The sequence below is a fragment of the Lepisosteus platostomus genome, chromosome 5, assembly GCF_059453375.1.
Source record: "Lepisosteus platostomus isolate fLepPlt1 chromosome 5, fLepPlt1.hap1, whole genome shotgun sequence".
Lineage (NCBI taxonomy): Eukaryota > Metazoa > Chordata > Actinopteri > Semionotiformes > Lepisosteidae > Lepisosteus > Lepisosteus platostomus.
In genome coordinates this window covers 35218581-35349213 of record NC_142615.1, presented here as the reverse complement: position 1 = coordinate 35349213, position 130633 = coordinate 35218581, and the positions used below count along the sequence as shown (strand labels likewise).

At 42.3% G+C, this 130633-nt stretch overlaps 1 protein-coding gene, 7 non-coding genes and 1 pseudogene across 8 annotated transcripts; 4 read left to right on the top strand and 5 right to left on the bottom strand.

The window, feature by feature from the left end:
- Positions 1-6370: 6370 nt before the first annotated feature.
- Positions 6371-8886, bottom strand: LOC148665858 (zona pellucida sperm-binding protein 3-like). The gene is made up of 9 exons (XM_088631667.1): positions 8192-8886; positions 7975-8090; positions 7796-7902; positions 7540-7714; positions 7345-7462; positions 7046-7146; positions 6895-6968; positions 6541-6723; positions 6371-6462 (listed from the first exon to the last, which is right to left on the bottom strand). The coding sequence occupies exons 1-9, from the start codon at positions 8825-8827 to the stop codon at positions 6455-6457; spliced, it is 1518 nt and encodes a 505-aa protein (XP_088487793.1). The 5' UTR covers positions 8828-8886; the 3' UTR covers positions 6371-6454.
- Positions 8887-28554: 19668 nt separating this feature from the next.
- Positions 28555-28626, top strand: trnaa-cgc (transfer RNA alanine (anticodon CGC)). The gene has a single exon. It is a non-coding gene; the product is annotated as a tRNA-Ala (tRNA).
- Positions 28627-29715: 1089 nt separating this feature from the next.
- On the top strand, positions 29716-29788 carry trnak-uuu (transfer RNA lysine (anticodon UUU)). The gene has a single exon. It is a non-coding gene; the product is annotated as a tRNA-Lys (tRNA).
- A 28202-nt stretch (positions 29789-57990) lies between these two features.
- Positions 57991-58109, top strand: LOC148665855 (5S ribosomal RNA; annotated as a pseudogene).
- A 5808-nt stretch (positions 58110-63917) lies between these two features.
- On the bottom strand, positions 63918-63989 carry trnap-agg (transfer RNA proline (anticodon AGG)). The gene has a single exon. It is a non-coding gene; the product is annotated as a tRNA-Pro (tRNA).
- Positions 63990-75401: 11412 nt separating this feature from the next.
- trnap-agg (transfer RNA proline (anticodon AGG)) lies at positions 75402-75473 on the bottom strand. The gene has a single exon. It is a non-coding gene; the product is annotated as a tRNA-Pro (tRNA).
- Positions 75474-82188: 6715 nt separating this feature from the next.
- Positions 82189-82262, bottom strand: trnan-auu (transfer RNA asparagine (anticodon AUU)). Its single transcript has one exon. It is a non-coding gene; the product is annotated as a tRNA-Asn (tRNA).
- A 29286-nt stretch (positions 82263-111548) lies between these two features.
- On the top strand, positions 111549-111620 carry trnam-cau (transfer RNA methionine (anticodon CAU)). Its single transcript has one exon. It is a non-coding gene; the product is annotated as a tRNA-Met (tRNA).
- Positions 111621-115534: 3914 nt separating this feature from the next.
- On the bottom strand, positions 115535-115627 carry trnar-ucu (transfer RNA arginine (anticodon UCU)). The gene is made up of 2 exons: positions 115591-115627; positions 115535-115570 (listed from the first exon to the last, which is right to left on the bottom strand). It is a non-coding gene; the product is annotated as a tRNA-Arg (tRNA).
- Positions 115628-130633: the final 15006 nt, after the last annotated feature.

The window sequence follows — 130633 nt, the reverse complement described above, 5'->3', positions numbered from 1 at the left end:
AATGAAATGTTTAATATGATCCCTCGAGAAAGAAAAGGAGTCAATTTCCGCCTGGAAAGATTGATGCTCCATCAAACATTTTGTAATATCTCCGGAAGTTTATACAGTAGAATCCTGGTATGTGGCTTAAATTCAAGGTAAACAAGACTAAGGAAACGAGTTGGAAACGATGTCGATCTGGGATTTAAATCATCCGGAACATTTCACTACATCGGACAGTATGTGCCAGAGAGCATCTCCTGACATCAGTTGGTAGAGCGGAGGACTGTAGTGGAAACAAGAGGGAATCCTTAGGTTGCTGGTTTGACACTGGTTCGAAGGAAGGTGCCCTTTGTGTATTTCATTCAAACAGTTAAAATAGCCGATCTTTTTCCACTCAGACTTTGATCACAAGCTCAATAAACGACGAAGCAGAGGCTCTTGTTCTGAATTCAGCTCACGTCTGATTGTCTTGTTTTGGCCAAGATCTGATCTTTGAATTCAGGGAATACTCTGTCTGCTTTGTACAGTAATTCAAAAGTAGATACAAATGTCACTTTTTTATTGTAGATATAAAGGTGTTCTCTGTTTTCAAAGGATAGGTACTTAATTGGCTTTATGATTTGGTTTTGATTTTGTATCGTTGTATTATTAAGTTTGTGCTTTTTGTGTTTTTAACATATTGTGAACTTATTTTTGAAACAAATGCTTACAAAAGCAGACATGGCACACATCTGTTTATACCAGCGGTGAATTGTATATTTTTATTAAGTAGAAGCTACTGCGCACTTCTGGGAGTATAACAGGTTCGATATAAAGTGGCAAAAATATAAAAGGGGAAAATACCCCAGACTGGGTGTAAAGGCCTCGTTGTGACTGTTGTTTTATTGTTGAATACGGCATACTGTGCACGAAATGTTGCAGAAACACAATCTGATAGTTAAATAATTAGTATGAGGCCACGGATCCAAATATTAATTGCTGATTTTTTTAAGTGATATCTTCCTATCCTCTGGTAGAAGTAACACGATGTGAGCAATTGTTTTTTGTTCTTTTTTTTCACGTTGCGATCCAAAAAGCCTCAGATGCACAGTCTGACAGCAACCAAACCAGAATGGATTCTGCTGGGAGCCGGACTGAGCTCATTCTTGCTCCCTGTGCTGAAAACAGAATTAGCTCTTCCTCGAACATCGTCTACAGCTGCTGGATGGTGCTCTACGTCCTGCTGCTCCAGCAATTATTTGGACGAAAGACAGATCACTTGTGCGCTTTTAACCTTCTCGCAGCTACAGGCGAGACTGAAGCTGGCGATATAAAGGCACGCGCTGGTACACCTTCTCGAACTTTCACAATCGCGATAAACATTTTTTTAAGACCTTTGAAAAACTAGATATAGATATAGATAAAACTAAATAAAAAACATGAGCTTTATCGGTTTTTACATTAATCGATTTTGAATCAAATTTGATCTTTTTACATTGCATTTTACGTTGAAATGTAGCATGCATACCTAATCCACCAACGGACAGAGCAATATTATACGTTGCCTTCCAGAGCTTCCAACGTTTGATGGATTTGTATGGGTGTCTGTATAATACCACTACAGCACTGGCGTAGGTGCAAAATCCACTTTCACACGACTTTTTCAGTGTCTTCTCTCTCAAATGGACCGAAGCACAGGAGCCAATATTAGAGAAAACGACAGGTGTTTAAACAGAGGATGTCCCAATGTCTGGGACAACGCATTGTGATTTTGTATAAACGCAAATGGTTTCTCATTTAAAAGCCAACAATATTCTTTTTCTCCCTGGCTCTAATAAGCTACCAGACATGGGAGCTGTTGTGTGAAAGAAAGTTCCAATGTCCATAGGAAGGCAGAATAAAATCCAGAACTGTGTTGGTAATATCGATAAACAGGGCTCATGTTCACAACAAAACTTTACTGTATAAAAAGTTAAAATTCGTAAATATATATTTTTTTTATTATGCAAAGTGTCTGTTAAACCATTCATGAAGGATTTTTAGACAAAAAAACACACCATTATATGAGAAAATATATTTACTATATCTGCATTTAACTCACTTTTTAACAATTTCAATTTCAAGGCCGATATAAATTGTTGCCCTGCTTTTTTGTCATAAATACACAAGCTTGTTATGTCTTGTGTCAGAAATAAACTGCATGAAATTTGCTAAAGCAACAAAAACTAAGCGCCACAAAGAAGACAGACATTTGCGTTTATAGTGCAATGTTATCTCGAGCCTTTAAAATTACTTTAAATGCAATTTGTTTTTCTCTGTGGCTCTAAGGCTTTGTCATTTACTGTAGTTATTCAGGAGAACATTATGTTAATCATATAGATGAAACATTTAATATATTCAGGTGGGTAGCTACGTCAGCATGCGTATCTGCAAAGGAACAAGTAATATTGTAGGTTTATTCCATGCTGAAAAGAGAAGAGAGAAAACAAACCTGAAGAAGGTTTCACAGCTGAAACGTTGTGTTTTCTCTCTTCTCTTTTCAGCATGGAATAAACCTATTACTTGTTCCTTTAATATATTGTTCGGTTTGACTCAAAATGCTTTACTACTACAAGAGAGAATTATAGTATGAAGGATGAGACAAATTTATGATTTCTTGGAAGAAAATGTTTTTTCTTTGCATTGAAATGATTCGAAACTTTAGCGCGACACACAAACCCTTTGTCATTTTTAAAGATATAATATTTTTAAACAGACAGTATAGAAAATTTTTTTTTTTACTAAGCAATTTTGGCCGGGGGCGATGCATTACTAGTAGTGGCGCTGAGGTCACTATGGTGCAGTTGAGCACCGTAAGATTAGGGCCAGTGACGTAATGTATAACGCATCTGACTGTCTGAAGATCAGCTCCTGCTCTGAGCTCAGCTCAGTAGTCAGTACGGTGCTGAGGGTTCAGTTCTGGCGTTGTTCTAATTAGCACGAACTGCAATGGCTCTGAATCTGACCATTTCTATGGAAGCCCGTTTCCGCCAGGGAGTAAAAATAAAAACGCGCTATGGTATCTCAGAATTCCGACTTAGTAACTGAGAATTGCGACTTAAAAACTCAGAATTCCGACTTTATATCTCGTAATTACGACTACCTCACATTTGGGACTTCGAAATAACCCATATTTCATTGTCTGTCCTTTTGTTATTGTAACGGATTCGGGTTCCAGGGCTTGTGCCCTTGCCGCTCCCACCCTAGTTCGTGCCTCACTGCATTGGCTCGAACCCAGGCCTTGCCAGCTGAGCTAAAGAAGAGTTTCTTTTTTAAGTAAAAAATGACATACAATGGAAATATTTAAAAAGTATAAGTTTCAGCTTTTATAATTGTGAATTCTTCTGGATGTGAAGTGTCTATTTCTGTATCTTATTTCATATTCTTTCTTCGTTTTTGTATTTCTGGTGTTTAAATAAAAAAAGAATTTAAAAGCCCACCATCCACTATTCCATCCGTGTACTATGGAAGCCTCACTACCGGAAATGGGATTCCATAAAAATTAGTGTAATTAATTTGATTTTTATCAGGGCACTGTACAAGACAAGTCTTCAGGCTTATAGATCCTATGATCTTGTACGATTCATCAATATAGTGTAACGGAACGGCCAACATACAATTTGTAGTTCAGGTGGGTAGCTGCGTCAGCATGCGTAGGCTGCAAAGGAACAAGTAATAGGTTTATTCCATGCTGAAAAAAAGAAGAAAGAAAATATGTTTTGGCCGAAACGTACCAGTAAACTTTACATTAACAATACCAGCCAACGATACATTATCATTTCACACCGGTTCTACAGGAATCTACAGCAGAGCCCTGAGTTGACGCCCAGAGTCCCACTGAGCCCATAGAATTCCACATCACCCATCACTCCTACACACAGTCCGCTGAGAGCGCCTGTCCATAAACTACTGGATTGAGAATGGGATCAAATAATTCCCCATTTTCTTAATTCTACATCAAAGGACTGTTAAAGGTCTATTTGAAGGCATCGATTTGTATTCTTAAACCAGATGAACGCCTGGAATAAGTTAATATTACTTTAAAAAATAAACAGTCGTGCTACAGTACTCCAGTTGAAGGCACGCTTCTAGCTTTGCGGTACTCTGGTGCGTCACAAATTTATGTTTGAATTTCTGTGGATGAACTACTATAGGTGTACCCTCGCTCACTTTCTTTAGCAACAGTCGTTGCTCCTCATCTGAGTGATGTATTTGCCTTGTTTACAGTTCACTTCCCTGCAAGGAATATTCACCTCAGAGCTCTCTTTCACAGACTGCAGGCGCTGTTTGTTAACAGGTATTATAGTGATGACATCTTTCTGTATGATCAGGACAGGAGCTGCAAGTCCACTGTGTTGTGGCTGCAGTACAATTTTAGCTTATTATTATAATACTTTTTAACAGCGACAGATTCTTAAGATCACGAGGTGTTACGATATTATTTCAGTATTAAGCTGTTACTACATTCGGAACTGTCCCATAGGATTCAGAGTTCCATTAGTTTGGCACTAAACTGCTTAGTCTATTGCAGGAATTGTACTTAGTCCTGTCCTGTAGTGTCCTCTAGAGAGCAGCAGCTGTTTCCTTGGGCTCATTGCAATTGGGAACATTGTGATTACTGAGCAGGGGACTAAAGTCAGCAGACGAGCGAGTTGCAAATCGGTATTAATCTGGCGTACAGAGCTGCATGCTAATCTCTGGATCATCTCCAGTTAATGCGATGCTGTTCTTACCTTGCAATTGACCCAATCTGACTACTGGCACCAACAACCCTGTTATTACAAATAAACTTCTTGTGTACCTACCGTGATACATAAGTTTGCTGGAGAGGTTTGGCAGCCTATATTCAGTCAAAGGTGTGTGTGCAGATCACTGTGATATACAGGCATCAACAAACTGACATACAATATTAAATGTTTAACTGATAAAACCCAAATGAACCAAACCTGAATAAATTAGTGGTGGAAAGGAGTCTTTTTATATAGCAAAAGGTCTCTGAGCCTTTGGTAATAACGATGGGTATATAACCCATTGTCCTCAATATTAGAAATGAATCCTTGAGCACTGCTGTTGTACCAACAGTCCTCAAAAGTGCTGCCATTACCCCCGTCCCATAAAAGCCTAACATTACCCTTTCTTGCATAAACTGTAGAACGTGCCTTCACATTTCAGTTGCAGTTTAATCTATTATCACCCTACTCTCCACTTCATAACCTTCACTCTAATTCTGGTCTCCTAACTGTCCCCCAAGCCCGTCTACACTGTATGGGTGACAGGGCCTTCTCCTGTTATGCCCCCAGGCTCTGGAACTCTCTGCCCAAGGATAGCAGAGTCAGCTTCCCTAAACTCCTTCAAATTCAGACTCAACACCTTGTTCTGTAGAAGAGCCTTTACTGAACTGGTTCCATTCTTTAGCCTTCTGCTTCTACTTTCCTTAGTACCACCATCCATGGTCTCCTCTGTCTATTGGAATTGTTTTATCCTGTGTATTCTTATTGTAATTCTGTCAAGTGCTTTGAGAAGCCACCTTCAGAACCATTATATAAAATAGTTTATCCTAAATCCTTGAAGCTTTAATAGGGCACTGCAGTAGGGCTAAAAATTGACAGTGTTAGTGGGCCAGCAGGATTTGTGCAAATTATAGGTAGGCACAAATGAAGACTAGGATTCACTTGAAATTCGTGACATGGGACACTGAAACAGGGGAGAGGCTTTGTGTAGTAAGCGTTCAGTCTCAATCTACACAGTCTGTGCTGCTGGTAGAGGTGGTTGTGAACACCCGCCTTCCCAGTCAAGTACTGGGATCTCCAGTCTCAATCCTAATACTTCCCCATGACTGTCCAATACCACTACTGTGAAACCAACACCCATAAGACAAGACCTCCAAGATTCTAACTGCACAATTATTCACTGATGTTTGTGCACCAGTATTGTTCCTCTGCTAAGGTCGGGAAGGCCTACTTTACACCAAGCCCATGTTGACAATTCCTTCCTTGTGTTTCTTTTAGTCAGTTTGTGCAGCCTAGAATAGGACACCAGATCTCACTCTTACTGGGCACTACAGTAGCAACTCACACTCCATAAGCACTACCCATCTCAGAAACAGGAGGATTTCCAGTATATTGAACACCGTCTCTCTCACAGTAAAAAAAGTCACACTGCCCTGCCCAAGGAATAGTGCGGCCATCTTCCCCCACTACAACGCTTTATTACTCCAGCCATTTTCAGTCCTCATTGGCAGCAATACGGGAAGCATTCTTGAAAGGGGAACCCCCACAAATACTTCCATTGATTAATGGGTCTCACTTCCCTTGAATTCCTCCACCCCATTCAAACCTATAAACCATAAAGAAACAAGGGCAGGCAGAAGGGTCTTTCACAGTTTTATTGAAATGTTGCCATTACAAGGCAAGTGGAGGCAGGAGAGTCACAAGGGCCAGGCTGGAGCCTTCATTCAGGCACCTGGGGAGAAAGAAGGAGAACAATCCAGCTGAACTGCAGGACACCACCCCTACAGGAGCTCCTCCTGCCAGACCCTACCTGTCCACTGGCCAACATCTCCAAAGTCCTCTGTTCCCTCCACATCCTCACTGGTGCTCTCTGCATCTTCACTGGAGCTCTGAGGGTCTCCCTCCTCATCCTCAGTCCAGTCAGCTCCCACATCCAGAGGAGCTTCTACTGGTGCCACAGCCACCCGACTGCTGGTCACCAGGCTCCTGGTACCTGTGGACAAGCAGCACCCAGGAGTGAGGGATCTGCTATACCCAGAGTCCCACAGTGATGCTACTCATCTAAACAGTCTCTTTGTCCAGCATGGGATCATTCCTCAGTTGTCCAAGCATGGTTGTCTCTTGAGCAGAGATGCATCCACAAGGGATAGAGAACCAGACCCACCTTCATTCCAACTGCCAGCACACCTGGACTCACAGCAGGCACAGACCTCATGGTCACCATACAGCTCCTCCCACCTGGAGGAGAGGAGGACAGGTGAGGCCTCCACCTGGCATGTCCCAGAGCACCCTCAGCAGGCTCCTCGCAGAAGTACCTCTTCGCCTCCCTGTTGTAGGTGCAGGACTTGGTCCCTGGTGTTGCTTTAGCAGGAGCCACAGCCATGACACAGTGCATGTACAGCTCAGTCACTTCATGCTGCAAGAGGGAAGGTCACAGCATTAAGGGATCAAGGCCAATAGAGGGACAGAGAAGGACCTTCTGCCATCAGTGAAGGCAAGCTGGCAGCTCTAGGCACTACAGCTGCCACAGTCTGGTTCACATCTAGATCATGGATGTGAAAGCAGACCATGGATCAGTAGAGCAAGAAGGCTGAGCAGCCTTTGAGAGCAGTACCTTCCTGGACAGCTTCTTCTGGAAGAGGAAGGCATCAATTGTGAAGCGGAGCACATCCTTCTGCTTGGAGGGGACAAACCTGGACAGGCAGCCATCTGCCTTGCTGTCCACCATGCACCTGGGGACAAGGACAAGGATGAACCCCTGCAGGCTCTCGGGGCTCCTGCCCACCTCTCCTCCCAGAAGGGGCCGTACCCCAAGTTGTCGATCACAGGGAAACGGGGCTGGGAGTGCTGGTCTGGTTTCTCCGTTACGTTACACGAGTGGATGTACAGCCTCTGCTCTGCTGTGGCAAAGTAGGCAGTGGCCTGGAAGTACATGGGCTGACCCAGGAAGTACTCATCCTTAGGAGAGAGCCGGACCCAGCGGGCTGGAGAGAGAGAGAGGCAGCATTACACCTGCACACAGCACCCCCTGCAGGCAGGAGGAGCCACTCACTCAAGGAGCTTACAGTTGGTGGTGAGCAGCACAAAGCTGTGTTTGTTCTTCAGGTCCTTGAAGAAGGTCCTTCTCCTGGCCCACGTGGGGACATAGCCAACCTTGTAGGAGTAGTGGAACCTGCAGGACAGAGGGGATGAGGGGCATCTGGACACTTTCCTAGCGGCTTCTCAGCAGCAGAGCCCTGCCTACCTGTTGTAGGAGCACTTGACAGGCACAGAGAAGGGAATGAAGCGATGCACAGGTGCACTGGAGGAGGGCGGGGCATAGCGGAGAGTGTTGGAGTACACCAGGCGGCCCTGGACAACCTGCAGGGTCACAGAGGAAGGGATATTCCCAGGAAAGGCAACCCCGACACTGGCCCTACAGCTCACATCGATACACTGCATGTAGATGAAGACCCGCTTACCGATCGCTCGGTACCGCACTCATGAAGCCCGTAGATGAAGTAGAAGTAACTGCGTGTGGTTCGGCTGACGCTGCAGTTGCCCAAGGTCACCTCCGATGGCCGACAGCTGAAGCCGAACAGGAGCCGACTGACCCTCACATACATCCTGCTGGAGTCACACCACACAGCCACTCCTCGGGTGCCCCCGATGGCCGGGCGAGCCGGCTGCCGCCCTCGCTGGGGAGGAAACAGGACGCTCTTGATGTAGGCGGGTAAGGGGCGGCTGCCGGCTTCGGGCTTCATCTTCTCCTTGTCGAAGTAGGGCGAGTACGCGTCTCTGGACACGGGAAGGCGGCGAAAGTCGGGAGCCAAGGACTGCGAGTCGTTCTCGCTTGCAGACAGGTCTTCGGAGGGCGCATCTGCCAGGTTCAAATCCTCCAACTGGGCTGCGTCTTCAGGAGCCGGGAGGTCGGCCTGGAGCGCCAATTCCCGAGAGTCCCAGACAGCCGGCCCGGCGGAAACCAGTGCGGGGAGCCCGGCCCCTGTGCACTGGCACAGCATAAAGAGAAACGAGCGCATCGCCAAATTAACGTCCCGCTCAATTGCTACAGGAGTAAAATAAGTAAACCACAAAACTGTGTTGAAGCAAGAAAGCATAAAGTGTGAACGCGGTGACTAGGTTTTTATACTGGCAGGACCTGTTACCGCACACCTGGTCACACAATCAACACAATCAATTACATACAGAGATCCGGATTGTTCTCAGCGTCTAATTAGAACCTGATTTCAGTCTGAGGCGGGACTCCGTGAAGCCGCCTGAACATTTTCCCGTGTGTATCTGACCTCAGCGGAGGAGTTCCACGCAATTTCGACAGAATTAAATCACCCACACGTGTAAAATTTGCTCAGATTAATATATTGTTCAATTAGTTTCTAATTTCCGAGGAAAGTGTGTTAAACTCGCTGTCAGACAGAGTACGGAACATGCGACACGTCCGTCCCCACTTTCTTTTATCGAGGGGGCTGTTCTATCAACACGTACCGCAATGAAAATAATTTTACTATTTTTCATGTGTAATTGCATGTCATATTAAAATGTGTAATACAAGCATTTCTTTGCTTCCCAGTAAAGAAATACTGATCAGCTTTTGACATGATCTGATAATAATTTGTCTGATTTTCCAGAGATTGCTTTTGCTTCGCAGCACCGAGAACCTATGGAAGCCTGTTTCCGCCAGGGAGTAAAAAAAACGCACTATGGTATCTCAGAATTGTGACTTAGAATCATAGAATTGCGACCTAAAAACTCAGAATTTTGACTTTATCTCTCACATTTGCGACTTCGAAAAGCCCATATTTCATTGTCTGACCTTTTGTTATTGTAACGAATTCGGGTTCTAGGGCTTGTGCCCTCGCCGCTCCCACCCTACTTCGTGCCTCACTCTATTGGCTCAAACCCAGGTCTCGCTAGCTAGAACCCGAATCCGTTACAATAACAAAAGGACAGACAATGAAATATGGGCTATTTCGAAGTTGCAAATGTGAGATATAAAGTCGGAGTTGTGAGTTACTAAGTCGCAATTCTGAGTTACTTAGTCGGAATTCTGCGATACCATAGCGCGTTGTTTTGTAACTCCCTGGCGGAAACGGGCTTTCATACATTTCAATTAGTCTGATCAGTGCAGGACAAGTTAATGTAGAATCATTACTATGTCTGTCTCTTGTTTGTATATAAATGAATGTCTTTGACAACTTAATGTTAGTTTTTAATTTAGTTTTACGATGTAGGTCATGTGTTAACATATGCACGAGCATACGAAATGTCTCACTCCTGATTCAGCTCATGCTCCATAGGAGAGAAGAGATTCCTCCTGCTTCTCGTACAATCATATCAGAACAGAAGCCCGTGTCGCCCAGCTCTGATTCAAGAGCGACTCGCATCTTCAGCCCTTTTTTTAGTTGTGATCCTAATTTTCTTTAGTTATGATCAATATTGAACTTTTTCTAAATAAAACGACAATAATCAAACATGCAGGCAGACTTTTAAAAAGTATTAGGAGCTGACAGGGTGCCCCTTTGGAATAGTTGTCAGAAAATGTGAGAAAAGGAAAGGTACGTAAGCTCTCACACACAGCATTAGAGATTGGCATCTCATGGAAAAAAAAAAAAACTACCTGTCTCCCCAGCATTTAACGGTGCTGTTGTTTTGATTTTACATATTGTTAGCATTTTAATGAATTGTTAAAAGATTGATACACAAATCGCTAAATAAGAAAACGTAAAAACCCTAGCTGTAAGCAATTGGCCATTCATATTCCTGAATTTTAAATCTCTGTGTATCCGAATGCCTGGTGCAGCTAATTTGAAAGCAGAGCCTACCATTTACAGAAGCGTATTGTTGCCACCAAGGAAAAAAAAATCCTGAGTTTACAGGAGTAAAGAGGAAACAAATGCAAACACCGTTTAGAAAAAACACACACGTCTCAGGCCTTAACCATGACAAGGATATGATTTGAACCTAGACGAGCAGAGCACAATGAATTAGCAATCCAAAAAGTGACTCCTGTTTAACTTTCTTTTCGCTTGCTCGATTTGTAGTACGCTCCTAAATCCTTACAACCGATAAACAAAACGGCTTCATGTGCCACAGCATTCTGCTGCAGGTACGGTTTGCACCGTGTATTAGGCGAACCCGAATTAAATATTTCAAATATGTGAAGAATTTCATGAAACCTGAAAAAAGATCACAGCCAATGTCAGCAATTCAGAGCCTGTAGGCAGCTTCAACAGAACAAAACGATCTGAAGCCGCAATAATTTCATAGAGTGTATTATGACACTCTAACCACGTTGTTGCTATTACTGCTACTTCTGCTGCCGTTGCTTTAAACTCTACTCAGCGGGCAAGTAAAGTTGTACAAAGAATAGACTACTTTGAGCCGTCCAAATTCCATTATGTGAATTTAAGCTTTTTTTTTTTATTAATAACAGCATTAGTAATACAATGCGTGCTCAGAAACCTTACTTATTAGCTTATGAAGCAATAGTGTTTCGACAATTTGCGGTCTTCAAAAAGTAAACGCTGAAGTTTTTATACTTCCTTGTGAGCAGATCACCTTTGATTTAGAAAAGGAAAACTTACTCCTGTGTTGCTTTCATTGCAATATCTGAATCGAGACCCAAGCGCTAAGAAAGCTGAAAAACGCAGAAGTCATAAACCCGATTTTAATTTAGACACACATTTTCTAATGCAGCCTTCATTACAAGACAGTCTATTTCTCGAAAGCGTGTTATGTAAAAAAGAGAAAAACGAAAATATATGGATGACAATATTTAAAAGCTTAAGATTTTACTTTTGAGAAACTGTCATTTTATGTATCTAGACGCTTTTCAACCACTGCTTTTAGAACTTTGCTGTGCTTCCTGAATCATTTTCAGCGTTATAAACTGGGTGTGGAAGTAGCGATCACTTTGTAGAGCAGTTGATAGACTGGAGCTGTTCAGACTACTCTTGTTATTTCTCAAATGCTTCCATCATTTTTCTTTCAGGCTAGGACGCGAGTGTGTACATGTGTTTGGTTTTCGTTTCACTGATTCCCATTGAAGATTTGTGAATTAACAAGGAAAGAATCAGTTGCCTCGGAAAGCAGAAGGTTTGGTTCTCAACGATCTTGAAGACACGCCCATGTAGAGCAGCGTGTGATGATTCGTACTATAAAAGACCAAGTGCTCAAAGTGACGTCTGTGTTTGCCGTTGAAACTTTTCATCTCGGGCGCACTTTTAGAAAGCAAAGATAGAGCAGTTGTGTTGAATCACACTACGACAGCTGTCAGCAGAGTGGCGCAGCAGAAGCGTGCTGGGCCCAGAACCCAGAGGTCGATGTATCGGAACCATCCATTGCTATACACACCGTCAGTCTAATGAAGTGAATTTAAACTGATCTTTTTCTCTCGTGTATGTGCAAACTTCACACTTACTGTATTCGTTAATCTTTACCAATAGCAGATGCCCAAATGTATCTTTGGTTGTTCTGCGATCCTTCATAGTTTCCTCAATTCCTTCAAATGAACATCCATATCAAAGCAATTATATATATATATTACAATTAAGGTAAATATTAAAAATATCAACGCACATTTCTATAATGCTCATTTAATAATGATTGTCAAGGATTGTCAAGTTCTCCAACAAATCTGTGTTCTAATTTTAAAATATTTTTGCTAAGGATACAACGGGTGTATAAATGAATTCTCCCAACAGCCAGTTAAAGAAAAATTCCACACGTGAGGATGGTTTTCTTGGACATTGACTTAGGTACTGAATTGTTTACTTGTTTTAGTTGCACACGAGTAAAACACGAAGATTTCCTGCAACATTCAAGAGGGTTTGCGAAGAAATCCCTTCAATTTTTAGCGGAGATTATGTTTACATCATCACAATCTGAAGCACGTCCCTGAGTGCGTTTGACCCACCAGCCCTTTGTTTAACAGCTGCACAGGGACACATTCCCGTTGCTTTTCACAAATCACTGGCATTTTTTTGCAGCATTTCTTCTGTCCTGAGAAGCAAGATTTGTATTTTATCTTTCAGAAGTTGTATGAATTTCTTGAAGTTCAAAAACAACTTGTTCCTGAAAAGAAATGAACACTTGCTTCAAAGTAAATCAAGACGTATGTGTCTCTTGCTGTGTGTGCTCTTATCTGTCCATCTCTCTCTCCTCTTCTCTCTGGCAGTCTGTGTAGAGTATCTGAAGGGGATGTAACCACTTGGAAAAGAAGAAAAATTCTCAGGAAAATTCTCAGGAAAATTCTCAGGCAGAATAAAAAATCATTATTCTTTTCTCAGTCAGATTCATTGCTCAGACTCACACTCAGACAGGATCTCAACTCCGTACTGCTCTCTATCCTCACAATCCAGAACCAGAAGATATTCAGACAATCAGTGCTGCTACATGAACAATATCAGACAGAACAGCCTGGACTCATGTCACATTTCCCCCTTTTATCCTTCCTCCCAGCCCTCTTAGAGACATAGAAAAGCCCCTGGTTCTCCTCTCTGTGAACTGGGCTCAGGGGTCACTGATCTGGCAGTTGTGGGCTCTGTTCCAGGTCGAAAGCAAGAAGGTTCTATTAACGCTTTCCAGGACTTCCAGCCCTTCAGTATTACTTTCTTTAGTGTATGTCAGCCTCCCAAAATGTTTATAAATGTTTTATAACACATATGAGTGTGGAATTATCTTATTATTTATATATAGTATTTATGTAATAAACACCAGTAGTGACACTATGATCAGTATATTGATTATTTGTAGCCGATGGTCCGATGGTCGTGTCTACAATAGTGACCATTTGACCAGTCTGTAGCTCTGGGCAGTGGGACTCAGATCACACAGAAGACCCGTCTGTGTGTGATTCCATACGAGCCCTGGGATTCAGCTACTCTCACAAATGTCTCATAGACCGTCTTATAAATTTACAATTAGATGAAGTCATGTAACAGTTTTACAGATAATTTAAATAATCAGACAGCAGTTTTGGCAGTGGATACATCTCCACATGGGGGAAAGAAACTGAAATATATGTGCTCACTGTGAAGTAGGAAGAGGTGGTCAGACAAGCAAAACAACTTTGCAGATAATGTGAAGTGACATTGTTTTGTGTCAATCAGCTCACAGATTTCGCTTCATGTGCCTTAAGCTGTGCAATTTGTATGGTTGTTGAATGAGATTGGTTTCTTCACAAGCCCAGTCAATTGCCCAGCTTGCCGATGCACACCTTCATGAAGACTCTCTTTAAGATTTCATTGTCAAGTCGCCTCCTTTGCATACAATAGTAGCACCGACACTAAGAGAAAGGATGAGAAATGGCGTTTATCAAGCGATTGCAGTGTTTGTTTGACTGAGGATCCTTGTGTGCTGAACTGGCCTCTGGAGAAGTGTAGTGCAGTAAAACAGAAGGTTTGTGTCACTCAAGATTGTTACAGAACAGAACAATACAATTACAATACTTTTGTGAGAGTAAATATTACTGGTGCATCACAGTTCTTATAATGGTGAAAACAGGAGCACCTTCTCTACATTTTTGACTGAAGTATTTAAACGGAAAGAAATAATATCACTATGCAATTCATAAATGCAATTGAGCTCCTCTAAATGTTCTAGTCTGATGAAACAATGTATAGAATTAGGTGACAATATCGGAATTAATTCAAATGCACAAGATTAATTTTCAGCAACAAAAAAAGTGCTCGGAAATATTTTACAAGAATGAAACCTAACATTCACCTAAATAAACATTCACCCTCTACATAAGTAGAGAACAGTAGGACAGAAGGTTAGTGTCACTGGACACTGCGTCAGAGAGGCCGATCTCTTCTCCTTCATTATGCAGGCTTACCCACTCATGATGAACTGTCCTCCAGTGATACTCAGCTGCCATCATCGACTCAGACATGACGTTCATGTACATATTATACCTTAATATGGCACTGCGTTACAATAATTTGATCAAAACAACTGGTGAAAAAATAATAATCAAATATTTCTTTCCTTCTTTTAGTAAAGATAAAGACTTTGTCCAAAAAAGAAGCATTTATACCTTTCCTCTCCTACCAGCCCTTACAAGTCACCCAATTTTTAATTTAGAGCTGGATTAAAGCTCTAGTCTCTTTGGGGGTGTGAGTTGGAATCCCACTGCTGCCAAATATCTCCAACTATCTCAGTGTTAAGAAGCAAAAAACACACATTTGCTGCAGAAGTAACAGGAGAATTTGTGCCATTCAGCCTTATAGCGTGATGTCATTTTCTCATGCTCATTTTTAGATGCTTGTGATCGAATCTATGATTCTTATGAGTGTGCCCTCCATAAAGGTAGCAGATATAACGTGCCAAGTTTTCAGAGAATCACATTAAATACAGGTCAGAAGAAGGCGACAAAGTGTCGGCTAGGCAGTTCAGCGATTTCAACAGTGTTCTCTGTTGTTTAGGTCCAGAATGACACCAGTTACAACACACAGTGTCAGGCATCAAAAAGACTTCCCAAAACCCTGATCCTCTCCTTGATCCGGTGATGGCATCCAGACATTTCCTGCAACAAAGCCAGGATACGATCTTCAACAACACGAGTGAAAGGCTAATTCCCAACCTTTGCAATCCTTTGCAAAGAAGGACCGCATGTGCTCAGTGTTAAATGCACTGTTCATTATTATTAATCATAATAATAATAATAATCTTTACATTATATAGTGCCTTTAAAGGTGGCTTTCCAAAGCGCTTTACAGAATGAAACCAATAAAGTAAAAAAAATACACAAGATAAGCAGGATGAGAATACACAGTTAGAGGAGACAATAGATGGTGGTATTAAATACAGTAGGAACAGAGGGGTAAAGAATAGTTCATTAAAGGCTCTTCTTTGTCAATTCAATGAAATGTTTCAGAAATGCTGAACGATTGATGTGTTTCACGCACAGCGCGGGCTCTCCTTTGCTTACAAATATTTTTTTCCACCAGTTTACTCAACTACAATTTTTGCTGAGCATTTTGTTTGATTGCTTCATATTGTATACTGCACTGATTTCTGTATTGTTCAATTTCCCTGTTGATTTTAATTTCTTGTTTTCTAAGACAATCAGACCAGCTGTTCTGACCATACCTTGCACTGGAGCCACTCTTTTCTTTCCAAAGGCGTGGAGAGAGATGCTACTGCAGGTAACACCCCATGAGAAACATCATGAGCATCTGTAAAAGCTCTCTACCTGCCCGCTCCCCACACCGACGTGTGTGAGCAGGGATTTAAAGGGACATTTTGAAGTGTAGAAACATTTTATTGTTACATACTTTTTCTGTGCAGTTAGTTCTCCTTCAACTCCGCCCAACAACAGAGGTCAGTTTTAATACAGGAGTAAAGGCACATTGCACACCTGCAAAACATCACGTACAGGTTTAGGGAGAGCTACATCAGTGATTGGAAGGTAGGAAGTTCCGGGTCACTTTTTTATTATAGATTCAAGCAGCCCTGAATACCTTTTCAAGAAACATTTCAGAATCCCAGTCACGTCCAGTATGATTGCTACACAGGTCTACAGTATACAATCAGAATACTGTTTGTGCGTTATATAAAACACACCGCCCAAAGTATTTCTAAAACAGGAATTACACGTTTCTGAATGCGCCCTCCTTTATAAATAAAATAAAAGGTCTGAAGCCTGCTCCAAAGAAGCACTATATTCAGAGCTGACAAAGAAGTGATAGGAAACATCTCGGAAAACGAAGGTGCAGTCATTTCCAAGCATCGCACAACAAGAGCTGAACCCACCCGACGTTCTCCAAAAGAGTAAGGTGTTGGGAGTGTGGCTGGGTGGTCTAAGTGCTGGGTTTGTGCTCCATTTTCTTCGCTGGGTTAGGTTTGAATCTTGCCGCTGCTAAGTGTTGGTGGGTTAAGACCTTCCTTCTATTGCGAGTTCAATGGGTAAAAGCTTTGCTTGACAGTCTGTCGAGAGACTGAACTAGGTGTTTCAAGATAGTCTTTGTCAGCTTAACATCAAGGCATAAAAAAGCCTCATTTTGTGTTCCCAACAGCAATGCTCTTTGGTCCCTTCAGCATTATGCAGGGAACAACATCTGCCGTGATCACTTTTGAGTCAGTGTGAATCGTAGTGTGCCGCAATTGTTTTTAAAATTGGTTTTGTAGGCATGGTGCATTTTTCTGTGAAACTTGAATGCTGTGCTTTTTCACGCAGAATCATCGGCAGGAGCAAAGCTAATTCAATCTTTGCGCACAGCGCTCCATCAGAAATACTTTGTCCAAGTTTTGAAGAGATTGTGGGATTCTCTGCACACGTTCACATCGCGTACCTCAGACAACAACACCATTCGATGGGAAGTTGATTCTGCTTCTTGCAGTTGTCCCTGTGGTTGCAGTAGTTACAAAGTTGCACTTTCCTCCACCTTCTGCTATAGTATTCACTGGGTGAGCTTCATCATTTGGCTCAGAAAGGTTAACTGTGCTTCGGAAAAAATCAGCTGCAGTGTCGTTATTTTGTCGGTGAGTATGGCTGTCTTTTAAAGCACATGAAAAACACAAGTTTGTGGATTTCTCCAAATAGCAACGAATTCAGTTGTGCAGTGCTTTACTGCTTTCAGAGGGTCTTTTATCAACGCTGCTATAGTAGAGAAGTGACATAATCACAAACACAACCATTTGTGCTGGCTGTTTCACTAAGTATTAAGCTTTTTCAACTATCACATGATTTTAACTAATTTAACATCATCTCCAGGAGAGCACCTCGCACTGCTCACTGAGCTGATGTACAGTATGTGCCCATTTCTCAAAAATTAAATATCATCTGAACTGATTTTTTCTATTTTAAATGCTTTCCTACTCTTTTAATATTTCAGTTAAATCTTGAAGTACTTTCCATTGATATTAATCCTAGTCCCGATGAACGATTCTGGGACATGGTGTACCTTGAATAATGTTCTTATAGGTTTCAGTTTGGAAATGTGCGCTCTCCAGAAGCTACCGAAACCTCCAATGGTCGCACAAAGCTTAATGCAATAGCAACGTTTGGGGTTGAAAAAGAATATTACTTGCTATGAATACGAACACTGTTACAGGAGGCGCGTAAGGACTATTTTAGCTCAGATCATCAATTTATCTTACATTTCTACTCCATTAATATCGCTATTGAGTGCTAAAGGTAGGTCCTGGCAATACTTCATGAGATCTTCTTAAGAAAACTTAAAAAAATAGATTTCCAGATTTACAAAAAGTAAAAAATATCGATTATGTGCAACTGATAAAATCTCTCTTCCAGGGATGTTGTAGCCACATGCAAATTACTTTATCAGCTTTAAAAGTTTCTTTTGCATTTATAAGACGATCAGCATGACACTCAAAACATACCTGTATTCAGTAAGCGCTGAGTCTGCTAGCTGAGCAAGTTGCCTCCTCTACACACAATAGCAGCCCTGAAGCTAAGATAAATGAAGAGAAATTTCTTTTATTGGGCACTTTTCATATCCGATGAGCTTGACATCTCCCAAGGGCGATGGAGTTTTTTTGCGACACTGCTTTTCCCTTTTTTCTTCTTTCTGTACTCTGATGGAAAAAAAAAACCGAGAAATCATGTAAGGGAAAAATGTATTTTGTTTCATGGAGAAAACGTGCACCAGGAAATGTTTTGTTTTGAAGAAGTGATTTAACATGATACATGACCTAATTTACTGGAGTAAATGCTCACACTGCAAGGTCTGCTTTACTACAAGAGAGAAGTAGAGTGAAAGATGTCATAATTTCACTGCGTTGTTCAAGAAAACATATTTTTCTTTGAATTCTAAATCAATCAGAATTTCAAAGTGACACACAAACCCTTTGTCTGTATTAAAGAGATGATATTTTAAAACTGATAAAAATGTAGAAAACACGTTTCTCACTTAGAAATTTTAGATGGGATGGTGTATTACTAGTTGCAGCGCTGAACTTACCATGGTGCAATTCAGTTACATGATTGGCCAGTGGTTTAATGGATAACGCGTCTGATTTTGCATCATGAGATTGTAGGTTCGACTTCTACCGGGTTCGTGTGTTTTTAAATCAGGCTACTCAGAAATAGATGTCCATTATGTGAATGAACCGCACCTGAAAGCAAACGTTGGTCGGGTTTCCTTCTTTCCAGCATGAAATAGCAAATCGTTACAAAAAGCACCAGCTAATGTGCAATAGCGTTAGTCATTTTAATTCACATGAATATACTGTAAGGTCTTGGTACATGGGATTGGATTTCATCCACAATTTAAAAAAGGGCAAATTATATTTACAGGCTTCAGACACTTTTTAATACAAAAGTGACCTAAAACTCTGTAACTTTCAGGTTAGTTTGAACCTGTAATGAAAAAGGGGCCTGAAACTTCCATTCTGTGATGTAACTGTCTCTAAAGTCGGACGTGATGTTTCACAGATGTGTAGTGTGCCCTTTCTCTTGTCGTGTTCAAATCCGGGTGTGATTCCCACCTGACCCATCGACAAACCTTTTCCAACGAATCTTTGATCGATTTAAAAAAGTCTTGAAGCTGGTAGGCCAGGGAAGAAGCACTGTTCGAGTGCACTGAGGAAAATGTGCTACTGTGCTGTGCTGCTCCAGTAGCGCAATTGGTCAGGTTGTGGTGCTTTTGTAGTGGAGTCATACCAAGGTTGTGAGCTCAATCATCACGTGGAGTAGGTTCCGTTTTCAGCTGCAGAAACGTGCTGTTGAATTTAAGTTGGTTCTTGTGTTACCTTTTCCTCTCAATGGAGCTGTATTAATGCAGGCACACCTGCATCCATGTCAAGTTATTTTATCATTGCTCACAAACCAACACACTGCAGACACCTCTGATATTGTCACTGTTTGTGGGCCACATGTTCCTGCTGTCAGCCTACCATGATCATACACCTATAGAAATATTACTGCTGTAGTACAGGAGCGAAGAAACGAAACGAAAGCACACCAAGTTTAAAAAGGTCAAAATGTGTCAAAGCCCTTCTTCGAGGAGGAAGGGGTTCAAACCTACTTGTGCAGAGTATCATGTACTAAGAGGAGAGCGCTTTAACCACTAGGCCACCTCCATACACACTTTATCCCCCTCCGGACATGAGTTGGCCTCTTTCCCCATACTCAAGGGTAATTTTCCTCTTCCACCTACAATTTCAACATTTACCTTGTGAGATGTCAAACCACAGAGCCTGTGCTGCGCTTCAGTGTTAGCTGTAGTGGACAGCCCATTGAACATAAAAAGCATATTGAACTCCTTTGACATAAGCCATTTCTCGTCACTTGCTCAGCGAGCAGGCTCAGCGCACACTGAATGCAGGTGTCTCAGAGCAATTGAGATGTGTCCAAGTGGCTGTAAAAGGGATATCTGATGCCAATGCCATGGCTTAGTTCTCTGGTTGGAGTATTCTCGGTCGCATTTAATGGCAACGTCATGGCAACGTCAGCTCAAACCACCAAATGGAGACGGGCGTGCTGACAAGCTGACCCTGCTGATGCAGGATTAACACTAGGATGCGAGAATGCTGTGGCTTAGTTGGTTAAAGCGCCTGCCTAGTAAACAGGAGATCCTGGGGTTGAGTCCCAGTGGTGCCTGTCTTGCCACACAGTTTATCATTATGGACAGCAACATGCTTCTACAGTAAATTTAATGGAAGTGTTCATTTAATTTTTGGAGCAACTTGTTTTTAAAAAAATCCATACAAATTGCAAAAGATAAAATACTCATCTGTTTTGTCAGTGCAGAGGAATTACTGCCAGCTGGCAAGGAAACGAAAAAGATTTTTTTGTCTTTAGCCAAAAACCTGTGAATGTAGAAAAAGGTGATGTGCGTTAGTTTCTATGGCACAGTCAGTCAGCGTATCCTTCAGTTAAACATAACGTTGGTAAATCAAAAGTCCCCAGAGACGCATTTCAAATTAATCCGACCTCAACACCGTCTCCCCTAAATGTGATGGGGTTTCTTTGGATGTCCTTAAGCATCCTGATAGTTGCAGAGATTTCAAACTTTTGGCACAAGTCAAACTACAAGAAGTTAATAGTTGAGCGCCCAAGTCAATAGCACGGGAATGTGACTATGTAAACTTAAATAGTATTCAAAATATTGCAATTTTGTTGTAGTTTAAAAAGATATTTTAGCTGGGGATCCTCAAATGATGAAGGTAGAAAAGAGAACTATTCGACACCATCAGGAGTGCTTAACGTGATAAAAGTGTTTTTTAATCACAAAGTGAAAATAGTGAATTTGTCTTTCACTTAGGCGTTCATTAAAAGCTCATTAAACAATGAAGGAGAGGCTCGTGTTCCGAATTATCTTCGTGTCTCATTGTCTTGCTTTGATTTTTAAAATGTACACTGTTGGCTATTCACTCTTCCTAACACAATTAAAGAGCCGAGTTTAGTTCAGAGGTAAAGCATCTCATGCATCGTTTTCTATCACCAGCATCTCCACTCCACTTTTTAAGCGCGATATCTTTTCTGTGATTTCTTTCGTTTGAATTCCCTCATGTGTGAATTTCAGCGCGACACATAAACTCGTTTGTCTGTTTTAAAGAGATGCAATTTTTAAAACAGACAAAATGAAAGACTGTTTAACTAAATACACATAGAAAACGTACACCTAATTGAGAAAATTTGGACTGGGGCGATTTATTATTGTAGCGGCGCAAGCTCATAGTGGTGCACTTGAGGAGTGCGGTACAAGGGCCAGTGGTGCATTGGATAACGCATCTGATTACGGCTCAGGAGACTGTAGGATCGTAATGCTCTTAAACCCAGTACCATAACCGTAGTGTGTTCAGTCCTACACAACCTTTCTATCGACTGAATAAGCCTCCTGTTCCATCTCCATCTTCTTCCCACACATTCCGGCTATTTCAGCACCGTTATTGTTGGACCACAGTCACAGATACGTAAGGGACACTATTCTGAAGAACCGTCTTAAATAAATAATGTTGCAAAAGGTAACAATAAGGGTTTCTTAATGTAACCTTACATTTGGCCGTACAATACAATTTTCTGTACCCTCAAAAAACTAAAAAAAAAATATTACTGCTTTCTCCTGAGAAACACAAGTTTAGTGTCAAATCACAATAAATAATACAACAAATATACTAAATTAACACCCAGATATGACAACACACAGCTATGACAGAACACATTGAAGACTTAAAAGCCCTTTAAATTTTTATTTCCTTAATTTCCATTCTCTTCCCTCCCCAGGATAACTGAAAACTAACTATAATAAAGACTGTATATGCATTACTTGTAATACAGCTACTAATAAAGATATACATGGAAGTTAATTATTAATAAATAACACTTTTATTAATAAATACGTGTAATGATAACATTCATTGTGAATATTTGTGGTGTCTGGAAAGCAATTTTAGTTAAATATAATAATAATTTTCAAGCAAGTGGTGCATAACCTTGTTACTTAATGAGTACATTATTTCCATTACATTCAAGACAGTTCTAATGTGATCAATTGTTCTGCTTAGTCCGCTACTGAGTTGCTTAAAACCTATGAAGAGGTGGTTTAAGCTAGACTCCTAATGCAGTAACATCTAACGGGCAGCAGCTGTTATTTTAGGTTTGTTGCAATTGAGAACAGGTTTAGTACAGAGTTGCTGACAAATTTCAGCGGAGTTTATTGAATATATGTTTATTGCAATTGACCCATTGTAGCTACCAATCAGCAGCAAGGAAAAACAAACTTCACTTGTGCCTGTCAAAAAAAAGGAAACAGAGTAGTAGTTTATGTGGTAATTTCAGGTACTGTACAATGTAAGAACTAATGTTAACTACTCCCATAGTAATGCGTGGGGTCCTATCAATAGAAAAAAACAATTGTTGTAACCCGAAAATACAACAAACACAAAACAAGAAGTCTTCCAGGAACCTAGGTAAATCCCGGTCGTTGTCTAACAACTACGAAAAAAAAACCAAACGCAACAATTTCAAAAGAAAAAGAACATTAAAAACAAATCTGGGGAACAACAAAAACACAGAGTCTAATGCGAGAGCTTTTTCAAGTCTTCAGTGCTCCTCTCGTCTCAGTAGACCTCTCTCATATATTTGCGTACAGGTCAGCTGGAGATACACAGCTGATGGTAATTTAAGTAGGGAGCTGCGTCAGCATGCATGGGCTTCAAAGGAAAAAGTCAAGGTTTATTCCATGCTGAAAAGAGAAGGAAACACAATGTTTCAGCTGCGGAGCCTTATTTGAGTGTGACTCGAAGTAAACCTTTACTTCTTCGTTTGATGTTAATTTATCTTCATCAGATACCTGATAGTATCTAAACTTAACAGTTGCTTTCAGTAGCTAAAGACACTAGGTGAGGCTTGAACTCACAACCTCGGTATGACTCCGCTGTGCACTACTGTATAAGTACCGCACGCTGACCGATTCCGCCACTGGAACTGTGCAAGGTGTGTAGAAACACAGGGTGAAAACGGTTTCGGTTGTGGATCCATCTATACATGGGGAACACTAAAATAGCAAGGAAAATACAAGAAAAGAAACTGAAAGAATTGTGCTAACAGCAAAGGGGGACGGAGGGAGGTGGTCGGACAAGTAAATCAGCCTGGCAGATTATTTGTATCGACATTTTTTGAGTCAATCAGCAAACAGATTTCTCTTCATGTGCCTTAAACTGTGCAGTTTGTATCTTCGTTGTAGATAGGTTTCTTCAGAAGTCCAGTAAACTGACAATAATGGAGAACTAGCTGACGCACCCCGTCGTGAAGACCCTCTGTAAGGTGATTACACGTTTCATTTTCAAGTCGCCTCCTTTACACGCAATTGCAGCCCGGACACTGAGAGAAAGCAGGAGAAATGGCTTCAATTTCAATGTGAAAGCGCAGTACAGGCTCGATGGCTTCACATCTCCCATCAATCAAATAAAATTGCAGTAAAGCGATCTAAATATGACTCTGAAGTACTGGGAAAGATGATTATTTTGAGCGTGCCTCCCAGGGTCTGCTACGAGGCTGAAGTTACAGTAGCTTCTTATTCGCCAGCTTCTTATGCGTGTTTTTCGTTCCACCTTAAATGGTGCTGCTGTGATGTTATGTCACCTTTCGCCTGTAGATGGCTCTCTTCAATCAGTACTAATCCGGCTGGAATACTGTAGACATCTTCACTGAAAGGGAATATCCAAATAGCGACTGTCCAAATTATATTTTTGTATGGAATATGTTTCAGAAAATCGCAAACCAATTTTAAAAACTCACCACAACACGGACTTACACTGGGAAAAGGTGATTGCACTTTCTGCTTATTGCTACAGCCTTCCCCCCGATTATGAAAATGTCTCACAGTTCTGACACCGCCGTGTGAAAGACAATGTAACAGACTATCAAAATCCTGAAGTACAAGAAATTTTAATGCACCAGTTTCTTTAAATATGACCCTCTGATCCTGGCATGTCAGAATACATTTCGAAAAAGTATGGCACGAATTGCACGAATTGCAATGGCACAAATTGTTGAGAATATCACTGACCTTGCCGATATTTGCAGGGGATACGAGTGTTTTGCACATGTTGAACTACGACACGTCAAAATTGAGCTCCTTAGTCAATATCACCGGGAATGTCCAATAATGACGAACATCAGTAGCTTCAAGGAAACTTAGACTCGCACATGGAGTTTTATCTTCGAATGGAGGTTGGGAGAATTCATTTATACTCTCGTTTCTCATTAGCTAAACTATTTAAAAAATATATGACACAGATTTGTTCGAGAAAATTGTAATTGCCTTAAAGAGAGTCTTCTTGAAGATGTGCACCAGCTAGCTCTCCACTGTCAATTGACAGGACTTGAGAAGAAACTGTTCTCATACAACCAACATACAAATTACACATCTTAAGGAACATGAAGAGAAATCCGTGTACTAAATAACATAAAACTGTCGCTGCAAATTATCACCAAGCTGTTTTATGTGTCTGACCACCTCTTTCCTACTTTGCAGCGAGCACAAATCTTTCTGTTTCTTCATCGCTATTTTACTGTCTCTTTCCCCCATGTGGAGATGGATCCACAGCCGAAACTTTAGGTCAGTTCCTGTTATTCTGTCTGATTGAAAGAGCTTTATTAAAGGCACTCCCATCTCTGCAGGAAAGTTATTGCTGCTCTCAACACAATATACTGCAACCAAATATAGCGATACTGTCACTGCCTGTGGGCCACGTGTTCCTGCTGTCAGTCTATTATGTCATGTTCATCCACACCCAGAAACATTACTGCTGGAGCACAAGAGTTATATAGGCGCAGTCCATAGAGCAAGAATCTCTTAATCTCAGAACTGTGGGTTCAGCCCCCACATTGGGTCCCTCTGTGTCAATTTCATCCCCCCAATCCTCCTAGCATGACCTGATGGCGTAACAGTGATACCCAGTACCCAGCGTAATTCACCTTTCTTTCCACTTGATTCAGATTTTGATCTGAAATCATCGGCCGAACAAGAGATTGTCTAAATCGAGGGAGATCTGCTCACAAGCAAGTATTAAACACTTCAGCATTTACTGTTCGAATACCACAGTTTGTCAAAACACTGCCGCTTCTTAAGCTAATAAGTAACGGTTTTTGAGCACGCATTGTATTGTTAATGCTTATATTAAAAAAGCATAAATTCACATAGTGGAATTTGGACTGAACAAAGTAGTCCAGCCCCTTTACAACATTACATACCCACTGATTAAAGCTTAAAACTACAGCAGCAAGAGTAACAATAATGACAACAACATGTTTGGAGTTCGGCATTTCATTTATTCTGCGGAAACATCGTATCGGAATGAACTGCCCGAGATAAAAGAGTAATTGCGGCTTCAGATCGTTTTTACAGAGCATTGCGTTGTTCTGTTCATGCTGACTACACGCTTTAGATTTGTCATTTACTGCAGGCGTTGCTTTTCCAGGTTTTTCTGAAATTCCTCGCATTTGAGCCAGCACTAAAACATTTCATTCCCGTCGCTGAATACATCGTGGAAACGGTATTTGCAACGGAATGCTGTCACACATGAAACCTTTTTGTTATTCGGTTCTGAAGTTTGAAAATGAAAATAAAACGGGGGTCACTTCATAGGCTTGAAAGAAGTCCAAGCAGCATAAAAACCCGCGAATTCTCACAAAGGCTGCACCTTTCTTCTGCTGCTTTTATAAATCTGCCTTAAACATTTGAATGCATACCTTACTGCTGCTAATCACATTCACGTGTTTACGAAGCTTTTTTCTGTCCGTTATGTTTTTCCTAAGCAGTTTCTCCGTTTTCCTCGTACTGTGATTGTCAGCGAGCACAACAAGACTGAAACAGTGTAAAGGCAGGTAAAAAAGACAGGGTAAAACGCCTGATTGTCGGGAGTGGGATTTGAACCCGTGCGTCTATTTGGAGAGTGAAACACAAAGCTTAAAAGACACGAAGCTGTGAATTTGCTGTTTTAAACTGCTCGACTATCCTGAAAAAAATGTGTGCTGATTGCTTCTTTCTTACCAAAAACCCAAACACACATTGAAAATCTACCTCTCCCATACATGTCAAAAGCTCACTCCCCATCATTTCTATCCCTTTATTTCATTCTTTTGATGCAAGTTTTTGCACATAACCTGTTACCTTTTTGTTGTTTTGCACATCGGCTGTTGTCTCTGTCTTTCTTTTGTTATACAATTGTATTGTTGTTGTGTTTTTTTTCTTTGTACTACTTATGTCCGAGAGCTAGCTAAATAGCATTTCGTTATACCTTTTACCTGTGTATGAGTATAATGACAATAAACTTGAACTTGAACTTGACATAGTCTTGCAGGCAGTATATTATTTTATCGTTTACTCGTTTAAAAAAACACGGTCTTCTCGTTCCTAAGTCAGATTTTTAGTGCTTTCGAACGTTACTTCCAACCTGGACTGACAGCTCACCAGATCTGTTTGTGATCAGACCATGGAGTCAGGGGCTGTACCAAGCGCACGTTCCTTCCCAATGCTGAGGCGATCATTCAGAAGATGGGTGTGAAGAGAGACAAGCTTTGTCGACTAAAAAACAAGGCAGGATATGCACGGATACTAATCACTGGCGATAGTTATGTTCTCTTACTATTGAGACTCCTACATTGCAAGTTTTTTTGAAGACTTCGAAACAGGCACGGGTGGGGTTTGATAAAACGATGGTCGATTTACGAGACTGACGCCTTACCACTTGGCCACCGCACCTTCGAAAAAACGTGGGAATAATGTTGTTCAAATTATTTTTTTTCTGAATCTGGTTTACATCGCCTGGAGGTAGCAACAACAATAAAAGGGATACTTAACAAGGCGATACACTGTAGCAGTGTGACTCCAACAGATGCTCCTGAAGAGGCTGGAGGTTTAAGCCAGCTCCTTAGAGCACTCGGCCGTGTTACTCTCAACAGCGGCTCTTCAGCTCTTGTTGTTTGACCTAGTGGTTTTATGAGGCGTGGAAATGACCGCAACTTCGTTTTCTGAGATGCTTTCTCTCACGTGGTGAAATCTCGACCTCTTTGGCATCTCTGGCTATAGTTCTTCTGTAGAGCACCTCTGCTTATAGTGCCCTTGAAGTCATTTTATTTTTACAGGAAGACGCATTCCCTAACAATCTCTCCTGTTTTAGAAATGCTTCATAAGGCGTGTTTGATTCAACGGACAAACAGTATACTAATTGTACAATGCAGATCTATGCAGCATTCGTACTGGATTTGACTGGGATTCTGAAATACTTCTTGAAAAGGTATTCAGATTTGAGAACCTATAATAAAAACACAGACCTGAAACTCCCTAGCTTCCAATCCTTTACTCTTCCTTTACTCTCGTAGTTTTCAAAACGACCTCCGTTGTCGGGCGCAGTTAAAGTGGAACTGGCCTGACTGCACAGGAAAGTACGGAATGCTAAAATGTTTCTACGGCTCAAAATGTCCCTTTAGACCCTCGTCATGTCTCTGTGAGGAACGGGTAGGTAGAGAGGTTTAATAGATGCTCATGATGTTTCACACGGGGTGTTACCTGTTGTAGTGTTTCAAAAGATGTGTTAGCGGACCACAGATTATCTTGAAAAGATTTGGGTTTGCACTGGCTGGGATTAAAAAACTGACTCAATTATTTGGAAGGCGCCTGTACCACCAACGCACTCCCGAGAAGCACCTGCAAATTATCACAATCCTCTCTCTCACCTACAAAGTTATGGAGACACAGACATCCAATGAAAGCTCAAGGCTCCACTCAAGGCTTTATTCACTCAAGGCTCCACTCTTTTGTTGTGATGTCATTTTAATAAATATTAGCTTTGACAAGGTGTCATTTTTTGCCTCTTAAAGTTAAAGTCTGCTCCTTTCTTCCTGGTATAGAAAGAACTAAAAGTAAATTATTCAGCTCTACCGCCTGTGTGCATTGACAAGACATCTCAAAAGGACATATTAAATAAGAACACGATCCTTCCTGTTACCATTCCTGTGGTTGGGGCGTTGTTTCACCCTTTTACGTTAAATCATCAGTACTGCTGTTTTTCTATGCATAGTTTAATCAAGAGCACTTAAAAGATGCAAACAGCTTTCAAATAAAATAGAATTGAAGGACAGTCGAGTAAGGAGGTAGAAAAAAAAACCACTCCCCCGTCTGGGAATCAACCACCGTCGCCCATGTAACTGGATGCAAAAATAACAGATTAATTTGTGCCCAGCCTCTTGAAGCTTCGATGCGATTATTTTTCCTTCCTTATTTTTTCATTCCTATGAATTTACTCTGTAGTAGAAGAAACGCGAAAGTGGGAAACTGCAGGCATTCTTCGTGAGTGGTGTGATCAGTGAGCATTTGCACATCTCTAAGTCTGTTCCACAAACTTTTTCATCGGGGATGTAGCTCAGTGGTAGAGCGCATGCTTCGCATGTATGAGGTCCCGGGTTCAATCCCTGGCATCTCCAGGTGCTCTGTATTACAGTACTCACATCGCAATCTTCTGTTGAGTGAGAACTCTTTGCTCGTGTTCAGAGAGAGCCAGGTTTACACAATTAAATGCAGGCACACTCGACGTGCTGCAGAGTTGCGCTGCTGTTTTAAATGTACCTCATTTAGTTCTGTTAAATCCTAAATTATTTGAACTAATTTAGTTAAGGAAAATGCAAAAGAGCATGACAAGTATTGATCGTATAAAATATCCATGGCACAACTCGAGAAAGTACTGAAGGACTACACATCGACTTTTGATGATTACAAGAGATTCAAGAAACACAACCGTCCGCACCTGGGTTTGGATCCTGAACGCTAGAGTTAAAAGAACATAAGCGACGTTTATGACCTATAAACTTTCTAAATTGTCTTATAGTTTATGAAATAAAACAATTTCTTAATAATTACTTACTGATGATAGACGATTTATTAAATTTTAACAAAATCACAATTACAAACTTTTTCGGTTAAACTGTTATTCACATACTCTAACGTAAATAAACGTTAGTGTCTTCCGGTGTGTGAGCCAATTTCTCCCAAAAATATTCGTTAGTCTGTCGGGAGGCTGTGCAGGGTGTGAAGAAATAGAATTTCTAAAAGACAGGCTCCCTAAGCTTAACATCAAGGCAGGAAAAATGCTGTTTTCTCTACAGAAATGCTCTTTACATTTCAGCACTGTTGCAACTCCCTTTATAAAGGGTGTGCACACGTATACAACCAAGGCATTGAAAGATTTTTTTTAATTATTGTTCCAAAAAATGTTCCATTTGTTTTCTTTTTAATGTTGTTGATTAAAAGATTTTATTGAATGAGAAAAAAATCTGAATGTGAAAAAAGGTCCAAATGCTATTGAAAAAAATCAGTAATGTGAGGAAAGATGGATTGTGGGAGCCCCTTAACTACCCATGTCATGCTATATTTCTCACTCATTCTACTGGGAGTGGTGCCGTCGCTTCATGATAAAGTCTGTCAGTGGTCATTCCAGACGGGTCAGGTATGACTGCTCTTCGGCACAAGAGACACGTGACTTGCGAGGATCCCGACAGTGTAAGCTGTCTTTCAGAGCCCGGATAGCTCAGTCGGTAGAGCATCAGACTTTTAATCTGAGGGCCCAGGGTTCAAGTCCCTGTTCGGGCGGATGTGCTGTTCTTAAATCTATTGTGAATGTCATTCTAAATAGTCTTTTATCTTTCACTGTTCTAGCTGTACTGTGGTTATTTTAAATGTCCATTACTTGTATTTACAGTAGTGTATTTAGTGTTTCATTTCACAAACCGAAAATGTTCAAGTAGATCTTGTCACTCTACTCCACGTAATCATCTAAATTAAATCACAGTAGAGTACAGAACACGCAGTGAGGAGCTCACACAGTGAGTACTCTTGAATACGACAAGAGGAAAGGCACACTGCAACTCTGCAGAGTTTACAGTGACAGCAGAGGTTGGAAGCGACGTAGTTTTTTAATACTCGCTCGCTGAAGATCTCTCAAGAAACCTCGGTGGAGATTTAACGGGTGTCTAATAATCACGTTCAAAAAGATGACGATAAGTTTTTTTTTTAACTAGGTAGCCTTAATGGCAACACGGTGTGAGTAGATCTTAAAGCAGCTGCAGAGTACCCGTAATGGCAACACAGTGCTTTGAGTTCGGCTTTTCTTATTTCTTCTGCAGAACCAGTGGAATCGGAATATACTGATCCGCATAAGAAGCGCTTTCGGTTTCTGATCATTTTTATTGAGCGCTGCTCTTAGTACCACAGGCAAGATGGCTGGTGGTCTAAGGCGTTGCGTTCAGGTCGCAGTTAACCCTGGAGACGTTTGTTAAAATCTCACTTCTAATAAAGAGGTCTTTCTCGTTAGAGTAGAAACAATAGAAGCCTTAAGCGGGGAAAAAATCACAACATCTTGCATTTCACGTGTTTAATGTTAACTGTCTCAGTGGTTGCCTCGGTGATTGATGGCTCTTCTCCCTCGCAGGGTGACGGCAAACTTCTTCAGAGAGGGAGTCTCCCACGCACGGCTTTTCTTTATCAAGAGCTGAGACAACAGAAACAGACTTCCAACTGACATTAATTACTTCTTGAGCGTTTATGACCGTCTTTAAAAGCTGAGAGTAGGTGAAAAAGTCTTTGGAAATGAGGAAATGACTGCTGACAGTAAACAGAGCTGACGCTCAGCTGCAGACAAACGCTCCTCTTTAGTATAGTGCTGAGTACCCCCGCTTGTTGCGCGGGAGACCGGGGTACGTTTCTGTGACAGGTCGCTGGTTTAATTTTTTAACAACCTGACTTCACTTAAAAAGTGTGTACTGTGTACTACGTTTCGGACTACTTACGGCGGTAGAATATGGAGATCATCTCCAGCTTTTAGCTCAATTGCAACAAGAAGTCATGCTGCATCATCCAGGTGGATGCTGCACATTGGTGGTGGTGGAAGGGAGTCCCCATTACCTGTAAAGCGCTTTGAGTGGAGTGTCCAGAAAAGCGCTATATAAGTGTAAGCAATTATTATTATTATTATTATTAAATGTACAGTAGTATAGTGAGTAGACATCGCGAGACAACAGAATGAGAGAGTAGGCGGGAATATATGGTGTAAGGGCGTGATCTGTGTAGTTAACAAAATAGTTAAAATAATATAAAAACTTCTCTAAATTTAGATACACAACATTTATGGCGACCAGAGATGAGTGCTTGACGGAGTCAAAGCGAGCAGAACACTGCAGATTTTAGTTCTCTTGCTGGTAGAAACGAACTTCTGAATTTTCGGACTTTTCGTTTAGCTTGCGCCATGGAAGATATGGCCGCCGCGCCGAGAAGCTTTGCTTATGCCCGGCTTTTTCCACCGCTTCTACTGAAGCTCAGGATGCCGTGAGACGTGCTACATTACTGGACTGTATCGGGGCTTCCGTGCAGCGGATTTTCGCCAACCTCCCTGGAGAAAAAGACTGTAGCTGCCTTAGACGCTTCCTTTACACCGCGGAGAAATGTGGTTTTGGAACGGCATAAATTTAGGCAGAGAACTTAGTCTCAGGACGAATCTGTTGATGCTTTTGTGACTGCACTAAGAGAACTGGCTAAATCTTGTGACTTTGGAGTATTGGAAAGGGCAGGAGGAAGGGCTGACTTTAGAAAGAGCTCTTACAGTCGCTAGAATTCATGAAGCAGCTCAAGCAGAATCAAGAATGCTTTCTGACCACAGTGACAAAGTGACACCGAACGGGGCGCTTGCTCAAACTTTACAAACAAAAGTCCAACAGCAGGACGCAGTCATGCAAGAGAAATAGAAGAACAGGGGACGGCTGACATTACATGTTACAGGTGCGGACTAACAATGCACAAAGCAGATGAATTTGGAGCGTGAACAGCAAGATGTCTACACTGTAAGAAAACAGGACATTATGCACACGTCTGCAGAACATCACGTCCGAGTTTAAGGACAGCAACATCAGAGATTGGAAGCTAGGGAGTTTCAGGTCTGTGTTTTTATTATAGGTTCAAGAAAGTCTGAATACCTTTGCAAGAAGTATTTCAGAATCCCACTCAAATCCAGTACGAATGCCGCCTAAATCTGCATTGTACAATTAGTATACTGTTTGTCCTGAATCAAACACGCCTTATGAAGCATTTCTAAAACAGGAGAGATTGTTAGGGAATGCGTCTTCCTGTAAAAATAAAATGACTTCAAGGGCACTATAAGCAGAGGTGTGAAAGGCTGCTCTACAGAAGAACTATAGCCAGAGATGCCAAAGAGGTCGAGATTTCACCACGTGAGAGAAAGCATCTCAGAAAACGAAGTTGCGGTCGTTTCCACGCGTTATAAAACCACTAGGTCAAACAACAAGAGCTGAAGAGCCGCTGTTGAGAGTAACGTGGCCGAGTGCTCTAAGGAGCTTAAACCTCCAGCCTCTTCAGGAGCATCTGTTGGAGTCGCGCTGCTACAGCGTATCTCCTTGTTAATTATCCCTTTTATTGTTGTTGCTGCCTCCAGGCGATGTAAACCAGATTCAGAAAAAAATAATTTGAACAACGTTATTCCCATGTTTACTTTAAGGAGCAGTGGCCAAGTGGCTGTTTCATTTGTCTACGCTTTCCTTTAGTTTCAAAGTCTTAAAAAAACTCGCAATGTAGGAGTCTCAATAGTAAGAGAACATAACTGTCGCCAGTGACTAGTATTCTTGCATATCCTGCCTTGTTTCTTAGTCGACAAAGCTTGTCTCTCTTCACACCCATCTTCCGAATGATCGCCTCAGCATTGGGAAGGAACGTGCTCTTAGTAAAGCCCCCCACTCCATGGTCTGATCACAAACAGATCGGGTGAGCTGTCAGTCCAGGTTGGAAGTAACGTTCGAAAGCACTAAAAATCTGACTTAGGAACAAGAAGACCATGTTTTTCTAAACGAGTAAACGATAAAATAATATACTGCCTGCAAGACTATGTCAAGTTCAAGTTCAAGTTCAAGTCCAAGTTTATTGTCATTATACTCATACACAGATATATGGTATAACGAAATGCTATTTAGCTAGCTCTTGGACATAAGAAGTACAAAGAAAAAAACACAACAACAATACAATTGTATAACAAAAGAAAGACAGAGACAACAGCCGATGTGCAAAAAACAACAACAGGCAGTGTGCAAAACAACAAAAAGGTAACAGGTTATGTGCAAAAACATGCATCAAAAGAATGAAATAAAGGGATAGAAATGATGGGGAGTGAGCTTTTGACATGTATGGTAGAGGTAGATTTTCAATGTGTGTTTGGGTTTTTGGTAAGAAAGAAGGCACTGTGAGGTTCAGGTCATAGCTGAGAGGTGAGGAGAGAGTGAGAGAGGCTGGGAGTTTAATAGTTTGATAGTGCGGGGGTAAAAACTGTTTCTGAGTCTGGTAGTCTGGACACGAATGCTCCGGTACCGTTTTCCATGTCATGCTAAACGCCACAAATTGTGTTCGTCCAGTCGTATCAATCGTCCTAAAGTTACGGAAAACCGGATGCAACTGGTGCAATCAGCACATAATCTGTCAGGATAGCCGAGCGGTTTAAAACAGCAAATTCAAAGCTTCGTGTCTTTTAAGCTTTGTTTTTCACTCTCCAAATAGAGGCACGGGTTCAAATCCCACTCCCGACAGTCAGGCGTTTTACCCTGTCTTTTTTACCTGCCTTTACACTGTTTCAGTCTTGTTGTGCTCGCTGACAATCACAGTACGAGGAAAACGGAGAAACTGCTTAGCAAAAACATAACGGACAGAAAAAAGCTTCGTAAACACGTGAATGTGATTAGCAGCAGTAAGGTATGCATTCAAATGTTTAAGGCTGATTTATAACAGCAGCAGAAGAAAGGTGCAGCACAATGCAATTTGTGAGAATTGGCGGGTTTCTATGCTGCTTGGACTTCTTTCAAGCCTATGAAGTGACCCCCGTTTTATTTTCATTTTCAAACTTCAGAACCGAATAACAAAGAGGTTTCATGTGTGACAGCATTCCGTTGCAAATACCGTTTCCACGATGTATTCAGCGACGGGAATGAAATATTTTAGTGCTGGCTCAAATGCGAGGAATTTCAGAAAAACCTGGAAAAGCAACGCTTGCAGTAAATGACAAATCTAAAGCGTGTAGTCAGCATGAACAGAACAACGCAATGCTCTGTAAAAACGATCTGAAGCCGCAATTACTTTTTTATCTCGGGCAGTTCATTCCGATACGATGTTTCCGCAGAATAAATTAAATGCCGAACTTGCCAAGCAAGTTTTATACTTGCTTGTGAGCCCTAGATAAATTGGCTGCTGCAATTTCAGCAAGCGGAGTTCTGCTCAGCTGCCTGTAGTACACATTGCTGATTCCTTTTGTGAGGGCACGGGCAATCTTTCAACGATAAGGCTGAAGTGCCTGTCGAAATTGTGTTTCCCTTTCACTGTGTTGTATTTGCCCTACTCGTACAACATCAATTGTGATGTCATCATTGCCCATTGGTTTGTGTCTTGTTGTCATTGTGTATTTTACATTACAGGAATTGAAAGTACTGAACTGAAGGTACTGAAGGTAGGAACTGAAAGTACAGACTGCTTTAATTATAAGGATTTTTTTTTCTGCTGTTCTCTTTCCTGATGTATTGGTATTTGAAGGCTATTGGGCAGCAAGGATTTATCTTCCTGAACTCTCTATATAAGATATGGGTCCATGATCATCTTAGTTTAGATGTACCTTTTAAAGGTGGTATTATTCTCCATTGTTCAGCCTTCAGACATACTTGGAAAGTTTTAGGCACAGACATAATCTTTCTTAATCCCTTTTTATCCTGAGGTGACGTCCCAGATGAGCTTGCCCCCTGGGAATATTCACTGTGCTCTTCAGGCTTTTTTTCTGATTCTACACAGATTTTTTCTCCTTCAAACATGTCACCACTGTCTGTGCTGCCGTGTGCAGCCCATGCATCTTCTGTATCTCCTGATGAACTTCTGAGCTCTGTGTTGCCTTCCAAACTATGTCTCTCACTTTGACTTGAAATATGGACTATAGATTGTATACTGTCATCTGGTTTTGAATCCTTACCAATACTCACCCCCTTCTGCGCCCTAAGCACTTGGATTCTTACTTTTTTTCTATCTTCATGCCAAATCACTAATAACCATTTCCTGTTGCTGGAGTAATCCTCTCCAAGGACTCTGTTTGACAGTGTTGACCACATATTGTCATGCCACCTAATTTTTTTTTCTACCTTAGAAACCTTCAGAAATTCTTTGATATCATTCCCTACTCCACCAGCCCTTGACCACAGGTCTGGCCTCCTACTCCTCTGTCTTCCTTTAACATGTGGCATTGCCAACAATCTGAAAAATAGGGAACACATCTGAATGAAGTGGAAACATAATTGAAATTCAACTCCCAATGGATGTTAATAGTGTAGGAGTACAACAGATGTACAAGCCATTAAATGTTCTTATTTCTGTGTTTAATTTTTGAGGGACCCTATATTTTGATATAGCATCAATCACAAAACAGCATTCTGTCACTGTCACGACCACCAGCCAACTGGTGGAGATCAACTCACAAAAGAACTAACCAGTACCAGCAGCGGGTTAATAATAACATGTGTTAATCCACCAGCACATGCTCTACTGTGCGGCAAGCAGCATTGTTTTAACCATTCAAACCCGCTTCCCGCTACTCGGTATTGAGTGTTCTCTTTGAGAGCTCTACCTCGCGTTTACTCTGAATCTCGCTTACTGGTTACTGAACTCCCTTTTGCCTCTGGACCTTGGACCTCACCTTCCGATTTGGATTGTTTGCTTCTCTCTGTACTTCAAGTATTTCGATCTACCTTTCACCTAACAATCTCACCTGACGTTCTGGATTGTTCACCTGTCTCAATAACTACTTGCTCCTGCATCTGCATAGGATCTGCATACCTTTTCACTGAGGATTTCTGGCAGTCAAAGCCACATAAAAAAAAACTAGAAAAGAAGTATGTGTTTCTTTAAAAAAAATACCCCCAAATTGTTTTTGTTTTTTAAAAGTCAACATATCTGGGTTGTGTTTGCAAGATTTTTAAAAATTGCAAAGTTTGTGTGGGTATGATTGTAAAAAATCAAATCATAACTGAAGAAGTCTCCATGGTCAAAACATAGTGTTTTCTTCTTCTCTTTTCAGCATGGAATAAACCTATTACTTGTTCCTTGGAGATTACCATGTGCCAATAAGATATGATCACTGTATTGACCATATACAATTTCTTGCATTAGGAATTCCTATTTTGCATACCCCAGCTTGCTCTCCTTGAGATACACATACAGGGAGAGTAGCTGGGGGTCAGAGCGCAGGGTCAGCCATTTATACGGCACCCCTGGAGCAGTTGGGGTTAAGGGCCTTGTTCAGGCGCCCAATGGAGTAGGATTCCTCTGCCGACCGTGGGATGTAAACCAGCAACCTTCCAGCCACAGGTGCAGATCCTTAGCCACAGAGCCGCCGCTCTGCCAAATGTGCCAATTCTTTAAAAGAAGTCCCAAAAAATGCAAATTTATTTTTAAAAATAGCTGTTGTACATAACATCAGTGGCTATTGAAGAGTACATACAAGCACAGAGACAAGTTAATAAACTTGGAATGACTACTTACAGCTCTGGAAAGACCGAAGATATTGTTTCCGGTTGTTAAGGAACAAGTAATAGGTTTATTCCATGCTGAAAAAAAAGAAGAGAGAAAACAATGTTTCGGCCATGGAGCCTTCTTCAGGTGTGAGAGAGAGAAGGCAGTAGGCAAAGGTAATGTAGTGGGAGAACAAAGGCTGGGAGGGAGGAGGGGTGAGAGGCGGGAGCAGGGGACAGAAAGAGAGGCCAATCAAGAGGTGTGAAGTCAGAATAGGTGTTGAGAGGTGTGAAATGAAACTTCCAATGAATGGAGAAAATTTAGTAAAATAGTAGTCTGTCGTTTAGAGAAGGGGGAAGGTGTGATCCTAGCTGCAGGATACGTTTGGTTTCGGTAGTCTTTCTAATGTATGAGTTCAGAAAACCATCTTTGAGAACACAGATGGAGAGATTAGAGTGGTCATGGCCATCAGAGGTGAAATGAGAAACAGTGGTTTTTGGAGAGATCTTTAATCTTCATAGCCCTGACATGTTCTCTGAAGCGGTCTCCAAGTCTCCTTCCTGTTTCTCCAATATAGAGAGAAACTGGGCATTTACTGCAAGAGATACAGTAAATAAGGTTGCTGGAGGTACAAGATGCCATCTGGGTGATCCAGAATTGTCCTGAGGGGCCTCGAATGAGTGTGGTGTTGGATGTGTACTTGCAGGCGATACAGTGACTCTGTTGCAAGGGAAAGTACCTGGTGTGGATGGTTGCTGAGGGCGGTCAAGGGAGCTGTGAACAAGAATTGATTGGCGATATGAGATGATGGGGCGGTCAGAAAAGAGGGCCCCAACAGAGGGATCATCCTGTGGGATGGAAAAGTTGTCGTTAACAGTCCTGCGGATAGGAAGTGTGTTAGGGAAGCAAAGGAATGCTGTTGTTATGGTGGGAGTTCCTGATTGGGTTGATGGTCCGAGGGGTGTTTTTGGCTCGGGCAAGGGTCCTGTCAATAACACTGCTGGGGTATCCTCTGTTGATGAAAAAGGAGTAGATTTTGAGGGTTTGGTTCTGGAATTCGATGTCGTCGCTGCATATTTGTTGTAGCCGAAGGAACTGTGAAAAAGGGAGAGATTTTTAGTATGTTTGGGGTGAAATTAGCTATACAAGAGATAGCTGTGTGAATCCGTAGGTTTGCAATAAACAGAAGTGGAGAGTCTGTGGTAGTTGATGTCCAGAAACTCAAGAGTAGTGGAAGATATATTAACCATATATTTGAGGGACAGGTGGAAGTTGGTGAAATGGTGCAAGAAGCACTTAAGCTGATCCTTGGAGTATGTGGCGGCACTGACACAGTCATCAATATATCGCTTGTAGAGGTCAGGGACATAGCCAGTGTAGGAAGCGAAGAAGCGTTCTTCTACCCAGCCAACAAAGATATTGGCATAGCTGGGTCCCATTCTGGTGCCCATGGTGTGAGAACCAGTGTTTCTGGTTGTTGTCCTTTAATTGATCTAATTTAATTGCACTAATTTCCCCCCCCTCCCACTCATCAGCTTTTGGATGAGAGATTCTGACCACTATATAAGATCAGAAGCAGTAGAAGAAACGGGCTTCTTTTCTGCTTATTTAACACACTCCTAATGCAAACAACACATTAAGAGTACAACGGAAAGGTTGCACCAAATGGGATCAAGCAATTTAAAACATATGTTCAGGGTACAGGAAAATTGTTATAGAGATGAATGGTATTCATGAAACAAATAATGTTGCAAAAAACTTTGCCAAAAGTCACAACCCATTTAACATTCATTAGACAGGTTGAATCAGTTGGATATCTCTTAGGTTCTAAATGCACTCAACGGCTGTATAATGCAAGCTCAAGAGTCAAAAGAACAGTAGTGAACTACAGTTCTTACAATAATAAATAGCCATTTGATCTTGTGAATGATCTATCATACACCCTTGAAATGATGTTACAGATTTGGAAGTTTGCACAGCTTGTAGTCTAACTCCATGAGACACAGACAGGGAGAGAAGCTAGGGGTCAGAGCGGGTCAGCCACTGTGCTCTTGTGCCAAACAGGTCATACAAAGACTGCCATTCCTTATATCTTTCCCTGAACCTGTGTGTCACTTCCTCACCTTCCAGAAGCAAAATATCGAGCTTCCACACACCCTTCCCCACAGTAACAGCCGTTGGAATAAAAATTGTACATGACAGCAGACAATGGTCAGAGAAAAAAAAACAGGGGTTAGGCCTGTGGTCTTGCAAGTAAAATCACGTATCAAAACAAAATGCGTGAGGCTTGGGTCCCATTAGACTAGTCCCATGTGAAACCTGCCCCCCCCCCCGACTATGAAGTTTGAAGCAATCTTTCAGTTTAAAATCTTTACATAATGTTTGCAATAATATTGATGATTTATCAAATTGGACCCGCCTCTCGCCCCTCATTCTGCCTTCTCTTTCTAAAAGAGAATTAAAATCCCCAGCTAAAACCACTGGTTCCCATCCCAATCAATATACTCAGTCCCTGAATTAGGACATATCTGTCATGTGAGCAACTCAGACAATATATATTTAAGAGTTTAAATTAGACATTCATGAAACCCAGATACACCACCAGTGCTCTCCCTGGTTTCATTACAAGGTGCTGACGTACCTCTACCATCTTATTTTTAATTAGAACAGCTATACCGTCAGATTTATTTTCTTTGGACCCACTCCAGATTGATGGGCCCAATGTCCACAGTTCTTCCATATCCTTATAGCAGTTTTTAAAGGGTAACCCACACTCCTGTAACAACACAATATCAGCATTTACCTTCCTCACAAATGATAGTATAGTCCTTGCCCTTAACTTGGAGCGAATGCTTCTCACATTTATTGACACAATATTAAGAGCCATACTTAAAGTAGGACCAGGGGAGACTAAAAGCTCTGGCTACAATCATTCAGTAGATGACACCTACCCAACAGGCCTCCCCCCCCCCTTTTGCTTTAATTGTGTCCTCCTCCACCACCCCCACAATCCATAGGATATTTCACCACCTGCCCTCCTTGAGTCTTTGGTTCTAAAGCTTGGTAAGTAAGATCACATATATTAGAGACATCTAAACCCATGGGAGAACCTACTTGAGGACTCGGAAAATGATCTTCCCTCACTCTTCTACTCGGAGTTCAATCATTTTCTAAATCCAATGTCTCTTTTAGACTGCACCCTCTGTTCTGTACATTTCATTTGAGCACTTTCAGTCTCCACAGGTGGCAGGCTATTGGAAGAGCAATGGTCTTCCCAGTTTTGTTCTATTTGCAAAGGAATTTGGACAGTCTTTAAACACATGACCTTCACACTCACAGAGATTACATTTCCTCACGCTTGTACATTCAGTATATGCATGTCCAATTTCCTTGCACTTAACACACACCACCTTTGTACAGGCATCCACAAAGTGACCCAGCTCCCCACATCTCCTGCACGGTTTTGGCTGCCCTTGGTAGAACACAAGGCCTCTATTTTCACCTAATCCAATCAAAGAAGGAATGTGTTTAAATCCACCATAACCATTTTTTGTCTTCATGCAATGAAACAGGTACTCTCCATGCACAGTTCCAGATGCCATCATCATCCAAGACTTTCTGAAGCTCACCTTTCACTAAACAATACTTAGACAACCATGTCAAAACATCTTCCTTCATCACCATCTCATTAAACATGCGAACAATCACAGTCCTATTAATTAATAATAATTGCTTACACTTATACAGTGCTTTTCTGGACACTCCACTCAAAGCGCTTTACAGGTAATGGGGACTCCCATCCACCACCACCAATGTGCAGCATCCACCTGGATGATGCGACGGCAGCCATAGTGCGCCAGAACGCTCACCACACATCAGCTATCAGTGGGGAGGAAAGCAGAGTAATGTAGCCAATTCATAGGGGGGGATTATTAGGAGGCCATGATTGGTGAGGGCCAATTGGAAATTTGGCCAGGACACCGGGGTTACACCCCTACTCTTTTCGAGAAACGCCCTGGGATTTTTAATGACCACAGAGAGTCAGGACCTCGGTTTTACATCTCATCCGAAGGACGGCGCCTGTTTACAGTCCAGTGTCCCCGTCACTATACTGGGGCATTAGGACCCACACAGACCACAGGGTGAGCACCCCCTGCTGGCCCCACTAACACCTCTTCCAGCAGCAACCTTGGTTTTTCCCAGGAGGTCTCCCATCCAGGTACTGACCAGGCTCACACCACATTAGAAAGATCCATCAGCTTCTGCCATTCAGAAATTGTTCCAGTAACTTCGCCGATTGAAACTAATATCAAAACCAATTCCCTTCAGCAAAGTGATTAAGCATTTGACATCTAATGCCTTAATCCTTTCTCTAACACCTTCCTTGAAAAGTCCAACCGTGAAATATCACCCGAGTGAGCCGAACCCTCACCACCCTTATACACCAAAAGTGAGCAAAAGTAACGGTGCATGCCGACCCTACAGGCCGCCATGGCCGTTACAAATGTGTCAAAAGCAAACTAAACCTAAACCGAAACCTCTGCTGTGCACCAAAATCACCAAAACCCTATTCCCTTAATCTTACACTTATACAAAAACTCCACTCTCGACTTCTGGGTTTAACCCTTTACATCTCGAACACTGGTTAGAGACTCAGTGTGTCCCAGGCTCAGCGGTTATATAGGACAGGACTCGGCGAGCTGCAGGTGAAACTCGTTGTTCTGTGCTCTCCGTGCGGAATGCGCGTCTCCTCCCTCCAGACTCATCAAACCGCCTTCATACTCTACAGCGGGAAAAAAAAACTCCCTTTACTGTCTTCATACAGTACATCCCTCTTAAATCCCAGAAACACAGAAACTCCAGGGCGTTTCTGTGAGTCAGTACTAGGTTTCTCTGTTCGAGGTTACAAGCAGAAACAATAAAAGCGCTGAAAGCAGGAAGTTATTTCTCCTCATAGGCATAAATGTCGAAAAATAAATGTTCTGATTCCTAAAACCTAATAAAATCCATGTAAGTCTCCTTTTCATCCCTAATGCATATAACTGAATAGAAACCAGTCAAGTTCAGCTACTTTTCTGATGTATATGAATACACTAGTTCTGGTGCAGCTCTTACAACAAAGATACTTAAGAACTTTTTTTTCATACGAGCTCTGAAATTGAATATTTTTTCATTTCAGTAAATCACACGAAACACCAGTAACACTCATTGTAAGCATCTGACCAATCACATTCCTGAATTTTAAACCCATTTAGTATTTATTTTTAACTTGTTTTATTTATTTTTTTAAATTTTAAAACCTGTTTTAAGTATTCTTGCCATTTTTAGCATATTGTAAGTGGATTTTTTCAAATATTTTATTTTTTAAATCATATCAACCCATTGTAAGTTCCCATTGATAATTCCTGAGCTTTATAACTGTGTATTATTTCTTTTTACCTTTTTTAATTTTTTTATTATTTTACAGAGCTTTTTAATATATTGTGAGCATTTTAGTGTCATTTTAAAATAGGACGATCAATGCTCCTGACTTTTAAACCTGTATTTATTCTGACATTATTCTCTCCACCTGCAGATGAGGGAGGTATTTGATTTTAAATTTGTTGATTTGGGGGGAAAATGTACATTCATTTCCTTGTATGTATCACCAGTGGGAAACTTTTTTTGGATGAATTGCATTTTTGGATTAATTGCAATCTTTACTTCAAGGCCTTCAGGCTGATATAGAAATGACGGGAGATTTAAATGACACATTTGATAAATCAGACAGGAACAGCATAACATCTAAAATGGCAGAACCCTCTAAAGTATTGAAAAAATTCCGGCACATTCATAATAAATACAATTTATTTAATTTAAAGCATAAAATTTGCTTTAAAAAGAAAACCACAATTTGTACGATATCATATTTCAATATCGACATTCAGATGAAGAATTTGAGGATTTGAATATCATTGAAGAGTACATCGATTTTGGGACAATGTTTGCATCTGAATAATCCTTCCTCCTGGAAAGAAGGAAAAAAAAGTTTTGAGTCTCAGTCTTCAGGATCCCCCCCAAAAAACGTGCAAATTTGTTTCCGATGTATTTTGGATAAAGATATAACTCTCATAGAAGATACATTTTATCAGTTGAATGCAGTCGATACTTTCGACTTTTTATATGATGATAGGACCTACATTTAGGGCTCAGTACTGATAACACTGTTGCTATTGATGGAGTAGAAATAAGTGATGTACTGGCAGTTTTTTTTCTGAGGCAAGAGGTCCTAGAACACCTCCTATAAAAATGTTAAGATTCAGAGCAAGAAATATTTTTCCACCTCACCTAATGCTATTGCATTAACGAGGCTGAAGTTGGCTTCTTATTCGCCAGCTGCTGCTTTGTGTTTTTCGTTCCATCTTAAATGCTACTGGTGTGATGTTATGTCGTCTTTCGCCTGTAGATGGCTCTCTACAGTCATTTTTAAAAATACTTATCCGGATGTATTATTGTACATTTCCTCAGTAAAGGGGAATATGTAAGTAGAGACTATCCAAATTGCATTTTTGTATGAAACACATTTCAGAAACACAACTCACAATAAAACAAACTGGCATGTTATACCACGAGTAAATAAGACAAAGGCAAAACGTAAATTCACTGGCACTTCCTGCATATTTTCCACGACCTTGCCTTCTGATCATAAAAAGTCTCAAACTCTTGCATTTTACAAGAAACTTTAATATAGCCGTTTTAAATGGGACATTTAGAACATGGCATATGAGACTAAATGGTTAACTGGGGATGAGCAGAGGGTGATCGAACCTACCTCCTGGTTATAAAAATGTCTAAAAATTCTGACACAGATGTGTGATAGACAATGGAAAAGACTATCAAAATCCTGAACTTCAGGACATTGTACTGTACCGTTTTTTTTAAATACGACCCTCTGAACATGGCACGAGAGAATACATTGACAAATGGTAAATGCAATGTTTGCTATATTTCTAGGGCCCTCCCTCCTGATTTTAAAATCATCTCATATTTCTGACTTCAAGGTGTGAGACACAATATAACAGACTGTCAAAATCCTGAACTTCAGGACATTTTACGGTACCATTTTAAAAATATGACCCTCTGAGCATGGCATGTGAGAAAATGGCATGTGAGAATGCATTGGGAAAAGGTGAATGCAATTTCTGCTGAATTGCTATTGCCCTCCCTCCTGATTAAAAACTCGTCTCACAATTCTGAGACTGAGGTGTGAGACACAATGTAACAGACACTATTAAATTGTGAAGTACAAGAGATTATACTGTTACGTTTTTTTTTAATATTGACCCTCTGGCATGTGAGGACTTGTAGTCAACAAAATAGCACACATTCTGCCAATTTGCTTTGTCCGTCCTTCCTCGTTACCAAAACATCTTAGTATACCGACACTAAGGTAAATGTCTCTAAATCCAGAAGTTAAGTTGTCAAAGTATATCGGAGTCAACCGATACTGATCAGGTTCTGCTGCTGCTGAGCCCGCAGCCTTCACCATAAGGTCCAATTCCCCAAGCCTGTACCCTTCAGAAATTGCAGTATAGAATGAAAAAAACTCCAATAGATATCGGCCACTGTTGGCGATTTTCCTTTAAGAGAGATAGATAATACTTTATTAATCCCGTAGGGAAATTGACAAATGATTCTCCAGAAATTTTCACTTTCACTGAGACTGAGGAGTGTTAAGCTGTACATGAGTCTTTGTGGCTCGGTTGTTAACAAAAAGGGTGGTGGTTTGAGCCTTCCCAGGGACGCTATGAGCCTTTTAATGTACACACCCGTCTCTCTTTACCTCCACGGCCGGTCTTGTACCGCAATCAAATACAGAGCCCGCAGGGGGCAGTAGGCTCTCAAATATAGCTCACTGTGTATATAATGAAGAAGCGGAGGTTAGTTTCTCATCTGCATGTTGCAGAGCCTTATGCAACTCGCAACAACAGTTGGGGTTTGATCCCTGCACGGGCTATTAGTTGAAAGACCATTGTAAATGACGTGTAACAGATTTATCCAGCTGGCTTTTATGTTTCATACTAAATTGCTATCTTGAAACCAAAATAATTAGAAATATGGAACACAACTGTTGTTCCCCATGAAGGAAAGCTGTTTTACACTGACGTCACTCCTTTTTATTTAATCCAGATTTTAAAAACAACTCCGCCCTATCAAAGGAAAATGTTACACAAAAGTTGGAAAGCACACTCTGAATCCATCTGTATATTTGATTTCCGCAATCCGTTCAAGGCTGCCTATGTTAATCGTAAGTGTATAGATGAAACATTTAATATATTGTTCAGTTTAAATCAAAATGCTTTACTACTACAAGAGAGATGTATAGTATGGAGGATGCGACAAATGTGTGATTTCTTGGAAGAAAACTACTTTTCTTTGTGTTCGAAATTAATTCGAAACAATTGACACACAAACCCTTTGTCTTTTTTAAAGAGATTATATCTTTAAACAGACAAATGTATAAAATGTGTTTTTTTTACCTAGAGATTTTGGACAGGGGCGATGTATTACTAGTAGAGGCTGCTGACTAACACTGTACTGTCTGGAGGTCAGCTCCATTTGCAATAAAAAAACATGCGTAACAAAGCTGGAGAGCAGCTGAACTTGTGCTCAGTAGTCAGTATGGTGCTGAGGGTTCAATACTGGCGTTGTTGTATTAGCACAAGCTGCACAGGCTCTGAATCAGACCATTTCAATTAGTCTGATCATTGCAGGACAAGTTAATGTAGAATTATTGCTTTGTCTGTCTCTTGTTTGTATATAAATGGATGTCTCTGATAACTTAATGTTAGTTTTTATTTTAGTTTTAGTTTTACGATGTAGGTCATGCGTTGATATATGACATGTCTCATTCCTGATTCAGCTCATGCTCCATAGGAGAGAAGAGATTCCTCCTGTTTCTCATACAACCATATCAGAACAGAGGCCCATGTCACCCAGCTCTGATTCAAGATCGAGTTGCATCTTCAACATTTTGTTTTTGTTTCTGATCATAATTTTCTTTAGTTATGATCGATATTGAACTTTTTCTAAGTAAAACAAAACTAATCAAACATGCAGGCAGATTTTTGAAAAGTATTAGGAGTTGACAGGGCGCTCCTTCGGAATAGTCCTCAGAAAATGTGAGAAAAGGAAAGTTACGTAAACTCTCACACACAGCATTAAAGACTGGAATCTGATCATAAAAAAACTAGCTGTCTCCCCGTCGGTAATCAAACCCCGGTTTCCCGCGTGACAGGCAGGGACACAAACAACTTTACTAACTAGGAGCGCTTGCTAGCTATTAGGAGGCATTTACTCTTAAATATGTTACTGTTTTGGGTTTCGACTTTAATTTTCCCGATACCAGTTTTTTACAAAAGTAAAGGCACACGGCACATGTGTGGCACATCACGTCCGAGTTTAGTAACAACTACCTCAGAGATTGTAAGCTGGGTAGTTTCAGATCACTTTTTTTTAAAGGCCCAAGCAAACCCGAATACCTTTGTGTAATCGTTTTTCATAAAGTGTAATTGTATTATAGCATGTGCCCTTGATGGTTTTCTTGATACGTTATATGTGCTCTTGTTTGTATTGTATGTAGTTTTGTTGTTCAAATAAAACGTAAAAGACACAACTTTCCGGATGCGGCTGCTGTAAAAATAAAATGACATCACGGGTGCTGTACGCAGAGGTCTGAAACCTGCTCCACAGAAGATCTTTATCCAGAGGTGTTAAAGAAGTCGAGATCTCGCCATGAGAGGGGAAGCATCTCAGAAAAAGCAGGTGCAGTCGGTTCCACGGTCATAACGCCACTAAGTCGGGCGACAAGAGCAAAACCCACCCGGCTTCCTCCGGGCAAGTAATGAGACAAAGAGACAGCAAGCACCGGGTAGTGTGGCCGAGGGGTCTAAGGCACTGGATTAAGGCTCCAGTCTCTTTGGGGGCGTGGGTTGCCAGGTGCTTCTGTTGAGACCCCCTTTCAGCTGGCTTCAGACAAAAGGGAGTGAACTGCTTTTTGGCAGTCTCTCGAGAAACTAAGCAAAGTGTTTAAAGATACTTTCTCAGCTTGACATCAAGGCACAAAACAAAAACCTTCTTGCGTCCTCTCAACCCAAAAGCGCTTTGCCACTTTTTGCGTTATGCAGGGAACGACGTCTGCCCAGATCACTTTTGTGTCAATGCAAATCGTAGTGTGCCCTCCGTTTTAATGTTGGCTGTGCTGGCGTGCTGCTTCTGTCTGTGAAACTTGAATGTTCTGCTTCTTCACACCAAATCGTCGGCGGGGGTTGAGCTTGTTAAATCTTTGCCCATAGCGCTCCTTTGGAAGTACTTTGTCCAAGTTCAAAAGCGATCGTGGGATTTACTTCATGCGTGCAAAAAGCATGCCTCGCATGACACCTCTACATACCCGACCACCACTGCATCACACAGCTGCCAGCGCACCTCACCGTGCCAGGCCACCACTGCGTCACATAGCTGCAAGCGCACCTCACCGTGCCAGGCCACCACTGCGTCACACATATTTCAGCGCCATATATTTCATGGATATTATGGAATATAATGGATGGATATCTTAGTTATCTTTCTAGTTCACAGGTTTGCATGCATAATTTAATTTTGAAAGCCACTGAGACATCAGGTACTACTGTTGTATTTATGAAAAAGAAACAAAACAAAAAAACATACTAACAACTGTGCCATCCTACTCCTTAGTTAATACATTTTATTATTCATAAACAGTTAACATTGTTAGCAAAATATTTTGAATTATATTTAACAGTATTTTTTCTTTAGTTTTGTATTTAACTTATTATATGATAGTCAGACTTAATGTATATTTGAACAATGAAAATATATTTTTACAAGATTTTACATTAAGCACTTAAAATTAATATGGTTAATAATAGTAAACTGTAACATGCTGTAACAAGATCGGTTAAACTGCGAAGAAAATGCTTTCAGAGAAAATGTTTCAGGTGTGAAGAACATAGATCTCCAATGCAATTTCAACCAAACCTGTTCCCACACACCCCGCCCCCACTACCATTAGAAACATTTTAGCGTTTCATTCTGAGCAGAAGACCCTCACACCTGAAGAGTGCTGGCTGTGACGAATTAAACCGGTTTTACAGGTTTCAATCACAGACCATGTGACATGGGACTCAGTAAACTACAGTAACACCGTATTTGATAACGCTATAAAAACGCTATAAAATAATGTGACTTGGCACAGAACAAGTTTACAGCACAGTACAAAAATAAATGCTGACCATGACTTTAGAAGCATAAATTGCCTTACACTCAATTTAAACACAAGCTGTCTTTAGCCCTCTAAGCTGGTTCATACAGAAATGTAGAGATCCAGGCTCAGAACACACAGCTTCATTAGCGAATACATATGCAGGACAACTAGAGAAGACGTTTTACAGAGGATGGATTTTTAGATACATCCCATCAGTGACATCACTGAAGTCAACTCCTAGATACTGTAACTGTCGTGTGGATAGTTTCACAAGAATCAGACAAAGGTTTAAGCATCGCTTGTTCTAGATAAAACTGCAAAAAAAACAACAACCAATAATGTACTTCTTTGCGGCTCTGTTTGCCCAAATCATATATTCACAACGTGAAATCTAGAAAATAATATTACGTAACCAAAATCCGCAATATGGAAACAGAACCTGTGTAATTGTTGATAGATGATGTACTCGTAACATTTTTTCAAGACGAACTACAACATTTAAAAAATGACTTGTATGTACTTGATATCTCTAATCAATCCACGGGTCCCAGCACAAAACGAAACTAAAACACATACCGTTTCGCGCTTCTTATTAGTTGCTCAAAAGTAATTTGACCGTATGAAATGCATAATATAAACCTAGAAACATATACGTGAGCAGTACTTAAGCACTGTAGTATCGGTGTTAAGACATACCTTTCAAATACTGTAAATCAAGTTAAAAATATCTCAAGACCGATTCTGGTCATAATGAAACCATGTTTCGTGTATGTTTTCTTTTTCATCTTGAAATAACTCATTTCTAAATACCTTTTTCACTGTTAACATCTTGCAGCAACTCTGCGACAAAATATACACTCTGACAGTTCATCCTGCTACCAACATTAAATAAAACAAATCTTAAGATTTCTATATTTATGTCTTTATTTAGTGGTTTCATTAGTGACAAAGGCTAAACTTTCTTGGAAAAATGTATTTTATGTGTTGCGGAAAAAACTGACTTGCTTTAACAAAATATGTTTACAAATCCTTTCACCTGGCATTTTCGTAGTTAGAAATTATGGAACGCTCTGTTAAAAGCAAGGGAGTTTTTATGTCCGTTGCAGTTCTTTTGCAACATGAATATAATTATATCGTTATTAATTTCTTGAGATACGCGATTCCATATTATATTCCCTTTTACTCAAATTCTAAAAGTATGCTTGTTGACTCCGGTATCGCGTTAGTTAAAGACTTCGAAGCTTACAATGTTTAGGGAGAAATGGAATACTGGTGTGTATTTTTTTCTTTAAAGTACCGAGACCAGCCATATACTGTATGTTTATGTTCCAAAATTAATATCGTTTATGGCCTTCACACGTGTTACAGTATGCTCCTATTCTTTTTATGCTCAGCTACTTTCCCTTCAGTGGTAAAATTAGATATGAATATTCAATACTTAAATGGGCACAGTTAAGACATTAAATATACATATTCATACTGTATACAGTACAGTTTGCATACGGTAATATGTTTATGTTACATGATTAAAAAATAAATAAATAAAAATGAAAAGTCCAGCATCAGCTGGATTCAAACACACAACCTGCCAGTTGGTAGTCACGTACCTAGACCAGTGGGCTACAAGACAGCTCACATGAACATGTAGGCGAAACAGCCCTACAGAGCCCTGTCGCAGTACATGGATATAATCATACCGTTATTAAATTCTTGAGATACGCGATTCCATATTATATTCCCTTTTAATCAAATTCTAAAAGTATGCTTGTTGACTCCGGTATCACGTTAGTTAAAGACTTCGAAGCTTACAATGTTTAGGGAGAAATGGAATACTGGTGTGTATTTTTTTCTTTAAAGTACCAAGACCAGCTATATACTGTATGTTTATGTTCCAAAATTAATATCGTTTATGGCCTTCACACGCGTTACAGTATGCTCCTATTCTTTTTATGCTCAGCTACTAAGATTTCCCTTCAGTGGTAAAATTCAATATCTACAACGGGCACAGTAAAGACGTTTACAGTAAGTCTTTCTACGACAGACCAACGGACCACGAGTGCCCCTGTCGGTCAACCAATCACATACCGCGGTATTTTGCGTCATCGCGCGTCACGATGCACAACGCCGTAGCCAATTACCTCCGGTACGTGTCTGTACCGCGCACTTTGAATGGCTGCATCTGTGAGGAGATTGGAAAATATAAGAGCGTCTGAAACGTATAAGTACAGTACAGGTGGACGTAAAAGTAGTTAGATAAACAGTTTTTGTATTTTTATACAATTAGTTGCAATAGTGGAAACAATTTGGATTTTTTCGAATGTCTCCAAACCAGACATGCTGAAACGCTGTAGGTTTAGAATCGAGACTGGGGAGAATAACGTCTTGTGAGAAGATCTGTTTACCTAACGATTAGATCCTGTAAATCCCTTGTAGCCTCCCTAAGTCTGTCCCAGTCCAGTGGATAAAAATGTACTGTTAATGGAGTGTTGGTTTCTCTGTTAGTGGATACTGGAGCACTACTGTCATGCTTGCTTCACTCCTCTGTTCAACAGTGTGCTATAGAGTAATCTATATGGGGAGACAACAGGAAGCCACAGGAGTTTTGGGGCAGCAAGTTTTACTTGCCGAGTACCAGATTTTAATGGGTGGTTTTATCCCAGATCTATTGGGTTGGAATATTATGCAATTCAAAGAATGACTATCCAGAACAGGGTATCACGTGGCTTCAACTGACTGTGATCACTCAGTATGTTGATGGTATTCTGAGTTCTTCCCCTGACGAGGAAACCCACAAGTCTGAGTTGCTTCAGCTTTAGAGTGTCTAATATTTAGCAGTTATAATAAGGCCCTTTTGTGTCGAGCATTGTGGAATTTTAACAGGGCCAGGGTGCAATGTTTTTACGGGGTGAGCACAACTTTTAACAGATCTGCTTAAGGGGGGAGTGCAGTACAAGGACAAGATTGCCTTGGTTCCAGCAGCAAAAGCCGCCTGTAATAATTTGAAACAAGCTCTCTTACAGGTGCTGAGACTGGGGTTTCCTCAGAGGGATCAACCATTCTTTGTATGTAAGTGTGGAAAAAGGGTTCTGGGCAGCTGTGCTGACGCAGGAGCATGGAGGTAGGCACTATTATACCATTAGATGCTATAGCCAAAAAGTGGGGGACTGTGAAAATTTAAGGAAATGTAATACTGTTTACTGATGGGTCCTCTCTGATGCATGAGGGAGAACAGAGAACAGGCTGAGCTGTTACAACAGAATTCAAGGTGCTAACAATTGGAAAAATGCCCCTTCACTGCCTCAGCGCAGCAAGCCAGTTAAGAGCACTGATGGGAGATTGTAAAAAGAAAGATGTTAAAGGGTTACTGTATATGTATATATTGTATGTATTTGTTGCATGTAGGCCACAATTCTGGATGGCTATGGAGAAATAGGATTCTCTCACAACGGCAGGGACTCCAGTTGAGAATACTGGGCTTGTCTCTGAACTGATTTGTAGTTTTACAGCTGCCGACAGAAGCAGCTTGAGTAAGGTGTAAATAACACAATAAATAAAGAATTCCAGTAACTCAAGGTAACAACCATGCAGATGCAGATGCCAGACGAGCAGCACTGGGAAAGCGGGAGTCTAAGACCCCTGTGAAACCTCTATTGGGGAAAAGGGAGAATTCAGGTTGAGGCCTTTAATAGATGTTTAATAGTGGTTAGAACAAATGTGTAAAGAATGTGGGGTTGTATGATGATGGGATGTGGGCTGGCACATACCCAAGTGTATGACAAAGATGATCCCGTGGTACGGACTGTCCTGCCCCTTGGATACTGATCTAGGGGCATACTACACTGGGAAGGTGTGCCAGCCTTACTAGGGGTAAGTTGGAAGTCACATTGCCCCCATCACCTACAGTCTGAAAGACCAACTAAGGAAATATCAACTGAAGGAACACCGTGGGTAGATGCTCTACCTGCAGTCCTGTGCAGTTTGTGGGCTGGAGCAAACGGAACTGTGAGACTGAGCACATTTGAGATCATCACGGGCAGCCAAAGAAACTCCTTGGAGGCCAAGTTTGGCTAACGCACTGATGAATTTACTAACTCTCCATTAAAGTGTTGTAGGTTTGTTAACTGAAGCGGTGCACAGGGCTCGTGAACAGATGCCGGACGCTTGGGGACCTCCAGTAGAGGGGAGACACGACCGGATACCTGGCGAGTGGGTGTAGGTGAAGAAGAGATACCCTGCCAGACGTTGCAATCCTGCTGGGAGGGACCATATCAAGTGCCACCAACTACTGACTGTGCCATCTGAGTGAACAGAAAGAAGGATGTTGTTACCGTTTCTGTGTCTGATGCTTTCTAAGACCAACAGTGTACTTGTTAGGCCTGAGGAGCATTACTGGGAATATGGTATCAATACATTCCGGGTGTTGGCATATCTATTCAGCCAAAAAATTATAATCGGAGTTGGGTCAATATTGCTGTTCCAAGATCCTGACGATAGATCTCCACATGGCTGAGGTCTGCGTTTGGGTCCTGTGGTAGGACTTTATGTATTTGTAGGATTAGAATTGTTTTATGTGTATAATTGTAACTATCACTTGTACAAAACATGTATCACATCTTGCTATAACTGTGGAACGTACAATGTCATGGCAATACATACCTGTTCGCCAAGAAAGGAAAGATCTGCCCTGATATTGTATGTATAAAAATAGGCTACACTGACGTATGCCTTATTTTATAAGGGGGGAATGAAGAAAGATGTGAAGACGGGGGTCTGAATTTAATCCTTTCTGTAGGGGGTTTAGACTTCCAAGTCACAAGCTGGGGTTTATGGCAGGAAAGGGGGTTAACTGATAAGGATTGCAGATGCAAGCTAGGAACCCCCCTGGGTGTAATCTTAAACTGACCATTTGTCCAGAACATCGTAAACTGGCCAAATACCATGAACCCCCCTCTTTACCATCAGACCGAGTGACGTCAGAAACGGAGAAGAAAACACTATATAACCCAAAAGTTTGTAACAGTACGGCGAACAATACTTCGGTTTTGTTGTTTCTTGCGGGAAACAAGACTTCGGCTTTATTGTTCCTTGCATGCAATAAACTCATCTGTTTTACTTCATCTCGGGATCAGGAACCTTATTTCTTCTGTTACAACACTGGTGCAGTGGTTCGGTGTCGGCGCAATGCGTAGATCCAGTGATCTCATCCTGTCACTCAGATGGCAGAGTCGGTAGTCAGTTGCACTTGATATGGTCCTTCCCAGCAGGGTTGCAACATCTGGCAGGATATATCTTCCTCACCCACACCCCACTCGCCAGGTATCAGGTTGTGTCTTCCCTCTACTGGAGGTCTCCAGGAGCGTCCAGCACCTGTTCACCAGCCCCATGCACCACTTCAATTAACAACCTACAATACTACAATAGAGAATTAGCAAATTCAACAATCCATTAGCCAAATTCATCCCTCCAGGAAGTTTCGTTGATTGGCCTGTGATGATATCAAACAGGCTCTATTACACAGTTCTGTTTGATCCAGCCCGCATCCCATGGCGTTCCTTCAGTCTGATGTCTAATCGATCTTTTAGAGTTCTGTTCCTTCATTCCACTGTTCCAGCAGACTAAGGGTGATCTCAGTCCATCTCACCCCGAATAATGCAGCCACAGCCTGTCCCTTGATCATAATATAAGCGGTAGGGCAGTGCCCACCGAGGGCTTATCTCCATCATCAAGTGTTTGGTAGACACAGAGGCAGTGACAGCAACCCACTGGGAAAACAGATTATAAGAGCCAAGGTTTCCCTTTACAATTGTAAATTGTAAGCATTTGCTACTCCATGAAAGGTTTCTCAGGAGCAGGCCTTTTGAGCTGTAGCAACTGCACCTGAACTGTAGTTGAGTTCCTTTGATAAGCATCACATTGAGATACCACATAAGTGGCTACTGCTTCAAACACGGTCCCCACCCAGGTTTGGGTAACCGGCACACCATTTGACTCACACCCAGGTGTCCGACAGAGTGCATTTGTCGAGCTACAAAGGGCATTAGGCTGTGAGGGCATGCAGGGCGTCCAGTGTGCTGGCAGCACCACACTCTTTTCTTACCATGTCCTTTTCTCTGCTTTAGAGGCCTCAGTCTGAATATCCTGTAGCTGTCCCCTTTTCACCAACAGAGGTTTCACAGGGGTCTCAGACTCCTGTTCTACCAGGACTGCGCACCTGACAGCTACATCTGCAAAGTTGTTCCCTCGAGTTACTGGAAACATTTCTTTATTATGTGATTTACACTTTACCACAGCTACTTCAGTCAGTAGCTGCAAAGCTTCTAACAGTTCAGAGAGAAACCCAGCATTCTTAACTGGAGTCCCTGCCATGTTGGGGAAATCCCTATTCCTTCACTGCCATCCAAAATTGTGGCATACACCAAATGTATATATACAGTCTATATAAATTGCTACAATTTTCCATTTAGCATATTTACAAGTTTCAATTAAATCTTTTCATAGTCTGCTAGTTCTACACCAGATTATTCACAGTTTATACAGCCAGGCAGGTAGCCTGCACAACACATAAACACGGCCCCTTGGCCACCGCATCAAGGGGTCCTGAATAATAATAAACCCACCAGACGATGCCTATCTCCATGCTCCTGCACCAGCACAACGGCTCACAACCCATTTCTTTCACTTACAGACAGATTACATACAGATGATCCGTCTGAGGGAATCCAGTCCAGGGCCAGTGTCTGCAAGAAAGCTTGTCTCAAAACATCAAAAACGGTTTCTGCTGCAGGGGTCAAGGCAATTTTGTCTTTAGACTGCACTACCCCCCTTAAACCAATACGTCACTAGACAAGCTCGTTCTGAGAAGGCATTCACCCTGGCTTTATCATGTAGTTGGTTTTATACTCCTTTTTTTTTCAAGATCCAGTACTTGGAGTAGCCCGGCCTTATGGATTCCCTCATTAGGTAAAACAATCACAATATCACATAACTCTATTGAGTTAGGTTTACATAAATGCTATTTCATGCAGTAGTTCCTTATAAAATGCTACAGTCTGGGCCTAAAATAGGTCTGGGGTGTCCCCCACCCACATCAGTAGTTGAAACTGTACATCTTTACCCAAGCAGACTGTGACAGCTTATATTTGCTTTAAACACAACCCTTGCACTCCTTCTCCTGTAGCCTCCTGTTACCTGTTAGAAAACTTTATATCACATTTTTATGCTGTTTTAGTCTAAAAACAGAACAGCTGTGCTCCTGTGTCCCCCAGTTACTGCACACTGTAAGATTATTTCACTTTTATTTCAATCCTGAGATAAATTTAGGAAGGCTACAGAGGGGTTTACTAGATTAAAACTGTTAGTTCACGCACGGCTCTCGTTTCAGCTTCTGACATGTTCTTTAATTGTGAAATCAAGCCTCTTTCTTACAATTTCTCCAAAAAACACCTTTTTTTTAGTAACTGCACACCAGCTTATTAGTAGTTTTGTCTTTGGGGTTTTATATCTTGGTATAACATTAAAGTCGCACAATAATTTCGACAAACTGGCGGCTCCCTTTTCTCCTCCTTGGGAGTCTTTTTACCTCCCATTTGCAGCGCTCGCACTTCTGCATGCATGCTTCGGGAGTTATTAAATCAAATCTGTCTCCGCTGTCCGTAATATCAGGAAAGCATAGTTGTACATTCTTGGCAACATCAGGTTTTAACCCACTCAAGTAAATTTGTTTTATTACTGTGGAAGTATCTTCATTCACTTCCTTCTCATCGGCTAACCCCGAGTATACTATCCATATAGCTATAAACCTTTCTGTAAAACTTCCTTCTGCTGACATGCTGTTACTTTTCTCTAATCAGTTTTCGGTGGGTAATGCTCTTTCAAAAATCTCCACACTAATTCCCACCCTTCTCCTAGATTCTCTCTTAAGGCGTTCTATTTCTTCTTTTGCTGTTTCTTTTTCTGCATATATAACTTCGTTTCGTTCAGCCATTGCTTTTAGCTTTTCCATCAGAGATTTTTGCGTCTCATCTATAATATTCTGTTGAATTCTCAAATATTCCTCTAAATATTGTTTATTTTTATCCAAATGTTCATACACTTTTCTACATTCCTGTTCAGCCTAAATTCCGTCTGACATATTTCTTTTAAGTTTCACTTTGGATTAATCAAACTTTTTTTCTTCACACCAAACCATTTTCACGTCTCCCACGCGCCCCGCGGAACCCCCCAGTCAAGACAAACTGACGAACTATCACAATTCGGGAACACGGACCAGGTTCCAAATCCTGGCTTTAAACACACAGTTGAATCGAGTTACCATTTTCAGCTCTTCTGCGAGTACAGTTCTAGTTACTACCTTCAGCCGTACTGCAGTCGTGTACCAGGATGCAACACCTGGATTGTTTCGCACGGGCAGGGCGAGACGCTATTCCTTCAGCAATCCCTTTTTTTCTACCCCACCTTCACAAAACAGGCATCTAAAAACACATACACCATTAACTCATTTTTCTGTTGTACTCGCTTCAGCACCACAGCAACATGGAGAGGACAAGGGACTTTTTAGAAAAGAGGAGTCCTTACCTCTTTTTAGAAGCGGCCGGCTAACTTTTCCTCTCCATGTCCGTGTGGTTTAATTTATATGGATACTTCTTCATCATTTGGGTCACGTATCCGCCAATCTGCCTCCTTCTTTTTAGAGGACGTTGTAAACCTTTAGGAACAATATAATCTAGCAACAAGGTTATGTCACTGTAATTAGGCTTAAGACAATCAAGAACAAGGCTTGCCTTTCTTCGAAATTCTTTACGGTCATCAGGCAATTTAGGAAAAGACTTAACTAATGCAAATAATTCACTAGGAGACCAATGTCAATGTACATATGCTGGAGTTCCTTCTGGACCTGTAAAAGTGCACATTGGCATTTCACGAACAAGTGAAAAGGCTTTGGCTCCGGACCGCTTTCTAGTTTCGGTGGAGACTTTTTCTAGTCCCAGACTCATCAAACCCGCGTGAGAACACCCCTGTGGCTCGCTTCTCAAACTATTAATTTTTAAGGATCACTGCCAATTCTCCAGACGCGTCTCTGGAAGGATAAACAATTTATCCTCCGAGGTTCGTCCAATTTTGCTAAAATTGTCCGGGTCCGGATGGAGTTTCAGCAGCCGTTCGCGTTCAGATTTCTGATCCCGGACGAGCCCCCAAATTGTCATGGAAATATAACTATCAAGAAAGCCACAAGAGAGAGTTCTCACCTGAGTAAGGTCTTTATTTCAATATTGCAAGCCCTGCTGCCACTTCGCAAAGTGCAACCAGAGACTCAATTTATTACAAGCAGTACAGGGTTTTTAAAAGACGTTGCGCTGTAAAAAAGCTCAGCGCTTTGTCCCTTCTAAAAGTTCCCCTTTCCCTAAGAGAAAACAGATTACATCAAAAAGCGAGAGAAGAAGCACTAGATTTGTTATTCAAAGCTAATCAGTTACTTTCAGCTAATTCTAACGACCCAGACAGCATATCTTGTTTTGGTACATTGACTTCTAAAGTAACCTAAACAGTGTACTTTGTTGATGCACTGTTTTCTAAAATTCTGCATGTACTGTAGCACAGCATTTACATCCTTGAAATATATTATCTTAAAGCACCAATATATTTTTTGCAAAGCTCTCTACATTTTAAGAATCAATTTACTTATTAGATTTCCACTTCAAGACTTCTTCGGCTGGCGTTCTGGGAGTCGCGTTTTTCAGAATTGTATTGAGATTGTTTTCCACCGAGCTCAGATGTCAAAGCACAGCAGCAGCTCTCCACAGCGCCCTTTCTCCCGCAGCTCCGTCCTCATTGGAAGGAAGCAAGAGTGAAAGGCTGAAGTGAAATAGAGCGGGGACGAAGGCAGTGAAGAGAGAGAACGTGGGAAGAAGAGAAAAACGCAAGGGAAAAAAAGCAGCGTCGTAAAAGAGGTGACGGAGCTGTCCTCTCTATAAGAAGGGTGCCAGTGATCCTTACTCTCGCTTACGGCCACACCCCCTTGAGCACGCCTGATCTTGTCTGATCTCGGACGTTAAACAGGGATGGGCCAGGTTAGTACTTGGATGGGAGACCGCCTGGGAATACCAGGTGCTGTAAGCTTTTAAGCGCAGGAGGCGCCCTATCCCCGCTCGCTCGCTCATTCCCCTGTTCACACGTGCAGTGCGGCTTTTCCGTCTGTTTATTTGTCAGCTTTGGCGACACACGGGTGCTTGTGTATTAGCGTGAGCGTTTTTTATTCTGATCCTGAACAGTTTTACAAGTCCGCAAAGGATCGAGGAAAGGTTTATCGCCAGCTGAAAAGAGAAACAGCGCTTCGGCTGTGGAGACTTGTTCGGCTGGCGTCCGGGGAGTCGCGTTTTTCAGAATTGTATTGAGATCGTTTTCCACAGAGCTCAGATGTCAAAGCACAGCAGCAGCTCTCCACAGCGATCCTCTATAGCGCCCTTTCTCATTGGAAGGAAGCAAGAGTGAAAGGCTGAATTGAAATAGAGCGGGGACGAAGGCAGTGAAGAGAGAGAACGTGGGAAAAAGAGAAAAACGCAAGGGAAAAAAAGCAGCGTCGTAAAAGAGGTGACGGAGCTGTCCTCTCTATAAGAAGGAGAAGAAGAAGAGGAACAGAGAATTTGTTTGTCTTAAGTAAGAGTTTGTTTTTTGTGAATTGTTGTGGTTTTTTGGTGGTTTTGGTTGATTTTTGAAGCCCTTCCCTTCAGCCTAGCTCTGTTTGGGGAGGGGAGAGACTTTTGGGTTTTTTTTGTTGCTTTTTTGTTGCTTTCTGAGTTTGTGTTTTAATGGAAGGAAAAAACATGGAGGCAGAGAATGTTATTGTAGTGGAGGAGGAGAGTGGTGTAGGAAAGAGAAGGATGAGGAATTCGGACCGACCCCCCCACCTTTTTGCAAGGGCGCATACTGTTGTGGTGGATGTGAGCGGCGTGGAGAAACCGTCTGCGGGTGCTATTATCGCAGCGGTGCACGGCGTCTGTGGGGAGGGCTCTCTTTTTGCCTGCCGCCCCCAGACGCCAAAAGAGTTTGAACTGACTCTGGACTCAAAATAACATGCGGACGCGGTGGCTGTGGGGGTGGATGTGCAGGGCACACCCTGCTACTGCCGCTGGCTTGAGCGGAAGGAGGTAGTGGTGTCCTTCCTCCATTTCCCGGCATATATCTCAGACGAGACTATCAAGGAGAAGCTGAGTAGCTGGGGGGTGAGAGTGGTTGTGGGAGGAGAGGTAGGGGAAGTGGTGGAAGAAGGAATGGAGGATGGGTGTCTGGAGATGGATGGGGCAGGGACAGAGGAGGGGGAATTACAGAGCATGGAGATGGAGGGGGAAGGGGAGGTGGTGGAGATGGATGGGGTTGAGAGGGAGGACAGGGAGGAGGGAGAGAGGAGTGGGCGAGCCGGGGTACAACCGCCTGGGCCCTCGAAGGCCGGGATCCAGTGGCACCACGTCAGGCCTCAGCCCAACCTCAATCCCAGTTCAAGAGTTGTCCGCAGACCCATCCCTGATGTCTCTGCGGTGGCGGAGACAGGAGGTGGGGAGGAAGCAGCAAGTGTTGGCAATGAGAATGTGGCAGAAAGGGCGGGGAAACTGTTGTGCGAGCTGGAGAATTAACTTCACTCTTTCCCGGCCATATACGTGATGGCATCTTTCGCCTCTTTAAATGCCAACGGGCTGAGGGACAGAGCGAAGCTCGGGGCAGTGTTAGCTCTGCTGGGGCGGACGGATGTTGTCTGCCTCCAGGAGACCTTCTGGGACGAGGAGTGTGTCCGGAAGGTGCGAGCACAGTGGGACGGGGAGCTGTTTTACAGCAACACCTCCAGCCTGTGCAGGAGGGGGGTGGCTGTGCTGGTGAGGAGGGGAGTGTACGAGAGCGTAAGGCTCCTGCACCGCGACACGTAGGGCCAGCTCCTGCAGGTCTGTCTTGGGTTTCCTGGACAGTCCGTGCTGCTGAGCAACATCTACGCCCCCAATGGGGAAGCTGAGCGGCTCGCCTTCTTCAAGCAGCTGGAGGCGAGCTGCTTTCAGCAGCCAGGGCTGGTCGTCGGAGATTTTAACTGTGCACTGAGTGCGCTCGATGTCGCGGTTGGGATGACCTTTAAGAGCAGTGCTGCTCGCAGCTTCCTGGAGCGCAGTGCGGAAGCTCACTGGTTCGTGGATGCGTGGCGTCAGGCTTAGTGTGCGCGGAGGGACTTTTCTCGGCGGCAGGTCGTCGAAGGTGTCTTGAGACAGAGCCGGATCGACCTGTTGCAGGGGCACATGAGTCTCTTCCCGTGCCTGAGCCAGATGCGCTATGTGTTCATGACCCTGAGCGACCATGCTGTGCTTCACTTTTCTCTAGCAGGGGCACAGGAGGACCGGTGCCCCGGCCTCTGGTGCTTTAATAAGGCGCTCCTGGGGAGGCTTCATTCTGTCAGGGCATAGAAGACCTTATCCGGCAGCAGCTGCAGTGTCCCCTGTATAGGTCAGAAAAGCTGGTCTGGTGGGATAATCTCAAGTACGCCATCAAAGAGTTCAGTATCTAGTATGGCCTGTCCCGGGGGCGGGAGAAGGCCAGGCGGGAGAGACAGCTTCGGGCTCGGATCACCTCAGAGCTCGGGCTCCTGGCAGATCACGGCGGGGGCTGCGAGCTCTTGCTGGAGCTGAGGGGTGAGCTGCAAGCCCTGGAGGAGGAGAAGTGGAGAGGAGCCAGGGTGCGCAGCAGAGCCCAGTATCTTGCCAAGGGCGAGAAGAGCACGAGGTTCTTTTTCGGCCTGGAGCAGGAGAGGCAGCGCAGCTCCTTCATCGAGGAGCTGGTGGGAGAGGACGGTGTGCGGCTCTCTGCCCCCGAGGCCGTTAGGAATGAGGTGTTTTCTTTTTATAGCGCCTTGTTCTGGCCGAAGTGGTGGATGAGCAGCAGACCCGGGCCATGCTGGCTTGGGTGAGTACCCGCCTGTCACAGAGCGATCGTGAGCTCTGTGACAGTGCGCTGAGCTTGGAGGAAGTGCTTGAAGCACTTCGGGGCTCGTCTCCTAACAAGAGCCCTGGGTGGGACGGGCTCTCCTCCAAGCTCTACAGACACTTTCAGCAGTCCCTGGGGCCCCTCCTTCTGGAGGTGTTCCAGGAGATTGCCAGGACCGGCGCTCTGACCCCATCTATGAGAAGGGGGGTGATCTCTCTTGTCTACAAAAAGCAGGGGGATCCCTCCCTTTTGAAAAACTTTCGCCCGATCAGTCTGTTGAACACATACTATAAGATACTAACTCGTGTTCTCTCCCTCAGGCTCGGGAAGGTTCTGCCCAGGATCCTGTCGCCTTCGCAGACCTACTGCGTCAAGTGGAGAGACATCGCGGACACGGTGTGCTCCATCAGAGATGTTGTGGACCTTATGCGGGAGCAGCCGAGGGGTGGATACGTCCTGAAACTGGACCAGGAGAAGGCCTTCGACAGGGTGGAGCATTCCTTCCTGTTTGAGGTCTTGAAGAGCTTTGGCTTCGGCGAGGCCTTCATCTCCTGGGTGAGGCTCGTGTACAAGGGGATCGTGAGCTGTGTCAAGGTGAATGGTTCCCTCACGAGCTTCTTTCCAGTGACCTTGCCTGGGGGCACCGCCACCTCGTTGATCTACCAATATGCTGACGACACCAGACTGACGTTGGCAGAGGTGGCGGAGATCTCGGCCATTTTAGAGGTGGTGCAGGCCTACTGCGCTGCCTCGGGCGCCAAGGTAAACTTGGAGAAGTCTGAGGTCATGCCGGTGGGGAGGGCAGACCTTGCCCCGCTCTTCGGTTACCCTTTCAGGGTTGAGACGGGTCACCTGAAGGTCCTTGGCATCTACATTAACGCTGATGAGCAGGCCACTGGGCTTCTCCTGTGGAAGGAGAAGCTCATTAAGATGAGGGCAAATTAAATCGGTGGAGACACAGGTCCCTGAACCTAAAGGGAAGGGTCCTGCTCGTTAACACACTGTGCCTGTCCCTCTTGTGGTACCCACTGTCTGTGATGCCTCTTCCTGAACGGGTAGAGAATGAGATTAGGCAACTGGTGGTGGGATTCGTGTGGGAGGGGAAGCCCCCGCGGGTCACTCATGACACCCTCATTGGGAAAATCTCCAGGGGTGGGCTGAAGCTGTGTGATGTAGGCCTGAAGCTGAAAAGCTTTAGGCTGAAAGTAGTGAAGAAGTTCCTTGACCTGGATAATGTCAGCATTTGGAAGATTGGTATGGGAAGCTACCTCGAGACTTGCGGGGGCTTGGGGCAGGAGACTCTCCTGGTGAGGCTGACTCCGGGGTTGATAAAACATCTGCCCTCCTTTTACAGGGAGGTCCTGCTGGCGAGGGGGTAGTTCATGTCCCAGCATGTCTCCTACACGCCGGAGACCCGGGCCCAGATTCTGGAACAGCCTCTGTTCCTCGACCCCCTGCTGGTGTCTCGATGGAACAGGCAGCTCTACGAGGCTGGCATATCCAAGGTCAAGGATCTTCTTTATGAAGTAAAGGACGGATTTCTGCCCACCCAGGCTATTGTCGACGCTGTGCGAGAGGTCGACGACGAGCTGCCTGTCAGTAAGATCCGTCAGGATTACGAGCAGCTCAAACTCGGTCTCCCGGACAGTTGGCTGGAGAAGCTCCATCTACAAGACGGGGCAGCAGGCCCGGCCTGGCCGGAGCTGAGGGTGAAGTGGGGGGACCGTGGGGTGGACCTCCTGGGGTTCACCACCAGCATGTTCTACAGGCTGATGGTGGTGAAACGCTTCAGAGTGCCGGTCTCAGAGGTGTTCTGGGGTAAGATCTTCCCCCAGCTCGAGCCAGGGCGTACTTGACGGATCTGCTGGATGGCCTGTTTCGCTCTGTTCGAGGAGCTGTTCTTGACGGGGTGCCCTGGAAAGAGCTGTTCCTCTTTGGGTACCGCGGGTCTGAGAGGGGGGTTAACGCCATTTTAGTGAACCTCCTCCTCAGCCTAACGAGGACAGCTATCTGGGAGAGGAGGAACCTCATGATGTACAATGGCCTGAAGCCAGACCTTGTCAGGCTGTGCATTGCCAGGGTGAAGGACTGCTTCTCTCTCAGCCTGGCCTACTGCAGGGCTGAGAGGCGGATGGCCGACTTTCGCAGGATCTTCTTAAAAAATAACATCTTTGTGGACCTGCGGGAGGAAGGCCTGTACTTCCGGCTCTGAGATGGGGGTGTCTTTGAACAAAAGACACACACGGCTCCACCCTTTTCCACCCCTGAATAGCATTGGCGAGTTGAATAGCATTCAATTCACATCGAATAGCATTGGCCCCTGAATAGCCCCTGAATAGCATTGGCGTAGCTCAGCACTGGGCCACTGGGCACAATTTCCCACCGTTTCCAGAGTGTAGTGGTTATCACGTTATCACGTTAGACCGTTACACAGACAGTTTCCATGAGACGTTGGACTTCCGATATTTAGAAGGATCCGTTTTTCAAGAAACATTTAAATTGATTCTTTTATCAAGCTCGTAGTTTTCCTTCAAATCTTGAAAGCTCTCAGTGAGAACATCATAGGCTGCAGGACGCCCCGTAACTTGATTACTTCAACAGAAAGAAGAGCAGACAGCTCGACAAATATGTGAGGCGCAGAGAGCGCAAGGCGAGCCGCACACGTTTCGGTGGCTGAGAGAGGGCAGTTTTTGCTTCTGCATTTCCCAAGTAAGGACGCATGACAAAAAGCGATCGCGGTGCTCATCTACGACACAGTGGTGATGAGTTTTCAGTACGTGTTCTTTTGAACGAGCAATGAGGTTGCCGCCTTGGACAGCTGACTGCACGCTCTCATTGTGCCACGTGATGAGAATTCACCAGGCTCGTTCAGTCATTAGTCACATTCCATCGTTTGCCATAAGCAGACGCTGCGAAGTGATGTGGATATCAGTTCCCAGTCTTGTGGAAGAGGAGGAAAAGAGCACACGAGGGCTCGTCCGGGAGTTGAACCCGGGACCTCTCGCACCCTAAGCGAGAATCATACCACTAGACCAACGAGCCACAGCAGCACTTTCCATTTCAATCTGTCAGCGAGCTTGAGGATGGGGAGAGGCGCCATTCGCTCGTCCAGTCAGACCTTCATCAATAAGTCAAGAAAGCTGCAATTACACGACTGCCTTGCAGACGAAGGGCAGTGAACTGTGCCCGGTAAGAGGGGAACAAGCGGCACTAGGTGACGCCGAGGCATAAGTCCCAGTGAGGGGGGTTGGCTTGTATGGTACAGTGCTTGCTTTGCATGTGGGAGATAGCAGGATCAATTCCCGCATCCTCCAGGTGTGTGCTTAGAGCTTGATGTGCCGAAAGGTGTCCTTTAGCCTGTGGTCCCGCCTTACATGGAGAGCATCGTGCAGCTGTCAAGCGTTTCGCAGCCACGCCCCCTTTTCATCTTCTCTCTGGCTTAAGCGTCACTCCGCCCCTCTCTCTTGACATTTCATGCCAGCATGTCAGAAGTCCGAGTGACATTTTTAATGGCTGAGTGAGGGCACGATGCTGAAGCAGAGAGGCCACTTCAGCCACAGAGACTTGTGCTAGGTGAGATCTGAAAGACGGACTCGCAACAGAAACAGACCAAACATGTATCGGTGAGATCAAAAGGCAAATGCAACATTCAGCAGAGGGCGTCTAAAGATTAGGGAACGGGCGACTGAAATCCATGTGAGGCAAACTTTCCGGTGTGTGTACTGCAGCTGGGCTTGTTGGCGTAATTGGTAGTGCGTCAGTCTCGTCATCTGAAGGGCCTGAGTTTGATCCTCACACGGGGCAGGGCTGCTTCCTCTCTTGCTCTTTTCAAACACTTGCGGCAACTGTTCGCTCATAACCACGTCTGGAATGCGTGACCTTTACACGGGCGAGAAGCAACGCCGCATCCCTTTTCTAAAGAACATTCACATTCAGAAATAAGTCAAGAAATTTGCCATTACTTTCGCTCGCACTGCTGTCAGCCTGCCCATGTTGCCAAAGAAAGATTCACTCGGCGTCAACATGACAGAACAGCGATCACTTGAAAGCAATGTTCCACACTCCGTAAGCAAGAACTTCAGTGTTTGCAGTCACCCGATATGCCGATAGTCAAAGGAGCGCAAAACACGAAGCGTCAAAAGACAAGATGAGTGGATGGAAAGAGCGTTGAATTGATGAGCACAAAAGTTCAGCTCGTACAATAGGCAACGAAGGTCTCAGCGTCGTCATCGCACTTGAAAGGACTGCCTTGCAGACCAAGGGCAGTGGGCGGTGCCCGGTAAGAGGGGCAGAGGCGGTAAGACATGATGCCGAGACACATGAAGCGAGGGGGATTAGCTCAAATGGTAGAGCGCTCGCTTAGCATGCAAGAGGTAGCGGGATCGATGCCCGCATCCTCCAGGTCTGAGTTTGGATCTCCGGAAGCCCGGTGCTCTTGTTTAGCTTCTGCGACTTCTGACAGGTGCTCCTCCGTTGCGGAGAGAATGTCCTTCAGTTGTCAAGTGTTGAAGGGCCACACCTCCTTCCCAACCTCAGTCTGCACTGAGTGCGTCTCCGGCATTTTCTCGTCAAATTTGTCAGCTTAGCAAGTGAAAAGTATATCCGAGTGAAAACAGTGCTGATAATACTCTCACGAATTGTTAGAAGACGTGCTTTTGATCATCGATTGCTTAACAATCACATTCGTTCGACTTGAGCCATCAAGCTCATAGTTTTCCTTCAAAACTTGAAAGCTCTCAGTGAGAACATCATAGGCTGCAGGACGCCCCGTAACTTGATTACTTCAACAGAAAGAAGAGCAGACAGCTCGACAAATATGTGAGGCGCAGAGAGCGCAAGGCGAGCCGCACACGTTTCGGTGGCTGAGAGAGGGCAGTTTTTGCTTCTGCATTTCCCAAGTAAGGACGCATGACAACAAGCGATCGCGGTGCTCATCTACGACACAGTGGTGATGAGTTTTCAGTACGTGTTCTTTTGAACGAGCAATGAGGTTGCCGCCTTGGACAGCTGACTGCACGCTCTCATTGTGCCACGTGATGAGAATTCACCAGGCTCGTTCAGTCATTAGTCACATTCCATCGTTTGCCATAAGCAGACGCTGCGAAGTGATGTGGATATCAGTTCCCACTCTTGTGGAAGAGGAGGAAAAGAGCACACGAGGGCTCGTCCGGGAGTTGAACCCGGGACTTCTCGCACCCTAAGCGAGAATCATACCACTAGACCAACAAGCCACAGCAGCACTTTCCATTTCAATCTGTCAGCGAGCTTGAGGATGGGGAGAGGCGCCATTCGCTCGTCCAGTCAGACCTTCATCAATAAGTCAAGAAAGCTGCAATTACACGACTGCCTTGCAGACGAAGGGCAGTGAACTGTGCCCGGTAAGAGGGGAACAAGCGGCACTAGGTGACGCCGAGGCATAAGTCCCAGCGAGGGGGGTTGGCTTGTATGGTACAGCGCTTGCTTTGCATGTGGGAGATAGCAGGATCAATTCCCGCATCCCCCAGGTGTGTGCTTAGAGCTTGATGTGCCGACAGGTGTTGTAGATCATGCCGGTTCAGGGACGCCAAATATGTAATCATAGTGGCTCTCTGAAGGCACCAGTTCTGTAGGGTTTGGGCATTTACTGAGACAATTATTAATTGTAGCAGTAAATCACAAAGTTTATTCTTTTGATGGCTTTAGAATCCAACCATGCGACATAACTCAAACAACGCGCACACACAGGTACTAATACACGAGGATACATTTATTAATACATAGAATATGCATATAAACCTAACAGATCTTATCGAGAGGGTTATCAGAATACAAAAGATATATATTCAATCAGTTACAAAGAGTTATACATATCAAGAGGACATACGTTCAGTATATCATTCATTAAGACCGTTTCGTAAAGTGAACTTGGTTACAACTTCTACATTAGATACTCAAAACAAGTACATAACTCTTAGGAATTAAATTGATATCAACTGGTTTGGTTAACAATTGAATTCTCGAGCTGTAATGCATTGAAGTTGAATACTCATCCAATCTCTGGGGATTCAGATCTCCTGCGGGCACAAAGAAACAGTTGCAGGCCGTTGCTGTCCAATCCGCGCTCTCTGGCTCGGTGCCAGGCTGTGCTGTGCGGCTTGCGACGGTGCGCTGCTGATGCTCATTGTTGGCTTTAACTAGCAAAGTTTGTGCACAGGAGAAAAGATGACTGTGGGTCCCAGCAAGTCAGGAAGAGGACCGGTTCGTTCCTGATGAAGAGCTAGTTCTGAATAGTGATTCAGCTTTCCACAGTTCCGACCTGTTCACGAGGCCTGCTGCTGGTTACTCTCTGGCAACCTCCACTCTAGACTCTTAGAACAAAGGAAAGTTCTGGCACTCGGACACACTGGCCGTTCCGTGGTTGTCCGGGCTGAGTCTCAGGATGGTCAGGAGGCGCGCTGCGAGAATGTCCTGCCCTTGGGAGCCTTCTGCTCCTGGGCCGTCCTGCCCTGGAATTCTCCTTTGAATTCCCTTTAGAATTGTTGGATCTGAATCTGAATCTGAATCTCACAGGCTCTCTGTGTTGCCTGTTTTTACCTGGAGGAACTTTAGCTCATTGATTGGCTGAAAGTTCCATGGGCATCAGAGTCCCACGTGGGTTACTCGGCCCTACCAGTCCCTGATTGGTTGATCAAGGTGAGATATGAGTCACTTAGTCCTGACACTTAGGAATGCAATCCAGATGTCCAACTCGCACTCCCTAGACAGATAGGCGCCAATGGGTGACCATTGATCATGATAGCCAGGCTTACCTAAGTGCATCCCCCTTTGGGAGCTGTCCTTGGACCTTAAATCACCTTGCATGAATGGTTTCTCTGTGGCTGCACCACAGAGATGAACAGAGAAATGAGGCCTAATTTGGGAAAGCTCAGAAACACTTAATTCTGCCTTATTATTAAGCCTCGCCGCTACATATCCCCCCTTTTTGAAGGTCACGAGGTCCTGAGGCGTTGTTGCCTTCAAAACAAAACAGAGTTAAGTGATGTCCCTTGCCATTAGAACATTAATCTTAAATGTCTACATTACTCCTCGAGAATTCATACCGGAACCAGCATTGGATACAAACAGGATGAATAACATCTGGAGTATGTATAAACACGGTAGGAGACATTATCTCAGTCTAGGAATTACACATCAGGAAGTTCACTGTCAATATCTGATACCTCTGTGGTAGATATTTGGGGAGAAGTCACTTCCTTTCTTTTGACATGCTACCTTTGACTCATTCATGCTACCCAGAGTACATCTTGATGTGAGAGTACATCATTCAGAGTACACTGTCAGTCATGATCCAGCTACCTGGCAGTAGTGTTACAGTAACAACAGTTCCTGTTCCCAGCCCCCGATAAACCACAACACCTGTGTTGGGTATCTGCTAGGGTGGTTTGGAGGTTTGTTCCATTAAAGCAAACTAACTACCTGTACCTCTTCAGGGCTTACTGTTTCTTGGATTTCTATCCAATTGAATAGTGTGGCACCTGAAGGCATCTTAGACCTCAAGTTTGGTCTTATATTGTCTGGTTCCAGACCGTACAGTGTTAAGTTACCATGCTGTACTATGGCCTCCTCGGGAACTTACAGGAAAACTATTGGTTAGATAGCTGCATTGTGGTAGCTGTATCATGCCCGTCACAAGTCATAGTGTCAGTTAAATGTGGTGTGCTGACCAGCCATTTACTTCCCACCTGCTCTTCATGGGGTTCATTAACCTCCCTCTGCTCGTTAGTAGCTTTACACCCTTCATTGGTGAATCGTTTAGACACAGCCAATGGATAGCTTTGGTAGCCATACCCATCTCAAGATTTGGAACCGAATTCAATCTTGGATTGCCTTCTGGGTGAGCTATGAGCGATGGGGTGAATGTCACACACTCCTCTACTGAGAAGAGTGGAATCAAGTGGGTTGGGATTTGTGCCGTGGTTAGACTGGTTACAGTGGCACTAAACTCCCTTAACAGGTCTTGTGTCAACATTCTGGCCTGTTGCACACAAGCATAAACCCACTGTATAACACCAACAATCATGTCCACTGTTTGGGGAATAAGGTTTAACCCTGTTGCATAGGAAGTTGCCTGTAGGGTTTTCCCTAAGCTTTCCAACTTTTGCTGCTGTTGATACAGTCTGTCACTACCCTCTGGCATCTCTGACACCTGCCTTCTTGGGGCAGTCAGGGTGAGAGTGCCAGTAGCACACAAACCTACCAGAAAAAGCAAACGTGCAACAGTGGCGGCAGCAATCAGTCCTCCCAAAAGTCTTTTCGGGTGGCTGATCCCAGTCATCTCCTTCTGGGTGACTGTTGCCTTTCTAAGCTGGCGCAGCATGTACATGGTGTCTTCCTCAGTATGCCATGTGGCATCTTGGGCACCAACCTCCTGGAAATCTGGGGAGATCTGACGCAGCGGCTGATGCTGCTCCTCCTTTTCCAGGGCATCTGCTTTTTCGATTTGTTCATGCCTGTGCTCTAGGAACCCTGCAGGGGGCAGTGCAGCGGTGGAGCATGCCTGACCCTCGGCTGAGTGGTCATCTGGAGCACCTGAGTGATCTGGGATTGTTACCCCATTCTCAATGTTCAGTTCCACCCTGCACACTTCCTGATTGAGGAATCCCTCTATCGGCATGTTTACAATCGTTCGCTGGGGGTAGGTGTAGGACACCTGCTCGCTCCCCCCTTCCCTCGCTAGGGGTTCAGGGAGCTGCCCCAGCACTGGGATAGCTAGTTCACTGTCTTTGAACTTACTATCACTCACCAGGCCCATGTCAGTGCAGGCTGGGGTTCTGACACCCCTCTTTGCGATGTCCTGCACTGGCAGGCGGGTGGCTTGACCATCCAGCTCCAGTCTGGGTGAACCACTGTTGGTCAGACTCAGACTGACAGACTGAGCTGGTGGCTGTAAGAAAACCGTCTCGGCTTTCATTCCCTGTCCCTTCTGGGGGACTGGGTGTGTTGGCAACCCTGCCGTTGAGGCAGGAACAATCAGGTCAGTCTCACTCACTACCTGGTAGTTGTGAGAAATAATGTTACCTGACTGCAGGTTCCCTGGGTCAAAGCAGAGGGAATCGGCATCTGGGAACAGGTGTGTCCACAGCGCAGTAGTCTCAGCGTCCAGCTGGACCTCCTGTCTAACCTGTGATGTTGCACCAGGGGCACCTGGCGGTGGCCCTGTGACAGCTGCTCAAGCAGATCCTCACTAATAGAGGACCTCTCAGCGCTAAGGGTGAGGGCTACATCACCAACCTGCTCTCCTGCCATCTGGATCCCTTCCACCACTGCAGGGTGGTGGTCCTGACCCCTCTTGGGTGCCAGGGTGTACAGGGAAAGCTCCTTTTCATCGCCAGGTGGGGAGATCTGCTCCTCTTTAGGGATGTAAAAGGTGTGTGCTTTACCTGGTGGATCAGGCGGCTGCTCGGAGCACCGCTCCTGTGGCAGGGAGGCTGTTGTGACCTCAGCCGGGACACGACTTCCCTGTATATCTGGGGAACAAGGAAATATTTTTATTTCTTGTCCAGAGGGAACAGAAGGAATCTTCACATAGGCTTCTGTGTTCGGTGGGCACTGTGTGAGCACAGTCTGCCTCTTGGCCCCCCTTTCCTTCTGTACAGAAGGCTTAGGAGCCTTGACCTGTTTCCACACCTTGCCTTTCTGGTGATCCACCAAAGGTTCCTCTCTGAGTCGCATGCCCTTTTCTTTTTCTACCCGTTTGAGCTTGCCGTGTGACATCAAACACCTTTCAACCTCAGTGTCAATCAGTGTCTCACTGGGTAAGACATCTCCCATGGCAGCCTTGAGGTAAAAGCTTCTTGCTTTTCCTCTGCGTTTTACTGCCTGCTCTGTGACTTCAGGGGTGGAGTCAGCACTCGCTTGGGAGTGGCTGACCTCATCCAGGCAGGAACTCTTCCGCTCAATCAGATAGACTGAGGGAGGGAGAGGGGGCGGGTCTCCGCCTCCTCCAGTGGAGAGTATCAGCTCATTCACGCTTCCGGCAGCCTTGGGGAGCGGTTGTCCCTGTCCTAATAAAGGTTGTTCAAGCCTGGCCAGGCGGGCAGCTACTGAATCCTTTTGTTCAGCCTTTTCTAGCCCTTTCCCTCCCCCGGTGTTCTCATGGCACTTAGGACGCTGGGTGCGGTCCTGTGTGAGTGCTTTGGAACGGGGCTTAGCCAGCTCAGGAGCCTGTGCTCCTTCGAGCAGGGGGGAATTAACCCTGCTGGCTCTGACGGCGAACGCAGTCGGTTTAGCAACTTTTTGCTCAGAGCGACTTTGGACATCATACTCCCAGGCTTTCTGCACGAATCTCTTGATATCAGTCATTTTCATGGTCTGTGCATCTGTATGCATTAAGATCATCTTTCTGACTGACGGGTGGAGATTCGCAATGAATAAACCCTTGAAATGTGTGTTCTCTTCGCAACCCTCATCATTTCGCCCTGCAAAATAAGTTCGTCTAAGTCTCTCGTAATATTCGCGAGGGGACTCTGCTCTCTCGTGCTTAATGTTAAGAGCGGCGGCTATCGCAGCAGTCGGGTCAATAAACGCACTGTATTCTTCGATAAGTGCTTGACAAAGCTGCTCAAAGTCATTACAGACTTCTTTCATCTGCCTAGCCATCCACTCATGTACAGCTCTGCTGGTAGTTTTCCTGACCAGAAACACTTTCTCCTGTTCTGTGGCGTTTGGCAGGTACTGCAGGTAATACCTGAGGTCTTGAATATAACTCTCGATATTATTCTCTGAAACTGCGGGGTCAAATCTCTCTATGTCCTTCGCTAGCTCTCTCAGAGAATGGAGATTTATTCTCCTAGCTTCTCCGCTGACGGAGATATGGAAGAGATCGTGGTCAGACCTGTCGCTGCTAGAGAGAGTGCTTAATAGCGACTCGAATTCAGAACTTTTAGCAACCATCGTTAAACTTAAAGAGTATTACTTTTAAGTACGAAATCACAGTTTTACCACAGAAAACCACAAGATCAAGTATGCAATCAACCCGGTAGATCGCAAAAGATCACAAAACAATCAAGCACTGCTTAAAGAGCAAGGGGAACTTTTTCTTTCGGCTTTCAGCACACTGTATTGTCGTGTATGAAACCCGCGGCGTTTTATATTGAATTATTCCGCTTGGTTGACTCATTTCAGTCTTGCCACGCCCGTGCCAGGGACGCCAAATAATGTAGGGAAAACTGGTTCAGGGACGCCAAATAATGTAGATTATGCCGGTTCAGGGACGCCAAATATGTAATCATAGTGGCTCTCTGAAGGCACCAGTTCTGTAGGGTTTGGGCATTTACTGAGACAATTATTAATTGTAGCAGTAAATCACAAAGTTGATTCTTTTGATGGCTTTAGAATCCAACCATGCGACATAACTCAAACAACGCGCACACACAGGTACTAATACACGAGGATACATTTATTAATACATAGAATATGCATGTAAACCTAACAGATCTTATCGAGAGGGTTATCAGAATACAAAAGGTATATATTCAATCAGTTACAAAGAGTTATACATATCAAGAGGACATACGTTCAGTATATCATTCATTAAGACCGTTTCGTAAAGTGAACTTGGTTACAACTTCTACATTAGATACTCAAAACAAGTACATAACTCATAGGAATTAAATTGATATCAACTGGTTTGGATAACAATTGAATTCTCGAGCTGTAATGCATTGAAGTTGAATACTCATCCAATCTCTGGGGATTCAGATCTCCTGCTGGCACAAAGAAACAGTTGCAGGCCGTTGCTGTCCAATCCGCGCTCTCTGGCTCGGTGCCAGGCTATGCTGTGCGGCTTGCGACGGTGCGCTGCTGATGCTCATTGTTGGCTTTAACTAGCAAAGTTTGTGCACAGGAGAAAAGATGACTGTGGGTCCCAGCAAGTCAGGAAGAGGACCGGTTCGTTCCTGATGAAGAGCTAGTTCTGAATAGTGATTCAGCTTTCCACAGTTCCGACCTGTTCACGAGGCCTGCTGCTGGTTACTCTCTGGCAACCTCCACTCTAGACTCTTAGAACAAAGGAAAGTTCTGGCACTCGGACACACTGGCCGTTCCGTGGTTGTCCGGGCTGAGTCTCAAGATGGTCAGGAGGCGCGCTGCGAGAATGTCCTGCCCTTGGGAGCCTTCTGCTCCTGGGCCGTCCTGCCCTGGAATTCTCCTTTGAATTCCCTTTAGAATTGTTGGATCTGAATCTGAATCTGAATCTCACAGGCTCTCTGTGTTGCCTGTTTTTACCTGGAGGAACTTTAGCTCATTGATTGGCTGAAAGTTCCATGGGCATCAGAGTCCCACGTGGGTTACTCGGCCCTACCAGTCCCTGATTGGTTGATCAAGGTGAGATATGAGTCACTTAGTCCTGACACTTAGGAATGCAATCCAGATGTCCAACTCGCACTCCCTAGACAGATAGGCGCCAATGGGTGACCATTGATCATGATAGCCAGGCTTAGCTAAGTGCATCCCCCTTTGGGAGCTGTCCTTGGACCTTAAATCACCTTGCGTGAAAGGTTTCTCTGTGGCTGCACCACAGAGATGAACAGAGAAATGAGGCCTAATTTGGGAAAGCTCAGAAACACTTAATTCTGCCTTATTATTAAGCCTCGCCACTACAGTGTCCTTTAGCCTGTGGTCCCGCCTTACATGGAGAGCATCGTGCAGCTGTCAAGCGTTTCGCAGCCACGCCCCCTTTTCATCTTCTCTCTGGCTTAAGCGTCACTCCGCCCCTCTCTCTTGACATTTCATGTCAGCATGTCAGAAGTCCGAGTGACATTTTTAATGGCTGAGTGAGGGCGCGATGCTGAAGCAGAGAGGCCACTTCAGCCACAGAGACTTGTGCTAGGTGAGATCTGAAAGACGGACTCGCAACAGAAACAGACCAAAAATGTATCGGTGAGATCAAAAGGCAAATGCAACATTCAGCAGAGGGCGTCTAAAGATTAGGGAACGGGCGACTGAAATCCATGTGAGGCAAACTTTCCGGTGTGTGTACTGCAGCTGGGCTTGTTGGCGTTATTGGTAGTGCGTCAGTCTCGTCATCTGAGGGGCCTGAGTTTGATCCTCACACGGGGCAGGGCTGCTTCCTCTCTTGCTCTTTTCAAACACTTGCGGCAACTGTTCGCTCATAACCACGTCTGGAATGCGTGACCTTTACACGGGCGAGAAGCAACGCCGCATCCCTTTTCTAAAGAACATTCACATTCAGAAATAAGTCAAGAAATTTGCCATTACTTTCGCTCGCACTGCTGTCAGCCTGCCCATGTTGCCAAAGAAAGATTCACTCGGCGTCAACATGACGAAACAGCGATCACTTGAAAACAATGTTCCACACTCCGTAAGCAAGAACTTCAGTGTTTGCAGTCACCCGATATGCCGATAGTCAAAGGAGCGCAAAACACGAAGCGTCAAAAGACAAGATGAGTTGATGGAAAGAGCGTTGAATTGATGAGCACAAAAGTTCAGCTCGTACAATAGGCAACGAAGGTCCCAGCGTCGTCATCGCACTTGAAAGGACTGCCTTGCAGACCAAGGGCAGTGGGCGGTGCCCGGTAAGAGGGGCAGAGGCGGTAAGACATGATGCCGAGACGCATGAAGCGAGGGGGATTAGCTCAAATGGTAGAGCGCTCGCTTAGCATGCAAGAGGTAGCGGGATCGATGCCCGCATCCTCCAGGTCTGAGTTTGGATCTCCGGAAGCCCAGTGCTCTTGTTTAGCTTCTGCGACTTCTGACAGGTGCTCCTCCGTTGCGGAGAGAATGTCCTTCAGTTGTCAAGCGTTGAAGGGCCACACCTCCTTCCCAACCTCAGTCTGCACTGAGTGCGTCTCCGGCATTTTCTCGTCCAATTTGTCAGCTTAGCAAGTGAAAAGTATATCCGAGTGAAAACAGTGCTGATAATACTCTCACGAATTGTTAGAAGACGTGCTTTTGATCATCGATTGCTTAACAATCACATTCGTTCGACTTGAGCCATCAAGCTCGTAGTTTTCCTTCAAATCTTGAAAGCTCTCAGTGAGAACATCATAGGCTGCAGGACGCCCCGTAACTTGATTACTTCAACAGAAAGAAGAGCAGACAGCTCGACAATTATGTGAGGCGCAGAGAGCGCAAGGCGAGCCGCACACGTTTCGGTGGCTGAGAGAGGGCAGTTTTTGCTTCTGCATTTCCCAAGTAAGGACGCATGACAACAAGCGATCGCGGTGCTCATCTACGACACAGTGGTGATGAGTTTTCAGTACGTGTTCTTTTGAACGAGCAATGAGGTTGCCGCCTTGGACAGCTGACTGCACGCTCTCATTGTGCCACGTGATGAGAATTCACCAGGCTCGTTCAGTCATTAGTCACATTCCATCGTTTGCCATAAGCAGACGCTGCGAAGTGATGTGGATATCAGTTCCCAGTCTTGTGGAAGAGGAGGAAAAGAGCACACGAGGGCTCGTCCGGGAGTTGAACCCGGGACCTCTCGCACCCTAAGCGAGAATCATACCACTAGACCAACGAGCCACAGCAGCACTTTCCATTTCAATCTGTCAGCGAGCTTGAGGATGGGGAGAGGCGCCATTCGCTCGTCCAGTCAGACCTTCATCAATAAGTCAAGAAAGCTGCAATTACACGACTGCCTTGCAGACGAAGGGCAGTGAACTGTGCCCGGTAAGAGGGGAACAAGCGGCACTAGGTGACGCCGAGGCATAAGTCCCAGCGAGGGGGGTTGTCTTGTATGGTACAGCGCTTGCTTTGCATGTGGGAGATAGCAGGATCAATTCCCGCATCCTCCAGGTGTGTGCTTAGAGCTTGATGTGCCGAAAGGTGTCCTTTAGCCTGTGGTCCTGCCTTACATGGAGAGCATCGTGCAGCTGTCAAGCGTTTCGCAGCCACGCCCCCTTTTCATCTTCTCTCTGGCTTAAGCGTCACTCCGCCCCTCTCTCTTGACATTTCATGTCAGCATGTCAGAAGTCCGAGTGACATTTTTAATGGCTGAGTGAGGGCACGATGCTGAAGTAGAGAGGCCACTTCAGCCACAGAGACTTGTGCTAGGTGAGATCTGAAAGACGGACTCCCAACAGAAACAGACCAAAAATGTATCGGTGAGATCAAAAGGCAAATGCAACATTCAGCAGAGGGCGTCTAAAGATTAGGGAACGGGCGACTGAAATCCATGTGAGGCAAACTTTCCGGTTTGTGTACTGCAGCTGGGCTTGTTGGCGTAATTGGTAGTGCGTCAGTCTCGTTATCTGAAGGGCCTGTGTTTGATCCTCACACGGGGCGGGGCTGCTTCCTCTCTTGCTCTTTTCAAACACTTGCGGCAACGGTTCGCTCATAACCACTTCTGGAATGCGTGTCCTTTACACGGGCGAGAAGCAACGCCGCATCCCTTTTCTAAAGAACATTCACATTCAGAAATAAGTCAAGAAATTTGCCATTACTTTCGCTCGCACTGCTGTCAGGCTGCCCATGTTGCCAAAGAAAGATTCACTCGGCGTCAACATGATAGAACAGCGATCACTTGAAAACAATGTTCCACACTCCGTAAGCAAGAACTTCAGTGTTTGCAGTCACCCGATATGCCGATAGTCAAAGGAGCGCAAAACACGAAGCGTCAAAAGACAAGATGAGTTGATGGAAAGAGCGTTGAATTGATGAGCACAAAAGTTAAGCTCGTACAATAGGCAACGAAGGTCCCGGCGTTGTCATCGCTCTTGAAAGGACTGCCTTGCAGACTAAGGGCAGTGGGAGGTTGCTGTTTTGAGACGGAGGCATTGGGATGGTGGGCCGAGATCTATTCTTCTTAAGGAATTCTTCATCGTGAAAGATCGGTCCACAGGTCTTCCAAAGAACTCGGGGAATCATGTGCTACTGAATGGAGTGAAGTGCTGAAACACATGATATGCCCCCTTGATCTCACATGCACAATTCTGCTGCAACATGCACAGCTACCGTCCACACCAGGCAGTGGGGCTTCAGCAGAATTTGCTACGCCACCTGCAATTACATATCCAGCTGCACACATATACATGGCCCTTCTTTCCTTTTCAGGATCTCAAAAAAAAGCATAGTGTGGTTTTCCTGCCACCTGATTGACCTCATCTCCCTCAGAATGTGCCCCGCCACATTCATTGCTGAAGCAGGACGGAGGCTAACGGACATGTCAGAACAGTGAGGTTCAACGATCTCTCCAAAATATTGTGGTTGTAGTGGAAGAGATATGTTTTAAATTGTACCTTGGTATTTCATACTCTCTCTAGAATGTTATCCATTTCTATTTTATTTTGACAGGAACTGTTAAAAGGCTAATGACACTAGATGAAAAGAGAAGAAAGAAAACACAACATTTCAGCCGTGGAGGCTTCTTCAGGTGTGAGGGCTCCACGGCTGAAATGTTGTGTTTTCTTTCTTTTCTTTTAAGCATGGAATAGACCTATTACTTGTTCCTTTGCAGCCTACACATGGTGATGCAGCTCCCCACCTAAACTGCAAATGATACTAGATGCCTGGTAGTTTGTGGTACTTGGTTATTGTCTTATGTTTGCTCAAACTGCATATGTGTTGTAGCAGCGATGCTTATTAATAAGAAAGAATTAAGTGTTCTGAGCCTTCCCAAATGAGGCCCCATCTCTGTTCATCTCTGTGGTGCAGCTACAGAGAAACTATTCATGCAGGCTGATTTAAGGTTTCCTTTGATAAGGGACAGCTCCCAAAGGGGGATGCACTTAGCTAAGCCTGGCTATCATGATCAATGGTCATCCATTGGCGCCTATCTGTCTAGGGAGTGCCAGATGGACATCTGGACTTCATTCCTAGGTGTCAGGAGTAAATGACTCATATCTCACCTTGATCAACCAATCAGGGACTGGTAGGGCCGTGTAACCCACGTGGGACTCTCATGCCCATGGAACTTTCAGCCAATCAACGAGCTGAAGTTCCTCCAGGTAAAAACAGGAAACACAGAGAGCCTGTAGTAAGATTCAGGAGAATTCTGTGGACTTTTCTAAAGGGAATTCAAAGGAGAATTCCAGGGCAGGACGGCCCAGGAGCAGAAGGCTCCCAAGGGCAGGACATTCTCGCAGAGCGCCTCCTGACCATCCTGAGACTCAGCCTGGACAACCACAGAACGGCCAGTGTGTCCGAGTGCCAGAACTTTCCTTTGTTCTAAGAGTCAAGAGCGGAGGTTGCCAGAGAGTAACCAGAGGATCCACCTGAGGTTAGCACCAGTAGCAGGCCTCGTGAACAGGTCGGAACTGTGGACAGCTGAATCACTATTCAGAACTAGCGCTTCATCAGGAACGAACCGGTCTTCTTCCTGACTTGCTGGGACCCACAGTCATCTTTTCTCCTGTGCGCAAACTTTGCTAGTTAAAGCCAACACTAACTAGCCGGTCAGTGAGCATCTGCAGCGCACCATCGCAAGCCGCACAGTACAGGCAACAGGCACCGCACTGGCACCGAGCCAGAGAGTGCGGATTGGACAGCAACAGCCTGCAACTGTTTCTTTGAGTCAGCAGGAGATCTGAATCCCCAGAGATTGGATGAGTATTCACTTATTACTTCACTGCATTACTGCTCGAGAATTCAATTGTTATCCCAACCAGTTGATATCAATTTAATTCCTAAGAGTTATGTACTTGTTTTGAGTATCTAATGTAGAAGTTATAACCAAGTTCATTTATGAAACGGTCTAAATGAATGATATACTGAATGTATGTCCCTCTTGGTTTGGAACTCTTCATGATTTAATATATACCTTTTGTATTCTGCTAACCCACACTCTTAAGATCTGTTATGTTTATATGCACATTTTATGTATTAATAAGTGTATTAGTATCTGTGTGTGTGCGTTAATGAGTTAACCCGCAAGGTCGGTTTTCTAATAGCCATTAAAGAATCATTTTGTGACTTACTGCTACAATTAATAATTGTCCCAGTAAATACACAAAACCCCTACACACGCATGGAAACCAATATTTACCTGCTAATCCAGTATGCAGCAGAGAACAGTTGGACAGAAGGTTAGTATCTGTCGATACTGCATCACAGAAGTCAGTCTCTTCCCCCTCATTATGCAGGCTGACTTGTTCACGATGAACTGTCCTCCAGTGACAGTCAGCTGCAATCACTGACTCAGACATGGTGTTGATACACTGACGGCACTTTGGCTGATTTGGTTAACATGCTTTCCTCTTAAACAGGAGATGCTGAGTTCAAATCCCAGCAGTGCTTTTCTTCCTGTCTTGTCTTACAAAATGTATCACTATGGATGATTACGTACAGCTTGATTTTGTTTAACGCAAGTTTTCATTTTCTTTCTGGAACAACTTGCTTTTCATGAAATCCATACAGCTTGTGAAAGATGAAATACAAATATTGCCTTGTATATCGCAGGCTGGTAAGAAAAAAGCATTATTTTCTTTTTTTTAAGCTTGCAAATGGAGAAAAGGGACACACGTGAGTCTCTGTTAATTGAAAGGTTAGTGGTTTGAGCCCACCCAGAAATGCACTTCTCATTATTGCAATGTAAACCTCATCTCTACTTATTCGGATTTCTTAGCAAAACCTTAACCCACTTGATATTTGCAAGAAATGTGAATGTTTTTGTTAAACAATTAAGTATGTAAGTCAATATCACTGGGAATGGCCAATAATGACCAACATTCAAGGACATCATATTCAGGTAAGGACTTTGATCTTCGAACGGCTAGCAGAAGAATTCTCTTGATGCATCCTTAGTTAGAATATTTAAAATTACGACACAGATTTCTTGGAGAACTTGACAAGCAAAAAAGACAATTGGACAGCATGATTATGCTAGGACTGTACATTTGTATTTTAATACTTTTGTATATTTATCTTAATTGTAATATACATGTAACCATAAATGCTGTTCTATGTAAATACATTTTGTTGTATTTTATCATATTTTAGCTGAGGGCACAAGGGGGTCTATTATACCTTCCGAAACTTCCAAGACAACTATAACAGAGGCTCATATTTTAATATAATTTGCTTTAAAAGAAAACTACAATTTGTACGATATCAACCCTCAATATCGACGTTCAAATGAAGGATTTAAAGAAGCAACAGCGATAGGAGAGTACATTGATTTTGGACCAATGTTTGCATCTGAACAATCCTTCCTCCTGGAAAGAAGAAAAAACAGGTATGTTTTGAGTCTCATGATGATGCTCTTCTGGATAAAAAAAAACAGTGCAAATTTGTTTCGGATGTATTTTGGATAACATTATAACTGTCATCGAAGAGAAATTTGATCAGTTGAATGCAGTCAAAACTTTTGACATTTTATATGATGACAGGACGTACATTTAGGACTCAGTACCGATAACGCTGCTGATATTGATGGAGTAGAAATTAAGTGTATTGGTAGTTTTATCTGAGGCAAGAAGTACTAGAACACCTCCTATAAAAATGTTAGGATTCAGAGCAAGAAATATTTTTCCACCTCACCCAATGGTATTGCATTAACGAGGCTGAATCTGGCTTCTTATTCGCCAGCTTCTTCTTCTGCCCTAAATGCTGCTGCTGTGATGTTATGCCGCCTTTCACCTGTAGATGGCTCTTTACAGTAATTTTTAAAAGTACTAATTTTTGTACTTTTGTACAGTAATAACTGATTACTGTATTTATCCTCAGTAAAGGGGAATATGTAAGTGACTATCCAAATATAATTTTTGTGTGAAACACATTTCAGAAAATTGTAAACCAATTTTCAAAACTCACAATAACACAAACACAATAAGTAAATAAGACAAAGGCAAAACATAAGTTCACAGGCACTTTCTGCATATTTACCACGACCTTACCTTCTGATCATCAAAAGTCTTAAAATCTTGCATTTTACAAGAACTTTTTAATATAAATGGGACATTTAGAACATGGCATATGAGAATATATGGTTAACCGAGGATGAGCAACGGGTGATGGCACTTTCTGCTTCTTGCTATAAACCTACCCCCTGGTTATAAAAACATCTAAAAATTATGACACTGAGGTGTGAGAGACAATGGAACAGACTATCAAAATCCTGAACTTTAGGAAATTTTACAGTACCATTTTTTCAAATATGACCCTGTGAACATGGCATGTCCCTCCTTCCTCATTACCAAAACATCTCAATGTTCCGACACTATGTACATTGGTAATTACAACACTTCACTGTTGCATTTCTGAGTTGTGACATTGTGAACATGGCATGTTAAAGTATATAGAAAATCTAGATCAGAACAGGCTAAATGCAATTCATAGTGATTTATCATTTTCTGACTTTCTAAATGAAAAACAATTTTTTTCGATGATTATGACACTTCGGTATGACATAAAATATGCTTCAATGACAGAATAAATAATCATGGAAAAAATACCCACAGTGGACATTCATAGTTGTGATTATAGGAATGTTAAATATCAGGTGAGTAGCTGCGTCAGCATGCGTAGGCTGCAAAGGAACAAGTAAAGGGTTATTCCATGCTGAAAAGAGAAGAAAGGAAACACGACGTGTTGGCCGTGGAGCCTTCTTCAGGTGTTAGAAAGACAGGGCAGTATGCAAAGATAATTTTCTTTTTATCTTTGCTGACTGCAGTTTATCTTTGATGACAACATCAAAGACATTAAGGAATTCTTACGGCTAACAGCTCCACATCAACTTCCTTTTATAACTAACCTCATCAGTTCTCTCAACTGCACTCTTCCAGTTTCTCACTTCAGAGAAGGATAAAAAACTCAATCATCCTCAACAGAGAAAAACCATCAACACCCCTACCACCTCCACCAATCCTAACTTTGTTGTTACTATACCCTCTGACCTTTCCCTTTCACCCCTTTGCATCCTCAGCTAACATATTTTAATATTACAACACAATTACAATAGATTGTACAGTATTTACAGTTTAAAATTAAGGTAAATATGTCCAAATATCAAAATCCAACTGCACAGTGCTAACAAAACAATGCTTGTCAACTTCTCAAACAAATCTGCATTGTATTTTTAAAATATTTCAGCAGAAGATGTGATGGGAGTATAAATGACGATTCGACGATCATTTTTCTTGGGTGAATATGGTTTTCTGGGGAGTTGCGATGTTGGGCATTATTGGACATTTTTGACAAGTGTTGAACAGTCACATTTCCTACAAATATTAAAATGGCTATGGTTTAGCTGAGAAATCCAATCGACCTATGCGAAAACAATGTTTACATCGCAGAAGAAACCCATCCCTGGGTGGACTTGAACCACCAACTTCTCAGTTAATAGCCGAACGCGCTAACCGATTGCGCCACAGAGACTGACTGGTGGAGTCTTTTCTCGAATCAAAAAAAAAAAATCTCTTACCGTTTATTTTGCCAGCCGGTAATATTTCTTCTGCACTGATAACCAAGAACTGAATTTCATGTTTCGCAAGCTGTGTGAATTTCATCAAAAACAAGTTTTTGAAAGGAAATGAACACATGCATTTAACAAAATCAAGCCCTTTGTGATTGCCCGAAATGGTACGTTCTGTATTACAAGATAGGAAGAAAGACACGGCTGGGATTTGAATCACAGTTCTTTTGTTCAATAAAGAGGCACTTTAACCAACTAGGCTACGGTGACAGGACCACCATCACTTTTTACAGCCTCTTGGACACACCGCTCTGAGACATCTGCGTTCAGAAAGCGCTGAACCTGCTCTCAGAGCAAATTGCCTCTTTTACATACAGTAGCAGCCCCGACACTGAGAAACGAAGAGAACTGGCTTTTATCTGGCATTTTTCATGTCCAATGCGTTTGACATCTAACAAGGGCGACAAAGTTCTTCTGCAACATTATTTCTTCTTCTTTTTTATTTCTGTACGCTTTGATAAAAAACTAGAAATCGTGCAAGGGAAAAATGTCTTTTTTTCATAGAGAAAACGTGGACCGGGAAGTGTTGTGTTGAGAAGAAGTGATTTAACATGATACGTGACCTAATTTATCGGAGCAAATGCTCACCCAGCAAGGTCTGGAGAAGTTGGAGAGTCTGGTGGATGTGTTAATTATACGGTGTTGTGGAAGAAAACAGTCTTTCTTTGAATTCTCAATCAATCGGAATTTCAGTGCGAAACATAAACCCTTTGTGTGATTTAAAGAGATAATATTTTAAAACTCATAAAAAATCAGAAAACACGTTTCTCACTTTGAAATTTTAGACGGGGCGGTATATTACTAGTAGCGACACTGAGCACACTATGGGGGAATTCAGGTTATGTGAAATACCAGCAGTTTAATAAATAACGCATCTGATTTTGGATCATAAGATTGTAGGTCCGACTTCTACCTGGCTCGTGTAAATTTTATTCAAGCTCCACAGTAATAGATGTCTATTATGTAATGAACCGCACCTGAAAGCAAACATTGGGTCTGTTTCCTTTGTTTTCCAGCATGAAATAGCAAATCGTTACAAAAAGTACCTGCTAATGTCCAATAGCGTTTTTTTTTTCAAATTACATTTTCAGGCTTCAGACACTTTTTAATAAAACAAAAGTGTCCGGAAACTCCCTAACTTTCAGGTTTGCTTGAACCTGTATTAAAAGAAGTTATTTGAAACTTCCGGGATCCCATTCTCTGATGTAGCTGTCTCTAAAGACGGATGTGATGTTTCGCAGATGTGAACTGTGCCTTCTCTCTTGTGTTCAAGGGTATTCGCTGTGTGAGATCCTAACTGTATGTCCAGTAGGGCTCTATTTTGTTTAGATTATGTTGTGTACAGATAGAACTCAACTGCATGGTGTGAATTCTGTGTTCAGGACGAGCAGAACCTGAAAAACTAAAAGTAGACCTCAATGCAATTTGAACACGCAGCCTTCTGATCTTTAATCAGACCACGCTACCTTTGCACCACGAGGTCACGACTATCAGCTAATTTGAATTCCCGAAAGGAGACAAATCAGCTTCACAAAAAATTCTGTGAAGAGCGCCGCTCTTCTGAAGAGAGTCTCTTCATCCCAGACCACATTTTATTCTTCCTGCGCAGCTGATGTGCAGGTGTTGTTCTCAATAACAGATCCAGGAACACTGACTGTTTTTCTATTTTTTTTAATTAAGTACCCCATGGTGCAACGGTAGCACGTCTGACTCTAAATCTCCAAGTTCATTTTCAAAGTATATCAGAGTCAACTGATACTGATGAGGTTTTGCTGCTACTGAACCCGCAGTCTTCACCTTAAAGTTCAATTCCCCAAGCCTTCTGACCTTATATGTCCATCCCTTCTCGTCAAAACTCATATTTTCACAGAGTACCCTACAGAAATCGCAGTATAGAATGAAAAACTCAAGTAGATCTCGGCCACTGTTGGTGATTTTCCTTTAAAAATTTATCTCCTGAAATTTTACGGAGTGTATCACTTTCACTGAGACCGAGGAGTGTTAAGCTGTACATGAGTCTTTGTGGCTCGGTTGTTAACAAAAAGGGTGGTGGTTTGAGCCCTTCCAGGGACGCTATGAGCCTTTTAATGTACACACCCGTCTCACTTTATCTCCACAGCCGGTCTCCACCGCAATCAAATACAGAGCCCGCAGGGGTCAGTAAGCTCGCATATATAGCTCACTGTGTATATAATGAAGAAGCAGAGGTTAGTTTCTTATCTGCGCGTTACAGGGCCTTATGCAACTCGTACCAACAGCTGGGGTTTGATCCCTACACGGGCTATTAGTTGAAAGGTCATTGTAAATGACATGTAAGAGATTTATAGATAGATACTTTATTGATCCCGTGAGGGAAATTAATCAAGCTTATCCAGCTGGCTTTTATGTTTCACACTAAATTGCGATCTTGAAACCAAAATAGTTAGAAATATGGAACACAACCGTTGTTCCCCAAGAAGGAAAGCTGTTTAACACTGATGACACACCTTTTTATTTAACCCAGATTGTGAAGACAACTCTGCCCTATCAAAGGAAAATGTTGCACAAAAGTTGGAAAGCACACTCTGAATCCATCTGTACTGTATATTTGATTTCCGCGAACTGTTCAAGGCTGCTTGGTGCTTCGCAAGCAAGTCATTTCAGGGAAGAAACTCAGTTTAGAGAACTACTGGTGCATTTTCACTCATTGAACTTGATCTTTGTACTCTCTTTTCATTCTCAGCTATAATATTTCAAAATTACAGTTCGGATTTGTTGGAAAACTTCACAGGCATTATTAAGTTAGGACTGTACAATTGTATTTTAATATCTTGGTATATTTACCTTCATTTTAATATGGATGTAACCATAAATGTTGTACTTTTGTCGTACTTTTTAAAACATTTTAACTGAGGACGCACGACGACTATTATACCTTGTGATACATGCAAGACATCTGTAAACGAAGATGTAATTACAGTTAAATTGGCAATTAAAAGAAAACCACAATTTGTATAATATGATTTCTCTATGTCGATGATCAGTTGAAGGATTTGAAGAAACTATATATTATTCCTCGATATCGATGATCAGTTGAAGGATTTGAAGAAACAGCGGCAATAGCAGGTGATTTTGGTTTTGAACCCATTTTTACACCTCAATAATTCTCGAAAAAAGAAAAGACAGGCATGTTTTGAGTCTCATAATGATCATCTTCTCGATCCAAAGAAACATATAAATTTGATTCCTTCCGTAGTATTGGGATTTTCTTACGAAGATCTCACGAAGTATTGCCAGGATCTATATTTAGCATTCGGTAGCGATAACACTGCTGATATTGATTGAGTAGAAATCTATGATGTATTGACAACTTTATCTGAAGCGAGAAGTCCTAGAATGCTGCCTATGAAGTGTTAGGATTCATACCAAGATAAACTTTTTGTTTTCAACCCAAAATGCTGCTATTGCATTACACATTATATGAACATTACCAGTTTTGGTAGCTTCTCTGCATGATTTTTCAAAACTGAAACTAATTACAAAATTACTTAAGATCAACCATTACAAACAATTATAAATCAGGGCTAATATTAATATCAACTGATGTTACTACAGAAAAAAAGATTTAACTGAAATATGAATAAGACTATGCAAGCCTAAAAAGTAGAACAATTCAATTTATTTAACTTTTTTTTGAGAAATGGGCTCACACACCGGAAGACACTAACGTTTCTCTTCGTTAGAGTATGTGAATAACGGTTTAACCCAAAATGTTTGGAGTCCAGAGGGAGGACTTGCTCGCTGAATGATCTCTCAAGAAATCCCTGGTGAGATTCAACAGGTGTTTTCTTCAACAGCCACTAAAAGTCTGATGACCTTCTCTGGATTTCCTGAATATGACGTAAAATTAGTTCAAATCATTTGGTAGTTAACAGAACGAAATGCTTTGGAGGTACATTTAAAACAGCAGAGCAAGACTGTAGCACTGCGTGTGTGACTGAATTTAATTGTGTAAACCTGGCTCTCTATGAACACGAGCAAAGAGTTCTTACTCAACAGAAGATTGCAATGTGAGCACAATAATTTAAGACATCTAGAGATGCCAGAGATTGAAAGGACTTCATACATGAAAAGCATGCACTCTACCACTGAGCTACATCCCCTATTGCACAGATGGTGGAACTGACTTAAAGATGTGCATATGTTCACTGACCACAATCCACCCTTCATGAATAATTGAAATGAATAATTTATTTTTATATCCAGTCACATGGGCGACGGTGGTTGATTCTTCAACGGGGGAGTGCGTTTTTCTACCTCCTTACTCGACTGTCTTTCAATTATGTTTTCTTTGAAACCTTTTTGCATCTTTTAAGTGCTTGTGATTAAATTACGCATAGAAAAACAGCAGTACAGTTGATGTTCATGGACCGATGCACACAACTCCAGTGATAAAGCCCTTTTGTAAATATTGTAGAAGAACGTTAAAGGGCGAAACAACGCTCCAACCACGTGAATGGTAACAAGAAGGATCGTGTTCTTATTTAATATGTGCTTTTGAATTGCCTTGTCAATACACACAGGCTTTAGAGATGGACAAATAATTTACAGTGGTGTTTGTAAACAAAGATGGAACATGTTATTTCTATACCAGGAAGAAAGGAGCAGACTCTTAAACTTTAAGAGACAGAAACAACACCTCATCACAGCTAACACTAATTAAAACGACATCACAACAGAAGAGTGAAGCCTTGAGTGAATCAAATTAGTTTTTGTTGGTCATCTGTGTCTTCATAACTTTGTAGGTGAGAGAGAGGATTGCGAAAATGTGCAGGTGCTTCTCAGAAGTGCGTTGGTGGTATAGGTTCCTTCAAATAACTGAGCCAGTGCATCCCCAAATCTTTTCAAGATGATCTGTGATCTGGTAACACATATCCTGAAACTAACATTCGAGGTAGGAAGTGTGCTCTTAAACAACAAAACACTCAAAAAGGAAGAAGCAGATCTCTGTACACAAGACGGTAGTGCGATATTAGAATTTCAGAGTTCTTGACGGATTCAGGCTCCTTCTCAGAGGTCCTTGCTCGCCAAATAACTTTGCATCTGAGGAAGAGCACCACGGAAAAAACCCAACTCAACAAGAGAGCGCGTTGGTTGCTCTTGCTCTTAATGCAAGAAGCTGTTTTTTTTTCCTCGCAATAATAATTATTAACCAGAAACAGCAGTACAGGTAGGTCGCATTTGTGATTATGTCACTTCTCTGCTTAAGCAAGGTCAATAAAAGACTCTGAAAGTAGTAAAGCAAAACTGAACTCAAAATCATATTAGGAATTATGAGCGATATCTCCATACAGGTAATCCAACAGAACGTTGAAATATTTGAATATCATCTCTCTGTATATTGCGCTGCTTTTAACCCAGAGTAAAACTATTGGATTGAAGGAATGCTAACCGCTGGGTTAAAATGTATAGTTGTTATTTGGAGAAATCTGTAAACTCGTGATCTTATATGTTTTAAAAGACAGCACAGGAAAAAACAGTGCTGATTATTTTCCGGAGACGGAGCACTGATGACCTATCCGAGCTAATCGATAAAACCCACCCAGTGGATACTCTAGCAGAACGTCAAAGAACATTCACCTTTGTATCCAAAGAAACCACAGGAACAACATCAGGAAGCACAATCAATTCCCCTTTTAAATCTTTCCTGTAAGGTATGCTATGTGAATTCATGAAGTTAATCCTCTGATCTCTTTTGATCACGAACAAAGTACTTCTGATGGAGCGCTATGTTCAAAGATTTAATAAGCTTTACCCCTGCCAATGATTCGGCGTGAAGAATTAAAAGTTTCACAGACAAAAGCAGCTCACCACCACAGCCAATATTAAATGTACTTGCCGGTACACTATCATGTGCACTGCCTCAAAAGTGATCTCGGCAGATGTTGTTCCCTACATAAAGCTGAATGTGCCAAAGAGAATTTCTGTTGAGAAAACAAAATATTTTTTCTGCCTTGATGTTAAGCCTGTCTTTTAGAAAGTCTATCTCTAAACACCTCCCGCAGCCTAACAAAAAGCGCTTTTACTGATCGTATTGCAGGTCTTAAAGCATTAACATTTGGCAGCGGTGGGATTCGAGCCCACGCCCCCAGAGAGACTGGAGCCTAAAATCCAGCGCCTTAGACCGATCAGCCACGCTACCTTCCACCAGCTCCATCTTCCTCACATTGCTGACTTGGAAAATGCCGGAGGCTTCAGCTCTTGTCGTCGGATCTAATGATATCATGACATGTGGAAGTGACTGCACCTTCATCTTCCGAGATGCTTTCAATAGCACAAACGCTACTTTCACCGGCACAAACATAGCAATAACGAAGGAGGTGAGTTTCATCCTTTGTGCTGTTTGTAGGGGCGCAACTCTACGGTGATCTACTGACTTGAAGAGCAAAAATCAAAATCCTCTGCTACTACTATTGCTTTTTTCATAGTTTCTTCAAATCCTTCATTTGAACGCAGATTTTGAAGGATATTGATGATAATACCACATAAATTGTGGTTTTCGCCAATTTTATTCAAATACCAGCCTTTTTTACAGTTCCTTGTGTGTTTCACAAGGTATAATAGCCCCCCTCGCATCCTCAGCTAACATATTTTAAAATTGCAATAGATTATACAGCATGCATGTTTACATTTATATTAAAATTAAAGTAAATATACAAGAATACATACAGTGCTAGCCCAATAATTCTTGTCAGGTTCTCCAACAAATCTGCGTTGTTATTTTAACATGTTTCAGCTGAGGGTGCAACAGGAGGATAAATGAATTTTCCCACCAGCCATTCAAAGACCAAATTCCATGAGTGAACATTATTTTCTCAGAAGTTGCCAGCATTGGACTTTGCCGGTGGTATTGAATTATGTCCACAACTGTTGTAGTAGTTCCTTCTTGAAGTTCGACACGTGCAAAGCACTCGTAATATCATAGGTGTTAAAGTTCGCTGAGTCTATTCGAGTCATGGTGTGTATCCCTGCCTATCATTGGGAGACGGGTAGCTTTTTTACACTCAGATTCCAATCTTCAATGCTTTATGTGAGAGCTTACATAACTTTCATTTTCTCACATTTTCTGAACACTGTTCCAAAGGGGCACCCTGTCAATTCCGAATACTTTTCAAAAATCTGCCTGCACGTTTGATTATTGTCATTTCATTTAGAAAAAGTTCAATATTGATCATAACTAAAGAAAATAATGATCACGAACAAAAAAGGGATAAAGATGCCAGTCGATCTTAAATCACAGCTGGGTGACTCGGGCTTCTGTTCTGATATGGTTGTACCAGAAACTATAGGAGATTGGCAAAGGAGGAATTGCCAATCTCCTATAGAACATGAGTTGAATCAGGAGTGAGACATTTCGTATACTCGTGCATATGTCAACGCCTGACCTACATCGTAAAACTAACATTAAGTTGTCAGAAACATTCATTTATATACAAACAAGAGACAGACCAAGTAATAATTCTACATTAGTTCAGGTGGGTAAACCTGAACTAACAAACCTATTAATAATTCTACATTAACGTGTCCTACACTGATCAGATTAATTGAAATGGTCTGATTCATAGCCTGTGCAGTTCGTGCTAATTATACGAATAAGTACTCGGAAGAAGCCGCAGCTCAGGTATTAAAGAGATTTGAAATCGGATCGGTGGATTTAGAGTCCAGAGTACGAACCGACAGCTGACACAGGTCTTTTATAGAACCGTTTTGATTTTCTCTACTTTGTCCCCGTGATATCATTGTCCTGCTTGCAGCCAAGCCCGACACACGGTACCATCTGGTTTCTGTCGCTGGGCCTGTCGCTGGGCACTCACCCTGCGGTCTGTGTGGGTCCTAATGCCCCAGTATAATGATGGGGACACTAAACTGTAAACAGGCGCCGTCCTTCGGCTGAGATGTAAAACTGAGGTCCTGACTCTCTGTGGTCATCCAGGTGGATGCTGCACATTGGTGGTGGTGGAGGGGGAGTTCCCCTTACCTGTAAAGCGCATTGATTGTAGTGTCCAGAAAAGCGCTGTATAAGTGTAAGCAATAATTATTATTATTATTATAATTATTATGTAAAATGCAATAAAAATTAAATCAAATGTCAAATATCAAAATTAGATTCAAAATCGATTAATGTAAAAACTGATAAAGCTAATGCTTTTTTCAGGGCTATATCTGCTTTTTTTAAAGAGAAGTCTGTCGCGATTGTGAAAGTTAGAGAAGATGTACCAGCGGGTGCCTTCATATCTCCAGCTTCAGTCCTGCCTGTAGCTTTGAAAAGGTTAAAAGCCCCCGAGTGGTCTCTCTTTAGTCGAAGGAATTGCTGGAGCAGTAGGACGCAGAGCACCATCCAGCAGCTATAGACAGTGCTCGGCGAAGAGCTGATTCTGTTTTCAGCACAGGGAGTGAGAATGAGCTCAGTCTGGTTCCCAGCAGAATCCATCCTGGTTTGGTTGCTGTGCGTCTGAGGCTCTGTGGATCACAACGTGAAAAAAAAAGAAACAATTGCTCCCATTGTGTGATTTCCACGAGAGGAAGGGAAGATATCACTTTAGAAAATCAGAACTGAATATTTGGATCTGGTGCCTCAATTTTTATCAAATTATTAAATAAATAAATAATTAATAATAAATAAATTAATAATTATTAAAATATCAGATTGTGTTTCTGCAACATTTAGTGCACAGTACGCCATTTTTATCTAAAAATAAAACAACAGTCACAACGAGAGCTTTACATGCAGTCTGGGGTATATTCCCTTTTTATATTTTTGCCACTTTATATCGAAACTGTTATTCTCCCAAAAGTGCAGTAGTAGCTAGTACTTGATAAAAATGTACAATTCACCACTGGCATAAACAGATGTGTGCCGTGTCTGTCTTTGTAAGCATTTGTTTAAAAAATAAGTTCACAATACGATAAAAACACAGAAAGCACAAACTTAATAATATGATACTTAAACGATATAAAATCAATACCAAATCATAAAGCCAATTAAGTAGCTAACATTTGAAAACAGAGAACACCTTTATATCTACAAAAAATGTGACATTTGTATCTACTTTTGAATTACAAAGCAGACAGAGTAGTCTTTGAATTCAAAGATCAGATCTTGGCCAAAACAAGACAATCAGACGTGAGCTGAATTCGGAACAATAGCCTCTGCTTCGTCGTTTATTGAGCTTTTGATCAACGTCTGAGTGAAAAAGTTTCGCTGTTTTAACTCTTTGATTAAAGTACACAAAAAGCACCTTTCTTCAAGCCATCGACCTAAGGATCCACAGCTGTTTCCACTACAATCCTCCCCTCTACCAACTGAGCTATCGAAGGGATGTTAGGAGTTGCTCTCTGGCACATACTGCCAAATGTAGTGAACTGTTCCGGGTGATTTAAATCCCAGTTCGACATCAACTTTCCAACTCATTTCCTTAGTCTTGTTTACCTTGAATATAAGCCATGAACCAGGATTCTACTATATTACAACATGTTTGATGGGGCATCAATCATTCCAGGCGGGACTTGACTCCTTTTTTTCCTCGAGGGATCATATTAAACATTTCATTAGGATCGGGAGGAGGATCGCCATGAGACACAAAACAAACAGTTTATTTTTGTCTTTATTAGAAAGTAGCGTTTGTACTACATTATTAATATTTTAGTGGAAATATAGAGGTTGTAAATTTTAGAATTTATATTTGAATCGAAATGTGGTTTTGAGTTAAATATTAGCGTGTTCATGTAATTAGTTTGTGTTTGTCATTACTATATATAAATTGCCATGTTACTAGAATTTGTAGTTTACTAGTTGTGTTTTTTATGATGATTAGCCGTTTGTTGATTACAATACTGTATATAATGTATTATTCACAGGTCAGACACACTTGGACAGAAGCTCCATACTTTTTTTTATCCGACAATCCAGAACCAGAGGACATTCAGACAATCAGTGCTGCTACATGAATAATATCAGACAGAACAGCCTGGACTCAGGTCACATCTCCCCATTTTCTCCTTCCTCACAGCCACTTAGTGACAGAGAAGAGCTCCTGGTTTTCCTCTCTGTGAACTGGGCTCAGAGGTCACTGATCTGGGTGCTGTGGACTCTGTTCCAGGTCAGAAGCAAGAAGCTTCTATTAACCCTTTCCAGGACCTCCAGCCCTTCAGTATTACTTTCTTTACTGTATGTCAGCCTCCAAACATGTTTTATAAATGTTTTATAACACAAGTGAGTGTGGAATCATTAAGTAGTGACACTCTGGTCAGTATATTGATTATTAGTAGCCGATGGGCCAATGGCCGTGTCTACAATAGTGACCAGTTGACCAGTCTGTAGCTCTGTGCAGTGGGACTCAGATCACACAGAAGAAGACCTGTCTGTGTGTGATTCCACACCAGCCCTGGGAATCAGCAGCTCTCATAGGTCTCTCACAAGTGTCTCACAGTCTTATAAATTTACAATTAGATGAATTATTGTAACAGTTATACAGTTAATTTAAATAATCAGACTACCTATGGAACTGAGAGCAGGCTGGGAATAAAACCAGTATACACATTTTAACCTCCAGGATCAGGTTCTTGATCCGCCTGGCTTCTATACTCTGAAGATTCGTTTAAAACATTTAAAAGCACTTATTACAGGGACTTGTGCTCGTTCTCTACTGCTCCACACGGGTACGCTTTGTAACATTAATCTGCGAAGTTAACTATTTTTTTTCGTGTTTAATGAATTTCATTCCTTGATTTGTCGCTCTCCTTTTACAACTGTTATGATTCGCTTGTCTTCACAGCCCGGTGTGTTCTTTTTTTGGGGGGGGGGTGTTATATCTGTAAGAAAAGACCCCCGGGCTCCGGACAGGAGCCTCCTCCAGCGGAGACGCACTCTGCTCTGTCAGAAAGAGGGCTGTGACGTCACAGACACCAGCTGAGCGCCGGGATCAGAGCGCGAGACCGCGGGAGGCACGCTGAGCGCACAGAGGAGAGTTATTGATCATTTATCTATCGAAAACCAATTAATTCAACTGAAGAACCGTAGAATAAACAATTAACTTAACCGATATGTGAGTAGTGATTCTTTTTCTGTTTTTGACCCTGTTTTAAATATCTAGAAAACAGTCAATAAAGACTGTATCGATCAATTACCATAGTGCGTTTAGTGTAAAAAATGTTAAAACCGAAATTAAACAATGATTATTCATATTATTATTTAGGTAACTATCCTAGAGCTAAAAAAATATATATTCCAAGTTGATAAATGTTTGTAACAGTTTTTCCCGTGTTTATAAATCATAAGTATGGTAACCACGGCGACAGGCGCCATGTCACTGTGCGCGTCTAGGTGTCTCGCGTTCGTCACAAAGAGCGATGTGACGTCATGGGTATGTAGCGGCGAGGCTTATTAATAAGGCAGAATTAAGTGTTTCTGAGCTTTCCCAAATTAGGCCTCATTTCTCTGTTCATCTCTGTGGTGCAGCCACAGAGAAACTATTCATGCAGGCTGATTTAAGGTTCCTTTGATAAGGACAGCTCCCAAAAGGGAATGCACTTAGCTGAGCCTGGCTATCATGATCAATGGTCATCCATTGGCGCCTATCTGTCTAGGGAGTGCCAGATGGACATCTGGACTGCATTCCTAAGTGTCAGGAGTAAGTGACTCATATCTCACCTTGATCAACCAATCAGGGAATGGTAGGGCCGAGTAACCCACGGGAGTTCCTCCAGGTAAAAACAGGAAACACAGAGAGCCTGTATTAAGATTCAGGAGAATTCTGTGGAATATCCTAAAGGGAATTCAAAGGAGAATTCCAGGGCAGGATGGCCCAGGAGCAGAAGGCTCCCAAGGGCAGGACATTCTCGCAGCGCGTCTCCTGACCATCCTGAGACTCAGCCCGGACAACCACGGAACGGCCAGTGTGTCCGGGTGCCAGAACTTTCCTTTGTTCTAAGAGTCTAGAGCGGAGGTTGCCAGAGAATAACCAGAGGATCCACCCGAGGTTAGCACCAGCAGCAGGCCTCGTAAACAGGTCGGAACTGTGGACAGCTGAATCACTATTCAGAACTAGCTCTTCATCAGGAACGAACCGGTCCTCTTCCTGACTTGCTGGGACCCACAGTCATCTTTTCTCCTGTGCACAAACTTTGCTAGTTAAAGCCAACAGTGAGCATCTGCAGCGCACCGTCGCAAGCCGCACAGCACAGCCTGGCACGGAGCCAGAGAGCGCGGATTGGACAGCAACAGCCTGCAACTGTTTCTTTGTGCCCGCAGGAGATCTGAATCCCCAGAGATTGGATGAGTATTTAACTTCAATGCATTACAGCTTGAGAATTCAATTGTTATCCCAACCAGTTGATATCAATTTAATTCCTAAGAGTTATGTACTTGTTTTGAGTATCTAATGTAGAAGTTGTAACCAAGTTCACTTTACGAAACGGTCTTAATGAATGATATACTGAACGTATGTCCTCTTGATATGTGTAACACTTTGTAACTGACTGAATATATACCTTTTGTATTCTGATAACCCTCTCGATAAGATCTGTTAGGTTTACATGCATATTCTATGTATTAATAAATGTATCCTCGTTTATTAGTACCTGTGTGTGTGCGTTGTTTGAGTTATGTCGCATGGTTGGACTCTAAAGCCATCAAAAGAATCAACTTTGTGATTTACTGCTACAATTAATAATTGTCTCAGTAAATGCCCAAACCCTACAGAACTGGTGCCTTCAGGGAGCCACTACATTTACATTTTGGCTATGGCAACGTTACATATTTGGCGTCCCTGAGTGGCTATGATTACATATTTGGCGTCCCTGAACGGCTATGAATGATTACAGGTAGCAACAAATACTAATACTAGTGTATTCATACAACTTCATTCAGTACAACTGGTAGTTTTAATGCTAGTGTTCATGTGAGTATTAATGATGATAGCGCTACTGATAGTTTAGTTTTAATGTTCATATTCATGTTAATATCAATTATAATTATAGTGTTACTGTTAGAGTATTAACAGTAGTAGTAGTGTTATTTTTAATAATAGCATTACTGTTATTATAAGTAGTTTGTGACAGTGTTAGTGATAATGATAGTGTATGTCTTAGTGATAGTGTTACTGTTGTAATATGAGTGGTATTTGTGTTAATGTTAGTTATCGTGTATCTGTAGATACTGGACAGATAGCCCTCCTGCATATCAAACAGTCCGAGTGTTAGTGTCAGTTAGTGTTTACTGACCGTTGACAATGTACAACTATTTTTTAGGTTGCAAGTTAAGTCAGCGAAAGTGTTCAAAAATCCTTTTGCCCAGTTCTGAGGGCCTGTCCCCATCCTATTCCATAATGTAATTATATATAATAGAATACCTTAAAACACTGACCATTTCCTTACTAACTGCATGCGTTAAATTTGTACATCAGCACATAGCAGGGGACACATTGCCACAATGTATTATCAATGTTAAATTACAACCGTAATATCGACAACATTAATAAATGCATATATTATTGAAATTGAAAACATATCTAACACTGCATCTTTTCCAGTTATATACCAAAATGCATTGCTGATATTCGTTGGTCGCCATTTTGGTTAAATACTATCACGTTTTTCAACGAAGGAGAAATCTGCAAAAATCTCAGCAATCCTCTTTTCACAAGTAAGTATAAATAATAATAATACTATTTTAATGCATCAGGTCTTACTTAATATAAATTTAATGAAAAATAGTATGTTAATAAGCAATAAATGGCACAAAATCAACTACAACTGTGGGAATTTAAAATTTTTAAGATTATAAATTACATGTAGCACATTAGCAACACTACAGTAATGCTAATATAACAATAGTGTAAGAAAATCCTGACCAAATTCCTTTCAAATATTGATACAAGATGTGAATGATTTCAGAGTTTCAGAAGTGGGTATTGAGTCTCCTATAGAGATCAGAGATGAATTGAGGCATGTGGGAAGGTGTACAAAACCATCGGACTCCCAGTTCCACATCAAGAGGCTGAGCACAGTGGAAGAGTTCTGTACACGCAAGCGAGTCCTTGCTGCTTTTATGATATTATATTCTCTCTGTGGTGTAGAAAATATTCACTACTAGTATTCTTGGTTACAAATAGGTCATAATATGACAGCCTACATCTGATTAATATGATCCATCTCTGGCATACTTTCTTTTTTTAGTTTATAATGTATAATCTTGCTTATCTTTTAATGCCAAAATAAAGTGTTTTAAAAAAGCTCCATGTGGTCACTTTGTAATCTAAGGTTGAGCAAATACTGCAGAAAAGTGCAGTTAATATGTGAAAATGTGTCCATTCCATTGAATGGTCATGTGTAATGTGTATCTCTGATTAGTTGATTAATGAAGACCCAGTAGTAAAAATAGCTTCTAATATTATTTCTAATATAATATTATTTCCAAATAAACCAGCTTTGGAGAGTAGGTGGAAGTGATGTCAGAGTGTGTTTGCAGTGTTGTCAAGGTATAGCTTATTGATTTTTAAGATATTTTTACATTAAATGTTTACTTTGATCAAGTTTAAGTATCCACAAAATTTAGCTTATAGATACCTATGTGTTAACCACTTAATTTGCAAGGTGTAAAACTACAAACTTTTCTTTTAAAATATAAGGATTACAGTAGTACATTTGATCCTAAATATTTGAGTAAATAAATATTGAGTGGAAACTTACTTGAAAAATGTCTAAGCTCAGTGATAATTTGGTTTTTAGACTTATGACAAATTAACTGATGATGGAATTCAACTTCGCTGGCACAAGCCGGAAAGATCAATGACAAAAGAGGTGCCTGGGAGACACAAATCTTTCTAGAGCAATTTAAGGTACTCTTATTCTATCTTGTACTTTCAAACTTTGGGTACTCTTTACTTAGGACATACTTAATTGCTCAATTACTATGATGCGAGCTAAACTTAATACATTGATTAAGCTTTGAGCTTAGTAAACCTTAATGGTTCTTTTTTGAGATTATATTCAAGAAGAGATTAATCATCATTTATCTGAGCACTAATAGTCTAAAATTTTCTCCTAGCTGTGGTGCTGAAGTCCCATCCAACAGCAACAGAAAAAGAAATAAAGGAGCACACAATGCATATGCAAGGCAGGGGGCCTAGAAGTCTGGACACTGAAGATGATAAAATGCTGGTTCTAACTGTTAGGACAATTACACAAGGCTTTTCAAATGGTGAACAGCAAAAATCATCTTAACTTCACATTGTAATATTTTTTTCTTTAAGATATAGAACTTGTAAATTTTGAAACTTATATTTGAATCGAAGTGTGTTTTTGAGTTAAATATTAGCGTGTTCATGTAATTAGTTTGTGTTTGTCTTTATATATATATATTGCCATTGTAATGTTGCCATAGCCAAAATGTAATGTAGTGGCTCTCTGAAGGCACCAGTTCTGTAGGGTTTGGGCATTTACTGAGACAATTATTAATTGTAGCAGTAAATCACAAAGTTGATTCTTTTGATGGCTTTAGAGTCCAACCATGCGACATAACTCAAACAACGCACACACACAGGTACTAATACACGAGGATACATTTATTAATACATAGAATATGCATGTAAACCTAACAGATCTTATCGAGAGGGTTATCAGAATACAAAAGGTATATATTCAGTCAGTTACAAAAAGTTACATATATCAAGAGGACATACGTTCAGTATATCATTCATTAAGAATGCTGTACAGTCATTTTTTTCGTAAATGAACTTGGTTACAACTTCTACATTAGATACTCAAAACAAGTACATAACTCTTAGGAATTAAATTGATATCAACTGGTTGGGATAACAATTGAATTCTCGAGCAGTAATGCAGTGAAGTTGAATACTCATCCAATCTCTGGGGATTCAGATCTCCTGCGGGCTCAAAGAAACAGTTGCAGGCTGTTGCTGTCCAATCCGCGCTCTCTGGCTGTGTGCCAGGCTGTGCTGTGCGGCTTGCGACGGTGCGCTGCAGATGCTCACTGACCAGCTAGTTAGTGTTGGCTTTAACTAGCAAAGTTTGCACACAGGAGAAAAGATGACTGTGGGTCCCAGCAAGTCAGGAAGAGGACCGGTTCGTTCCTGATGAAGAGCTAGTTCTGAATAGTGATTCAGCTGTCCACAGTTCCGACCTGTTCACGAGGCCTGCTGCTGGTGCTAACCTCGGGTGGATCCTCTGGTTACTCTCTGGCAACCTCCGCTCTAGACTCTTAGAACAAAGGAAAGTTCTGGCATTCGGACACACTGGCCGTTCCGTGGTTGTCCGGGCTGAGTCTCAGGAGGTGCGCTGCGAGAATGTCCTGGCCTTGGGAGCCTTCTGCTCCTGGGCCGTCCTGCCCTGGAATTCTCCTTTGAATTCCCTTTAGAACAGTCCACAGAATTCTCCTGAATCTTACTGAATCTCCCAGGCTCTCTGTGTTGCCTGTTTTTACCTGGAGGAACTTCAGCTCATTCTTTGGCTGAAAGTTCCATGGGCATCAGAGTCCCACGTGGGTTACTCGGCCCTACCAGTCCCTGATTGGTTGATCAAGGTGAGATATGAGTCACTTACTCATGACACTTAGGAATGTAGTCCAGATGTCCATCTGGCACTCCCTAGACAGATAGGCGCCAATGGATGCCCATTGATCATGATAGCCAGGCTTAGCTAAGTGCATCCCCCTTTGGGAGCTGTCCTTATCAAATCAGCCTGCATGATGCTGCACCACAGAGATGAACAGAGAGATGAGGCCTAATTTGGGAAAGCTCAGAAACACTTAATTCTGCCTTATTAATAAGCCTCGCCGCTACACCATGTCACTAGTATTTGTAGCTGAAGTTTACAAGTTGTGTTTTTTTATGATGATTAGCCATATGTTGATTACAATATTGTATATAATGTATAATTTGAACTACATATTTCTCAGGTGTGAATGATTGTAAATTTTCAGAATACATTTCTAAACCAAATCATTGGCTTGATTTACTAGTTTCTACACCTGTAAAACCTATCTTTGATGCATAATAGATCTTTAACCATATATCTATAATAGTCCTCTACAGTTATCCGTATAATAGAACTCCAACCATTTAAGTATAATGAACATATAATCATAGACGTATAATTGACGTATAACAATAGACGTATATTAGAATTTCATTCTAGACCAATTATAGACCACATTTATACATCTAAGGTATATGTTTAAAAAACATATATTATACATCTTTTGCCCCCTGGGAAAATGGGAGAATTCTGCCGGCGCCGTAGCTGAGTTGGTTTAAGTACCTGTCTCGTTAACTGGAGATCCTGGCTCCACATCCCAGCTGTACCTTTCTTCCTGTATTTTTGTGCCGAAACTACCATTTTGGACAGCCGCATAGGGCTTGATTTAGTTTAATGCATGAATGCATTTCCATTCTGCAACAACTTGTTTTTCAAGAAATTCATACAGCTTGTGAAAAATGAAATTTAATTCTTGGCTATCAGAGCCGTAGGAATATTGCCGACTGGCAAGAAAATGCAAGCAATGTTTATTTTTTTACCGGAAAGGTGCGAATGGAGCAACCCTCTCTCATCAGTCTCTGTGGCGCAATCGGTGAGTGCGTTCGGCTGTTAACTGAAAGGTTGGTGATTCAAGCCCACCCAGGGACGAGCTTCTTATTATTGTCAATGTAAACACTGTCTCCGCTAAAGCCGAAACCTTAACCTTCTTTATATTTGCCGAAAATGCAAGTCTTTTGCCCGTGTCCAACAACAACACTTGAGACCGGGGAAGTCCAATAGTGATCAACACCGCAACTCCCCAGACAACCATATTCACCCATGGAAAAGTATCTTTGAAGGGCCAGCGGGAGACATCATTTATACTCCTGTTGAGTCTTCTGCTAAAATAGTTTCGAAATACAACGTGGATTTGTTTGAGAATTTGACAAGCATTGTTACGTTAGCACTGTGAAGTTGGATGTTGATATTCTGATATATTTACCTTCATTTTAACATAAATATAAACATAAATGCTGTACAATCTATGCTGTACAGTCAAGCACAGGTATATTTTGAGTCTCGTGCTGATCGTCCTGTGGATCCAAAAGAAATTTTTAAAGCTGATAAATTTCCAATTGTAATTTGCATCTACATACAACGTCCCTGGAAAAGAGATTTTATTAGTTGCGTGCAATCGGTATCTTTTACTTTATGTATGGTAGTGGAAATAGTTTTGAAAACGTTTTCTAAAGAAGATTGTATTGCCAGGACCTGCCTTTAGCGCTCAGTAGCGATTACGCTGTTGATAAAGATGGAGAAGAAATGTAAGATGAGTTGATGATCTAAGCTAAAATAGCCCTAACACGCCTCCTGTAACAGTGTTTGTATTCATAGCAAGTAATATTCTTTTTCAAACCCGAACGTTCCTTTTGCATTAAGTGTTATGTAACCATTAGCGGTTTCGGGAGCTTCTGAAGAGCGCACTTTTCCAAACTGAAGCCTATAAGAACATTATTCAACATGCACCATGGCCCAGAATCGTGCATCGGGACAAAGATTAACATCCATTGAAAGTACTCCCAAATAAAAGATTTGACCGAAAAATTGAAAGAGTAGGCAAGTATTAAAACAACGCCATAACTTCTCGACTTCCAGTCGCTTTCCTGGTTCAGGCTATGTAAAATAACATAATCAGTGGAGTCATGCCGAGGTTGTGAGTTCAAGCCTCACCTGGAGCAGCCTGGTTTTCTGTCTTGACAGGTAAACAGTGTTTTGTGTTATTTGCTAAATGGAGAGAGGATTCTGTGTTAATTGTGCTCCTCCTGGGAGAGGTCAAGATGAGAAGTTCACGAGGCTGGTGGTAAATATCCTGTCCAGGAATATCGGGGCTGTAGGGGGTCAGATCTATAGATGTAGTAAACACATTAGTGGAGACGGTGTGTCTGCTCTCTGTGAGAGAGCCGGGCAGAAAGAATAATCTGTGGTCTGGGAAGAAGAGACCCTCGTTGGAAGAGCGGCGCTCCTCACAGGAGAGAATGAAAAAAATATTTTTCAGGGACGCTGATTGTTCTCTTTGGGGGAATTAAAAGCACTTGTGGCCAGTGAACTTGTGGCGCAACGGTAGCGCGTCTGACTCCAGATCAGTAGGTTGTGTGTTCAAATCACGTCGAGGTTAGCAGGTGTTAGCAGGTACTGTGCTGTGCCGAACCTGGAAACTACACCACGCAGTTGGGTTTTATCTGTACACCACTTAGGTAATCTGAATGAAATAACAGAGCAGTACAGAACACCCAGTCAGGAGCTTATGCAGCGAATAATCTTTAATACGACAAGAGAAAAGGCACCCTGCACAAAAAGCCTGATTTAAATCACACAACCCCGGTAGAAGTCGAATCGACAATCTTATAAACCGAAATCAGACGCGTTATCCATTAAACCACTAGCCCGTCATGTAAGTGAATTGCACCATGGTGAGTTCTGCGCCGCTACTAGTAATACCCCACCCCCATCTTAAATTTCTAAGTGAGAAACGTATTTTCTACATTTTTGTCAGTTTTAAAACTAGGAGTATACGGCACTCTGCACAGTGTACGAAGTAAATTACTTTCGCAGTAATTAATTAATTTATTATATTTATTAATAAAATAATAAAATAAATTTACTTCGTACACTATGCAGAGTGCCGTATACTCCTAGTTGCGGCACACACGATATATACAGTAAAAAGCCTCAGGCACTGCGTTAGATGTGTTTTTGACGTTATATATGCGTTTATTAATGTCGTCGATTTTACGGTTGCAATTCGACTTTGATTATACTGTAACGCTTACGGCCGACAAGCACTGTGTGTAAGAGCCGGCGTACCAGAGCAGGTGACGTCACCGCCCTTCCCTGTGATAGCAGGACCACAGCTACTGGGCTGTAGAGAGATCTCTCTTTAGCTCACGGGGCTGGGTCGCTGCAGAGAGACGCGGAAGTCCCGGGTTCGAGCCTCCAGTCGGGATGAGGCCGACCAGATGCGGCAAGGGCGCCCGCCTGAGCCCCCGTTGCGTTACAATACGTCGCGGCGACGTATATATACGTATAGCCGTATTTTGGCCGTGAATATAGGTATATTCGACGAATCACTGCCCACTGGGAACAGGTTTATTCCATGCTGAAAAGAGAAGAGAGAAAACATAACGTTTCAGCTGTGAAACCTTCTTCAGGTTTGTTTTCTCTCTTCTCTTTTCAGCATGCAATAAACCTACAGTATTACTTGTTCCTTTGCAGATACGAATGCTGACGTAGCTACATACCTGAATATATTAAACGTTTCATCTATATGATCAACATAATGTTCTCCTGAATAACTACTCGAAAGAAGCCGCAGCTCAGGTGTTCGAGAGATTTGAAATCGGATCGGTGGATTTAGAGTCCAGACTGCGAACCGACAGCTGACACATGTCTTTTACAGAACCGTTTTGATTTTCTCTACTTTGTCCCCGTAACGTCATTGTCCTGCTCGCAGCCGAGCCCGACACACGGTACTGTCTGGTTTCTGTCGCTGGGCGATCTGTGTGGGTTCTAATGCCCCAGCATTATGACGGGGACACTGGACTGTAAACAGGTGCCGTCCTTTGGCTGAGACGTAAAACCGAGGTCCTGACTCTGTAGTCATTAAAAATCCCGTCTCTCGAAAGAGTAGGGTAGTAGTGTAACCCCGGCATCCTGGCCAAATTTCCCATTGACCCTACCAGTCATGGCTTCCTAATAATCCCCATCTCTGAACTGGCTTCATCACTCTGCTCTCCTCCCCACTAATAGCTGATGTGTGGTGAGCGTTCTAGCGCACTATGGCTGCCGTTGCATCATCCAGGTGGGGCTGCACATTGGTGGAGGGGAGTCCCCATTACCTGTAAAGCGCTTTGAGTGGAGTGTCCAGAAAAGCGCTATATACGTTTAATATTATTATTATTATGTAAAATGCAATAAAAATATCATGTTTGATAAATGTAAAAACTGATAAAGCTAATGCTTTTTTCAGGGCTATATCTACTTTAAAAAAAAAAAGAGAAGTCTGTCGCGATTGTGAAATTTGGAGAACATGCACCAGTGGGTGCCTTCACATCTCCAGCTTCAGTCTCGCCTGTAGCTGCAAGAAGGTTAAAAGCGCACAAGTGATCTGTCTTTGGTCAAAGGAATTGCTGGAGCAGTAGGACGCAGAGCAATATCTAGCAGCTGTAGACGATGTTCGGGGAAGAGATAATTCTGTTTTCAGCACAGGGAGTGAGAATGAGCTCAGTCCGGCTCCCAGCAGAATCCATCCTGGTTTGGTTATTGTTGACTGTGCGTCTGAGGCTCTTTGGATCGCACGTGAAAAAAAAAACAATTGTTCACATCGTGTGACTTCCACGAGAGGAAGGGAAGATATCATTTTTAAAAATATCAGGACTAAAGATTTGGATCTGGGGCCTCATACTTATCAAATTATTAAAATAATAGTTATTTAAATATCAGATTGTGTTTCTGCAACATTTTGTGCACAGTACGCCATCTTTATCTAAAAATAAAACAGTCACAACGAGGCCTTTACACGCAGTCTGGGGTATTTTTCCCTTTTATATTTTTGCCACTTTATATCGAACCTGTTATACTCCCAGAAGTGCACAGTAGATTGTACTTAATAAAAATGTACAATTCACCACTGGTATAAACAGATGTGTGCCGTGTCTGCCTTTGTAATCATTTGTTTAAAAAATAAGGTCACAATACGATAAAAACACAGAAAGCACAAACTTAATAATACATCGATACAAGATACAAAAGTAGCTATCCTTTGAAAACAGAGAAAACCTTTATATCTACAAAAAACTTGACATTTGTATGTATTTTTGAATTACAAAGCAGACAGAGTAGTCCCTTAATTCAAAGACCAGATCTTGGCCAAAACAAGACAATCAGACGTGAGCTGACTTCAGAACAGGAGCCTTTGCTTCGTCATTTATTGAGCTTTTGATCAACGTCTGAATGAAACAGATTCGCTATTTTGACTATTTGATTCAAGTACCTTCCTTCGAGACGGAGTCAAACCAGAAATCTAAGGATTCCCAGCTGTTTCCACTACAGTCCTCCACTCTACCAGCTGAGCTTTCGAAGGAATGTCAGGTGCTGCTCTCTGTCACATACTGCCCAATGTTGTGCAATGTTCCGGATGATTTAAATCACAGATCGACATCGTTTCCAACTTGTTTCCTTAGTCTTTTTTACCTTGAATTTAACCCACGAACCAGGATTCTACTGTATAAACTTCCAGGGATATTACAAAATGTTTGATGAGGCATCAATCATTCCAGGCGGAAATGGACTCATTTTTTTTCTCGGGGGATCATATTAAACATTTCATTTGGATCGAGTAGAGGATCACCATGAGGAACAAAACTAAGTTTCATTATGTGTTTATTAGAAGCTTTATCACAGCTAATGCATGTAAAGCCTTTAGTATGCGACAGTGAGAGTTCAGTTATGCCTGGGAGTGAAGAGAACTGAAATTTAGTAAATTCATATTTAAATAGATTGCAAATCTTCTAAGTGTTCTGTCACTGCAAAATTACAGGAGTCTACCAGCTGCCAGACGTGCTTGTTTTGGGACTATTTCCATTAAGTATCACATTAGTAGTTGTGTGTCCTTACTGGTATCTTTTAAGCTGTGAGGGACATTCGGTTATATACAAACGAGACAGAGACACAGTAATAATCCTATTTTACAGTGTCCTGCATTTTAATTTACTGATCAGATAAATTGAAATGTTCTGATTCAGAACTCCTGCAGTTCATACTAATTAGAACTCAACAATGCTCTTGAGTCCTGAGGACTGGGCTGGGCTCTGACTTTGTTCAGCATGACTTGTTCTTGCATTTGAGCTCAGAGCTGGAGATGATCTCCATATTCTACCGCACTAACTAGTCCGAAACATAGTACACAGTACACACTTTTTAAGTGAAGTCAGGTTGTTAAAAAATTAAACCAATGCCCTGTCACAGAATCGTACCCCGGTCTCCCGCGCAACAAGCGGGGGTAGTCAGCTCTGTACTAACGAGGAGCGCTTGTCCGCAGCTCAGCGTGAGCTCTGTTTACTGTCAGCAGACATTTCCTCATTTCAAAAGACGTTTTCACCTGCTCTCAGCTTTTTATAGACGGTCATAAACGCTCAAGAAGTAATTAATTTCAGTTTGAAGCCTGTTTCTGTTGTCTCCGCTCTTGATGAAGAAAAGCCGTGCGTGTGAGACTCCCTCTCTGAAGACGTTTGTCGTCACCCTGCAAGAGAGAAGATCCATCAATCACCGAGGCAACCACTGAGACAATTAACATTAAACACGTGGAATGAGAGATGTTTTCTACCTAGGGATTTTATCGTTTATACTCTAACTTCTTTGTCAGAAGTGGAATTTGAACAAACGCCTCAAGGAGAAACTGCAACCTGAATGCAACGCCTTAGACCACCAACCATCCTGCCTGGGGCTTTTATATGGAATTATATTTTATTTCTTTCTACTTGTTGAAAAGAAAAAAGTGAAATCATGTAATTAGGGAAATGTCTTTTGTTCATAGGGAAAACTAGTACGAGCAAATGTAAAGTTTAGAGCAGCGCTCAATAAAAACGATCAGAAACCGAAAGCGCCTCTTATGCGGATCAATATATTCCGATACCGCTGGTTCTGCAGAAGAAATAAGAATAGCCGAACTCCAAGCACTGTGTTGCCCTTACGGCTACTCTGGCTGCAGCTGCTGTAAGACCTAGTCAGCGGGCACAGAAAGTTGTAGGAGGTCAGACTGGTTGGCACTGTCTAAATAACAGTGTGCGAATTTAAGCTTATGTATTACTATATACAATGTAATACATGCTCTAAAAGCGTTAATCCTGCACTGGCTGCTATTTGAAACGCCTTCATCAAAGACGCGAATTAGAGATTTATGCAGCTGGCTTTTATGCTTCACAATACATTGCAATCAGGAAAATAAACCAATTAGAATAATGCAAAACAACGTCTGTTCTTAAAAATGATAGCTGTTTTACACTGACGTCGCTCTTTATGAGATAATCCAGAAGACAACTGCACCCTAGCAGATCAAAATATTACACAAAGGCTGTAAAGCACACTCTGAATCGATCTGAAAATTTGATTTCCGCGAACCGTCTAGGCTCCAACAGGGAACTTGGCGCTTCTCCTGCAAAGCATTTACTTTACTGGCGCTTTTAACACACCGTTTTATTTAGCTCGTCAGGATGGCTGAGTGGTCTAAGGCGCCAAATTTAAGAACTATTGTCTTTCCTTGCTTGGGTGTCCCGGTCCTCTGAATAGACGGGTGGGTTCATATCCCACTCCTTACAGCTACTATCTTGCATGTTTCCCGACTGTTGTGCTCGCTAACACGGAAAAAATGGAGAAACCAGTTTGCGGGCACATGATAGTCAGGGAAATGCTTCGTGAACTCTTCAACGTGATCAGCAGAAAGTCAAATAGGCTTCGAATTCTGCCTTAAGAACTGTTTGGGCTGCCTTTAATCTGGAAAGATTTACTGCAAGGTATACATTCAAATGTGAAAGACCGCAATAAAAAAAAAAACAGAAGAAGATTTAATAAAACATTGTTTTCCTTGCAGTTTCTCCTGTATTTCACTAAATGTGGCATTGTAAAATCAACCTGTAGCCCTACGGAATGCAGTCACTCTCCCAGTGACAGCGTCAGGAGCCGAGACGATTACAGTATATCAGAGCTCGAACAGAGTTCGAAAATCTAGGCAAAGTGATTCATAGAACATTTGTATTAAATTTTCCTATGTGCCTGGCCTTACTGAAGTATTTGTAGCTGTATTTCAGCTTCTGTCTATTTCTATACTTTACAGTAGATAGTGTTTAGCCAGAGAAGAGAGATACAAGCGCTATACCCCCACAGTAACCGTCGATTCCAATAACCTTAACTAAAGCAGGAAGATCAGTTTCTGCTCGACACAGCTGTTTTCTGAACTGCAAATCTCCAATACAGGCTGAAGGCGCTGTGTGTCCAGGCTGAGCGGTTATATGAGAAAAGACTCAGCGAGCAGCAGGTGCGGCTCATTACTCTGCGCTCCCCGTGCGGAATGCGCGCGTCCTCCCTCCTTTATTACCTTCATACACTCCTCTCAAACCACAGCAAACTCGGTTAACATTTACTGGGTCTTTCTTTCCGAGATCACAGGCAGAAACAATAAACACGCGAAAAACAGGAAGGTATTCCTGATCGTAGGCGAAGATGCGCAAAAATAAATCTCCTAAAATCCAATAAAGTCCTGTCACGTCCAGGTACTATTCTGATGTATCTGAATAGTTATGGCAATGTTGTTACAAAAAAGAGACAAATGAACTTTTTTATTTCATTCGAGCTGTAAATTTGAAAATGTTTTATTTTCAATTATCTAAATAATACAAAACACAATCACTCATCGTAAGCGTCTGACCATTGATATTCCGGAATTATAAGCCCGTACACAGGCATTGCGAAATCACACGCTCACAAGCAATTCAACGAATATGATCCCAGTGGGCATTGATTCGTCGAATATACGTATATTTACGGCGAAATTACGGCTATACGTATATATACGTCGCCTCGACGTATAATCAACGTCGAATTGCAACCGTAAAATCGACGACATGAATAAACGCATATATAACGTCGAAAACACATCTAACACAGTGCCTGAGGCTTTTTACAGTATGTATCGTGTGTGCCGCAACTAGGAGTATACGGCACTCTGCACAGTGCACGAAGTAAATTATTTTCGCAGTAATTCATTTATTATATTTACTATATTTATTATACACGTGTAAATGAATTACTGCGAAAATAATTTACTTCGTGCACTGTGCAGAGTGCCGTATACTCCTAGTTGCGGCACACACGATACATACTGTAAAAAGCCTCAGGCACTGTGTTAGATGTGTTTTCGACGTTATATATGCGTTTATTCATGTCGTCGATTTTACGGTTGCAATTCGACGTTGATTATACGTCGAGGCGACGTATATATACGTATAGCCGTAATTTCGCCGTAAATATACGTATATTCGACGAATCAATGCCCACAGCTTGGCATACAAGGGTTTTGCTGAGGGGGTCTTGCCACCTGCCTGAAAAAAAACAGTAAAATGTTTGAGTGCCTATAGAGTTTCTATTTTTATTTTCTTGACAAAAGTTGATACCATTTCCTGGACACCCCGTCCCCCATCAGTGCGCGGTGCCCGGGGAAAAATCTGTAGGGGGGCGTCTGAAATTCTGAGGGGGGAGTGATATTTCGGTTGAAACGGAGCTGTACGGTGCACTTACCCAAATGAAATCTCGCAGCTATGCCATTGATTAGTGCTTCATGATAGAAGATAACGACTAGCAATCTGGTATTTGCGATGAAGTTCAGTTTCACATTTTTCGTCACACGGTTTGTATTGCCTGGAGCGAAAAGTACCATAAGCGTTCATTTTTGCAGCTACATGGACGTTCTGAATCGTTAAGAAAAAAATGTTTTAAAACCAACAGAAAGCACAGACTGCTATAACTAGTCCTAGTTATATAACGATTTTAAGTATAATGATATAATGATTTAACGACACTGATATGTGCAGTTCCTGGACGGATAGCCCTCCTGCCCATCAAACAGACTGAGTGACTGTTCGTGTCATTTAGTGTTGTCTGACCATTGACAAAGTACAACTATTTTTTTAGGGCGCAAATTAAGTTAGGTAAATCTTTTTGCCCAAAACTGAAGGGGCGACATTCCCCCCTCCCCCCGTGATGCCAGGCCTGTCCCCATCCTATTCCATAATGTCATTATATATAATACCGTACAACAGTGACCGATCCTTACTAACTACATGCGTTAAAATTGCACATCAGCTCATAGCAGGGGGCACATAGCCGCGATGTATTATCAATGTTAAATTTCAACCATAATATCGACAACATTAATAAACGCATACGTTGAGAAAATATCGAACCCAGCATATTTTCCGGTTATATACCACAATGCATTGCTAGTATTCGTTGGTCACCATTTTGGACACGTTTTTCAAATGTAGAAGTATATCTGCAAATATCTCAGCAATCCTCTTTTGACGAGTAAGTATGAACAATAATAAAACTATCTGAATACATACAGATCTTTCTTAATATTATTTTGATTAAAATAGTACGTGAATAAGCAAAAAAATGGCACATAAAATAGTGTGAATGGGGAAGATGACACAAAATCGTTTTGCCGTTTCTCTTATTCTTATTCTATGTTGTACTTTCAAACTTTGGGTAATTAGGACAGACTTTATTGCTCAACTGCTATGATGCAAGCCAAATTTTATACATTTATTTCAGCTTTGAGCTTAGTAAACCGTTCATTTTTTAGATTATACTAAAGAAGATATTAATCATCATTTATTTGGGAAGTAATATTATATAATTTTCTCCTAGCTGCGGTGCTGAAGTCCCACCCTACATCAACAGAAAAAGAAATAAAGGAGCACGCAATGTGTTACTTGAAGAATGCATATGCAAGGCAGGGGGCCAGGAGATCTGGACTCTGAAAATAATAGGTTTTTGGTTCTAACTGTTAGGACAATTAGACAGGGTTTGCAAATAGTGGACAAAAATCGTCTTAACTTCCATTGTAATATTTTTTTTCTTGGAAATATAGAAGTTGTACATTTTAAAATGTATATTTGAATCAAAATGTGGTTTTGAGTTAGTGTGTTAATGTAATTGGTTTGTGTTTGTCATTACTATACTGTATATTGCCATGTTACCAGAATTTGTAGCTGAAGTTTAAGACTAGTTGTGTTTTTTATGATTATTGCCCATATGTTGATTGTTGATTGATTGTATACAATGTATAATTTGAAATACGTATGTTTCAGGTGTGAATGTGTATTTTCAGAATAAATTTCTAAACCTAATCATTGGCTTGGTTTACTTGTTTCTACACCTATAAAATCTATCTTTGATGTATAATAGACCTCTAATGTTATCGGTATAATAGACCTCTAACCATATACGTATAATAGACGTCTAAAGTTATCCGTATAATAGACCTCTAACCATATACGTATAATAGACGTCTAAAGTTATACGTATAATAGACCTCTAACCATATACGTATAATAGACGTCTAAAGTTATACGTATAATAGACCTCTAACCATATACGTATAATAGACGTCTAAAGTTATACGTATAATAGACCTCTAACCATATACGTATAATAGACGTCTAAAGTTATCCGTATAATAGACCTCTAAAGTTATCCGGAACTCCAACCATATATGTATAATAGTCCTCTAAATTTATCCGTATAATAGAACTCCAACCATTTATGTATAATGAACGTCTAAACATAGACGTTTAATCGACGTATAACTTTAGACGTATATTAGAATTTCATTCTAGACGAATTGTAGACCACATTTAGACGTCTAAGTTATACGTTTAATAGACGTATATTATACGTCTTTTGCCCACTGGGAAGCGCTAAGAAAGCTGAAAAACGCAGAAGTCATAAACCCGATGTTAATTTAGATACACATTTTCTAAGGCAGCCTTCATTACAAGACACTCTATTTCTCGAAAGCGTGTAATGTGAAAAGAGAAAAACGAAAATATATGGATGACAATATTTAAAAGCTGAAGATTTTACTTTTGAGAAACTGTCATTTTATGTATCTAGACACTTTTCAACCACTGCTTTTAGAACTTTGCTGTGCTTCCTGAATCATTTTCAGTGTTATAAACTGGGTGTGGAAGTAGCGATCAGTTTGTAGAGCAGTTGATAGACTGGAGCTGTTCAGACTACTCTTTTTATTCCTCAAATGCTTCCATCATTTTTCTTTCAGGCTAGAACGCGAGTGTGTACATGTGTTTGGTTTTCGTTTCACTGATTCTCATTGAAGATTTGTGAATTAACAAGGAAAGAATCAGTTGCCTCGGAAAGCAGAAGGTTTGGTTCTCAACGATCTTGAAGACACGCCCATGTAGAGCAGCGTGTGATGATTCGTACTATAAAAGACCAAGTGCTCAAAGTGACGTCTGCATTTGCCGTTGAAACTTTTCATCTCGGGCGCACTTTTAGAAAGCAAAGATGGAGCAGTTGTGTTGAATCACACTATGACAGCTGTTAGCAGAGTGGCGCAGCGGAAGCGTGCTGGGCCCATAACCCAGAGGTCGATGGATCGAAACCATCCTCTGCTATGTATTTTTCATGCACGATCGATAAGCACACCATCAGTTTAATGAAGTGCATTAAAACTGATTTTTCTCTCGTGTGTATGCAAGCTTCACACTTACGGTACTCTTTCATCTTTACCAATAGCAGATGCCCAAATGTATCTTTGGTTGTTCTGCGATCCTTCATAGTTTCCTCAATTCCTTTAAATGAACATCCATATCAAAGCAATTATATATATATATTACAATTAAGGTACATATTAAAAATATCAACGCACATTTGTATAATGCTCATTTAATGATTGTCAAGGATTGTCAAGTTCTACAACAAATCTGTGTTCTAATTTTAAAATATTTTTGCTAAGGATACAACGGGTGTATAAATGAATTCTCCCAACAGCCAGTTAAAGAAAAATTCCACACGTGAAGATGGTTTTCTTGGACATTGACTTAGGTACTTAATTGTTTACTTGTTGTAGTTGCACACAAGTAAAACACGAAGATTTCCTGCAACATTCAAGAGGGTTTGCAAAGAAATCCCTTCAATTTTTAGCGGAGATTATGTTTACATCATCACAATCTGAACCGCGTCCCTGAGTGCGTTTGACCCACCAGCCCTTTGTTTAACAGCTGCACAGGGACACATTCCCGTTGCTTTTCACAAATCACTGGCATTTTTTTGCAGCATTTCTTCTGTCCTGAGAAGCAAGATTTGTATTTTATCTTTCAGAAGTTGTATGAATTTCTTGAAGTTCAGAAACAACTTGTTCCAGAAAAGAAATAGGTGTCTCTTGCTGTGTGTGCTCTTATCTGTCCATCTCTCTCTCCTCTTCTCTCTGGCAGTCTGTGTAGAGTATCTGAAGGGGATGTAACACCACTTGGAAAAGAAGAAACATTCTCAGGAAAAATTCTCAGGAAAATTCTCAGGCAGAATAAAAAATCATTATTCTCTTCTCAGTCAGATTCACAGCTCAGACTCACACTCAGACAGGATCTCAACTCTGTTCTGCTCTCTATCCTCACAATCCAGAACCAGAAGATATTCAGACAATCAGTGCTGCTACATGAACAATATCAGACAGAACAGCCTGGACTCAAGTCACATCTCCCCCTTTTATCCTTCCTCCCAGCCCTCTTAGAGACATAAAAGAGCTCCTGGTTCTCCTCTCTGTGAACTGGGCTCACGGGTCACTGATCTGGCAGTTGTGGGCTCTGTTCCAGGTTGAAAGCAAGAAGGTTCTATTAACGCTTTCCAGGACTTCCAGCCCTTCAGTATTACTTTCTTTACTGTATGTCAGCCTCCCAAAATGTTTATAAATGTTTTATAACACACATGAGTGTGGAATTATCTTATTATTTATATATAGTATTTATGTCATAAACACCAGTAGTGACAATATGATCAGTATATTGATTATTTGTAGCCGATTGTCCGATGGTCGTGTCTACAATAGTGACCATTTGACCAGTCTGTAGCTCTGGGCAGTGGGATTCAGATCACACAGAAGACCTGTCTGTGTGTGATTCCACACCAGCCGTGGGATTCAGCTACTCTCACAAATGTCTCACAGACTGTCTTATAAATTTACAATTAGATTAAGTCATGTAACAGTTTTCAGATTATTTAAATAATCAGACAGCAGTTTTGGCAGTGGATACATCTCCACATGGGGGAAAGGGACAGTAAAATAGTAAGGAAAATACAAAAGAAGAAACTGAAATATATGCGCTCACTGTAAAGTACGAAGAGGTGGTCAGACAAGCAAAACAGCTTTGCGGATAATGTGAAGTGACATTGTTTTGTGTCAATCAGCTCACGGATTCAGCTTCATGTGCCTTAAGCTGTGCATGCCTTCATGAAGACTCTCTTTAAGATGATTGCACCTTTCATTGTCAAATCGCCTTCTTTGGATACAAAAGTTGCACCAATACTAAGAGAAAGGATGAGGAATGGCTTTTATCAAGCGATTGCAGTGTTTGTTTGACTGAGGATCCTTGTGTGCTGAACTGGCCTCTGGAGAAGTGTAGTGCAGTAAAACAGAAGGTTTGTGTCACTCAAGATTGTTACAGAACAGAACAATACAATTACAATACTTTTGTGAGAGTAAATATTACTGGTGCATCACAGTTCTTATAATGGTGAAAACAGGAGCACCTTCTCTACATTTTTGACTGAAGTATTTAAACGGAAAGAAATACTATCACTATGCAATTCATAAATGCAATTGAGCTCCTATAAAAGTTCTAGTCTGATGAAACAATGTATAGAATTAGGTGACAATATCGGAATTCATTCAAATGCACAAGATTAATTTTCAGCAACAAAAAAAGTGCTCAGAAATATTTTACAAGAATGAAACCTTACATTCACCTAAATAAACATTCACCCTCTACATTAGCAGAGAACAGTAGGACAGAAGGTTAGTGTCACTGGACACTGCATCAGAGAGGCCGATCTCTTCTCCCTCATTATGCAGGCTTACCCACTCATGATGAACTGTCCTCCAGCGATAACCCGCATGCCATCATCAACTCAGACATGACGTTCATGTACATATTATACCTTAATATGGCACTGCGTTACAATAATTTGATCAAAACAACTGGTGAATAAATAATAATCAAATATTTTTTTCCTTTCTTTTAGTAGCTAAAGACCAAAAAAGAAGCATTTATTCTTTTCCTCTCCTACCAGCCCTTACAAGTCACCCAGTTTTTAGTTTAGAGCTGGATTAAAGCTCCAGTCTCTTTGAGGGTTGAGTTGGAATCCCACAGCTGCCAAATATCTCCAACTATCTCAGTGTTAAGAAGCAAAAAAACTCACATTTGCTGTAGAAGGAACAGGAGAATTCGTGCCATTCAGCCTTATAGCGTGATGTCATTTTCTCATTCTCGTTTTTAGATGCTTGTGATCGAATCTATGATCATTATGAGTGTGGTCACCCTCCATAAAGGTAGCACAGATACAACGTGCCACGTTTTCAGAGAATCACATTAATTACAGGTCAGAAGAAGGCGACAAAGTGTCCGCTAGGCAGTTCAGCGATTTCAATGGTGTTCTCTGTTGTTTAGGTCCAGAATGACACCCGTTACAACCAGGAAACACACAGTGTCAGGCATCAAAAAGACTTCCCAAAACCCTGATCCTCTCCTTGATCCGGTGATGGCATCCAGACATTTCCTGCAACACAGCCAGGATACGGTCTTCAACAACACGAGTGAAAAGCTAATTCCCAACCTTTGCAATCCTTTGCAAAGAAGGACCGCATGTGCTCAGTGTTAAATGCACTGTTCATTATTAATAATAATAATAATCTTTACATTATATAGCACTTTTAAAGGTGGCTTTTCAAAGCACTTTACAGAATGACAACAATAAAGTTAAAAAAATACACAAGATAAGCAGGATGAGAATACACAGTTAGAGGAGACAATAGATGGTGGTATTAAATACAGTAGGAACAGAGGGGTAAAGAATAGTGCATTAAAAGCTCTTCTAAAGAAGAGAGTTTTGAGTCTGGATTTGAAGGAGTTTAGAGAAGGTGACTGATATCCTTGGGGATAAAGATCCAGAGCTTTGGGGCAAAACAGGAGAAGGCCCTGTCACCCATAGAGTGTAGTCCAGATGGATTTGGGGACAGATAGGAAAACACAATTAGAAGAGCGAAGGTTGTGAGGTGGGGAGTAGGGCGATAACCCAGACAGGTACTGAGGTGCCAAGCCATGGAGAGCCTTATAGCTGAGCTTGAGGATTTTGAAGTTGACAGGAAGCCAGTGCAAGGACTCCAGGACAGGAGTGATGTGATCACAGTCCAGTGCTAATTTCTTTCTTGTGGCTGCTGGTTCATTTTCAACTGTGGACTCTTAAGAAGTCCTGTATTTGACTTGATCAACACCAATCCCTAGAGGATTTCGAAAGGTTCAATAAAAATGATACATGACTCTGGTGGGACTCGAACCCACAACCTTTGAATGACTTCATTCTATCAAGGCCTAGAAGTCCAACGCGCTCTCCATTGCGCCACAGAGCCAGCTGTATGAAAAAGTGTTTTGCCCCCTTCCTGATTTCTTATTTTTTTGCATGTTTGTCACACTGAAAGTTTCAGATCATCAAACAAATTGAAATATTAGACAAAGATAACACAAGTAAACACAAAATGCAGTTTTTAAATGAAGGTTTTTATTATTAAGGGAAAAATTAAACCTACATGGCCCTGTCTGAAAAAGTGATTGAGATTTATCAGTCTGGAAAAGTTTATAAAGCCATTTCTAAAGACCAAAATTACCCCAAGAGCACAGCGAAGACTCATCCAAGAGGTCACAAAAAACCCCACAACAACATCCAAAGAACTGCAGGCTTCACTTGCCTCAGTTAAGGTCAGTGTTCATGACTCCACCATAAGAAAGAGACTGGGCAAAAATGGCCTGCATGGCAGAATTCCAAGACGAAAACCACTGATGAGCCAGAAAACATCTTGATGACCCCCAAGACTTTTGGGAAAATACTCTGTGGACTGACGAGACAAAAGTTGAGCTTTTTGGAAGGTGTGTGTCCCATTACATCTGGCGTAAAAGTAACACAGCATTTCAGAAAAGGAACATCATACCAACAGTAAAATATGGTGGTGGTAGTGTGATGGTCTGGGGCTGTTTTGCTGCTTCAGGACCTGGAAGACTTGCTGTGGTAAATGGAACCATGAATTCTGCCGTCTACCAAAAAATCCTGAAGGAGAATGTCCGGCCATCTGTTCGTGACCTCAAGCTGAAGCGCACTTGGGTTCTGCAGCAGGACAATGATCCAAAGCGGGCAAACTTCTATGCCCACTTTGATGCTCTGAACACGGGCAATGCTGAGAAGACCCCAAGTGTGCAGGGCGAGTTTGTTCTGAAACTCTCAGAGCAGGATGTGCAGAAGACTCTTAGCAGGGTGAAAATCCGTAAGGCTGCAGGGCCTGATGGGATACCACCTCACGTCCTGAGGACATGTGCAGCCCAGCTGACCACAGTGTTTACGGACATCTTTAACTCCTCCCTGTCACAGTCCATGGTCCCCACCTGCTTTAAAAAAAACACTATTGTTCCAACCCCCAAAAAGACAAAAGTGACATGCCTGAATGATTACTGCCCAGTAGCATTAACATCTGTGGTGATGAAATGCCTGGAGAAGCTGGTGTTGTCACACATCAACTCCTCCATCATAGAGTCCCTGGACCCCTTGCAGTTCGCCTACAAGAACAACAGATCAGTGGATGATGCTGTCTCCCTGGCTCTGCATACAACCTTGGAACACCTGGACACTAAGAACTCGTATGTGAGAATGCTGTTTGTGGACTACGGTTCAGCATTCAATTCCATCATACCCAGTCAACTGGTGACAAAGCTCAGGGGATTAGGTCTGTGCAACTCTGTCTGCAACTGGCTGCTGGACTTTCTTATTGAGAGACCACAGGTGGTGCGGATAGGCAATAAAACATCAACACCACTCACCCTGAGCACTGGAACCCCACAAGGCTGCTGTCTGAGTCCAAGGTTGTACTCCCTATTTACTCACGACTGCACAGCAAGACACAGCAACAACCGCATCATTAAGTTTGCCGATGACACCACTATAATAGGACTGATCAGTGATGATGACAAGTCCACTTACAGGGATGAAGTTGTACAGCTGCTTAGGTGGTGTCATAGCAATAACCTGGATTTGAACATAAAGAAAACGAAAGAGCTAATAGTGGACTTTCGGAGACACAGGCCATACACTCACAGCCCACTCAGTATTGATGGAACGGAAGTGGAAACAGTCACCAGCTTTAGGTTTTTGGGAATTCACATCTCTAAAGATCTAACCTGGACTGTGAACACTGACTCTATCATGAAGAAGGCTCAGCAGCGCCTTTATTTCTTGAGGTGCCTCAAGTGATGGGGGATGCCAATACATGTGTTGGTGAACTTCTACTGCTGCACCATCGAGAGCATCCTCACCAACGGGATCACTGTGTGGTATGGTAACACCTCTTCGCGAGAAAGAAAGGCACTACAGAGAATGGTCAATATGGCCCAGAAGATCATCGGCTGCGGTCTCAACGAGATTAAACAGCTCTATGAGGACCGCTGCCGTGGTAGAATTCTGGCCATCACAGAGGACAGTCACCACCCCGGGCATGAGCTCTTCACCCCACTGCCCTCAGGCAAGAGATATAAGAGCATACGGACACTTAACACTAGATTTTTCAATAGCTTCTATCCACAAGCAGTGAGACTGGCGAACAAATTTAGCCATCCCCCTCGGACCACACCTACACCATCGCCATCTACCTCTTTATGATTTCTTATCTATTGCACATCTCCAGTCATTGTTTACACGTCTGTATTGTTTACATTCAAACTGTCTACATGTTTACTTGCACATTGTCTATTGTTTGTTTGTACATTGTCTTGATGCACTGTTTGCACTTTGTCTTGTTTTTTACACTTGTTTTACAATCGAGAGACTTTCTGTAAGTAAGAATTCCATTGTACCAGTACCGGTTACATATGGCAATAAAGTTCAAGTTCAAGTTCAAAACACACCAGCAAGTCCACCTCTGAATGGCTTAAGAAAAACAAAATGAAGACTTTGGAGTGGCCTAGTCAAAGTCCTGACCTGAATCCAATTGAGATGTTGTGGCATGACCTTAAAAAAGTGGTTAAGGCTCGAAAACCCTCCAATGTGGCTGAATTACAACAATTCTGCAAAGATGAGTGGGCCAAAATTCCTCCACAGCATTGTAAAAGACTCATTGCCAGTTATCGCAAACGCTTGATTGCAGTTGTTGCTTCTAAGGGTGGCCCAACCAGTTATTAGGTTTAACTAAATGTTATCCACAACTTCAAACACCTGTGAGAAATGGGCAACTGCAGTGTTTCGCCTGCTGGCTCCACAGATAATCCTTTTTTGAAGTTTAAGGAGAGGATTTCTTTGTCAATTCAATTAAACGTTTCAGAAATGCTGAACTTTTGATGTGTTTCACACGCAGCACGGGCTCTCCTTTGCTTACAAATATTTTTTTTACACCAATTTACTCAACTACGATTTTGCTGAGCATTTTGTTTGCTTGCTTCCTATTGTATACTGCTCTGATTTCTGTATTGTTCAATTTCCCTGTTGATTTTAATTTCTTGTTTTCTAAGACAATCAGACCAGCTGTTCTGACCTTACCCTGCACTGGAGCCACTCTTTTCTTTCCAAAGGCGTGGAGAGAGATACTACTGCAGGTAACACCCCATGAGAAACATCATGAGTTTCTGGAAAAGCTCTCTACCTGCCCGCTCCCCACACCGACGTGTGTGAGCAGGGATTTAAAGGGACATTCTGAAGTGTAGAAACATTTTATCGTTACATACTTTTTCTGTGCAGTTAGTTCTCCTTCAACTCCGCCCGACAACAGAGGTTGTTTTTAATACAGGAGTAAAGGCACACTGCACATCTGCAAAACATCACGTTAAGGTTTAGGGAGAGCGACATCAGTGATTGGAAGGTACAGATGCAGCCATTCAAAGTGCGCAGTACAGACACATACCGGAGGTAATTGGCTACGGCGTCACGCATTGTGACGCGCGATGACGCAAAATACCGCGGTACGTGATTGGTTGACCGACAGGGGCACTCGTAGTCTGTTGGTCGGTCGTAGAAAGATTTACAGTAAATGTCTTTACTGTGCCCATTTTAGCATTGAATATTCATATGGAATTTTACCACTGAAGGGAAATCTTAGTACCTGAGCATAAAAAGAATAGGAGCATACTGTAACGCGTGTGAAGGCCATAAACGATATTAATTTAGGAACATAAACATACAGTATATGGCTGGTCTCTGTACTTTAAATAAAAAATACACACCAGTATTCCATTTCTCCCTTAACATTTTAAGCTTCGAAGTCTTTAACTAATGTGATACTGGAGTCAACAAGCATACTTTTAGAATTTGATTAAAAGGGAATATAATATGGAATTGCGTATCTAAAGAAATTAATAACGATATAATTATATTCATGTACCGCAACACAAGAATAGTACATGCTGTACATTGTCTGTTGATAATGTTTCTGTAGTGCTTTTTCAGCACACTGCATGTGACCTTGCTGGTGGCACTGTGGGTTAGGCTCCTGACTCCTACCTCACATGCTGTGTGTTTGAATCCTGCTGGAGTCATGACTTTTTTTTCAACAAACATTTCTTTGAAAAAATAAAACATTTCCCTGGGTCAGAGATTAAATAAAACCTCACTCGCACCAAACAAATTTATATTTCTAAATATCACAACATGATCGAATTTAAGTCATTTTAATAACAATGAATAGTCACTTATGTGTTACAATATAAACATTTATATTGATTTAAATCGCGTTTTGATTTAAATCGCAAACGCAGGTTTAAATATATGTGTTTTTTGATTCACAATCAGACAAATGCAACATAAATTGATATCTTTGTCTTCTAAGTATCTTAATAAACTTTCAGCATAGCATTCTCCCCGTTTAGATTTATTTTTCTTGGGATCCTGGGATCAAACATGGAAAGATTAGATTGTAATCGTTTTTTTTTTTAAATACATTTTAGAAAAGTGTAATCTATACTAAAAAGTTGTACACCACCTGCTATAAAGATACATATTGTAATACTTTCGGGTTCGGATAGGACAGACACGAGAACTCAGACTTGCGGAGTTAAAGCAAGTTAAAGCCTTGATTTTATATATCACCTTTAAAAGTGGCATCTCAAAGCAAAGTAAATACCCAACACTGATTGTACCAATCTGTCATGCTAATAAAGCACCTTGAATTGAGAGAGAGAGAGAAGGGGAGGGCGAGCAAGCGAGAGAGCACAGCCAGGACAGACAGGCAAATAAGATACACTCCACAGACATTCACAACAGTGACATATCATAAAACATTTGCACATATAGTTAAATTATTATTTGTTTTTCAGGAAGTTAAAAAAAAACACTTGAATTACTCATCCAGTCTCTCGAAATAAAATTATTTTTCAAGCAATGCAACTAACGTCGGGCAATGTGTTTTTTTTAATCCAACATTGACAGCCACATCTTAAATCTTGTCAGTCAGCTCTTTTTTCTCTATTTGAATTGTGGCAATTCAAACAACCTGGGATAACAAGTGGTCTCAAAGTCACAGAGCTCACAGACCTTTCACAACAGATGACAATTCCCTTAGTCTTCCTGAAATTGTCAGATTATGAGTGAACAAAAACATTTTATTAAAAATTTAATAAAAATTATTTTTTAATCGCGTATCTAAGGAAATAGCAGTATAACCTTGTTCATGCAGTGGCATGTTACATTATTAATTTGGGTGTCTCCTCTTGCCAGAAAGCTCTAAATTGCATTTTGAGTGCGGTTTTTGACTTTTTTTAAATTGCAACCCATAAATAAAGCTGATACTGTTTAGACTTTTAATTATTTTAAACTGTATTACAGCAGCACAATGCAACGTAAATTGCAAAAATGCACTTGGAATCTGTCCAAGCCCTGCTTTGTCAGGCATTTTCTTTTACTGTAATGGACATAAAAACTCCCTTGCTTTTAACAGAGCGTTTCATAATATCTAACTACGAAAATTATTTAAACTGCTACACTTATCATTCATCCAGAGCTTGAAATATTACAAGGATCCTCAAGAGCACAGCAAAGACTGTATTAAAAGTATACTAGTGACAAACTAGTATACTTTAGATCTTTTTTTCTGATACGGGGAAAATCTGATCATGTTTCTCTATAACAATAAAAAAACATTATTTTACATATCACCTTTATGTGATATCACCTTAAGGACAGCACATACAAGTGTTAATTGCACAATGGACCGCGCAAATCAATTTAAAATAGTCTTCTTTGGGTGTGAGGGCAGGAGTGGATCGCAGAAGGCATAATCAGCAAATTAGGAAAACAAAGAACAGGACAGGTGAGACGTGTATCCAGAGAGCGGGTGATCAGAAAAAGGAACAGCTGTTATGCCCAGGTTTTACGCTCTCTCTGCTGAATGAATAAAAGCATTTTATTAAAAACTCGTTTGCTTTTGTCTGGGTATTTACTTTGTAATCTGTGGTTTCCATCTACTGTATTGCTTTGAGATGCCACTTTTAAAGGTGATATGTAAAATAAAGTTTTTTATTATTGTTATAGAGAAACATGATCAGATTTTCCCTGTTTCAGAAAAAAGATTATTAAAATCTGTAATCTTTCCACTTGTATGTCCTCGGAAAATACAAGAAGTTTCTGCTTTGTGTAAGGATGGTATCAAAAAGTAATCTAACTGGTGAGAAAGCTGTGCTGCTCAAAGCGCTTTACAGGATAAAAACAATAACAACAATAGTGTTAGGCTGGGCAAACGATTTTTTTATAGAAATACAAAATGAGATATAATGATGTGTTCCGGCTAAGACATTAACAAGTACAACCCCCCTTTCTGAGAGAGTGCTGGCTGTGACGAATTAAACCGGTTTCACAGGTATTTTCAAAGTAGAAGGGGGCAAGATTTCCAGCGAAAGACACCTCCCCCCTCCAAAAGTACATTACTTACTAGTTAAGAAAGCTAGGCTCCTCAATGAAATCGCTTTAACATGCTAATGCGTTGGTGTAACAGTCCGGGTGTGGCAAGCTTCTAATGTCAACCCGACTAAGGCAAAAGGAACCATTCTTTCATTGGAAGACAATGAACATATTCTAGCCCTAAATGAATTAATAGCAAACATGGTTTACATAAAAGACATTTTTCCAAGAAAGTTTAGCCTTTGTCACTAATGAAACCACTAAATAAAGACATAAATATAGAAATCTTAAGATTTTAAAAATACATGACTTTGCTAAAATTTATTTAAAAATAAAAACGATTACAAATGCCAGCGGAGAGAGAACAGGGGAGGGATGTTGGTTTTGCATTAGGGGATGGGGCTATGGAAATGAGGTCTATTTGGGAATGTGGAGTTACATGTTCTGGTTGTTTGTGAATTATCGTTGTTGAGTATAGAGTGTTGAGGTATTGATTTTGTGTAATGCTTTATGTTGAAAATTGAGCTGGATTTAGTTTATGATAAAGAGGATAAACTGGGATGGGAGGAGGGTTTGGTTTTGCATAAGGATTATGATAATTGGAGGAATTTGAGTGAGTTTGCGGGCTATTTTTGGTTTGTATTACAAATAATTCATACTAGATATTGAGATTTGTTGTGGTTTTGTTGAGATTTAACTCCGCAAGTCTGAGTTCTTGTGTCCGTCCTATCTGAGCCCGAAAGTATTACAATATGTATCTTTATAGCAGGTGGTGTACAGCTTTTTAGTATAGATTACACTTTTCTAAAATGTATTTAAAAAATAAAAACGATTACAATCTAATCTTTCCAAGTTTGATCCCAAGATCCCAAGAAAAATAAATCTAAACGGGGAGAAAGCTATGCTGAAAGTTTATTAAGATACTTAGAAGATAAATATATCAATTTATGTTGCATTTGTCTGATTGTGAATCAAAAAACACATATATTTAAACCCGCGTTTGCGATTTAAATCAAAACGCGATTTAAATCAATATAAATGTTTATATTGTAACGCATAGGTGACTGTTCATTGTTATTAAAATGACTTAAATTCGATCATGTTGTGATATTTAGAAATATAAAAGTCAATTAATTGTCCATAATATTGCTATTCTATTTTTTCAAAGAAATGTCGCAGTACACGAATATAATCATATCGTTATTAATTTCTTTAGATACGCGATTCCATATTATATTAGCAGAAAAGCTTAAAACTACCACTTTTTAACATGCTATTTCACATGTTAGTTAAAGACTTCGATGCTTAAAATGTTAAGGGAGAAATGGAATGCCGGTGTGTATTTTTTCTTTAAAGTACCGATTCCTGGAATCTGGCTGGCTGACATCCTTCTGAAGTGGTTCCATAATATCTGGTATACGGAAAAGAAAGCGTTGATAAAAAAGCCTGGATTATCATGTATCTGATACAAGTATCTTTTAATACAGTCTTTGCTGTGCTCTTGAGGATCCTTGTGATATTTTGAGCTCTGGTTGAATGATAAGTGTCGCAGTTTAAATAATTTTCGTAGTTAGAAATTATGAAACGCCCTGTTAAAAGCAAGGGAGTTTTTATGTCCGTTGCAGTAAAAGAGAATGCCTGACAAAGTAGGGCTTGGACAGATTCCAAGTGCTTGTACAAATGTGCTAAAGAAATTATACTTTGAGTTTACAGCTTGTCCAAAGTCATTCATTATTAATACTATTAGTAATATCTTCGGTAAAGGCTTTGATGTATAAATATTTCTGATAAAGGTAGGTTGTGTACTTTTGTCCAACTGAGCAATCTTGCTTTCATAAAATATACCAAATTTTTAATGACTGATGATTAACATGCTGTAATACACAGTTTAAATTTAAAAGCTCAAAATTTATACCGCGAAATACCCCACCCATTTTGAATGGCTGCATCTGTAGGAAGTTTCGGGTCACTTTTTTTGTTATAGATTCAAGCAACCCTAAATACCTTTTCAAGAAACATTTCAGAATCCATGTCACATCCAGTACGATTGCTACACAGGTCTACAGAATACAATCAGAATAGTGTTATTTTGAATACAATCAGAATACTATATAAAACACACCGCCCAAAACATTTCTAAAACAGGAATTACACGTTTAGGAATGCGCCCTCCTTTATACATTAAATATAAGGTCTGAAGCCTGCTCCAAAGAAGAACTATATTCAGAGCTGACAAAGAAGTGATAGGAAACATCTCGGAAAACGAAGGTGCTGTCGTTTTCAAGCGTCGGACACCAAGAGCTGAACCCGGCGTCCTCTGAAAAAAGTAAGGTGTTGGGAGTGTGGCTGGGTGGTCTAAGGTGCTGGGTTTGTGCTCCAATTTCTTCGCAGGGGTAGGTTTGAATTTCGCTGCTGCTAAGTGTTTGTGGGTTAAGACCATCCTTCTATTGCGAGTTCAATGGGTAAAAACTTTGCTTGACAGTCTGTTGAGAGACTGAATTAGGTGTTTCAAGATAGTCTTTGTTAGCTTAACATCAAGGCAGAAAAAAGCCTCATTTTGTCTTCCCAACAGCAATGCTCTTTGGTCCCTTCAGCGTTATGCAGGGAACAACATCTGCCGTGATCACTTTTCAGAGTTAGTGCGAATCGTAGTGTGCCATAGTTGTTTTTAAAATTGGTTTTGTCGGCATGCTGCATTTGTCTGTGAAACTTTAATGCTGTGTTTTTTCACGCCGAATCGATGGCAGGAGCAAAGCTTATTCAACCTTTGCACTCAGCGCTCAATCAGAAATATAGTATGTATTACTATTAGTGGCACTGAGGTCACTATGGTGCAATTGAGCGATGTAAGACCAATGGCATAATGGATAACGCATCTGACTTCAGATCAGGAAATTGTATGTTTGACTCCTGCCTGGCTTTTGTTGCGTTAAAACGATTTACCTTCCTTTATATAAATTAACTGCACCTTAAAGCTATAGAAAACACTTTGGGTAAATTGTCGAAATTCGCATGAGGCTGCAGACAACTTAACACTACTGTCTGGAGATCAGCTCCTTCTCTGAGCTCCATTGGAATGAAATCCCGTGGGTAGCAAAGATGGAGAGCAGCTCAACTTGTGCTCAGTGCGGTGCTGAGGGTTCAGTACTGGTGTCGTTCTACTTAGCACAAACTGCACAGGCTCTGAATCAGACCATTTCAATTAGTTTGGTCATTTCAATTAGTTAGGACACTTACTGTAGAATTATTACTTTGCCTGTCTCTTGTTTGTATATAATTTAATGTCTCTGATAACTTAATGTTAGTTTTTAATTTAGTTTCAGTTTTACGATGTAGGTTAATGCGTTGACATATGCACGAACACGCGAAATGTCTCACTCCTGATTCAGCTCATGCTCCATAGGAGAGAAGAGATTCCTCTTGCTTCTCGTACAACCATATCAGAACAGAAGCCCGTGTCACCCAGCTCTGATTCAAGAGTGACTCGCATCTTCAGCCCTTTTTTTTGTTCGTGATCATTAATTTCTTTAGTTATGATCAATATTGAACTTTTTAAAAATGAAAATAATCAAACATGCAGGCAGGTTTTTGAAAAGTATTAGGAGTTGACAGGGCGCCCATTTGGAATAGTCGTCAGAAAATGTGAGAAAAGGAAAGTTATGTAATCTCTCACACACAGCATTAGAGATTGGAATCTGATTGTAAAAAAGCTACCTGTCTCCCCGTCGGTAATCAAACCCCAGTTTCCCGCATGACAGGCAGGGATACACACCATGACACTAACTAGGAGCGCTTGCTAGCTGTTAGGAGGCATTTACTCTTATGGCTACTACTGTTTTGGGTTTCGACTTTTATTTTCATTCCTTCCAGAGGAGCGCATGAAAACGAGTTTCCATCTGCCCCATCCTCACTCCTGGTCTACTATTGTCACAGCTCCTCCTTGTGCACGACCAACACCCATGGAGTCGGTTCTTTCAGCTTTACTAATTAGGTTTTCAAAGGCTAGAAGTAGGGCACAAGACGAACACGAACACTAAAAGCATCCTTATCTGCTTTCAGCTGCGAAATGTCATTTGTGGACGCTGAAGAATTTGTTTCCAAGGCAGCGGTTTCAAGCAATTTTGCACTTTAAAAGTAGAGCAGTGCGTTTCCATTTTTATGCAGGCACACGATGACATAAGGAGATTGTCGTAGTCGGCAGGACTTGAACCTGCGCGGGGAGACCCTGATGGACTTCAAGTCCATCGCCTTAACCAAAAAAACACAGCAGAATTCTTCAAACCAATTGAAGTCCGATTGAACCGCTCCACCAAGCTGTCATTCCGGGGATCCAGCTGGTTGGTCTGCGTCTTAGAGATCCCCAGGCACTGGCACACTCTGGCGAAGACCTGGGATTCGAAGTTACGCCCCTGGTCACTGTGTAACTACTCCGGCACCCCTAGCCTGGCAAACATCCCCTCCAGTAGTGCATCGGCCACGGTGGAGGCACTATGGTCCGAGAGGGCATATGCCCCCGGCCACTTTGTAAAATAGTCCACCGCCACCAGGACATAGCAGTTTCCGGCCTCAGTGCGCGGAAACTGGCCCAAAACGTCAACCCCCACCTGCTCCACAGGAGTCCCCACCTGGTGTTGTTTGAGGCGGGCTCCTTCTGGGCCACGCGCACCGCACACGTTCGGCAATACCGCTCCATGTCCCGGTGGCAAAGACCCCAATAAGAAGTTTTTTTTACAGCCGAAATGCCCCACGCCCGAATGGCCGTGCACCACTCGGAGCATAGCCCCGTGGAGCGACTGTGGCACCACCAGCTGCCACCATATCTCGCCACTGAAGGGTGCCCGCCAACCCCGGCGCAGCACCCCATCCTTTACCTCCAAGGCCTCCCACAGGGTGCAGAGGGCCTTGACGGACTTTGGGTGCGGGGCAAGCTCCTCTCGCAGAGGCAGCGCTCCTGCTGCCTTCCAGGGGAGCACCGGCCCCACATCCGGATCAGCTGCCTGTCGCTGCACCACGTCTGACAGACCCACCCCCAGGGGCCCCTCCAGGGCCGTGGCCACGGCGCTCGACTCCGCCACGGTGCGGACAGCCCCCTCACACTGCTCACGCTGGGCGCAGTAGCAGCAGTCTGCGGCCTCACAGGGGCGCCGCGAGAGAGCGTCAGCATTGAGATGGCGAGATCCCGCACAGTGTACGACAGTGAAGTCGTATTCCTGCAGGACCTCCATCTATCACACCATCTGCCCCTCTGGCTCCTTAAAGTGGAGCAGTCAGGTGAGGGACACATGGTCGGTCCTCAACCGGAATCGGGTCCTGAACAGGTACGGCCTGAAGTGGCAGACCGCCACCATCACCGCCAGCAGCTCACGATGGGTCATGCAGTAATTCCGTTCAGCCTTATTCAAAACCCGACTGTAGTAGGCAACTACCCGCTCCCCATCTGGCCCCTCCTGCGCCAACACCGTGTCCAACTCTGAGACACTTGCGTCGGTATCCAGGATATACGGTAACCATGGATCGGGGTAGGCCAACACGGGGACCCCCACCAGAGCTTCACGTAACCGGCTGAAAGGGCTCGCGGAGGGCTTAATCACTCCTGCTGCGGCCATCTCCAGGATCTTCCACGCAACCGCTGCCGCCTTGTCTGGCCCCCCGGCCGACTCGGGGGCAGGATCCGGCACGCTCGCTCCCCGGCTCACAGGCCCGGTCTGCCGCCGCCGCCACTGACTCTTTTTCCCCTGGCTCCGGCAAGCCCGCGTCCCTCGGCCTTTGCCGGGCCTGCCCTCCACCAGGTGAAGTTGCTCCCCCTGCCACACCAACTCCTGCCGGCCCAAGTCCAAACTGGCCCCCACTCGCTGCAGAAGGTCCAGCCCCAGAATGCAGTCCTCCTGGATGGGTGCGAGGTAGCAGGGGTGGCGCACCATCGCTGCACCTAGACGAAAGGCAAGCTCCTGTTTCCCCCGCATTGCGGCGAGCTGTCCCATCACAGTCCTTAGCCGCAGTAGGGCCAGGCAGGGTTGTTCCTCGATTCGATTCGGCACTGGAGGTACAGGCTATAGCCGACTCGCCCCACAGTGGTGTGAGGGGTGCCGGTCTTCACAGCGCTCTCCGGAGAGGGGGTTGAGGTGTTCAAGGGCGGCCGTCCCCGCGCTGAGCCGACCCGTTCCCGTTTCCCGACACTGATCGCGGAGTGCGAGGTTTGGGTGCCCAGCAGAACCGGGCTCGGTGTCGTCTCTTCCCGCTGCGGTCGCAAAACAGCGTGCGGGGCTGTTCCGCGGGGGTTGCTGCACGGGCTGGCTTCTCCTCCCCCTTGCTGGACTCCTCCGTCGGTGTGGGAATCGCTGGTCAGCTCCGGCAGGGAGGGTATCTTCTCTTTGGGGCATCCACTGGGCGGGAGTAGCAGGCAGTCGCCCCAATTCTACCGGCAGGACCACTACTGGATAGCCCTGGTAAGGGCTGTGGCCACCTGTCGCACCCAGGAGTTGCTCAGGCTCCCTATGTGCGCTGCCGATGGGTTCTGTCTCTTTTAGAGTCAGACAGCACTTGACAGAATCGGCTAATGCCAAGATTTGTCCATCCTGCCCGCTTCTGACACCAATGTAGCATTTACAGGTTTTTCTCAGAACAAAGGACCAGTGGAGACGCATTTAACAAACCAAGCAATAGCTTTATTCTTTAACAACCACAAAACCAAACACAGCATATACATGCACATGAGGAGACTGACAGAACACGTACACATCTTTAGGGTGGTAATTACTTAACAACACGCTATACACTTATAAGACTACACAGGGCACTAGAACTACTAGGACATTATTTACACAGGTAGGGTCAGCCGCTGGTCACCGTGCTGACCCTCAGACTCTCCCCGGCTACAACTCCCAGCATGCCCAGCGGTACTATGCACGCCTAGGGGCGCTTCCTCCTCACCACCAGGCGAGGGCGTTACAATATATATATATATTTTTTCTCTGGTTCTCAGCAGTATCATTGGGCTGAACTCCAGTTAAATGCTTGTCTTAGAAAGATCAAAAGTGAGCGAGGGAAGATGGGTGGAGATTAATGGAAGTTATAAAGGCAATGGGTTGGCTCTGCTTAAGCTTCATTCAGACCTTATTAGGGCAAACTCTATGGGTCAATTGCATCGAACTGAAAGTAGCATACTAACAGGAGTTCAACCCGTGCTTAGAACGCAGATGCCGTCTAAACTTGTGCTCCACCTTAAGTCCAATTGCAACAAACTTTCCTGCTGTGCTTAGTCCGCAGTGCCAAACTTAACCTGTTCTCAATTGCAATGAACACAAAGTAACAACTGCAGCACTCCAGAGTAACTAAAGTAGCGGACTAATTTAAACTGTCTTCATTTGGCTTAGCACCGTACTCGGTGTAACGCAGGATTGCATTAGAAGGCTCCCAAATATAGTGGAAATAATCCGTTGCTTGGAAATGTATTGGAATATTAATTAAAATTGCTTTACACTCATACCATATTTATTAATAATGAAGTTTATTAATGTGTGTATTTACAGAAGTGTCATTTACTATTTATGTTTAATGTTAGTCATTACTAGTAGCTGTGAGCTTTAAGATATGCTAGGAAGTGAAGAGAACAGAACAGAGCAAATGGTTATATAAATAGAGTGGGAGCTTTTAATATGTTCTATAAAATTTGGGAGTCAACTGAATAGATTTGCTAAGTATTTTATTGTGATGGGTCTCTGTATTTGTGGTTATCAGTGGAAAGCAGGGATAATAAGGAAATGGGTGGCACCCAAGCACATGTTAAAGAAAAAAACTTGGCTTCTTAAAAGTGATTATGATGGCCACAGGACAGAAGAGACAGTGCACTGTGGTCCAATAATGACTGTGTTGAAACAGCCAGAGTGTGCTGCATGCCATGGAGATGGAAAAGGTAGCTCATCCCAGTCAATCGCAAGGTTGTGTAGGACTGCACATGACCTGATGATGATGGTGCTGGCTCTTGATGGACTGGTATACAAACCAAATGACAGCCAAGCAAAGCGTTAGTTGTTTTACAATTCCGAAAGATTGTTCAAAGTGGCTTCTTGCATTTTTATGACTCCTGTTATAGTGCTTCTCTTGTAATGTTGTAGGATTGTGCACAGGTGTCAGAAGATATAGTCATAAAGAATAACCACAGGCAAAACAACATGCCAGCTTGCTCTTCCCTACTTTGAAAGGAAGATATTGGAACTGATTAAAGAACTTAACTTGAAATGTAAGCTCCTACTGACACAGGAGAGAGAGTTCTGAAAAGTAAGCACAAGGCACACTGTGGATAAATAAATGTATTAATTTAAAAAAAGAAATACTGAGAAGGTCAGAGGAACAATAATTGTTGTATTTATTTGCTCAGGTAGTTTTATAAGTTTAACTTTCAGTAAAGTTCTGTTAAAAATAAAACTGGTCATTAGTTGGCGTCTTTTGTAATGATTTAGCAATAGTGACATGTCGGCTTGTTCGACTAGAGTGT

Excerpts from the sequence above, each read along its gene's own strand:
- LOC148665858 (XM_088631667.1), bottom strand. The coding sequence starts at position 8,827 with ATGCTTTCTTGCTTCAACACAGTTTTGTGGTTTACTTATTTTACTCCT. Across the intron at positions 7,463-7,539 it reads CCTGTGATCGACAACTTGGG|GTGCATGGTGGACAGCAAGG; the intron begins GTACGGCCCCTT and ends CCTTGTCCCCAG. Across the intron at positions 6,724-6,894 it reads TGCTGGCAGTTGGAATGAAG|GTACCAGGAGCCTGGTGACC; the intron begins GTGGGTCTGGTT and ends GCTTGTCCACAG.